A 109,002-nucleotide genomic window follows, 5' to 3' on the forward strand; every position below is an offset into this window, starting at 1 on the left:
TTATTGACTGTATTTAATTATTTAATTTGCTTGGCCAAAGAGAAAGTAGCAATTCTACAACTTAGTTTAAAATAATAGGAGGTTTCTTTATTTTTAACTTATTTATGTTACTCATCCTATAAAATTTGTAACAGGTATATTAATTATTTTTGTAGATATCTGTAAGCACTTTGTTGCTGATCATTATTATTCCTGTTACTGATATCTCAATAATTCTAAACTTGTGAACATTAGATATCCTTACTGATATTTTAGTGTAGTTAAAATCCTATTTGGTTATTCAGAGTTCTATGAGAAATGTGTGGAGTATGTTTTTGTGAATGAAACATATAAGTAAAACTACTGTACACTGTCAACATCTAAAACGTGAGTTTTATCCTAGAAGAATCTTATTTTACAACGTTCAGTCTATAATGGAAGAACCTACTTCTGTAGATCTGCAAATGAATGGCCGTGAAATCCACAGGAGAATATTTTATATATGTTGTTTGTGGATAGGAGTGATGTCATTCTGGGGATCAGAAATATATATATTTTTTAATTGGAATAAAACCGTTAAACACTCGCTAGCTGCTTTATTAGTTTTATTGCTTGTCAACATAAATAACAAATTTGCCAATCAGCAGCGTAATGATTTAGGAATCTAGATGTGGCGAAGACAACTTGCTGTAGTTCAAACCAAGCATCAAAATGCTTGACCAGTTTAATATGAAAGATAAGCAACAAAAGCGCAAATATCCACTTGTTAGGACCAAGGTATGTAGAATACCATCTATGGAGATACAACACAGCAAACCTTGAAGCAGATGGGCTACAGCAGCAGAAAACCACACCAAGCTCCTCTCCTGTTAGGTAAGAACAGAAATCAGGCTCACCACAATTTGGCAACAGAGTGAAAAAGAACCTTTTATGGCCTGACCGATATTAATTTCAGCTGCAAAATTCAGACGGTTGGGTTAAATATGGCAGATTTGGCACATGACAGCATGAATCCATCCTACCTTACAGCAACAGTTCAGGCTGGTGCTGGTGGTTTAATGCTGGCGGGGATCATTTCTGAACTTTGAGCCCCTTAATATTAACCAAATAGCCAACCTGACAATTCTCGCAGGCCATGTCCATCCCAGGACCCCAACAACCTGCAGCAAACAAAATGTTTCAGATGCCTTTGAAACTCTATGCTATGAAAAATTTCTAGCAGAGTGTACCTAATAAAGAGTCCGGTGAATGTAGGTATCTGTTGTTATGGTCCTTCCTTGCCATCATGTCATAAACAAGCTTGCCATGGTCATTTATACTAATTATTATTTTCAGAGTGCAGACAAAATAATTAACTGTGTAATTCATAGCCCGTTTTTACAAGTCTAACATAAAAGGGGTAAATAAAATCACAAGAATATTTGACTTTCTAAATAAATATTTATCTACAACTCTTAAATGAAGCTTAAGCTTGTGTCTTGCCTCTAAGTGTGAGCTAAAGCAGGCTGATACAGAGATAAGCTGAGCTACCTGATTATTGCGCAGCACATAAACAAGTCAGTAGATTACAGACAGCTCCACAGTCCAAACATGTGGGGCACAGCCATTTAACATCAGCCATCTCCCACAAGATGCATGCATGAACCAGCACAAACACAGACAACGTAGGTATACAAAGTGGTGAATGTAGCAGAGTTTTGTAAGAAAATAACAAACATACAGATGTAATAAACAAAGGACAAAAATAGATATCTTTATTCTTGAACACAGTTTTACCTACATTTCTAAGATCAATAAATAAATTGAAAGAATTGGGTAAAATAACAACCCTAAAGCATATACACACATGCAAGTAAAAACCTTAATTATTCATTTTTTACGCTTATACAAGTAACAACAACTCCCTATTAAATTGAGGCCCAAACTTGCAGACATAAAGTTATTCAGCATGAAGCTAAAAGTAAAAAATGCTGCTGCCTGCATTATATCCAGATGTAAAAAAAATCTGCAAATTCTTCACTCTACACCTCTACGTTCAGTAGTTTACGAGCTGGAGCTGGAATGGGATCATTCCATACTAGTGTCTCATTTTTCTTTCTTTCTGTGATTAAAAAGCTCTTTTCATGAACAAGAATGGTTAACAGAGTTCAGCCCCAGCTTAAACAAGTCCAACCTGCCTAACCAAAGAAAATAGTGACAGAAACCTGCCAATAGAGGGAAGTGTTGGACAAACCATATCCAGGTTTTAAAATGATCTCTAGGTAGGCAGCATATGAGGGAGCAGCAGAGTGCAGCTAGGGATACATATATTGATAAAATTCATTCATGATTAATATCTACTACAGTATGGAGAATAAACTGAACACACTGTTTTTAATTAATACGCTTTTACAGATTGTTTTCCACTTCCCTTACTGTTTTTGAACAATTGCAATGCCAACAGAAGAACCTACAAAAATACCTTAACTTATAAACATTAGTTGGTGCACTTTGCAAGTACCGGTAGAGATTTCCCTTTTCCTTCAGAAGTGCCCTAATGTTTTGTGACATAAAATCAACAAGATGTCAGAGACATTCCTCAGAGATTTCAGTCCATGTTAACCTGATAGCATTATGCTGTTGCAGCAGATTTCTCAGCTGCACATCCATGATATAAATCTCACTACGTCCCAAAGGCCCTACTGGATTGAGATCTGGTGAGTTTGAAGGCCATTGGGGTACAGTGAACTCAGCGGCATTTTCGAGAAACCATTTGGAGAGGATCTGAGCTTTGTGAGCTGGTGCATTATCCTCCTGGAAGTATTAATCAGAAGATGGGTACACTGAGGTCCTAAAGGAATGGACATAGTCAGCAGCAATACACAGGTAGGCTGTGGCATTTAAGCGATGTTCTATTTATATGAAGGAGAAGTGTGCCAAGAACATATCCCTCACACCAGTAACAACATGAAATTCTAGGTCAACGTTTTTCTCTGTTTAAATGTTTCAAATGGGGCCGTCGAAATAAAAATCACATCAGATTTTGAAAACAACCTAAGTAATCCACACGTACAAAGAAATCAAAGCATATTATTCCACAGTCGAAGTTATGGGTAAAAAGCTGGAATGACAGTGCACTTAAAATGCACATGACTGTAAATAAACCAACGAGGAATTGTTCTGTTTTTTTTCCCACTCTTAGTCCAATCACATGCAGTAGTCATGTTTTAATTTGATTTCAAAAAGAAGACTGCCCTTTTGAAAAATATTTTAAAATAAAGTTGGACCCCCTTTTGCCTTCAGAACTGCCTTAATCCTTCGTGGCATAGATTCAACAAGGTACTGGAAACATTCCTCAGAGAGTTTGGTCCATATTGACATGATAGCATCACACAGATGCTGCAGATTTGTCGGCTGCACATCTATGATGCTAATCTCCCATTCCACCACATCCCAAATGTGCTCTATTGGAGTGAGATCTGGTGACTGTGGAGGTCATTTGAGTACAATGAACTCATTGTCATGTTCAAGAAACCAGTATGAGATGATTCGTGCTTTATGACATGGCGCTTTATCCTGCTGGAAGTAACCATCAGAAGATGGGTACACTGTGCGCATAAAGGGATGGACATGGTCAGCAACAATACTCAGGTAGGCTGTGGCGTTGACACGATGCTCAATTGGTACTAAGGGGCCCAAAGTGTGCCAAGAAAATATCCCCCACACCATTACACCACCACCACCAGCCTGAACCGTTTATACAAGGCAGGATGGACCAGTGCTTTTATGTTGTTGATGCCAAATTCTGACCCTACCATCCGAATGTCGCAGCAGAAATTGAGACTCATCAGACCAGGCAACATTTTTCCCAATCTTCTATTGTCCAATTTTGGTGAGCCTGTGTGAATTGTAGCCTCAGTTTCCTGTTCTTAGCTGACAAGAATGGCTCCCAGAGTGGTTATTTGAGTTACTGTTGCCTTTCTATCAGCTGGAACCATTCCGGTCATTCTCCTCTGACCTCTGGCATCAACGAGGCATTTGCGCCCACAGAACTGCCGCTCACTGGATATGTTATCTTTTTCAGACCATTCTCTGTAAACCCTAGAGATGGTAATGCGTGAAAATCCCAGTAGACCAGCAGTTTCTGAAACACTCAGACCAGCCCGTCTGGCACCAACAACCATGCCACATTCAAAGTCACTTAAATCACCTTTCTTCCACATTATGATGCTCGGTTTGAACTGCAGCAGATCGTTTTGACCATGTCTACATGCCTAAATGCATTGAGTGGCTGCCATGTGATTGGCTGATTAGAAATTTGTGTTAACGAGCAGTTGGACTGGTGTACCTAATAATGTGGCCAGTGAGTGTATATACATATATATATACACACGTGGACAAAATTGTTGGTACCCCTCAATGAAAGAAAAACCCACAATGGTCACAGGAATAACTGGAATCTGACAAAGGTAATAATGAATGAAAATTATATGAAAATGAACAAATGAAAGTCAGACATTGCTTTTCAAAAATGCTTCAACAGAATTATTTAAAAAAATAAACTCATGAAACAGGCCTGGACAAAAATGATGGTACCCTTAACTTAGTATCTTGTTGCACAACCTTTTAAGGCAATCACTGCAATCAAACGATTCCTATAACTGTCAATGAGACTTCTGCACCTCTCAGCAGGTGTTTTGGCCCACTCCTCATGAGCAAACTGCTCCAGTTGTCTCAGGTTTGAAGGGTGCCTTTTCCAGACGGCATGTTTCAGCTCCTTCCAAAGATGCTCAATAGGATTTAGGTCAGGGCTCATGAAGGCCACTTCAGAATAGTCCAATGTTTTCCTCTTAGCCGTTCTTGGGTGTTTTTAGCTGTGCGTTTTGGGTCATTATCCTGTTGCAAGACCCATGACCTGCGACTGAGACCAAGCTTTCTGACACCGGGGAGCACATTTCTCTCTAGAATCCTTTGATGGTCTTGAGATTTCATTATACTCTGCACAGATTCAAGACACCTTGTGCCAGATGCAGCAAAGCAGCCCCAGAACATAACAGAGCCTCCTCCGTGTTTCACAGTAGGGACAGTGTTCTGTCTCCCATTAAGTCCACTTTGCCTCAAACAATGTGAGATGGTGTGATCTGACACTGATGTTCCTTGAGCTTGAAGTTCACCTTTAATCTCTTTTGAAGTTTGCATTGTCCGTCTCTTTGTTTGGTCATCAATTTTCCCCCTGCGGCCATGTCCAGGGAGGTTGGCTACAGTCCCATGGATCATAAATTTCTGAATAATATGTGCAGCTGTAGTCACAGGAACTTGAAGCTGCTTGGAGATGGTCTGATAACCTTTACCTTTAACATGCTTGTCTATAATTTTCTTTCTCATCTCCTGAGACAACTCTTTCCTTCGCTTCCTCTGGTCCATGTTGAGTGTGGTACACACCACGTCACCAAACAGCACAGTGACTACCTGTAGCCCTATATATAGGCCCACTGACTGGTTATAAGAATGTAGACACCTGTGATGCTAATTAATGGACCCACCTTGATTTAACATGTCCCTTTGGTCACATTATTTTCAGGGGTACCATAATTTTTGTCCAGGCCTGTTTCATAAGTTTATTTTTTAAAATAATTATGTTGAAGCATGTTTGAAAAGCAATGTCTGACTTTCATTTGTTCATTTTCATAGAACCTTTATTCATTATTACCTTTGTCAGATTCCAGTTATTTCTGTGACCGTAGTGGGTTTTTCTTTCATTAACCGAGGGGTACCAACAATTTTGTCCATGTGTGTATATATATATATATATATATTCTATATGAATAGAAAGCTCTAAAGCATTACTACAAAAATTATATACTGAAGAGAGTGACTGATGTGATTGTTAAAGCTAAACACAGTCTGACACATGGTAATTTCAATTAATTGTTGGCTAATTAGGTAACTGCATCTTCATCTTTCCTATGTCAAGATGTCTAGACATAGCAAACCTAATGCTCACCCTCTACCGATGATCCACATGGCCCTGTCTTTCAGTGTTTAATCCTTTCTCTCTCCTAGACATGGCGATTGACTGAGCTTAACTGTGACTAACTCTATGTGCTTTTGTGTCTCTGCTCTGTTCTCTCAAACCCCCAGTCGGTCGTGGCAGATGGCCGCTCACACTGAGCCTGGTTCTGCTGGAGGTTTCTTCCTGTTAAAAGGGAGTTTTTCCTCTCCACTGTCGCTACATGCATGCTCAGTATGAGGGATTGCTGCAAAGTCAACGCCAGTGACTGTCCACTGTCTCTACATGCTCATCCAGGAGGAGGGAATGCTGCAAGTCACTGACTGGATGCAATCTGCTGGGTTTCCTTAGACAGAAAAACGTTTTATCCAATTTGAATAAATAACTGAATCTGACTGTACTGTTCAATGATTAGGATTAATTGGAATGTATGTACCTGACTGTTGTGAAGTGCCTTGAGACGACATGTGTTGTGAATTGGCGCTATATAAATAAAACTGAATTGAATTTAATTGAATTAAATGCATTGAGTTAATTGGCTGATTTTACTATTTTTGTTAAAAAGCAGTTTAACAGGTGTACCTGAATGAAGTGATTGCATAAAAAGAAATGACAATATGCAGAATCTTTCTTTGTTTCTAAAGTTGTGTACAGGTTCAGACATATTCCTCATAATGAAGATTACATATTTGTGCCCCGGGGATTCAAGGATACCTGGCTATGACTGTTAGATGAAAAAAACATTGTCTTTGTAGTCTGTGTGTGTGAAACCTCATGCTGTGTGGTTTGGATTGTGGAAAACCAGAAAACTATGACAGAAAAAGAGTAAGAAACAATGAATAATGACATAACTGGGATCTATAGAAATGTGCCCCAGCCATTGTATGAAACATGGACTGAAATGTACACAAAGAAAGAGATTGGTTAAAAAAAAAAAAAAAAACTCTAAATCCTTACATGCACCACAGTAACCTACTTTTAGTTAAGCCCAGGAAAGAGGAGTCACAGCTGGAATCTCTGTGAGTCTTTAACAAAACAGTTCTCCCAGTAACGGCCCTTTCTGTTTTACCCATGGCAGCACGCAACCGCCTGAATGTCTTTGAAACACGTTAGCCAATAAGACTATTACTTGAAAGAATCCAAAGTTGGCTACAATCTGATGTTTGTGTATCTGTTGCTCGAAGAACAACCAAAAGTTAAGTTATTATCTGGTGTGTGTGCATCCAGCGTTCATATCATGGGGGTGATTAAGGTTAGCTGTCTTAAACCTTTCCTTCTGAGCTTCTGCAAAAAAGGAATCTGAGCCAGAGATTCTCCCAGAAGAGATGGTGCCTCTAACCAAGTGGAGTGGAGTGGCTTACCCCCTCCCTGCCTGAGAGGAGATGACAGAGGAACCGTAGCCCTACATGTCAGTCCGAGAAGAAGCCACTCCATGCTGCTACTGAGAACAGCCGCATGGCTTTGTTGTTCGCCTTTGCCATGCAACTCATTGGCCTTTGAATCTTCTTCACTCCTGTTCATCAGAACGGTTTACGAAAGGGGTGATGTCTGGGCAGAGAAAATTAGTTTAGGAAGAAACAATCTAAATATTAATAATTTTGTGCTAAGCTACCACTAATGACTGGTTGTGTTTCAAAGTTATTACAAAGTTTATTTCAAAGAGTGGTTTAAACATAGATCGGCCGTAAAACGCTGTCGTTAATATTAGAATTAGAATTAATTATTTTTCAAGCACATGTGAAACTAAAAGGGTTGCTAAATAAGTTATTTTCTTTTGCTAGCTAAAACTGCTTATTAAACTGCTTGCGGCTAATGCAAGCACCAGGAAGGTAAAATATTTTTATCCGGTTTATCGGCATCTTGTGAGAGTCCATTGATGTTCCTCTCCGCCATTTTTGTAGTCCATTACTTAATGTGATGGCTAGTTAAAAATATTAAGAGCAATTGTCCAAAAGGTTATTGATTTCTAATTTGGCAAATATCATTTCTTAAATATTGCTTTACTAAAATGTCGATGGCAAAATAAAACATTAAAAATAATTTGTCCAAAAAGGTTATTTATTTCTAATTTGGCAAATATTCCTTAAATAATATTTTACTAAATAATCATGGCTATTTACAAATTAAGAAACAATTGTTCAAAAGATTATTGATTTCTAGTTTAACAAATCATTCTTTAAAATGTTATTTTGCTAAAATAATGCTCCACTTGCCCTTTTTATTTTGCATGGTGACTTGTTTTAACACATACTAATTGTTGTCCTTAATTAGTTTTAAAACTAATTTGACCTAATTTCCAAATTATTGAATTAAATCTTGTTTCTTAAACCTAAAAATCCAAACTGAACTGTGATATCATTGCATCATTTTTAATTGCATTTATTTGAATTTAGTTAATTAGTTTCTTTATTCTTTTAGGTTTGCTTGGTAGTTTAAGTTAAATTTGACCAGCCTAGTTAAAGAGTTATTGACTGACAAATGTTAAACCTGGAGCTGAATTGTTTTAGTTAATAAATTCTTATATTTTGAAGAGAAGTTGTGAATTTTCCACATATGTTGAGAGTTTTGTGCTTTGAGATTACCCGTGCTCAAATCAACCTTTCATCTATTGTTCCATAATGCCACCACCATATTGGACTGGTACTGTTGAAGTACCTCTTTAAAGAGGCCTTCTGCGCGTTCGTTTATTCACCATAACCTGGAGGAATTCACAACACATTAGAATAAATCACACGGAGACAGCTGTATGTTATTCAAAGTACCTGGACCAGGGAAGCTCTCATGTGATCAGGCCACACACCGAGACGACTTCAGAGCTTCTCACTGGGCACATTGTTTTTATTAAAACACACATGAAAATGGGCAGCGCCCTGTTTACAGTTTTTTTTCTCACATGTAGTCACGTACACACTTTTTCCGGCATACCATATTTAGACAGTCATTGTCCTGCACCTGCACTATGTTTTCTACTGATATGAGAAGGGAGTAACACTTATCACCAATTTTCACACATTTCTGCAGTTTTCAGTAATTTTCCACTTCACCTCTTCTGTGAGAAATACTTCTGCAGACCACACAATACACAATGTCTTTATACTAACACATGTTATACATTTTATTTCCCACACTGGTTATGAACATAATAATAATGATGCACACACATAATATATCTCCACAATTTCCCCCTTTTGAAGTATCCTAAGGCTTCACAACTAATTGGAGATACTGCATAAAAGATTTTAACAATCACTACAACCTGTGGAGCAGAAGGAAATGTTTGTTATCATGCTTTTTGACCTTGCCTCCAATGCCATGATATGTGCCCAGGGACTATTGCCTGTCTGTCCTTTGTAGTCCCAAGGATGCTTACAACCTTCTAAGTCTTGACAGGGAGTATTGACCCCTCTAACTGGAGGGTGTCTATCCGTGCTTTATTCCATAGTCTGTCCAAATATGCCAATATAATATTCTACAATCCTTCTGCTCCCTAGACAGTAATATATATCAGACGCCCTGTAACTTACTCTTACGGGTTAATCTTCGTCCTCCTCCTCGTTAGCATCCACCGCAAGCAAAGGCATCATATGGGAAGGAGGAGGTTGCGGTTCCCTTCAATGGTTGTAGTAATAAAGCGAACAATCAAAGATCTTATACATGGTACACAGCAACATCCACAGGTAACCATAATAGCTACGAAAACAGCAATGGAAATAAACAATGACATAATCAACCCTTTCCAGTGTCCAAACATGCCCGTCACCAGTCTTCGAACGGATTGTCTATTCCTGAGTGCTCATGCATAGTGGCTGAAAGTGTTTTTAACCCTTCTAAAGCTTTTGAGACGGAACCATCAGGGGCGGTATTATTGGGTATGAAAGTACAACACATGTCTTCAAACATAGCACATACGCCCCCTTTTTCAGCTAACACCATGTCCAGGGCCATCCTATTTTGTACTGCCATAAGGGATGTGGAGCCAGTTTGTTCAGCTAGGCCCTCCACAGAATCTCTAGTGAGGTTGGCCATTCGAAGAACATTGTAATGTATGTAATTAATGCGGTCCACAATTTTATTGGGAGTTGCCGGAAAAAAGGCTGCAATAATGGGAAGGTTTTTGAAGCCTGCTGAGACTTGGTCCGCCAATTTATACTCATTGGGTACGCCTCGGGGGACTCCAATTGCGTCAATGTAGGTGGGCGAGCCTTCGGTCAGGTCAAATGCGTTTGTGCTCCACTTCATGACATGTCTACGCCGTCGCCTAGTGAGAGCCGTGCTTTGTGCATGTTTCGATGGAAGATACTTAAAGTCTTTACCTAACAGAAGGAGAGGTGCCTGCAACCTAACCATGGCACACATTCCAATAGTATTATTTTGAATCCTAGTTAATAGCTGATGTCCTCCACAATAATAGTAGAGTCCTGATCTTGCCCAGGGACCTATCACTGAGCCTGGCACCAATCACGAGGAATTTGTCCTACATTTGCCTTTGGTGTTGTGGAAGTGAAGGTAAAGCAAGTGTATGTGCCATTTCTTCGTTGAGGGGTGAAAGGGCCTGCTCTGGTGTTATTGGCAATGGGTGGAAACAGACTGGCCAAAGTGGTACAGTTTGTGAGAGTAGCCACTCTAGTCAGCTGTAGCATACAGCTATAACCCCACTGGTCCTCTGGATACAGAGGAGCAGGATCAGTAGTTAAATGTGGTCTTGCAGCCGCGCATGCCACACAATCTGATTCACTTTGTTCTTTGGCAGTCTGAGCTATCCATTGGAGCCAGAGGTTATCTTCAGTATGTCACGTGGCCATCTGGATAATTTCTATGGGTTTTAAGGTGTTGTAGTCTATCTTTATCCTGCCCTTGTCTGACTCTGCCTGATTGGAGTGATTTCCGAAATTTATCTTGATGATGCCTTCCGGATTCTGTGTGTTCCATCCTCGTCGAAGACCAAACATGAAATGGGCGTTGTGTGTTCCTATGGGGTTGTGTGTCAAGGCTTTAAGAGTTAAAAGAAATGGCTGTTGCCCGTTTGAGGCGGTATTTGGTAAACTACCGCGAATCAGGGATATGTTTAGCGCTTCAAGTTTAGGTGTCGGGTCAGGGTTAAAAATATTGGTATTCCATTGTCTGCTGTAATATATAGTATTTCTCCACCTCCTACCGCACAAAGGGGTGGGTGTGTCTGCACTTGTGGACTCACAGTGTGTGGAGAGTTCAACATTAGCGCATAGGTAATACAGGTCCTTCTCAAAATATTAGCATATTGTGATAAAGTTCATTATTTTCCATAATGTCATGATGAAAATTTAACATTCATATATTTTAGATTCATTGCACACTAACTGAAATATTTCAGGTCTTTTATTGTCTTAATACGGATGATTTTGGCATACAGCTCATGAAAACCTAAAATTCCTATCTCACAAAATTAGCATATTTCATCCGACCAATAAAAGAAAAGGGTTTTTAATACAAAAAACGTCAACCTTCAAATAATCATGTACAGTTATGCACTCAATACTTGGTCGGGAATCCTTTTGCAGAAATGACTGCTTCAATGCGACGTGGCATGGAGGCAATCAGCCTGTGGCACTGCTGAGGTCTTATGGAGGCCCAGGATGCTTTGATAGCGGCCTTTAGCTCATCCAGAGTGTTGGGTCTTGAGTCTCTCAACGTTCTCTTCACAATATCCCACAGAGAGTTGGCAGGCCAATTGAGCACAGTGATACCATGGTCAGTAAACCATTTACCAGTGGTTTTGACACTGTGAGCAGGTGCCAGGCCGTGCTGAAAAATGAAATCTTCATCTCCATAAAGCTTTTCAGCAGATGGAAGCATGAAGTGCTCCAAAATCTCCTGATAGCTAGCTGCATTGACCCTGCCCTTGATAAAACACAGTGGACCAACACCAGCAGCTGACACGGCACCCCAGACCATCACTGACTGTGGGTACTTCACACTGGACTTCTGGCATTTTGGCATTTCCTTCTCCCCAGTCTTCCTCCAGACTCTGGCACCTTGATTTCCGAATGACATGCAGAATTTGCTTTTATCCGAAAAAAGTACTTTGGACCACTGAGCAACAATCCAGTGCTGCTTCTCTGTAGCCCAGGTCAGGCGCTTCTGCCGCTGTTTCTGGTTCAAAAGTGGCTTGACCTGGGGAATGCGGCACCTGTAGCCCATTTCCTGCACACGCCTGTGCACAATGGCTCTGGATGTTTCTACTCCAGACTCAGTCCACTACTTCCGCAGGTCCCCCAAGGTCTGGAATCGGCCCTTCTCCACAATCTTCCTCAGGGTCCGGTCACCTCTTCTCGTTGTGCAGCATTTTCTGCCACACTTTTTCCTTCCCACAGACTTCCCACTGAGGTGCCTTGATACAGCACTCTGGGAACAGCCTATTCGTTCAGAAATTTCTTTCTGTGTCTTACCCTCTTGCTTGAGGGTGTCAATAGTGGCCTTCTGGACAGCAGTCAGGTCGGCAGTCTTACCCATGATTGGGGTTTTGAGTGATGAACCAGGCTGGGAGTTTTAAAGGCCTCAGGAATCTTTTGCAGGTGTTTAGAGTTAACTCGTTGATTCAGATGATTAGGTTCATAGCTCGTTTAGAGACCCTTTTAATGATATGCTAATTTTGTGAGATAGGAATTTTGGGTTTTCATGAGCTGTATGCCAAAATCATCCGTATTAAGACAATAAAAGACCTGAAATATTTCAGTTAGTGTGCAATGAATCTAAAATATGAATGTTAAATTTTCATCATGACATTATGGAAAATAATGAACTTTATCACAATATGCTAATATTTTGAGAAGGACCTGTAGTGGAGCCTCGTCAACCATGTGCTGCCTTAGATTTGGTGAGCGCTACAATTGATAACGTCACAGAGATCAAATTGGAAAGTTGTGGTCGCACCGAAAGTGTAATTTAATTCTATTCCCCCAAACGCCTGGAGGCATTTATCTGGACCCTGGGGTTTGGATTGTCTTTTATTGATCCTGGGATGACTGGAGCATGTCTGGAAAGGAAGTTCACAATACAAACCTAGAATCAATGTGACAATGAAAAATGATAAAACACCTATACCTCCCGTGACCCAACCCTTAAGGGGCCTGGGTCCTAGATTTTTACCTCCCATTCTTTTCCAAGGTACCTGCAAAGGAAGATATGGATTAATAATATGGTGAAACACAAAAGACCTTTTTTTTTTTTTTTTTGTAAAAAAGTTCAGAGTGTTCAGTTAAGTTCTTCGGTGGGAGAGCAGCTACGACCACCAGTGAAAGAGAGGAAAGCTCAATCACATCCGCCTCTTCTGTGTGATGTCCTGGTCTTCACTCACAGGTGTAGACTGACCTGGAGCTAAGTGGTCTCACCAGGGGATTATTCTGCCCCTATTGGTGGGACCACTGATTTGACGGTGCACCTAAGGTGTAGACTAATCTTTAGGTGTAAATGAATGCTTTCTCACCCTAGGGGATTATTCTGCCCCTTGAATTGGGTGAGAAAGGTCTTCTGGTGTGCTGGTGTTGTCCCTCAGGTTCTGCTCTGGCAGCGATCTCTGTGGTGCCTCTGCTGCTGCACACTGGCTCCAATGATACCATGTGTCTCCTTTGCCCTTGACCCTCACCGCATGTGAGGTTCTCTCTGTGACCTGGAATGGACCCATCCATCTGGGCTCTGACCACTTCCATTTGATGACTTTCAGAAGGATCCACTCCGCGTCTGAGGTGGTGGCTTGAACCTCAGATGGTTGGGCGGCCACCTGTTTTGAGAATGCTGCAACCAAGCTGTGGAGAGATCTATAGTAATCACGGTGAGACATAGATTGTTCACATTCAGTCAAAAAAGGTAACCTGGTTTTTGGGCCTGGAAAAGGTCTTCTAGTCTGCAGTTCATGGGGCGTCAACCCATGTCTCTGGCTCACTGAGCTTCTTACTGACATCAAAGCTAAAGGTAATGCTATGACCCAATTCATTTTGGTCTGTGCACAGATCTTAGCCAATTTGGTTTTGATTGTCTGGTTCATCCTTTCCACCTTCCCTTGGGATTGGTGGTGGTACACTGTTCCAAAGGAATGTCTCAGTCCCAGGAACTTTTCAACCTCTCTAAGTTCTTCATTTTTGAATTATGTGCCGTTATCTGACCTGATTTTCGCAGGAAACCCGTGCCTGGGGATGTAGTGATTAATCAGACACTTCACCACTGTTTTGCTGTCTTCCTTTTTTGCTGGCCAGGCCTCTGGCCAACCGGTGAACGCATCCACAAACACCAAAAGATATCTGAACCCATTTACTCTCTCAGTCATGTCTGTGTAGTCTATGATGATTTACTTACCTGCTACCGGGTCCACAGGGAACTTACCTGGTGCAGGCTTCAGAGTGGGTCTCACATTGAATTGTTGGCAGGTGCTACACGAGCTTATCCAATGACTTACCCTCTGTTTCAGGTATGGATGCCACCAGTGCTCAAGACTCTTCATCATTTGTGCAGTTCCTGCATGTCCCAGTCCATGTGCTCCTTCCAGCGCTGTTGTGGTCAACCCTGGGGGTAGGATGGGACGTCCGTCTGGACTTCTCCATAGTTCATCCTGGTCTTTTCTTCCCCCTCTTGCCTTCCAGACTGATTTATCTTCCGGTGAGGCCCCCTTTTGCAGTCTACTCACCTCCTCCAGAGTCGGTTCTGGTGTCTATTCAACTTCAGAGTTCATCAAGACGTGTATGGGCAGATATCCAGCTTTGGTTTTGGCTGCTTGGTCTGCAGCTTGATTTCCTTGAGCCACCCTAGTGTAGATGTTATCATGTCCTTTGCATTTTATGACCGCTACTTCTTGGGGAAGTAGTAGGGCCTCAGCTAATCTTCTCATTTCTGGCTCATGTTTAATGGGTTTCTGTCCTGCTGTTCTAAACCCTGTTCTCATAAATTGCTTTAGTTCCACGTGCGCTGCTCCCGTGGCATAAGCTGAGTCTGTGTAGATGTTCACTTTTTGTCCTTCCCCTAGTTCTAGGGCTGCTATTACTGCTAGCACCTCTGCTCTCTGTGCTGATTGGGTGTCTGTCAGCCCTTCTGCCTTAAGAGTCACAAAGTTCATTCCTGTGTCTTCCACCACCACATAGGCTGCTTTCAGACCCTCTGTGTCATGTCTAAAACAACAGCCATCTGTGTACAGGTTCCTTGCTTCTGTCAGTGGTTCTCCTTGTAGGTCTGGTCTGATTTTCTCACTTACCTCAACTTTTTCGGCGCATACATGGGGCTCTCCTTCTGTCATTCTGTCTGCCATGTTGATCCCTTCATGGCTGTAGATGATATTTGGCGCCTCCAGCACCTTACTCAATCTCTGTTGTCTCAATGGTGAGAGTGTGAAAGTTTTGGAATTGACAAATGCCACTACTCCATGTGAAGTTAAAATGTGTAGTGGATGTCCCATCACTACGTGGGCTGATTTTTGAATGATTTTTGCCAACCCTGCTGCATGTCTGGTACATTCATGGTGTCTTTGTTCCATGTTGTCAAGCATCACGCTAATATACATTAACACTGTTCTTACTCCCCTATTTTCAGCACTCCGTTCACGGTATGTGCTGTTACAGAAACATCCAAGTGAAAGGGCAATGTGTAGTCTGGATGTGCCAAGTGAGCAGCTTGGGAAAGGCTGGTTTTAAGAGCAATAAATGCTTCCTCTGCTTCTGTTGTCCATTCTAGAGGCGCTGTCAAATGGTGCATGCCCTGTTTCTTCACTAAGTCGCGGAGTGGGGCAGTCAGGTCAGTGTATCCTGGAATAAATGACCTGCTGTATCCGCTGAGTCCCAAGAAGGAAAGCATGTCCTTCACCCGCACCGGTTTTGGATGAGAAAGGACAGCAGATTGATGTGAAGGGGACATTCCTGTCCCGGGCTGAGACATTACCCTGCCTAAGAAATCCACCTGTTTCCGGCAAATTTGTAGTTTGGCTTTGCTGACCTTGTACCCAGCTTTTGCTAGGTGTGAGAGTACCACAGCCGTGGCCTCCAAGCATTCAGAAACAGTTGGTGTTGCCAAAAGAATGTCATCCACATATTGAATTAATGTGGTGTTCGGTGAAAGGGGACAGTCTTGGAGGGATTCCTTAAGGACCTGATTAAATATTCCTGGTGACAGAGCAAAACCCTGCGGCAAACGAGTGTAGCGGTACCTGTTTGACTTATATGTGAATGCAAAAATATCTCTGCACTCCTCAGCTAGAGGCAGGCAGAAGAAAGCGTTGGCCAGATCGATGCAGATGAACCATGCATGTTCGGAGTTTAGATTGGTAAGAGCAACATAAGGATTAGGCACTGAAACTGTAGGAGTGGAAAGTGCTGCATTTACAGCTGTCAAGTTGTGGGCCATTCTCCATTTCCCAGTGCCCTTCTTTTCTACTGGTAAGATGGGTGTGTTCCAAGAAGAGCCGTCAGCTGGTTCCAGCACCCCAGTGTTCCACAGGCCTTCTATGGTGTCAGAAATTCCAGTTTCGGCTGCTGGTTTGTGAGGGTACTGGGATTTCCAAATGGGTCGGTCAGTGTTAAGCTGGAAAGTGATGGGAGAGCACTGAATGAGTCCGTGGGGCCCTCTGCCCAAAGTGAAGATGGCATGCTCTGAACTACAGCTGCAGGCATTGGATGATCTGTTTTTTCCCTGCCATGATGTCTTTCAAGTTGCACATGTTCCAAGGTGCCAACGTCTGTGGACATGTTAGTAATGCGGTAGGTGTTACACGAGGGGGAATAAGATAGATTGGGTGTGGATGAAGAATGCCAGTCAGTGAGAGCTAGGGAGCGTTTTAACACTCCTCCCAGGGAGCAGGGTGGAGCGCTAGTGAAACATGGGGTACACCATCAGACCATATTTTAAACCAGTACTCCTGTTCTGTAGACAGCTGCACGGAGGCTACGACACCTTCAGGGGCTATATAAATGTCTGCGGTGGCGATCTCCCAGGAAGTCCCCTCCAGCTCCTCAGCAAAGCTTTCCTGATAACACTCACAGTTATTCCTGTCATAGAAGAGGGTGACATGTGGCGGGTCAGGGGGAGAGACGTAGGGCGCCAGGGTCGAGATCTATCTCGGTTTTTAGGGGTGTGGTGTAAGGTAAGACCTGTTTAGCCCCAGAAAACCCCATGACAGTGGTAGTCCTTGTGGAGAGGGTGGTAGGAGGGGCTCGTTGAATAGTTGAGTATGTGGCCCCAGTGACCACCAAAAAAGGAAGAGTTTGTCCATACACTGTCACGGACAATAAGGGGTCCTCAGTCCCTCTGTCCAGGGGGTTCTGTGGGGGCCCTCAGTAGTGGTCTGGCCCAAAGCTGGGTTCATCCCAGGCTGGCAGCTGAAGTGAAGTTTGCTGCTGTTGACTTCCGCGTGGTGGACCACCCCGTCCTCAATACGGGCGTCGCCCTGGGCCTCCTCTGGGTCCATACCCACGCTCATATGCCTAAAGGTTGTATGGACATTCTTGGCTCCAATGACCCTGCTCCTCACAGTAGTAGCAAGCGTCAGCACCCCCCCATCACCTTGGTGGTCCTCCACGGAATCCACGGCCCCTTGGCCCGCCTCTGCCCCTGAACCGGCCTGGTTGGGCATGATAAGGACCAGAGGTTGCAGACCTTGGTGCAATCGTGTCCTGATGGCCAGGAAAGGGAGGAGTCTGGGGGCCCTGAGAAACCGCACCTTCATACATTATTTTGTAAGTTTTGTTGTCTTTCTTTTTTTCTCCTGCTTTCTGCTTTGCTTCGGCTAACTGCATTTTTAGCAATTGGGTCTGCAGGGTCTTAAGTTCCTCCTCATCTTTCTTATGGTCCTCTCTTATTTTGGACAGGTGGTGAATCAGATGGCGATCCCAAGTTCCAGTGTCCGCTCCAAGCATGTCAGGATTGTCGTCCATACTGGCCTTCACCTGTTGGGGTAGTCCTTTAAGGACAGCATCTCTGAACCAGTCTCGCTGTGCCCCCTCATTAGCTGGGTTAGTTCCTGTCTGAGTTTGCCACATGGATTTGCACTGGTCCAGGTATTCCCTGGGGTTAATTTTTGGGTCCCATTCAAACTTAGGAATGGTGCGTCCCCTGGTTACAGGGTATGCTGTTCTCAACGCATCACCTAGCCAGTGGACATGCTGGGTGAAGAGGTCAGAATCCGGGGCTCCTGAGGTGTAAGCAGCAGTCTCGATCTCTCTACATGTGTGGTGTGGCATGCACCGTCCTGCCACTGCTCTATAATCTCCCAATGCTAGCGTGGTGCCTGCCGTCAGGGTGTCTAAAGTCTGGAGCCACGCTGCTGCTCCTTCAGTTATGGGGGGCAGTTTGTCACAGAGAGCCGTAATGTTGCCCAGAGAGAAAGGTTTATACCTACAGGGGGCTCCAGAGCCTTGTTGCTGTAAAAGGGGATAATTGGTTTTTGGGGCATAACTAAAGCCTTCTGGTTTAGCTGCAGCTGTGCGGGGTAAATGTTCCCTTAACTGTCCAACTGTGTGACTGCGTATTGGGGATCCGTCCTCAGGATGGTTTTGCTGCGGATCTGCTCTGTCTTCTCCATTTTCCTGTGGCATGCTGTGCCTGCTTACCTGCACCTCTACAGCTGGGGTAGAGGTGTAACAAGGTGTGGTTGTGAGAAAAGAATTGGGACACAAAACCCTATCTGGCCTCCATGATCCACTTAGCATTAAAGCCACTGAACCTTCTGGATCAGTCCCTGCTCCTTGTAAGCCAGAGCCTGGGCCGGGTGCCCCGAATGGTTCCCGTGCCCCAGCCTCTGAAAGTAGAGAGGCCGGCTGGGAGGATGGCTGTGGAGGCGAGTAGAAGGGGTTTGTTTTACTCATGCCTCGTTGTTGCTGTTCTTTCTCTTACCTCTCTGTCCTGAAATGCTCTCTTTTCTGCATCATAGAAGGAACCTGCAGCTACTGACATGGATGAGCTGGAACATCTGCTGAAAGATCCACCTTTATCAGCTGGAATGTCCAAGCCATGCACTACAAGTGTTCCATTTTCTACTTCCAATATGGGGTACAATCCACCAGGGGGCGGTGTGGGCGCACCAGTGAGGGAGCTGCATGGGGAGGGGTCTGTATATGGGGGCGGTTCCTCTGGGCTCGTCCCCTGAGCTGATTTTGACCCCTCCTTCTTGTCTCCTTTTCCGGGTTTTTCCGCTGCATTGTGTGAATTCCTCCTTGGTAAATCAAAAGAATGTCTGCCCAGAAACGCTCTTCTTTTTCCAATTTATCTACGTTTGTCCGGTACTTACCTTTGGACCAAACAGTAGCTTCATTCAACTTACTTTGTGCTTCCTGTCTGTTTGTCTTCGCTTTGTTCAGTTTCTTTCTAAACCAATCACCTAAATTCCACTTGTCCGTCAAATTAATTCCATCCGCCTTCATTGGTTCTCTTACCTGTGTTTCGATCTTATTTTTAATCTTATCAGCTTCGTCCTTAGCTCTCGTTCGGAGAACTAGTGCTTGCATGTTAGTTAGTTGTGTGTTTAAATCTAACCATCCTGGTTTTTCAAAAGATTCGTCTTCCATGTTGTTTAAAATCCTGTGAAATAAATGTTCAAATAATGGTTCACAATATGCATATAAAATCCGCTTATCACTGTATTGTCCTTTGTTAACAACACAGTGCTTTTATTCAATCCGCAATGGTGGGCCTGGCTGCCACCCAGACATACACACACACAGTCAGTCAGTCAGCGTTCCTCACAGTCAATCCCGCTTAATATCAACAAAAACCCTTAACATTCACATTTCTTCTATAATCCGTACCACAGATAGTTATATCTAGTACTTTGTCTTTTTATTTTACCCCAAATAATCATCCAGCGTCAGTCGCAAACACACACACATTCCAGCTCGTATTTTCTCAATACAACACAACAGTCTGTGACAGACAGTCGCACACAGGAAATATGCACAAATATGCAGAAACAATCCACTACAAGATACTTCACCCTATATTCAATAAATGCATTTCATTTTCCCTCAAATAATCAAAAATCCAACTGCATTTTTAAGTCAGAATGTGTGTTCAAAGATTTAAATTCGACTGCACTTCCAGTCGCTTGCGTAATTCCTCCGTGTGACCACTAGATCGGACTCTAACCCTATAGAAGAGCCTCTAACTCTTTTCTGTGAGGACGTTTAACCTCTCAGTTTTTATAAACTTTATAGCTTGCCAAACTATAGGACTTGAACCTAGCTTTTCTTATTAATTCGTCAATTAATGAGTTGAGACGCCACTCTCAGCAAATAAGGACTTTAACCTTGAAGGACTGTAACCTTTTATCAGCTTTAAATAAACTTTAAAGCTGCCTTATTTTGCCGACCCTGTCAGCAAATGTTATCTGACTCCATTTTAACACGTCCAGTTAACGCATACTCTTTTATAGTTTTGCAGAGTGAAATGACATTCAGAATCAACTGACACCTGGTTAATTTAGCCTATACATAAATTCAATCGGCAGAATTTAATACAAGAAGATATTAAGAAGATATTGGGCACCCGGTGTCAGAAGATCCTGTCTGTCACTCTCTTTTTGTCCACGTCGGGGGTCACCAAATTGTTGAGGTACCTCTTTAAAGAGGCCTTCTGCGCGTTCGTTTATTCACCATAACCTGGAGGAATTACACACATTAGAATAAATCACACGGAGACAGCTGTATGTTATTCAAAGTACCTGGACCAGGGAAGCTCTCATGTGATCAGGACACACACCGAGACGACTTCAGAGCTTCTCACTGGGCACATTGTTTTTATTAAAACACACATGAAAATGGTCAGCGCCCTGTTTACAGTTTTTTTCTCACATGTAGTCACGTACACACTTTTTCCAGCATACCATATTTAGACAGTCATTGTTCTGCACCTGCACTATGTTTTCTACTGATATGAGAAGGGAGTAACACTTATCACCAATTTTCACACATTTCTGCAGTTTTCAGTAATTTTCCACTTCACCTCTTCTGTGAGAAATACTTCTGCAGACCACACAATACACAATATCTTTATACTAACACATGTTATACATTTTATTTCCCACACTGGTTATGAACATAATAATAATAATGATGCACACACATAATATATCTCCACAGTACTCATAGGACAATACTTGACAGACCAAAAGCTGTTTGGTTAAATATTAAATAACCAAACTTAAAAATATTATTGCGCAACAGAAGCATACTTTAATTCAGTATTTTTATCTACACACTTACAAAAACAATGGAAACCTACTTCCACCACTGTGCTGATAAAACTGGCCATCCATTCAAAATACTCATATAATCATGTGTTGTATAATGTGTTGTCCCATTAGGAGAGTTGAGTTCAATTTGATTTATTAGCGCCAATTCACAACCACATGTCATATTTTCCAAGACAATCAGGTCTAATTCATTTCCAGTTAAATAGACTCCAAATTCAATTCAAAACAGTACATTCATTGCAATACTATCCATTGATATAGTCGGATCCAACACAGTTCAATTCGGTCGTAATTATAACACAGCACAGTCAATTTAATTTCATTGTATTGTTTAAAGCCAAATGGTAAAATGTTATCCATCTAACAAAGCCCATGTAATTGCATCACATTTTTGACATGGTCGCAATCTCTCCTCCTTAGCAAAGACGTGACGAAGCACTGAACCATGAGTACTTTCGATGGTAAAGAAAAACAAATAGTATATATAGAGAGAGAGTACACATGCATTGCTTTATGTGTACCGAGAGTACACATAAAGCAATGCAAGGCAAATTTATTTGTAAGCACATTTCAGCAGCAAGACAATTCAAGGTGTTGTACATGATGAAAAAAGGTCATTGCAGTGACAATAAAAACATTAAAAAATACATTGCAGTTGAATGATAAATGAAAATAAACAAAAATTAGACTACAGAATGAAATTAATGAATGCGCTCGATGATTTTCAGCCCATATATTCTTAACATAAAATCAAACATTTCTCCACAGTGAGGAAGGTAACTCCTTAGAACTGTTCTGACCCATTATGCGTCGCGATAATGGGGGAATATTCCTTTTACACCTGGTCCTCATCTGGACCATGAGTCAGAGACTTCCTGGTACTCTGTACCTTCCTCCTGACTTCTTCTAGGAGAGCCCAGAAAAGCCAGGGTCTGTCGGGGAGGGGTCTTTCACAGTCAACTGCTTTTCACTGTGGACAGCGAGGTCCTTTACACTTTTTGTTCTAAGGCGGAAAATCCTAATTTAGATTTAACCACAGTAGGAACATTTACCAGTACGTTTTAGTTAATAGTTTAAATAGAAGAATCACAAGCAAATCTAAACAAATGGGTTTTTAACCCTGATTTAAAGAACTCAGGCATTCAGCATTTTTGCAGTTTTCTGGAAGTTTGTTCCAGATTAGTGAAGCATAGGAACAGAGTGCTGCTTCTCCATGTTTGACTCTGATTATGGGGATGCAACGTAGAATTGAACAAGAAGACCTGAGTGGTCTGGAGGGTTGATACAACAGTATCAATAGATCTTTAATGTATTTTTAAGTGACTTATATAATGACTTATAAGTAATTAATGCACTGCAAACATGTTTAATCTCATTCACGGATTTATCACCCACTATTTGAATTTTTAACCTGGCGGCTGGTTCTTTCTGAAGCGGTTTAAGTGGAAACCGTTTAGAGAACAATCTGTTCTCATAAAGACAAGCTGCCTTTGACCTGTCCTGGCTCTTCATAAATCACAAGTAGAGACCCCAACGTCCAACACCGCTGTTAGTTTTCAAAGATTAAGCCAACAGTGGGGGACAACAGGAGATTATGTGGGGCAGTGATGCAGACCTATGCAAAAAATCTGTGGCTTACCATGCAGGGCTGTGAATACTTGGCTTGGTGAGACAGTGGCATTACAAAGGTGGGCTGATCTCAAACCCGCTCGCCATGTGAAACGCTTCACAAAATACATACTATTCTTTTCAAAACAAGCTAAGCTTAGAGATCCTGTTGTTGGCCAAGAAAATCCTTCAAATTTGCTAGCTCGACCTCTTAATCTTGTTGTTGGAAATTACAGGTCCTTCTCAAAATATTAGCATATTGTGATAAAGTTCATTATTTTCCATAATGTCATGATGAAAATTTAACATTCATATATTTTAGATTCATTGCACACTAACTGAAATATTTCAGGTCTTTTATTGTCTTAATACAGATGATTTTGGCATACAGCTCATGAAAACCCAAAATTTCTATCTCACAAAATTAGCATATTTCATCCGACCAATAAAAGAAAAGTGTTTTTAATACAAAAAACGTCAACCTTCAAATAATCATGTACAGTTATGCACTCAATACTTGGTTGGGAATCCTTTTGCAGAAATGACTGCTTCAATGCGGCGTGGCATGGAGGCAATCAGCCTGTGGCACTGCTGAGGTCTTATGGAGGCCCAGGATGCTTCGATAGCGGCCTTTAGCTCATCCAGAGTGTTGGGTCTTGAGTCTCTCAACGTTCTCTTCACAATATCCCACAGATTCTCTATGGGGTTCAGGTCAGGAGAGTTGGCAGGCCAATTGAGCACTGTGATACCATGGTCAGTAAACCATGTACCAGTGGTTTTGGTACTGTGAGCAGGTGCCAGGTCGTGCTGAAAAATGAAATCTTCATCTCCATAAAGCTTTTCAGCAGATGGAAGCATGAAGTGCTCCAAAATCTCCTGATAGCTAGCTGCATTGACCCTGCCCTTGATAAAACACAGTGGACCAACACCAGCAGCTGACACGGCACCCCAGACCATCACTGACTGTGGGTACTTGACACTGGACTTCTGGCATTTTGGCATTTCCTTCTCCCCAGTCTTCCTCCAGACTCTGGCACCTTGATTTCTGAATGACATGCAGAATTTGCTTTCATCTGAAAAAAGTACTTTGGATCACTGAGCAACAGTCCAGTGCTGCTTCTCTGTAGCCCAGGTCAGGTGCTTCTGCTGTTTCTGGTTCAAAAGTGGCTTGACCTGGGGAATGCAGCACCTGTAGCCCATTTCCTGCACATGCCTGTGCACGGTGGCTCTGGATGTTTCTACTCCAGACTCAGTCCACTACTTCCGCAGGTCCCCCAAGGTCTGGAATCGGCCCTTCTCCACAATCTTCCTCAGGGTCCGGTCACCTCTTCTCGTTGTGCAGCGTTTTCTGCCACACTTTTTCCTTCCCACAGACTTCCCACTGAGGTGCCTTGATACAGCACTCTGGGAACAGCCTATTCGTTCAGAAATTTCTTTCTGTGTCTTACCCTCTTGCTTGAGGGTGTCAATAGTGGCCTTCTGGACAGCAGTCAGGCAGGCAGTCTTACTCATGATTGGGGTTTTGAGTGATGAACCAGGCTGGGAGTTTTAAAGGCCTCAGGAATCTTTTGCAGGTGTTTAGAGTTAACTCGTTGATTCAGATGATTAGGTTCATAGCTCGTTTAGAGACCCTTTTAATGATATGCTAATTTTGTGAGATAGGAATTTTGGGTTTTCATGAGCTGTATGCCAAAATCATCCGTATTAAGACAATAAAAGACCTGAAATATTTCAGTTAGTGTGCAATGAATCTAAAATATGAATGTTAAATTTTCATCATGACATTATGGAAAATAATGAACTTTATCACAATATGCTAATATTTTGAGAAGGACCTGTATTTCTTAGTCTTTACACCTTAAATCCTGTTGCTGGTTGGTGACTCAAACTATAATTCACCACTAGATTACCCCCTTGACCCACACAGCCAGCTTGTGGTATACAACTCAAATTATGCTGGGTGAGATAAAAGGATAATAATGGTGGGCTGATCTCAAACCCACCCGCCACATTGTACCTTTCACAAAGCACACGTGGATGTCAAAAAGGCACCTTAATCTCACCTTGAAGTGTTTTGTGAAACTATTATTAATGGTTGCAAAGGTTCCATCAATACATCTGTCCAGTAAAGAAATATACCAAAGTACAGACACATTAAGCCAATAATAGAACACACAGCTATGAATCAGAAAAAGGTGGACCCAAGATTCAGCCAGACACAGTACTGAAAGTTTAAAAGGTTTATTCAGCCACAGGAAAACATCACACAGGTAACACACCTCACAGCTTCCAGGAATCACTGAGGCAGAAAGAGGGGTTAGTGACTTGTAGTCTCTCCAGATTTTGCAGGGATCAGAAAAGTCACTAACCTGCTTTTGTCTTGAGTGGAACTTGAAACCCAGAGGGGAAACCTCAGTGGGCAGCAGGCGGTGATCTCCACAGCACAGGTAAGAAGTGACTCCAGGCTGAATAATCCGAGGGCTAGGCTGGCTCAATAATCCAAGGACAGAAACAGGGTCAACGATCGGAACAAGAGGCATCAGGCAAGGGGCAGGCAGAGGCATAAATCAGATGCAGGAAACAAGGTCGACACCCAAAATCCAAATAGTCCGACAGGGAGCAGGCAGAGGCATAAATCCAAAAAGCAAGGCAGGGTCGAGAACAATGATCAGACTGGAAAGAACGCTGGATATCTACTCACACAATGGCTTTCAAAAATCTGGCACCGTCTGCTTGTCAGAGTCAGTATATATCAGGGAAGACAGAGGTGCTTGGCATTCCACAGATTGCACTACACTGCAGCAGCCACCAGGTGCATCTAATCTGCTGATTGCAGCCAGGGAGACAGGGTAGAGCAGACGTGCCAGAATCATAACACACACATGGTTAGTGGCTATAGAAGAGGCTCTGTTCAAGAAAAAGACACGGATAAACACAGAAGCAATTAGCCAGGAGTCCTTACTGAAATAAAGCAAAATCTGATAGAGTATACAAAGTTAATAGCTCCACAGTTAACATCTAAACGAATTATAACTTGGCTAGGAGTTCTTTCTACACGGAATAAAGAAAGAGAGTACACAATGGCAGTAATAGTTATGTCAGTTGCTCCAGCACAGAGACACAGCTAAACACTTAAACACTAAGCCAGGAGTACTTTCTCTATGTAAGAAAAACGTTGACACTGAACAAAGTTGATGGCAGCAAAACCTCTGTCAATGTCTTTGTCCAGAGAAACAGTTAAAAATAATATTACTCTGCCAACCACATTTTTAACAGAAAGAGATAACAGAGGGAACACACAGTTGACGGCAGAAATAATTGCAAATCGTTCGTTCGTTCGTCCGTCGTCTTCCGCTTATCCAGGACCGGGTCGCGGGGGCAGCAGACTCAGCAGAGACGCCCAGACGTCCCTCCCTCCAGACACCTCCTCCAGTTCCTCCAGGGGGAGCCCAAGGCGTTCCAAGGCCAGCCGAGAGACATAGTCCCTCCAGCGTGTCCTGGGCCGTCCCCTGGGCCTCCTCCCGGTGGGACGTGCCTGGAACACCTCCCGAGGAAGGCGTCCAGGAGGCATCCGGTATAGATGCCCGAGCCACCTCAACTGGCTCCTCTCGATGTGGAGGAGCAGCAGCTCTACTCCGAGCCCCTCCCGGATGGCCGAGCTCCTCACCCTATCTCTAAGGGAGTGCCCGGCCACCCTACGGAGGAAGCTCATTTCAGCCGCTTGTATCCGTGATCTCGTTCTTTCGGTCATGACCCAAAGTTCATGGCCATAGGTGAGGGTAGGAACGTAGACCGACCAGTAAATTGAGAGCTTTGCTTTTCGGCTCAGCTCTCTCTTCACCACAATGGACCGGCACAGCGCCCCCATTACTGTGGCAGCTGCACCGATCCGTCTGTCGATCTCCCGCTCCATTCTTCCCTCACTCGTGAACAAGACCCCGAGATACTTAAACTCCTCCACTTGAGGCAGGAACTCCCCTCCAACCTGAAGAGGACAAGCCACCCTTTTCCGGACGAGTACCATGGCCTCGGACTTGGAGGAGCTGATCCTCATCCCAGCCGCTTCACACTCGGCTGCAAACCGCCACAGCGCATGCTGTAGGTCTTGGCTAGAGGGGGCCAGCAGGACCACGTCATCCGCAAAAAGAAGAGACGAAATCCACTGGTCCCCAAACCAGACCCCCTCCGGCCCTTGGCTGCGTCTAGAAATCCTGTCCATAAAAGTTATGAACAGGACCGGCGACAAAGGGCAGCCCTGCCGGAGTCCAACATGCACTGGGAACAGGTCCGACTTAGTGCCAGCAATGCGGACCAAACTCCTGCTCCGCTCGTACAGGGACCGGATGGCCCCTAATAAAGGGCCCCCGATTCCATACTCCTGGAGCACCCCCCACAGGGCATCACGAGGGACACAGTCGAATGCCTTCTCCAGGTCCACAAAACACATGTGAACCGGTTGGGCAAACTCCAATGAACCCTCGAGCACCCTGTAGAGGGTATAGAGCTGGTCCAGTGTTCCACGGCTGGGACGAAAACCACACTGTTCCTCCTGAAGCCGAGGTTCGACTATCGGTCGGACTCTCCTCTCCAATACCCTGGCGTAGGCCTTACCAGGGAGGCTGAGGAGTGTGATCCCCCTGTAGTTGGAACACACCCTCCGGTCCCCCTTCTTATAAAGGGGGACCACCACCCCAGTCTGCCAGTCCAGAGGCACTGTCCCCGACCGCCACGCAATGTTGAAGAGGCGTGTCAACCATGACAGCCCTACAACATCCAGAGACTTGAGGTACTCAGGGCGGATCTCATCCACCCCCGAAGCCTTGCCACCGTGGAGCTTTTTAACTACCTCGGTGACTTCAGCCTGGGTGATGAAAGAGTCCAACCCCGAGTCCCCAGCCTCTGTTTCCACCACGGAATGCGTGATGGCAGGATTGAGGAGATCCTCGAAGTACTCCTTCCACCGCCCGATAATGTCCTCAGTCGAGGTCAGCAGTCTCCCGCCCCCACTATAAACAGTGTTGGCAAAGCACTGCTTCCCCCTCCTGAGGCGCCGGACGGTTTGCCAGAATCGCTTCGAGGCCAACCGGTAGTCCTTCTCCATGGCCTCACCGAACTCTTCCCAGGCCCGAGTTTTTGCCTCTGCCACAGCCCGGGCCGCAGCACGCTTGGCCTCACGGTACCCGTCAGCCGCCTCAGGAGTCCCACAAGCCAAACACAGCCGATAGGACTCCTTCTTCAGCTTAACAGCATCCCTTACTGCCGGTGTCCACCACCGGGTTCTGGGATTGCCGCCACGACAGGCACCGCAGACCTTACAGCCGCAGCTATGGGCAGCAGCATCGACAATAGATGCAGAGAACATGGTCCACTCAGACTCTATGTCTCCAACATCCCCCGGGATCTGGTCGAAGCTCTCCCGGAGGTGGGAGTTGAATACATCCCTGGCCGAGGGCTCCGCCAGGCGTTCCCAGCAGACCCTCACTATGCGCTTGGGCCTGCCGAGTCTGTCCGGCTTTCTCCTCCTCCAGCGGATCCAACTCACCACCAGGTGATGATCAGTGGACAGCTCAGCCCCTCTCTTCACCCGAGTGTCCAAAACATGCGGCCGAAGGTCTGATGATACGACAACAAAGTCGATCATCGACCTCCTGCCTAGGGTGTCCTGGTGCCAAGTGCACTGATGGACACCCTTATGTTTGAACATGGTGTTCGTTATGGACAATCCGTGACTAGCACAGAAGTCCAATAACAAAACACCACTCGGATTCAGATCGGGGAGGCCATTCCTCCCGATCACGCCTCTCCAGGTGTCACTGTCGTTCCCCACGTGGGCGTTGAAGTCCCCCAGCAGAATAATGGAGTCCCTGGGAGGGGCACTATCCAGCACCCCCGACAGGGACGCCAAGAAGGCAGGGTACTCTGCACTACCACTCGGCCCGTAGGCTGAAATGATAGTCAGAGACCTCTCCCCAACCCGAAGGCGCAGGGATACAACCCTCTCATCCACTGGGGTAAACCCCAACACGAGATGGCTGAGCTGGGGGGCAACAAGCAAACCCACACCAGCCCGCCGCCTCTCCCCGTGGGCCACTCCAGAGTAGAAGAGAGTCCAACCCCTCTCAAGGAGATGGGTTCCAGAGCCCACGCTGTGCGTGGAGGCGAGCCCGACTATTTCTAGTCGATATCTCTCGACCTCCCGCACAAGCTCAGACTCCTTCCCCCCCAGCGAGGTGACATTCCACGTCCCTAGAGCCAGCCTAAGCATCCGGGGATCGGGCCGTTGAGGTCTCCACCTTCGTCCGCCACCCAATCCTCTTTGCACCGGTCCCTCACGGTTCCCCCTGCAGGTGGTGGGCCCACTGGAGGATGGCCTCGCGTCTCTCGTTCGGGCTTGGCCCGGCCGGGTCCCGCGAGGAGCAAGCCGGCCACCAGGCGCTCTCCAACGAGTCCCGACCCCAGGCCTGGCTCCAGGGTGGGACCCCGGCTCCGCCATACCGGGCGACGTCACGTGCCTCGATATTGTGTTCTTCATGAGGGGTTCTTGAACCATTCTTTGTCTGACCCATCACCTAGAACCTGTTTGCCATGGGAGACCCTACCAGGGGCATTTAGGCCCCAGACAACATAGCCTCTAGGATCATTTGAGCACTCAAACCCCTCCACCACGTTAAGGTGACGGTTCAAGGAGGGGAATTGCAAATCGTGCACAATAAAAACTGGAGAATGTAAAGACTGCAGAGTGAGGTGTCAGTCCTCCTGCAGCCAAAGCTTAGTGCAGAATTGCAGACAAGTGTCAGCAGCACTGGGGTGCCTAAGGTAATTAAGCTGTCTTTCAAGCATTTTGTAGGACCATTATTTTATGACTGCGTGTACAATGAGTGCAAAATGGCAATGATTATATGAATTTCAACATTCTAGATGGCTGTAAAGCACAGTGCTTCTTGTATAATTAGTTATCAATATACACCTAGTACCTGTCTAACATGTTTCTCTGTATATCTTTGTCAAACATCAGAAGTTCTCTGTTCAGCTCAGTCATTACATGTTTTCCTCACTTCACTGAGAACACATAAAATTTAAAAGGAAGCAAAAAACAGTTTCCAAATAAATGGGAGGTAAATGGTGTTAACACAGCCTGTTGTCTTTGGCCCCTTTTGTTTCACTTTTACCCTTAGGTCTTTTTTGTGTGAAAGAACTTGAAGATGTCACTTTATGGCTATTACTTCAACAAATATCCCTCACAAACTGGTTTGTTTGTATATGATCTGACATCACTTCATCAAAGAGATGAAGCAGTAGATAAATATCTGTTCCGTTGGTAGTAACAGCACGCAAATCTCACACGCAACCATTATACATTTGGCCTGGCCTGTAGGTCTTCATGTGATGAATCCACCTTTAAAGGCTTAAAGCTGGATTTCAGCCAGCTATCAACACAAACACAGTAATTAAAAGCAGCTCTGTATGTTTGACTTATCTTTAAAACTTTATTAAAAATTTTCCTTTGTGAGGCAAAACTGGCAAGATAGTATAGATTTACTCCCTCTTTGCGTACATTTGTTACCACCCCCCATCCCCACCCACCCAACCCCACCCCTGTCAACCTGTAAAGACAGGGACAGATTGTATTTCTATGGGGTTGTGAAGGTTCTTTAGAGGTGGAGCTCTGGGCTGGCCGAAGGAACTTTCCGAGTATTTTCTAGTGCACAAGCGTTACTGTTGCTTCATTTGGCAAAAATGCTGGAAGTTAGTCAGCTGTGACTGCAAGCAGCAATAATTCGGCAGCATGGATTTTCCCATGTGAGTAAACTAAATTTTTGTGTTTATAAAAGAAAGATGGTTCTGTCTTTGTCATTTTTAGGCTGAAATATTCCCTACCCATCCTCTTTTTTTGGTTTCACCTATATCATGTCATCCTCCAGCCCTGTTGCTGTAATTTAAGATGGTCTTAACATGTTCTACTCTCCGGCCCTGTTCATTAAAATTGCACGTGTGTGTGTTTTCATCCAGATTTAATCGTAAGCGGCAACTGTTACTTGGGCACGATGATCAGCTTCCACTCTGTCGGAGAAAATGCTTGAAGGACTGGTCAGACTCAGCTGCACATCTGGGCAGGCAGATGTGAGTACACATTTTTGATTGCATGGTGTCAAAACAGTTTTATTGTGTGTTTGATGCACAGTGTATTTTGCTTTTTCTCAAGAAAAGATGCTAAGTGAAACTTTAGTAACCATCACATTTACTACTGAAGTTAATTCAATTTAATTTGAATGTGTAAAAATACAATAGAGTTACATAGTATGTAATCATGGGAAATTAAAATGAAATGTCTCAGGTCTAACAGAGGGACGTTCACATCTAAAAACACCAGTCAGAAATCTATACAGAGCATTTTATCTAATTATAGACATATTGAGATAGTAGCATTTTGATTCCTATTTATTTTGAAATGATTGTTTAATAGGACAGTCCTTCACTTATAGAGCTCTTAGATATAACCAAGGAAAAGGTTTATTTTATTAAAATGATTTACAATGGCCATGTTTGAGGATACATTTGGTTGTTGCTTGTTTAAGGATATTTTTTTCCTTTAGATCCGTCTTTAAGCAATCATAGTTATTTAGCCCGAGACCAATTGACTGACTCGACCAGCATACAATTGTCCTTTTCCTTACCTTTAAGAATATCTCAAAACCAGTTTGATGATGTAGCTTATATAGACATTTTTGTTTAATTCTGCTGCTCTGAGAGCAGGCGCGAGTTCAAGAAGTTTCAAAGAGGTGGCCATAGATGGACTGAGAATAAAAGGTCACGACAGAATTTCAGGAGATTTATTGTCCAGTTGTCATATACAGTTTCCTCCAAAATTACTCTTACCCCTTGAAGTTTTTCACATTTTGTCATGTTACAATCATAAAATGTATTTATTTGAGGTTTTATGTGAGTGACCACGTAAACCCCCAGTTAGTCTGACTGAATAGGTAACATTTGTGAACATCAATTTTCAAGTTTTGCCCCTTTTTCTTAGTTGGACTTAGGTCTGGGCTTTCACCTAAAGGTTTTTCTATGAATTGAAAAGGCTTTTATGTAAACATGGGCGGTGTCTAAAGTGAGGCCCGGGGGCCATTTGCAGCCTGTGCAATGTTCTTGTGCGGCTCTCCAAATGCAGTCTCAGGAATGGTACAAATGTGGCCCACCAGGAAAGGCAGTTGATGTCCTATTTTTTTTTATTTACACTGACAAATTAATTTTTAAAAGGAAACTGTTAAGTACAACACAAAATCTGTCTCTTACTACCCATATTTATTTTTTTTATTTTTTTTACCAGAGACGTTCAGCCAGTCAGAATCAGAATCAGCTTTATTGCCAAGTTCGTGCATACAAACAAGGAATTTGACTCCGGTACACTTTGCTCTTTGGTTTTGTTTTTGTATTACAGAATATACAAATTTACAATTTACAATGTACAATATACACATATATAATAAAAAGGTGCATTTGCAACATCTGTCTGCTGTCGTTTTGTACTCTATTGAATGTTCAACAGAGAAACAGCCTGGGGGAAGAAACTGTCTTTGTGGCGGCTGGTTTTAGTAAACAGTGCTCTGTAACGGCGGCCTGAAGGTAAAGCTCTAAACAGTTTATGTGCAGGGTGTGTGGCATCTGCAAAGATTTTAGCAGCTCTTTTCCTGACCCTAGACCTGTATAAGTCCTGGATGGAAGGTCAGCTCTGATTATTCTCTCTGCAGACCTGATTATTCGTTGCAGTCTGGACCTGTCCTGTTTTGTGGATGAGCCAAACCACACTGAGATGGATGAAAACAGGACAGACTGAATGATGGCAGTGTAGAAGATGACCAGCAGCTCCTGTGGAAGGTTGAACTTCTTGAGTTGCCTCAGGAAGTACAGTCTCTGTTGGGCCTTCTTTCAAACAGTGTCTATGTGTGAAGACTATCTCAGGTCCTCAGAGATGGTGGTTCCTAAGAACCTGAAGTGGTCCACGGCCGATACAGTGTTGTTGAGGATGGTGAGGGGGGTGTATGGGGGTGGTGTTCCCCGAAAGTCCACCACCATTTCCACAGTCTTGAGTGGGTTGAGTTCAAGGTAGTTCTGACCGCACCAGTGTACCAGCCGATCCACCTGCTGTCTGTATGCAGACTCATCACCGTCCTGGATCAGTCCAATGACAGTGGTGTCGTCTGCTAACTTAAGGAGTTTCACGGACGAGTCCGATGAGGTGCAGTCATTTGTGTACAGAGAGAAGAGGAGTGGGGATAGAACACACCCCTGGGGGGCACCAGTACTTATTGATCTGGATCAGGAGAAGATGCTCCCCAGTCTCACCTGCTGCTGTCGGTCTGTCAGGAAGCTGTTGATCCCCTGACAGGTGGAGGCTGGGACGTTGAGCTGTGTGAGCTTCTGGTGGAGGATGTCTGGTATGATGGTGTTGAAGGCCGAGCTGAAGTCTACAAACAGGATCCTGGCGTACGACCCTGGGTGGTCGAGGTGTTGCAGGATGAAGTGTAGACCTAAGTTAACAGCATTATCTGCCAACCTGTTTGCTCGGTAAGCAAACTGCAGGGGGTCCAGCAGGGGGCCTGTAATGTCTTTCAGGTGCTTCAACACCAGCCGCTCAAAGGATTTCATGACCACAGACGTCAGGGCTACAGGCCTGTAGTCATTTAATCCTAGGATGGTGGGTTTCTTGGGAACTGGGATGATGGTGGATCATTTGAGGCAGGAGGGGACCTCACATTTCTCCAGTGATTTGTTGAAGATCCTTGTGAAGATCGGAGCGAGTTGATTTGCAATGGACACCTGATTAACTAAGCTAAATACATCATGTAAGAGAGTGATCCATATCCTGTTCTCGTTGCTGAGGATTGATTTGATAAATAGATAAACTAGATAGAAAATATTTAATCCCCCAAAAGTAGGAAAGTGTAGGCTTATCTGTTAACAAGACAAATTTGAAAGATATTTATATATTTTACAAAATTATACAACTTTTGTTCTTTAAAATTGTTTTTTTATATATTGCTGAATAGGTAAAAACAAAAAACAATCAAAATAAAATTATATATTATTAAACTGCTTCCATGCGTACTTCCAACTTGCCAAATTTGGCCCCTGGCAGAAAAGGTTTGGCCATTGTAGCTCTGGATTTATGGTTGGGATTGTTGTCCTACTGGAAGGTGAACCTCTGCCCCAGCCTTAAGTCCATTACAACCTCTAACAGGTTTTCCTTTCCAGTTTTGCCCTTTATTTTGCTCCATCCATCTTCCCATCAGCTCACTATCACTATCCATAAAGATCTCTGAGGTTCTTCCATGGATTTCCATTAATCTTTGGGCTACCTCTGTGATTAATCCAAAACTGTATGTCTGTTAGTGTAGATAACAATCTCTATTCATCATAAATTCAAATTGCAATCCAGCCTAAACATTATATTGTTGTCCGTTAATATTGAGAGAATAAAATGTTTTACAGCCAACATTGGCAGTTATTCTAAAATCCACAAACCAAATACTTGTTCCAACCTCTCAACATGAGTATAACAAACAAATCCGAGTTACTTGTGGGATAAACTTAAAGCATTTTAAATTGCATCTCTTTCATTTTATGGTGGACGGTAACAGAAATTTAACTCTGAGAATATCTTCTATTACAACCACCTACTGGTATGTTTGTTGCATCAATCACCCTAGTGAGAGTTTTAATGGTCTCAACCGGATTTCATTTGGTTTGATAAATCCTATAGTCTGTGATCCCTCAGCAGGCTCAGTTGTCAAATGTTTGATCTTTCAGTAATAACTTTTGCCTCACCCAGTATTGCTAATGTGTGATTGACAACACCCACACCCAGTGCATGCCGTATCATTACAGCATCAACACCCCATTCATTTCAAAAGCAAACAAGCAATAAAACCCATAAGGTGAAAAAAGAGACAACTGACAGATAGGTTTTATCTTTTTTAATCTCGGCACCTCCCTTTCTAATGCTGCTTTAGGCAATTACCCATATGGCTCATAACAAAAACTGCCTCTCGTCTTCATGATGCTGTTCGTTGAATAATTTTCTCTAATATATCTCTACAGCCTTTACAGAAAAGCTTTGTTTATACCTAAAATAATTTGCACACAGCGTGACTGTGTTTACTGATGAAGTGAAAGCAGTTGGATGTGTTGGATTTTATTTTGATGTATTGGTGTAAAAGGGGCCAAATACATATATGCCTGCCAAACTGCTAAACTTTAAAACACAAGAGAAAGGGGAAAGACAGCTGTTGCACTGATGAAACAAGACAGATAAGCTGATTGATCAGCTTCAGGCTAACTGACTAAATGTTTGCATAAATTACCACATCTTGTTTTTCAGGAAAAGCAGTTGTTACACCTGGTTGTGTGAAGCATGTGCAAACAGGAGGAAGATTGGTCACTTGAATGCCGCGAAAAGGCTTTTGGAGCTGACACGTACCTGGGCCGACACCGAAAGCTCTGTCCAGAAAGTTTTAGAGCATCTCAAAACCAAACAAGGCGACATCTTCCTTGACGACTCGATGAACAGCAAGTTTTTAACCTTTCACAAAGACATCACGGATGAGTACGGCATGGCAGACAAGCAGCACTCATGGGCGGTCATTGAGAAACAGGAGGAGATCATCATTTACGGGCCTTATTATCCTGACTACAGCAGCGGAGAACACAGCGAGGACATCATCATTAAACAAACCCAGGAGCTTTTGGAGGCAGAGGACTTTCCTGAACACTGGACGGTGTATGTTTTCTCCATGAACAGCCCTTGTTTGGCAAGAAACACTGACCCATGCATGCTAAACCTCGTTCACAAGGCCCGGGATTGGTGGAGCATGTATGCAGTGAAAACTCATATTGGCTTTGTGAGAAGTTGGGGCTTTAAAGGAAACAAAGAAAATTTGTTCAAGAATGTCAATTACAGACAAATGGAAATTATAAGTCATTGTGTGGACTATACGAGCTACATTGAATCAGTTGATAAGATAGATGATCTCAGTCCTTTGTGTGAAACTGTATTTTCTGTTGCTAAAGACCTGCTGAGAGCTGAGCAACTCAAGTTTCCTTTGATATCCACAGAGGAGAAGCAGGAGCAGAAGGCTCACTTTAAAAGTATGAACTGTATGCTTGAGTCCAAACAGGAAGACGAGAAAAAACTCCTTACAAAGGAGCTGAACATGCTGGTGGAAGCAGCTCACCTTCTGCTTTTAGGTGAAAATCAGAGCTTAGAAGAGCATATGGAGAAAGGAAAGGTGTTTTCACTCACTTACACTTTCAGCTCAGAGGTATGTGAAGGCCTCCGGGAAGAAATGAGAGTCAGGTTTCAACAGTGCTGGATGGTGACAGTCCAGGACAGGTGTGCAGAGTTTGTCAGGGAGAAGTTGACTGCTGAGTTTAATCAACGCACTGTTCAGCTTTTTATCGAGGACATTCACAGACTCACACGATCGTATTTGCAAATCGGAAAACTGAAGCTTTAAAATCCAAATTCTTTGTAAAACTAAAGGTTTAGAAGGTGATGGGAATAGCAGTAGTAAAAACCATTACAAACCTCATGCATCATTTATATTACATCAAAAGGCTTTCTCTTTATTACTCTTTGCTTACAATATATCACAAATAACAAAGTACAAGATTATAATGGAGTGAGGTTTTTACATAAGCTTATACACTTCTCATTCATGTAATTACACATGGCAGTATCCCACATTTACACTGGCTGCCTCCATGCTTGTCAGCAGCAGCAGATTAAAAAGTATTCAAACATACTGTACAATCTATCCAACAATAACAATATCGTAAAGGACCTTCATTTAGATCAGGATTCCCACAAACGGTTCAAGTAGGGCTGTTATTTAAAGACCGCAAGTTTACTGGCTAGTAGATGCACATCTGAGCTGAAACCAGCAGAGGGAACTGTGCGCCTGCCATCAAACCAACATTCCTAATACTCTGCATTTGTACTGGTTAGGTAGTTTATCTTTAGCAGAAGTGATTAAGGGATTAAAGGCCAATGGGCCAGTGAGGAAGTTGCTCTTCTGGCACTGAGCTATGGATCACTTTCACTGAGGTAATACTTAATATGAGGAGTGACAGATTGCTTATGAATTTAATGGATAATTTGTATTCATTTATTTTGCCATGGTTTGTTTTTCGTGCATAGATCTGGAGTGTTTTATCATTTCAAACTGAAATTGTTACTGTGTTTTTAAAGAAGGTTTTCATGCTGGTTTTGGATGCTGTGCATCTTGATGGATTCTTGCTTTCACTTCTTTACTTTAGCCTACTTGTTATGATGCGTAACCCTAGCAAAGGGGTGGCTTAGCAACCGTTTTCCTAATAGATCAGCCAGGGTTTCTACGCAGTCTTATAAGTCTTGGAAACAATTATTTTGTTGTCCTAATTTCCCATGCCTGGGTATGAAAACATTTTAAGAACATTTTTGTTTGGTTGTTTTCCTGGACTTTTTCCTTGTTCTAAAGAACAAAATTTCATTAAGCAAATAAAAAAAAAATATGCTATGGACTTCACATTTATTTATATTTAAAGGACATGCTTTTTTGGATTAACCACCTCCCAACTTGATTTTAACGTTTTACAAAAAAATGTAAAACTAAAAGCTATTTTGCTACTTTTTTTGGATACAAAACAACTTTAAAATCTGGTTCAACTGGATTATTTTTCTTTCTTTCAATGTTTGAGAATCCTCACAAAACTGTCCAATATATTAAATTATTTGCATTAGTGTAGGACAGTCAAATTCCTAATTAAGATTCCTTACAAGCCCCAGAATATATATTTTGAAATCAAGCAGATTCATTTTAGTTCAGGCGTGAAAGAAGCTGTGAAACATCCCATACTCTGATAAAAAGAAGCCAATGTTAGCATTATTTTCTTTCGGGATTTATTGAACCTAGTGGATATACAATCTGATTACTATTAAGACCAGTTAAAGGTCAATATTTTGCAGTCAAACATCCTCAATATTCCAAACATTTTGGAAATCTGAGTCTGGAAAACCTTTGAAATTAAAAACCCTAAAAACAGCCCAGACTTGAAGAATCTGCATCACGTTTGCATCAAGTGCTTTTTTTTTTACCTGGAAAGTGATCCTTGTTACAAAGTAAACATTTTAAAGACTTGCTGTGTAGTTTCAACTAAACTTGGGAGTTTGTTTTGTTTTTTTGTTGTTCAGATCAGTATATTTTAGTTATTACTTGAAGTAATGCTAATAAGCCTTTTTACACAAGCATCAACAACCTTTCCACTTTTTTTATCCATTCATGGTTTCCTGATTGTGTCTTTTGTAACAAATATAAAGTCTTATTTTATTCCTGGGGATCATCTCAATACTGCATGATTTGGTGTTTAATGGTACATACAGTGCCTTGCAAAAGTATTCGGCCCCCTTGAACTTTTCAACCTCTTGCCACATTTCAGGCTTCAAACATAAAGATATAAAATTCAAATTTTTTGTGAAGAATCAACAACAAGTGGGACACAATCGTGAAGTGGAATGAAATTTATTGGATGTGTAAAACTTTTTTAACAAATAAAAAACTGAAAAGTGGGGCGTGCAATATTATTCGGCCCCCTTGCGTTAATACTTTGTAGCGCCACCCTTTGCTGCAATTACAGCTGCAAGTCTCTTGGGGTTTGTCTCTATCAGTTTTGCACATCGAGAGACTGAAATTCTTGCCCATTCTTCCTTGTAAAACAGCTGGAGCTCAGTGAGGTTGGATGGAGAGCGTTCATGAACAGCAGTCTTCAGCTCTTTCCACAGATTCTCGATTGGATTCAGGTCTGGACTTTGACTAGGCCATTCCAACACCTGGATACGTTTATTTGTGAACCATTCCATTGTAGATTTGGCTTTATGTTTTGGATCATTGTCTTGTTGGAAGATAAATCTCCGTCCCAGTCTCAGGTCTCTTGCAGACTCCAACAGGTTTTCTTCCAGAATGGTCCTGTATTTGGCCCCATCCATCTTCCCATCAATTTTGACCATCTTCTCTGTCCCTGCTGACAAAAAGCAGGCCCAAACCATGATGCTGCCACCACCATGTTTGACAGTGAGGATGGTGTGTTCAGGGTGATGAGTTGTGTTGCTTTTACACCAAACATATCGTTTTGCATTGTGGTCAAACAGTTTGATTTTGGTTTCATCTGACCAGAGCACCTTCTTCCACATGTTTGGTGTGTCTCCCAGGTGGATTGTGGTAAACTTTATACGAGACTTTTTATGAATATCTTTAAGAAATGGCTTTCTTCTTGCCAATCTTCCATAAAGGCCAGATTTGTGCAGTGTACGACTGATTGTTGTCCTATGGACAGACTCTCCCACCTCAGCTGTAGATCTCTGCAGTTCATCCAGAGTGATCATGGACCTCTTGGCTGCATCTCTGATCAGTCTTCTCCTTGTTCAAGATGAAAGTTTAGAGGGACGGCCAGGTCTTGGTAGATTTGCAGTGGTCTGATACTCCTTCCATTTCAATATGATTGCTTGCACAGTGCTCCTTGGGATGTTTAAAGCTTGGGAAATCTTTTTGTATCCAAATCCGGCTTTAAACTTCTCCACAACAGTATCTCGGACCTGCCTGGTGTCTTCCTTGGTCTTCATGATGCTCTCTGCACTTTGAACAGAACCCTGAGATTATCACAGAGCAGGTGCATTTATACGGAGACTTGATTACACACAGGTGGATTCTATTTATCATCATCAGTCTTTTGGGACAACATTGGATCATTCAGAGATCCTCACTGAACTTCTGGAGTGAGTTTGCTGCACTGAAAGTAAAGAGGCCGAATAATATTGCACGCCCCACTTTTCAGTTTTTTATTTGTTAAAAAAGTTTGACTCATCCAATAAATTTCATTCCACTTCACGATTGTGTCCCACTTGTTGTTGATTCTTCACAAAAATTTTAATTTTATATCTTTATGTTTGAAGCCTGAAATGTGGCAAGAGGTTGACCAGTTCAAGGGGGCCGAGTACTTTTGCAAGGCACTGTATTGTGGTCTGGGCCCCAGCTTTGTGAGCCATTAGTTGAGATGGCCAAATATACAAATATTTCTCTTGGAGTCCTGTTCTGAGTAACATTTACAAGCTCTGACATTATAATTGTTGTGGAAAACCCCTCTTGAGTAGTTATTTAACAAAACAAAAGCATTTCCTTTTTTTTAACCAATAACGGCCCGATTTATTTGCTTCAACCACTTTCTGAGGTTGAAACTTACAACTCTCCACATTGATTGGGATCCCTGGAAAAGATGGCTTAAAATGCCTCATAATAAATTCATCTTGTATTGGAGTAAAATAATCTCAAATGGATATTTCTCTAAAAGTGAGTTTTGGTGATTTTTTGTTTTATCTCCATTTTCTTCCTCCCCAATGTAAGAAAAGATAAACTTGGGTTCTTACGCAGCCTTTTTTGTCAGAGTTCCAGTTTGTTTTACTCGATTCTTTTTACTTGATTGTTGCTCGGACTGTACATGTAGGCAAGGTTAGGCCAAGTGCTGTTTTCTTGTGGCTATTCTCTGATTCACGTTTAAAAACATATCTGTCTTACTTTATTGAAATGTTCTCTTGTATTTCCCATTTTGAAGAATGTGTATAAAAAGTGGGACTTTCGAACACAGTGTTTTTCAAAGTGGGGCCGGGGGCCAGGGGGCACTAGGAGGGCCTCGGAAATTTGAGGGAAGATATGGAATAAAATCCTTAAACGCATAGTATATTCGCCTAGGTGCTAATAACACTTAGGCAATTATGCTATGAGGCTAAGGAAATGCAAAAATCAAAGAACAGAATTTTTTTTTTTATCATTATCATAAAATATAATCTAATATAATCTCATTATTTTTTATCATTATTATAAAATATAATTTATAACAATATATACCATAAGCTCCAGGACAGTTACAGAAATGTTCCCACTACTTCATCTGAATATAGTGTGTTAGATCAGGAGTTCCTAAACATTTCCATCACATGGTCCTCCCAAAAATGATTTTAGGTTATCCCTGTGGTTATTGAGGTGAACAATTTGTTCAAACACATGGTTTGTTTTTTCTAGTATATCAAATCTTAAATGCCTTTCCCATCTTCTGCTGCTAATACAACATAATGTTCATTTCTATGGATTATCATAAACAAGCAAATTCTCCCAGACAGGATGATTTTAAAATTTGCCATGAATTAAAATGTTTTCCACTTTTTTTCTTGTAAACTGACCTTGAAAACACACTTAGTGTAGTGCCTCTTGTGATTTCTGATCACATCTAGGGAAAAATGTCCATAGCCGTGTGCATATCACTGAAAGCAATACTTCTGACCTGAGCCAGTCATATTTCTCATATTTTTCATCCACTGTTTCAGAATCTGTAAGGCAGCTCGTTCTTCCATACTGGCTTTGCAGGAAAAGGTGTGAGCTACAAAAATGTTCCTTTTAGGTCAAAGTTTGTAAGTTTCCCCATGCTGTTCTCTTCTCATCTTGTCTTGGTGTCATTACACTGATGCCACAAAGTGTAGGAAATGATGAACCCATTTCGAACTAAAACAGCAGTTTCTGAAAAGTTTCGTTAGGATGCTGTACATAGGTAGTTTATTTTTTAGATGCCGAGCTTTTAGGTCTCCTAAGCCATGATCAAGCTGTTCCAAGGCTCTGTTTTGGAGCTGGAGGACCCACTGTGTCCACCTGGGGACATTTTCAGAGGAATGGAGCCTCCCTGGGCTGCCATGTAGGCTGGCAGAGCTGACATCTGCTGAGAAACATACAGATAGTGATTAATGGGAACCTTTCATGAATTGAGAATAATATCAGCGTCTGCTTGACAATGCTGCCACTCTCTGGCCAATCAGGGGTATAGTCGTGGTTGTCAGGTTGGCTTACCTGTGTGTGTGAGCTGTGGTGTGTGTACAAGCTGTGATTTTCTGGCTCTGTTTTTATCTGGCGAGGTTCCACTGCAGTGGTGGTGGAGGTTGTGGAGGAGGAGGAAGAGGAGCGAGTAGTGCTGCATGGAGTGACTGGAGCCGCCTCACTACCTGGAGGTCCTTCAGGATAAAGTAGAACAGTCAATGTGATACATAAACACACTCTTGGATCTATAACTGTTTACTATTCAGTTTCTCACTTTCTTAAACCCAAACCTGACTACACCATTAATGTTATAGATCAGTGAGGATTACCAACATTTATCCTGTTTGCTAAATGTAATGAAAATTATCTTTTTTCAAAGAATTATTTATTTATTTCTTCAAAATCAGAACTTTACACACATCTAGATTACAATGCCTTTAAAAAAAATCGAGAAAGCCCAGATAATGATGCCATGCAAGCTTCTTAAGGGGTAATTCACAACAAAGAGCTAAATAGAGGCACAACATGCTGCTTCCTTGTGTGGTATCATCAGTGTGTGAATGTGTGTATGAGTGGGTGGATGACTGATTGTAGTGTTAAGCGCTTTGGGGTCCTTGGGGACTTGATAAAATGCTATACAAGTTCAGGCCATTTACCATTTACCATCATGTACAATTCAAAGGCAATCAGCCAAGTATTCAGAAGTGGGATTGTGGACCTTTACATATTTTGGCTCATCCAATTACCAGATGCTTGAAGAAGTCACAATCATCTGTTCAAACAATTATGCAAGTACAAACATACAAACAGCATGTGAACGACCAGTCGTCATATCGTTCAGGAGAGACGGGGATGAACGTGTTTTTGTTTGAAATTTGAGTATCAACCCCGAATCAAACGAAAAAGATCTTGTGAAACTGAAAAAGCAACAGTTTGTAACCCAACTACAGTTTGTAGTAGTTTGTAAAGGCACTCGTGAACAATTATCTTAATTTGTGGAGATATTTCTTGTGGTCTAATGACACTAAGATTGCAATGTTTGGTCACAATGATCATTATTACACTGGGAGGAAAACAGATGAAGCTTACAAACCTGAAAACACTATAATAACTGAGGTACAGGGGTGGCACATCATGTTGTTGATTTTGAACTTCACAAAATATAAACTTCACAAAATATAAATTGTATCATGTAAAAAGGATATGATGTTTCAGTACTGAAGCCACACCTCACTGTCACCAGCATATTTGGGCAAAAATGTGTTTTCCAAATCTTCAATGACCCTAAGCATATCACCACATTAGTTATAAAATAGCTTAAAGACAACAAACTTAATATTTTGGAGTGACCATCTCAAAATAACATGGAAAATCTGTGGGCAGAGCTAAAAAGAGGAGTGGGATCAAGGCAATCTTGACTCAGTTACACTGGTTAAAAGGAATGAGCCAAATGTCCAGCAAACTGTTGTGAGAAGCTTGATGAATGACACCCAAAATCTCTGATCCACGTCAAACAGTTTAAAAGGCAATTCAGTCAAATACAAAGAAAATGTATGGAAACATCTGAATTTACAGAAAGTATTATAAATATTTTCTAAAACAAAAAAAATCTCTTATGGCATTTATCAGATATAAATATTTCTGGTAATGCTAACTGACCTAAAACTGACCTAAAAATTGAGCCGGTCTCAAAGAAAAACTCTGTCTTTTTGCATTGTACTTGTAAATATTTGGCAACAGTAATAATAATGATACAAGTCCTTGTGTGTGTCTGAAGCTAACCTGTGTGGGACTTGTTTAGGTTCTTAGGTTTGCGTTTGCGGGTCTGGATCCCCTCTTTCTTCATTGCAAGAGGTCGGGGGACCTGAAGAGACAAGAAAAGCAGACTGATTTAATTAAGCAGAGCATCTGGTAACGCTATCAATACAAAATCTTGCTTATTTTCGACTAAAGAATGGCAGAAGAAATGTTACATTATCTCTGCTTTTAAAACCATTTTTAACATCCATGCAACAGACATTTTATGGAGCTTCACAGCGAGGTCATAATGGTTATAAATAATGTTAAATAAAGCATATACATAGATTGTTATGATTTGGGGTTGTTTGGTTTTTGGTTTGGGGTTTTTTATTATGTTTTTCACAGTTAAGGTTTTGACTCGTTCTTTTGTTTATCATTATTATTATTCTTCTTAGATTTTGAATCATGCTTCTGTTTATTATTTTTCTGGTCATGTTTTAGTCTTGTTCATGTTTTGTCAAGTTTGGTTTTGTTTGTATATGAGAGTCTCTGTTTTTGCCGCAGCCACGTTTTTGTTTTGTCTGTCAATTAGTTTATTTGGTTCACCTGCTCCAAGTTAATCTGTCTCCTTGCTCCACCTGGTTTTCACTCCATATATACACACCTGTTCAGTTAGTCATGGCGGAAACATTTCTCAGATCACGTCTTGTTTTTTGATCATGCCATGCCTGTCTCGCCTGCCCGTTTGTTGTTTTGTTCCTGCCTCCTGCTGAGAGTGAGTTTTTGTTATTAAACCTTTTTCACTTACCATCACGCTGCCTGCTCGTCTGCATTCTGGGGTCCTATATCTCGCAAACCATAACATAGATAGATACTTTTGTTGAATGGACATAGAAAACATTGCATTATTTTTAATCTAAACAACACAGAACTCTGTGAAAAACTAAAAGCTGAAAAAAGCCAACATAAAGACATATGTTGATGTGGTTGGGAGGTGGTCGGAGGTTGATCAAACTAAGGCTGACTCTTAGTATCTTTGTTTAGGCTAGATTTGGACTGGAGCCATTCCCTGAACAGTCCAGTTTTCTAGGCAAAACAAAGACAAGAAATGGCCTGCCATAAATAGCTATATTAAAAGAGGTTCATGCAAGTAAATGTTTTAAGTTTTTTCCTAAGGAAATTCTACATCAGACGTTTTTTCAAGCAACAAATAATAATCATAAATGTGGGTAACATTTAAATAGTATATTACCTTTTTTAAGAGTAGTTAGGTGCAAAAAAAGATCAAATGCTTTGGCGTATTCTAGCTGACTGAACAGACGACAACAGTTTTGATGTGAGTCATATAGCCAAATCCCCAGGGTGACATTGGGAAGGGGGTGCCAGAAAATAAAATAAAATAGCTTATCAGTCAGCTTTCCCCTGAACTCGTTTTCTATTGCTTTTATGCATGTGCAGGTGTTGGCACCCCAGTGTATAGAGTAGATGCCCCCTGCTTCCTTGATGATTACACAGTGTATGATTATATCCTGGGGTACCTAGTGGTTCCTCATCTAACAGGAAAGCATACGTATTTCCACACAATATATGTAAACATCTTCTAGCAAATCCTTAAAATAATATCAGTTATTCTGGTGGGATTTTATGTGATTGACCAACACAAAGTAGTTAACTATTTTTAATTTACTCTCCCTGAGCTACAGAACCATTTTTCATTGCTAACACAGCTGCAAGTCTTCTATGGTATGTCTCTTCCAGCTTTTCACATCTATAGATTGAAATATTTGCTCATTCTTCATCACAAAGAAGCTCAAGCTCAGTCAGTTTGGATTGAGAGAATTTCTGAACAACAATTTCAAAGTCTTACAATATAATGTCTAGGCTATGACTTGGTCCATTCTAATGTGTTAATTTGCTTTGATTTAAACCATTCCATAAAAGCTATGGCTGTATTTTTATGGTTGCTGTCTTACTAGAAGATTAACCTTGTCTTCAGTCTTTTGCTTCCTCTAAAATACGTGCAATCGAGAATCCTTTATCACCTCAACCTTAATCAGCTCCCATGTCCTTAGTGAAGGAAAGCATCCAGAAAGCAGGATCTTGCCACCACCGTGTTTCACCATGGGAATGGTTGTCATCAGGGTGATTAGCAATGCTAGTTTTCCCTTCACTCACAGGGATTTGCCTCAAGGCCAAAGAATCAATGAGCTCTTCTTCCATGTGTGTGCTTTTCTATTAAATAATGTGCTGACTTGTGAAGGCAGTCAGTTGAAATGGAATTTAATTAAGGGTATCAGAGAAAACAGGACTGAAATTTGTAAGTGTGGAACAGTTTGAAAAGCATGTATCATTTTCCTTCCTCTTCACATTGTGTGCTACTTTGTGTTGGTGCATCTTATAAAATCCAAATAGATACCTTTAAGTTTTGATTTTAAAAAGTGTGGAAAGGTTCAAGGTATGTGACTATAAGGCATTATGTTTTATTTTTTTATATTAATCTATTCCTCTTACCCCATGGAGTTTCATGTAGAGTCCACAGGCGTTGCAGACGGGCTCTCCCTCTGCGTTTCGTCGCCACAGGGTGGTGGTGGTGGTATGACAGTTTGTGCAGGACAGGCCCACCCTCCTCGAGGCAGACTGCGGCAGGCAAAACACGTCACTCCTCAAACAAAGATAAAGGTGATGAACATTTATTCTGTGATCTTCTGTCACCCACCAGCCGTCTTTGGGGTTTGATGAGAGGTCTGTTGATGCCATTCATCTTGTGGTATAGGCCGCATGCGTTGCATAGGTAGTGGCCTGTGCCATCACGCCTCCAGAGGGGGGTTGACATTGCACCACAGTTCACGCATTCTCGTCCCTCAGCAAAGTCATCAAACAAATCTGAAGGGACGTTAAAAAGATAACGTGAGTTGTAAAGTTCATTATTTTTGGGGGGCCATTGCAGTGGCATTCATAAACCAGCAGGAGACGCAGGAAGCAGCTTTAAGGGCCTCACATAGCAGCAGTCTGAATGGAATCCCTCCTTATCTCACAGCTCCCCTTAAGATAAAACCTGGCTGGAAATAGAGATGGTATATGAGGCTCCATCAAATTCAAATGTCCATCACATCTCCTTCTCCCTGGGCCTCCCAGATAGCTAAACATCTGATAACTATAATCTCCAGGCTCTCATTTGCCAAATAACAGAGTGTCTCCCAGGAACCACTTAGCCATTAGGAATAAGAGACATCAATCTGCAGAGTGGAGGAGACAACTTGGATTTGCTCTCCTCACATCACCATCATACCACCTTGATGATTTCACCTTGATGTGTTGCAGTAATTAGTAAGCAAAGCATTTAAACCAGAACATAAAGACGTTTTTACTAAGCACTTCACGGTGCATAATTGCCCCCCTTCAGATAGCATAAATCTGGGCTCTATCTATTCCTCCTTCCTCTGGCTCTGCAGCAGTGCTTGTATGGGGGGCCTCCTCAAGGCTGAGAGCCAAAGCAGAGTCGGCAGGGCGAGGTAACCTTGGGCTATAGGCAGCAAATGTAGCCAACACAACACGGAAAAAACAAGACAATACACAGAAGAAATCCTGCAGGGTCCCCCTCTATCTGAATGCATGTCTTTTTGTGTTCAACAACGTACGTGTCAGAGTGCATCTTTATCAAGTCTCAGCTTAAAAACATCCACACAAACACCTCAGGAGGCCAAAGGTGAAAGTGGAAATAAACAGCTACACAGAGTGTTACAGAGGAGGAGTTACTGCCATGCCGAAATTAGTCCGAGTTACATAAATGTTTCACTTTTTCTGAAAATCTCTTTCTCATGCATTTTACACTGGAATATCACTGACCTTTGTTATATTTTTGGTGCATATTTTAGATAAAAAAGGCCTAAAATATTTTTACTGGGTATATGCGGCCAACAATTTCTTATCGTAGTTAAACAGCAAAATGTGACGCTAAAATGTTTATCTTCAATACTACACTGAGGAGAGTTAAATTTAGTACAGGAAGCGTCTTCTTTCATTTTAAACATCATTTTACTATATTTTGAGTAATAAGTTACCCATTTTCATGGAAGAATCAAAAGACAGTAGAACCCTAGACAAGCAGCCTGGGCAAATTTAATAAACTCCTATCTGGTGCTTCAGTAATGAAAATCTACCACAATGTCAAATATGTTTTTAATATATAAAACAATTAATGTCTTTAAGCATTACTCAGAGTAAATAATTTAAAATTAATTTAGTTCACTCACTAAACATTATTATTACTATTATTATTGTTAATAATATCATATAAGAGGAAGATGTTTGTATTTTTTCATTTTTCTACTTTTGATATTCATATTTATTGAAATAATTACACATTTCCAAAATTTGTGCTTAACATAATTTAGAGTAATTTATTTTATTTATATTATTTGATTTTCATTTTTCACTTTATTGAAATGTAAAGAAATGAATAATAACACCAAACATTCTGGGTTTTTTTTTTTTTTTTGTAGTAATAAAGAATATACGGTATATTAGAGTTATATTAAAGATAATAACATTCTTTCAAAGTGTTTTGGTTACAATTGTTTCTGTAAGAATTTTTATTTACAACTTCAGCTAAATCTCATTTGAGGATAACATAATTTAGATTTGAATATTGGTATTAATTCTATTCCAAAGGCGTAAATACGGCTTGTTTTGTTTAGTGTCTGCTTATGAAACAGAAAAACATTGGAGGCATTTGTTTACAGCTTCCTTTTTTAAATCAGATCATAAACTTCATTTCAGTATTTTAACAAACAGAAAAAAGACATCAAATTAAAAACAAACAAAAAAAGCCAGAGTAAAGGTCACTGAATTCATTTATTTCTGTGTTTACCCAGCAGATTGAATTTTTTCTCCTCTTTGTCACCTGAACAAGCTTCCACTACTGAATGCTTCTTAATCAGACTCAGATTTGATGTCATTTGTTGTGATTGAAACCATCGATGTGTGACTGAAAATCAAACGCCATGAGAGGAAAGAATATGGGCTTTCTGAAACGAGTGTGGGTGTAATAAGATGAACAGGTCAGAAAGGATAAATGAAGTTATCTCTCACACTGTTACACAGCTGATCTTTTTCCCTTTCAGCTCAGAGGGGGGAGCGGCCTTGTACGGAACCTTAAATAATCCCAGGTCACTTGCTCAATCACTAACAGACAGTAGAGTAAATACAATACAGAAAGCAATGATGTGATCACCAGCTACAATGGATTTGAATGATAGCAGATATCTAACACTGAGCTGAAACTGAAGGAAAACAGATGCATGGGAATAATTAGCTCCATATTATAATGCAACAGTGAAAAACACGACGTGCAAATGAGGATTAGAAAACTTTTAGCAATGGAAAAACTGGCAGCAGCTATTAAACTGATGTGTTTTTGAAATCTCTTCCATGCACAACTTACTGCGGAATCCCACCTATCGCTAGGAATTACAAGATTTTAATTTAAAGGTTGATGCATTTTTATTGTCGTAATGTAATCAAACGCAATGTGATCCGAAATGCTACATCAAACAAAATTCATAAACTATAAAACACGGAAATAGCGATTGGATTATAAATGTATAAAAGACAAATGACGTTTCCAATAATAACATATTAGAACTGACTGAATGTACGCAGGTTTAGTCAACCGTTTAGCTGCATGCTCTTGCTCTGCAAATGAAAGTTTAATATTCAGAGCTATTTTTGAATGTGATAGATTGCAATATTTTTCATACGTAAAAATAGACTCACTGTCTGAATTATGGCATAAAATATTAAACTATATTCATGAATTTTCGATGCATAATTTCTGCACTGTTTAAATTTTGAAGGTTGTCATCATTGTTTACGCGTTCAAAGTTTTTTTAAACACATTTTTTTTGTATCAATTATAGTGGCTGTCATTTGTTGTATTACGTTTTATATCATGCAGTCAGCCAAGTCAGACTTTTTTAGCGCAATAATTGAACATTTGAGATTAATCTCAGTGGTTCCCTTTTCATAAAAATATATTACTGCGTAAAAACCAGCTGTCAAAAAAAGTTATATCTGAGTGTTCTTTGTTTTATTTTAAATGTTTTTTAACTCATTTGTAGAACACGTTTAAATGTACAGGTGGAATAAAAGTCACTTTCGTAGGCATCTCTGATTTTTCCTATTTTTAATGTTACTTTTTTTTTTTTACATTGATTATAGTCACTTTTGCACATTTCTAGGACACTGAAAAACACATTAGAATTTTTAATCTATTTTTTTCTATTTCTCACGGTTAAAAAAAGCTGTAAAACATTTTTTTTTTTTTTTTAAACATCTGAATTTGTTTCTGTCCATACAATAACTTTGGTAAGAATGTATTTAAATACTCGGTTAGTTTCCTGCTCACCTATGTTTGGGTGCCGTGTCGTCCCAGAAGACGAGGCGGTTTGCAGACCGTGGAGCACCGGACTGTCGAAGGGGGACGCCGGCCATGTTCCTCCGATGTTAGGGCTCATGTAGGCCGAATAGGGGCTGTGGTACGAACCGCCGAGGCCCCGCGGACCGTAGTGCTCCCTCCCGTTGGCAGAGAAGTTGAGCGGGCTTGTGTAAGAGACTGTCGCCTCCCGGGCCGTTGCCACCCCGGATGACAGCGGCGGGCTGGTGGAGAAGGAGAACCGCGGAGACACCGGGGAGTGGTTGTAAGAAGACACCGGATCTGCACCCGGCTGCGCCCAGGCAGAGTGGCTCGATACCGGGCTGCTCTGCTGCGAGGCGCCGTGCGTCTGGAGGTACGGCAGCGCGGGGATCATCGGGGTGACGACCCGGGTGGTGGGCACGTAAACCGGGGAGGTTGCTGCCGAGGCGTTGTGGAGAAAGCCGGCCTCATAGGAAGAGGGTCCGTGGTTGGTAGTCATTATGCCCTGGTACATATCCTTACCTTGGAGCTGGTCATCCGTAGAGTTAAATCACCGCGATGAGCGCTACCTGGCTTATTTACCCCCCTGTTCTGGTTCAGATCTGATCTGCTGTGAAGGCAAGCAAAACGAGCGCACAATTGAAAAAATTAAAAACGGGCTGAAGGCAGAGAGGCGATAGGCTGCATGAGAGAGGAGGCGGAGGTGGGGAGACAGACTATCCAACTAAATCAAGATCCAGCTGTTATCTACTCTCTCTCTCTGCTCTTTCTCACTCGAACACACTTCAAACCAAATCATGTTGATCCATTAATCCATCCACATTTTTCCTTATTTTCAGGCATAAATGATTTGCTGATATTTATTTATTATTTATTTATTTATTCATGTTTCAGGCTTCTTTCAGACACACAAAGCTTCCATTATGAAGTTCTAAGAGTTCAATATTTATTTATCCATCATGAATCTTTTTTGTAAACAACAAAAAGACAAAGAAATGTTCATTTTATTGGCTGTCAATGTTAAAAATTGCATCAGGCAGCAGCATATAAGTGTTCAATTTCGTTAAGAACTGATTTTATGTATGTTAACTGTTTCTCTGCTTTTCTCTCCCCTGAGGTGGGTGTAGTATTTAATTTTATTTTGTTGTTAATTTGTTTATTTTGTATATTTGTAATAGAAAAACGTATTTTGAGCAAAACATAACACAGAATACATATTATTTGTATGAATCAAGCAGAAGAAAAAAGGAAATCTAATGTTTTTAACGCGTTAGTAATCACGATTTTTAATCGTATTCATGGTAATGTTTTGATGTGGAAGTTTGATTTGTGTGGATCTATTCCCGCGGATGTAATGTGTGATCAGCATCTTGTCCAGCGATTTTCTGTATGTTTCTGTGTAAATTGTGTAAATTGTTCCTGAAACATGATAGGGTCAGGAGGGGTGTTCTTCATATCATCATTTTTTTTTTTTTTTTTTTACCGATTTTCTAAATTGCAAAACTTATACAAATATCTTGAAGGTTCGTTTGAAGTACCCTGTGCTGCTGACCTCATTAAGCTAATCCCTTTTTTTTTTATTAAGATGAGTAATTGTCAGAGTTCTAAAAGTTATTAAAATCAACCATTTTGTGCATCAGAATGAATGTTATACCTTGAGTTCAATTAAGCATGTGAGTAATTGCTTAATTGGTTTCTGTGGGGTATTAATAGCATTTGGTCAAAGATTAAAAGGAAGTGACTCTTTTATTATCATTATCATTATTATTATTATTAATATTATTATATAATCTAATCACATGCATTATCTAACGAGAGTAAACAGACATTGTCAATAATCAAGATGGTTTAAACCTTCAACTTTGCCTGTAAATGAATGATTTTCAGCGAGAGGGCCACGCATTATTCCCTTTCTCCTCATGTCACAGTGAGGAATGGCGCTGCTGTAGTCGGAGGTGTCCGGCGGCGGCTGTTGTCCTCATACGGACAGATTTATACCTGTCATCGACACCAGTGAACGTAAACACACGGGACCATTTCATTGTGCGGCCACTTCCCGCTGACAGCCGCGCACTGAGTTATGAAACCGCTGGAGAGGCCTATAAAGCCCCGCAGAGCGTTTCCCTTACTGTGTGTGTGTTTGCATGGAATAACGTCAGAAATAGGGTGGGACACCAATTAATGCACCGCAGCGGTGAAAACACTTCAGGATGTTTACAGCCGTGGTGAAAACCCCGCAGTTAAAGCAAAAGCCCGATTATGATGGGCTTTTAAAATTGCTAGAATTATAAAAAAGGTGCAAAGTTTTAGCAGAAAATCTAATAATTTCACTATCTATCTATCTATCTATCTATCTATCTATCTATCTATCTATCTATCTATCTATCTATCTATCTATCTATCTATCTATCTATCTATCTATCTATCTATCTATCTATCTATCTATCTATCTATCTATCTATCTATTTATTTATCTGTCATCATGTAATTACATCTGTGAATATTTGGAGTGACAGTTTTGCACATCTGGAGTCTGAAACTATTGAGCATCCTTCTTTGCAAAATAGCACAAGTTTAGTCACAGTAGATGACACCGGCTGTATGTTTAGGGTCTTTATGCTCCTTAGTATTTAATCTGCCTCATATTTAACTCCATTCATCTTTCTTTCATCTGTGGCCAGCTTCCCTGTCCTTGCTTAAGAAAGGCTCAAGGTTCAAGGTTACTTTAGTTATACCCATAGGTAGATTTGTTCTGCAGTGGTTCAATCTACTTAATACACTTTGGCAAAGAAAAACATCTTAACATAACCAGAACCCTAATACCCTGATAATACTCAAAACGCTCAAGACACCACAATCACATTAAAGGACACAGAGCATGAGAGCAAGGCTTAAGGCCTTATAATCAATACTGATAAATAAATAAGTAGATATGCAGGGAATAAAACCAAATAAAACTAAAACTATAGAAACAAAATTAAATTAAATTTAACCAGACTGCTAAAAAACAAGTAAAGGAACAAATAAATAAAATGTGACCAAAAAATGATTGTCAATAATTACTAAAGTTAAATGAAGTATAAAATCCATTATAATTAAACTCCATTCTGTCCTCTGTGTCATTTCAGCTCAAGACACATCCCCACAGTATAACTCTACCACCTCCATGTTTCACCATGGAAATAGTTTTGTTCAAGGTGATATGCCCACCATGTGACAGGTTTCTGCCGCACATAGCAGTTTGCAACATATTTTATTTAGACTTATCTGATCAGAGCACCATCTTCTCTTTGATTCCTGTGTCCCTGCATGACTTCTCATGGATTTTTTACATAAAGGCCAGATTGCTGCTGACAGATTTCCTCAGCCTATCTATCTATCTATCTATCTATCTATCTATCTATCTATCTATCTATCTATCTATCTATCTATCTATCTATCTATCTATCTATCTATCTATCTATCTATCTATCTATCTATCTATCTATCTATCTATCTATCTATCTATCTATCTATGAATAACAGTCCATATTTATTTCTGCATTAATTCATTTCCCTCGCCCTCGTAGGAGCAGAAGGCAAACAGGGCAATATTGCTTAGTAGAAATGGGGAACTGCCATCAATGTGTAACTGCAGGCTGATAACACAAGCACCAATTGCTGACTAATAATATCAAGGTGTGGCGTGTAGCCTTAGACCCTACAAAGTGGCATCAAAGTCACAGGGTTTTATGGCCCCAATGCAGTTAATGTACTGAGATTTGCTCACATTCTCAAGGAAGAATATTACAGAGCTGAAGGTCTCTCCACGTTCTTTTAAATCTGTGGGTGGATTGTAACCACCCGATCTGTTAAAGTACAGGGTGAAAGGTTCAAACAAACAGCCTAAAATCAAGCATCCACTTCCCTGTTATACTGTAAAGTGTGTGTGTTTTGGTTCGTGTGCTGTTGCACATGCCAGGCTGCAGCGCTGACAGTGATAGAGGCCAGAGCTTATTTAAATTGTGTGTGTGTTCATGTGTGTGTGATTATAACAATGATTTAGTGCTCAGTGTGTGTTTGCTGTCAGTGTGTATAAATGAGGAGGTGTCGGGTGAGGGACTAGATAGAGATGCTGGTATTTGCAGCAGACTGTTGCTGTGAGGTGTGTGTGTGTGTGTGTGTGTACTTGTACTTGTTGCTGAGTGAGAACCAATTTTCGTATTTTTATCGCAAAGTGAGGACATTTTGACAAAGTGAGGACATTTTCCTGGTCCTCACTTTTCCAAATTCCGTTCTTGGGACAGGGGTTAGGTTTAGGACTAGGGTATGAATTGAGTTATTGTTAGGGTTAGGTATTAACTGGTTAGGGTTAGTGTTAGGGTCAGGGTTAGGCACTAAAAATCAAGGAAAATGAATGGAAGTCAATGGAAGTAACTGAAAAGTCCTCATAAAGATAGTAAAACACGGATGTGTGTGTGTGTGTGTGTGTGTGTGTGTGTGTGTGTGTGTGTGTGTGTGTGTGTGTGAACCAGGCACCAGGAAAACTGTCCCCGACCTGGCTAGGGCAGAGACTCAATCACTCGGGGTCGGTGACTTACTTTGGCCCTCCTTCCTTACACACAGGCGCGCACAAACACGCACACTCAAGCAGAAAGAGGCCTGTAGACTCCTGGCTCCAGGAAGAACACTTCAAATGGTGAAGCAGGAAAACCCAGGAAGAGCAATGATATGAGGCCAGTGAAAAACACACACATTCACACAGATGTCACTAGTTGTATTCGAGGGGTTCCTCACCAGCGTTTTCCTTTGCAAAGTAAGCAGAAAATCTGGGTTCTTTCAGCTAAAGGCCTTTCATCTACTCTACATCTGTTCCTGCTGATGTCACCTGTTTGTCTTGTTTTATCTGATCAGGCTGATGTTCCCGCATGTGACAAAAGAGTGAAAATCAATTCAAACTCAGCTTAGATGTCTGCTTTCACCTGCTGAGTTGTTTACAATTTTACAATTTTGTAGCTGCTCAGAGCAGACTTTTAACTTTGACATTTTGCAAGTGCAAGAAGTGAATCTGCAAGTCCACACAAAATCTTTTAATCCAGGAGAAAAAACTATAGAATCGTTTATTGAAATAGAATCAGCTGACCAGTTAAAATCAAATCAATTTCTATCAAATAATTTTATTCAGTTTATTTATATAACACAGATTCACAACTAATGTTATCAAAAGGCATTTTACAAGGCAAGCAGATCCACTCTACATAAAGAAATCTGTAGTCAATCCAATCGTACAGACGGATATAAAGTCAATAGAGTACATTCCAGTTTTGTTTGTAAAGCAATGCAGTCATGTTCAATTGGTTCAGTACTGAGCCAATTGATAAAAAAAGTTTTCATCTTTGAGAGCCCAGCCAATGGTTTCAAGTCACTCACTCTGCAGCAATCCCTCCTCCTGAGCATGCATGTGGCAAAAATGGAAAGGAGAACTCCCCCTTAATAGGAAAAACCTTCAGCAGAACCAGGCTCAGTGTGGGCGGCCATCTGGCCCTACCAACTAGGGGGTTTGAGAAAACAGAGAATACACACAAAAAACACTGAAACACTGGTCCCGGAGTACTTTCTATGGTAAAAATTGTGTTGATGGCAGCTGTAGCTCCTTTGGTGGTTTCATCTAAGAGATAAAAAGAGCTAAACACATAAGCTCTGAGCCAGTAGTAAAATTATCGGGATAAAAAAATAGAGCACATATAGTTAGTCGCAGCAATAGTTCATTTAATTATTTTGGCTAGGAAAGAGACAGGGTTATAGAAAAACAGGGTCAACTGTATAATCTATAGAAAGAGAACATGAAGAGCAATAGCTCAGGCAATGTCCATCCACCACCAGGAAGGTGTCACAGATAATAGGAAACACCAGGCCAGGTGTTACTTTTATGATGAATAAAAACAGATAGAGAAAATAAAGTTAATGCCAGCAATAACTGAAGATAATGTATAACTGGAGAGTAGTAGGAACAATTAGCTGAGTGAGGAAAAGTGGTCAATATCTCCTTTGACAACCCAAGCCTATAGCAGCATAATTACAGAAACACCTGAGGATAACCTAAGCATCTCTAACTATAAGCTTAAGTAGTTTATAAAGGTCTCAGAGATAGGGCCCTCTTTTGAAATATTCAGTTCTCTGTCAAGAAATACTCACAGGCAGATGCCTAATACTATATTCTATTATATTTAAGTGAACCTTGTTTTACTATTTAGACAAAATATATAAACAAAATATATAAACAAAATATATAAACAAAAATTTGTGTTCTGTTTATGAAAAAAGTTAGGACAACCCACCCTCTAACCCTCTAATGTTATTCCCTGTGACTGAAATAACCAGGGAGGTCCTTTTTGTAGCCCCCAGTGTGAGGAAAGTTTGCCCCACTCTTCATTTTCAAGAATGCATTGGTGCTCCTTTGCACTTGAACAACAGAATATAATATGAAGCAAAGAACAGTGCCTTAGAAAAGTATTTCTACACCGTGAATATTTCCACATTTGCCAAAAACGTCTGTGTATTTTATTAGGAGTTTATCAGAATAGACCAAAACAAAGCAGTGCAAATTGTAAAGTGGAAGGAAAAGCATATATGGTTTTTAATAATTTCTACAAACAAAAATCTGAATATTGTGTTTGTTATCCGCTCCCTTTACTCCTTTACCTTAACCCTTCTACAAAATAAAATTCTGGTGCAACCAGTTGCCTTTATAGGCTGATTATCTTTGCTAATAAGTAATATAATCATAGAGTAATTTTCTCTTAGTGTAAATGGTCTGTGGAGGTCATAATGTGCCTGTGTTTGGGTTTATGAGTTCTGTTTTCTCTGCACTGCCATGATCCTTCTTATTTCACTTCATTGATGTTTATCAGATTCTGGAGTGTAGGTGTTTGTTTCTTTCTTGGATTCCTGGATGTTAGATGTTTTAAGTTTTCCTAAAGCTCTTTTCCTATAGATCTGTTTTCTTCCTGTTCATGTTTTTTTTGGTAGTCTCATTGCTTACTTATGTCTGTCCATTTAGATGTTTTCTGTTACCTCCCTGCACTCCCATCTCATCTGTGGTAATTAGTCACTCAACCTCAGTAAACCTTCTCTACCAGCTGCTCTCTCTGATTAGCTCCCCTAGTTCATTGGCCCATTCTCCACTTCCCTCAGTTCTTATACTCTCAGGTTATCATTGTTTGCTACTAGTTTCTCCTGTAAATTACCTTGGCTTCTACTCATTCCATTTCCATTACCCAGTCAGTAAGTTTTGTACATTTGTATTGTTTTTATTTTAAAATAAAGCTCTGCAACTCACCATGCTGCTCCCGACTATTGTTCTGCACATTGGTCCATGCACATTTCATGACACAAACAGCATCATGAAGACCAAGAAAGACACATCTGGTGGAACTCAATTAAGTTATGGAAAAGTTTAAAGCAGGATTAGATAATAAAACAATATCCCAAGCTTTGAACATCTAACCAGGCACTGTTCAATCCTCCATACAAAAGTGATAAGAGTATCAGACAATAAGAAAAACCTATGAAGACTTGGCTGTTTACTTGAACTGACTGGCCAAGCAATGAGAGCATTAGTCAAAGAAGCAGTCAAGGGGCATACTGTACCTCTGGAGGAGCTGCACAAATCTGACATTTATAGTGGAGTGGCAAGAAGAAGGCTTTTGTTAAAAGAAAATCGTATAAAGTCCCATTCAATGTTTGCCACAAGCCATGGCGAGAACACATCAGACATGTGGAAAAAGGAGCTCAGGTCAGATGAGACCATAAAGGTTTGTGGTGGAACACTATCTGCCCCTCACCCTGAACACACTATCATCACAGTGAAACTTGGTGGTGGTAGCATCATGCTGTGGGGATGTTGTCCTCTAACAGGGATAGGGAAGCTGATCAGAGTCAGTTAGAAGATGGATGGGGCAAAATACAGGGCAGTCGTGAAAAAAAAAATCTGACTTGATTCTGAGGCAGATGTTCACCTTTCAGCAAGACAATGACCTTAAACATACAACCAGAGCAAAATTTTTTTAGATCAAAGCATATGTTGGAATGGTCTAGTCAAAGTCTAAACTTAAATCCAACTGGTAATCCGCGACAAGACTTGGAAATTGTTCCTCAAAGATGCTTCCCATTTAATTTGATGTAAACTGGACTTTTTCAAATTTTTCCTTGTCAAAAAATTGTTAAACAATGCATCATTTTCCTTTCAATTTACAATTGGTCTATGACGTACAATCCCAATCAAATACCTAAAGGTTTGACAACAAAAAAATGCATTGAAGTTTTGTTACTTAACTAAGTGTGAAAATATTAATCCTTTTGCATGGGCCTCGGTGCAGTCATAAATATGGCGTTTTACATTTTTCTTCTTTTAAAAATAAGCTATTTTTTCCTCCACTTTACATGTCATCCAAAATTAAGGCTTTTTAATTTCACATTATTCCATTCTAAATGTATTTATACCTTTTACTTTTCGGAAGATGGTTGTATTTGTGTCTGGATTTGTGTGTTATTTTAAAGTATCTTGTGGACTAGGGTGCGTTTGTGCAGGTAAGGTCCCATAGAGACACCTGGACATCAGCAAGACAATCATGTCTTTTTTTATAAACACACTCACTGACAGACACAGACACACACACACACACACACACACACAAACACATTTTTCACCAGAAGTGTGTTTTTGAATAAATTATTAACTTCTCAGGTGCTGAATCTCTCATGTGAGAGCCTTAGGTGCTGATTTGGACACAGTTTAAAGAACAATGCAAACACATCATGCAGCATTCAATTTCAGATGTTAAAAATCTAATAATAAATACCCTCTTTTATTAAGATGGTCTCCACTGACCCACAGCAAACATTCCCAAACCATGACATTTCCAGTTCTATGCTGCACAGTTTGTTTGAGGTTCTTTTCTTGGAATGCTGCAATTGTCTTAAGCCAAACAAGTCACCTGTTCTGGTGTCCAAATAATTCATTTTCACACTCATGTGTCCGAAGAACACAATTCCAAGAAAACCTGGTCTTTCTCGTTGTTCTTTGTATTCTTTGAACACCTTCCATGAAGGTTAAGCTTGTCTGGTCTTATTTTAATTGCACAGGCATGCACTTTTCATATCAGCAAACGAAGGAGTCTTCTGTAGGTCCCATGGGGAAATTTTAATGATTTTGGAGACTTCTTTGAGCTTCTTGTGGATGAACTTGCTTGGCTCTGGGATTTTGGCAGTTGTTTTGAATGTCCTGCATTTTAAGACTATTTTCCATACAGTGGTATGGCTGATTTCAAATTCCTTAAAGACCTCTTTAAATCCTTACCAGACTCATATGCTGCTACTATCTTCTTTCTGAAGGTATCGGACAGCTCTTTTGATCTCAACATGGTGTTCATTCTCACTTCAACATCAAGGAGCACATAAAACTAAAAGTCTAACCCCGGCAAAACTCAAAATACTGAGTCACTATGGGTTGATTATGAGCAACTGATTTGTTCTGCCTGTGGGTGATTTTAGCCATTTTAACAAAGAATAAAAGCCGGGGTGTCGCAATTTATTCCTCACCAGAAATGTATTGCTTTTATTATATTTTGCAAAAAAAAAGAATTCATTTCCTTTATTGTTTATTTATTATATTTGAATTTTTCAGTTCTGTTAGAATTGATAAAAAAAGTTTCATATTTCCAGATATAACAGAAAAAGACACAGGGTGTCGTCGGGTGTTTTAATTGTTTCACAGGACTGTATTATTTACAAATCCCATCAGTTAAAGGTCCTCGTAAAGTTTTGTGAACGATTCCCTATATTTGACAGTTTAACATGTGCACCAACATTGTCATAAATGCACGTTTTAAATCTAATACCCTGTGACAGTAACAGGAGTGCAAGCCATAGAAAGAGTATATTTAGCCGTGCGGACCAAGGGATCCCAGGACCTCTCCCTGTGATAAGCAACGGCCAAAGTCCGCCGACTAGAGAAGGCATAGAGAGCAAATACGTAACACACACACACATACAGAGTGTTTAATAAACACATACATGGAGCTTAGCTGCAGTGTGATGTGGCAGGCAAAGGTAAGGCTGCTTGTTTGTACACGAGGGGTAAATTAAGGGCAAGATCCAGGTTAGGTAAAGGTGAGGTGATGTCATCAAAACAATGGGTTGTGGAGGTGATGAAGGGTTCAGGCAGAGTTCATGCAAAGGTGGTTGGAGAAGCTTCAGGGTGACTTCAACAAGATGCTCCAACAACAGGAGTTGGTCAAAAACCTGTATCCTACTGTCAGTCAAAATGTAAGAGAAAACAAAAACACAATGAGGAAGCCGGAGAAGAAAAGGTGCTGCGACTGCACCCACGCCTGATAACAGAGGGAATCTTTCTGTTTGTACAGAGAGAGGAGGGATGATGTGGGAGAGAAGTTTAATAAATTGAGTAAGAAAAAAAGAAGTTGAAAGTACATCAAGAAACAGAGCAGTGATGAGAAGAAAGATGCCACTAGACAGGAGGAGCAGTGGAAAACAAAAGAGGCTCCACACTCTTCTCTGTCTTATCTGTCTGAGGGTCTTATCCACTGTTGGCTCTGTTAGTGTAACCCCTTTCCCTCCCTCCCAGCACGGCCGCTCTCCTTCCACCTCATCCCTCCATCTCCCCTTCACTGCTTGCTGTGGAGCCCCGTTATCAGGCCAGGGCTGACGTCAAGGGGGGCCGGAGACGGAGGCTGATAGCGCGGCAGAGGCTGCCTCCGCTAAGGCTGTGGGAACCACGGGCCCAGCCCAGCTCGACCCAGTGGCCCCACACGTCCACCACCAGAACAGACAGAGGCAAGCAGTCATAGTCATGACAGCACACACTTCATGTGAATTTATGGCTTTGTTGTTGGTTTTCACTGTAGCCCTAAAATAGAAAACTAAAATACACAGTAACTTTTACCAAAATTAAGACCTTAATATTAAAAAGAAAAAAACGTTTTTGAAAACCTTTTTTAAAAGAATATCATGTAGCTTTTTCTTTTTGGTAGCCATATAACTGCATGTGTTATCTTCTACTATATTTGTCACAATAATTCACTTTAAAATAAAGATTAAAAGTTTAGAGCTTTACTAAAGTTGAAAAACTAATTGTGAAACACCATCTCATTTTGATAAACCTGTAGAAATATTTTAAGGGTTCTTTAATTATTTAGGTTGAAACTGAAGAAAATTCACTTTTCACTTACAAAGCACCAGCCATATTTAGTGGCACCCTTGGTAAAGGTGTGTGAAAACCCTTAAAATGACTTCATCTTTAATTGCAGATACATAATTATTTTTGACAAAATTAATAATGGAACAATTATTGCTACTCCTGATAACATTTAGTCTTCTCCTGTAACATTTCACAATGTTGAACCACAATCTCTCTATATCGAAGGGAAGAATGTTGATTTTGTGTTAGGCTTTGGACCAATATCCTGCTGAAAGACCCGTTGATGACCCATTTTCAGTTTTCTATAAAAGATCATGAGATTTATTTTACATAATGTCAAAGAGCTCAGGATGACTTTCACTCTGACATGGTTTTCAGGGCCTTTAGAAATGAACTACGCCCAAAGCATCACAAGTCCTCCACCGTAGTTAACAGTGGTCATGAGGTGTTTTTCCACCACATTTTATCAGGCTAAACTTACCTCAATCTTAGTCTCATTTGGCCAAAGCACACAGTTCCAGTTAAAGTTTATCAAACTCTGCATGTTTAAAATTGTGATGGTAGGACAGAAAATGCTTTCTTCACTCCCCAACAGCAGGTTGGCATGTTGATGGCATCTAATGTGTGGTTATGGAGCGTTAGTAAACATAAGAGGCCACTCTGTACCGCTATTTTCCAACATGACCTTGAAATTGAAAATATTGGATTTTTTTTCACAATTCATGATTTTTTAACAAGATAAATCTGGGTAATTTGTCACAGTACCAGCTGTTTTAAACCTTTCAGTTATTGCTTTGTAGAGATGGACAAATATGAGTCTCTTTTTTTCTGTTTAGCTTTTTTCTGACTTATTAAGATCAATACTCATATGCCTTATGCCTTACTCAAGTGGCATGTTTTCTTGTATTTCCCATTTTAAAGTGTGTGGTTCTACTCCGATATTTGTTCCTCTGGGAAACAGAAAGTAACTAATTTGAAGTTCCCTCACGCTCTGATCAACAGTAAACATTGAATATACATTCAAAAATGCTTCAGTAACATTTATTTTAAAGGAATGGTTTAAGGTACCCATAATTGTGTCACTTATTATTTGAAATTGTGTATAAATCATGTAATCTTGTCAGTTGTGGTTTTATGTGATGCTGCCTATCCAATGGGATATTAAATAAAGGTTAATAAAAACATAAAATAATTATAATTCACTTAGTTTATTTACCTATTTTAAGGCTCTTTGCTAATTTTTGCAAGGGGTGCAGAACGTTTGTGAGAAACAAAGTGAGAGGACGTGCATTTGTTGGTCCAGGTCATCAGGTGCAAGTTGTGAAGTGTGGGGAGTGAATGCAGCATGGAAGGCTGCAAGTTTCACATCATTAAGTGCAGGTGCAGTACTCCCAAAACACACACACATACACACCCACGCACTCACACACACTGATATCTCATGTCATCTAAACCTTGTTAATTTTCATACTTCAACATCAATAATCCCACCAAAACAGCTTAATGTGTCTTTGTTCCTCTGTTTAATTCTGGTTTGGCTCATTTACGCTCACGGGGAGCGAGGTGAACCAAGAATCTGTCCTTTTCTCAAGCACATATTTCCACTTTTCCTACGCGTGTCACAGATGTTTTCGGAGATGGATTTGTCGGATGGGGAGTGGAAACATGCTTATCTGTGTGTTGTCCTCGATAAGCGAAGGAGATTTGTAACCGTTGTAGCTGGTCAGTCTCGGATTCGTGTGTGTGCATGTTTGTGTCTTACGTTGACCTCTTCCCTATCGAGCTAGTAGGAGGAAGAAACAAGCGGCCTTGACCGAGAGCTAGGAGGGGTGGGATCTTAAATAAGAATCTGTGAAAGAAGGAGGCCGTTTTTTCTGAGCTCGTCATTACTTTTAGTCTTGCTCTCATTTCGCTCAGACACACACTCCTTAAATTACACCGGAAGTACTTCTGTACTTGCAGTTTCTTGTGAAAGCATTTAGAACCCTCAACCTGTTTCATATCTACAAACATCATTGTAGTTTGGGTTTGAAATGATAAACTGACACAAAGTAGTGCATTTTGCAGTTTGCAAATAAAAATCAGAAAACTGGCAGTATTCTTGCTGCGGCTGTATTCTTATGTGCTATGGCTCTGCCAGATCTGCACATCTAGAGACCGTTAGTTTTAGTCCATTCTTTATTGCAAAACAGCCCAAGCTCCGTCGTATTGTATGAAAAGCTTCTGAACAACAATTTTCAAGTTTTGTTATATACTTTCAGTTTGACCAGGTTTGAGTTTTGACTTGGCCATTCCAACAGATAAAAATACCTTTACTGAAATCATTCCTTTGTAGCTCTGCCTGTATTTGATTGTCCAGCTGGAAATTAAATGCCCGCCACAGTCTTTAATCTTTTTCAACCTCTAACAGGAACTGCTCTGTATTTAGCTCCATCTACTTTCCCATCCACCTCTACGAGCTTCCCTGTCCCTGCTGATAAAAAGCATATTCACACCATGATGCTGCTGCTATCATGTTTGCCTTTCAGGATGATGTGTGATCCCAAAGAGTTACATTTTGGTCACATCTGAATAGAGTCCTACTTGTTTACCGAGTTGCCTAAATGGCTTCTGACAAACTGCAATTATGAATTATTGTGATCTTCTTCTTTACTCTCTTAAATAAATGCTAGATTTATTCAGTGCACGACTGATGGTTGTTCTAAAAACAGAGTCTCTCACCTAAGCTGTGGATCTCAACCTCTCCTCCAGAGGTACCCTTGTGCCTCTTGGCATCTTTGATTAATGCTCTCCCTATTCTACCTCACCAGTTTGAGTGGATAAGCATGCCTTGGTTGGGTTCCAGTTATGCCATGCTCTTTCTATTATTAGATGATGAAATGATGGACTGAGAGCTTGAGATATTGTTTATAAGCTAAAGCTGCTTTAAATATTTTCACAACGTTAGCCCTGCTGTGTTGCTTGATCTTAAATACACTGTGTATTCACCAATGTTTTCTAGCAAACCTCTGAGGCCCATTCAAAAACTTTCACTACTTTGAATTGGTCAATTATATAATACCTCGATTAGATACATTGGAGTGTTTCGCTGTAACATTCAAGGAGTGTCAATACTATTTAGGTACACTATTGTGTACCTAAATATGACAATGTGGTTGAAGGTGAATGACTGAGCAGAAATTAACTTACACTTCATCCTAGCTTCTAAACTCTGTTTATTCATCAATTAGAAAATATAGGAACAAGTGTACTAAAACATTTATATTTGTGGGTTGTCTGAATGCAAATAAAAGACTAGATCTGATTCTTTCTCGGATCACAACTGTCACCAATTAAGGCTTCAGAGCGACTAATGCCTCCTTTCCACTGGTTCGATTTGGCCATACCCAACTCTACTCGGCTCGCTATGCCAGCATTTCCATTACTCTTTTTTTCCGTACCGGCACCTACTTTTTTGGTCCCTGCTCCTAAGCAGGTATGACCGGGGCTGAGTAGGGACTACATGTGACGTGAACAGACTGATGTTCACTGATTGGCCATGGGATTAGGAGAAATAGGAAGGTCTTCATTGAGACAGTGCAGGGAAAAGTTAATAAAACTCAAGAGCAACTACAATAATATTAAGGACCACAGTGGCTGGAGCAGGTCATACATGTAATTTTACCAGATCATAAATCATGCCTGAAGGCTGACAGAAAAGAAAAAGGACAAGTCAGCTTTCTGAATTACTGGCAGGCAGAGCGATATACGTATTTAAAAACATCCTAAATAAGCTAATCACACATAAAATCAGCTATTCAGAGGCACAAACATTTCCCCCAAAACACACAAAACAATAGCACTATGAAACAGCGTGTTTGGTTCCGACATTCCTGACAGTCCTTCAGCAAACCACCATCTGCAGGAGGAGGGAGCAGGCAGAGAGCAGCTGCCCAGAACCAGACTGCTTGCATCGGACCAAACGGGAGGAGGAGCCTGCTGAATCTGTGGAGCACTAATATTCAATATTCAACCTAATATATTCAACATAGTTTGTTTGTGAATATTTTACTGCCTTATTCCGAGATGGGACAACAATTTTTTTTAAAGATGTTGAGCCTCAAATCTTTTTGTCACAATCTGTGTTGTGTGTGTGTGTGTATGTGTGTGTGTGTTCTTGTACTTGTTGCTGACTGAGAACCACTTTTTGTATTTTTATCGCAAAGTGAGGACATTATGACAAAGTGAGGACATTTTCCTGGTCCTCACTTTTTCAAATTCCGTTCTTGGGAAAGGGGTTAGGTTTAGGACTAGGGTATGAATTGAGTTATTGTTAGGGTTAGGGTTAGGTATTAACTGGTTAGGGTTAGTGTTAGGGTCAGGGTTAGGCACTAAAAATCAAGGAAAATGAATGGAAGTCAATGGAAGTAACTGAAAAGTCCTCATAAAGATAGTAAAACACGGATGTGTGTGTGTGTGTCTTCCTGTCTTTCCGGAGAGGCTTTGCTGGTAGGCGTTGTATCCAATTTTGGCTGGAGCGTTTTTAAGGAGCTGCAGGACAAGCACTCTTCGCCTGATGCTCCGCGTTGAGTGGTAACTCGTGCCTCCGAGATACCAGTTTCCAAGTTCATGGTTGAAACTTTGTAAGTCTTTGTGCAAACATTGCAGTAACCTAAGCTCGTGTTTTTTGCTGCTCTCAGGTCGTGTGGATCACAACTCCGGATTCACTTCCTTCACCTTCGGACAAAAAAACCCTGGAACCCAGCTACCAGCTGCTTCTGCAAGCTCCAACTATCCTCCAGCCTGCCAGCTCTCCAACTTTACTGGAAGCGCACCTTCTGACCCTCCAGATCGCTGCCTACGGATAGTGCCCCAAGAACCCCCCCTTTAGATCATCTACCTGGAGATCACAAGCCTGTGAGTCTGGACTAGACGACCAGAGAACGCATCCTTTGGGAGAATTAAAAGGACAGTTTTGCCTCTTGAGATAATTAAACTTTTGAAACTTACCTGTGTCCTAGAGTGATTCTGCATGTGGGTCAGGAAGATTGGTTCTAATATGACACTTTTGACTTTTCCTTCAGGTTAGCTATTTGAGTGCTTGGCCAACAATATATTTATTAATCAAATTAAGTCAAAGAGGGTTGGGAATATTCACAATTTTGCAATGGCCACTATTACTAGAGTCCAAAATCACAAAACAACCCAACCAGGGTGGGTGGAGGGAGGCCTTGGAGGTCTACGACAAGGATGCAGATGTGACGAAGAAGTAGGCGTCTCGGAGGTCTGCAGCGAAGAAGGTGCCGGTCTGGATGCCTGCAGCGTCGAAGCCAGCGGCGAAGAAGCTGATGTTCTGGAGGCCTGCAGCGAGGAAGACAACGAAGAAGCAGTTGATATCTAGGAGGTCTGCGGCATAGGAGCTGATGTCTAGGAGGTCTGCGAAGAAGCCAGGTAGACCCATGGAGCGAGACCCTAGAAGACTTGGGCCTGGCGTCCGGCTTGTACCCAGGCAGGAACCTTGAAGACTTGGATCTGGCGTCCGGCTTGGACCCAGGGAGAAACTCAGAAGACTTGGCCCTGGTGTCCAGCGTGGACCCAGGCTGGAACCTAGAAGACTTGGCCCAGGTGTCCGATTCAGAACAAGGCTGGAACTTAAAAGACGTGACCCTGGCGTCAGGTTTGGATCCAGCCATAGTGTTGTCAGGGACATAATCAGGCACATAGTCAGTCGAGATGTCAGGTGTGAAGTTAGTCATAAAGTCAGTCGTCATATTGCCATGTGCCACATAGCCGGATTGTGGGTCAGGCGCCACGTAGTCAGGCGGCGGTTCAGGCGCCTCGTAGTCAGGCACAAAGTCGGGCACATAGACAGGCGCATAATCAGGCGCGTAGTCAGTCGCATGGTCGGGCGCACAGCCATGCTCGTAGTCAGTTATAAAGTCAGGCGCCAAAGGCAAAAAGTCAGTCGTGCCAGGATCACGTTCAGTCGAAAAGTCAGGCTGTGGTGTCAGGCAAAAAGTCAGACATAGAATCAAGTGTGAAGTCAATCGTCACATAGCCAGGTTGTGGTTCAGGCGCCACATAGTCAGGCTATAGGTCTGGCGTCACATTGTCAGTTGTACCAGGAACACAGTCATGTCGGGAGCACAGTCCGTCTGGTTCCTCCTTGGACCCCTCACTAGACAATATAGCATAGATGTGAGGCGGTTCCTCCTTGGACCCCTCACTAGACAACATAGCGTGGATGTGAGGCGGCTCCTCCTTGGACCTCTCACTAGACAACATAGCATAGATGTGAGGCGGTTCCTCCTTAGACCCCTCACTAGACAACATAGCATAGATGTGAGGCGGTTCCTCCTTGGACCCCTCACTAGACAACATAGCATACATGTGAGGCAGTTCCTCCTTAGACCCCTCACTAGACAACATAGCATGGATGTGAGGCAGTTCCTCCATGAACCCTCCACTAGGCTCTGAAAACTTAGCTGTGGACTGAGGCTCTGAAAACTTAGCTGTGGGCTGAGGCTCTGAAGGACAAATTGCAGGATCCCTGAAACTCAGTGCTGTCATTATGGCACTGAAAAGAGGTTCGAAAGGACCTCCAGCTGAGACTGGAGCTGGAGCGTCTAACCATCCCTCTTTAAGAAACTCAGTTTGCAAAATGTTATGTACTGAAAGTAGATCCTGTGGGTAATTTAACAAATTAGGAACACATTCCAAGCAACGAGATTGCATAAGTTCCTTCTTAGATTTCTCCACACCGGCCAGGAACTCTGCCGAAAGTGGAGGCCGAACCCAGGACCGAGAAACTGCCGAAGGCGCTGGGTATCCGCCCACCAACTCCGGGGAGATAGTCGCGAGGGACCCATAGCAGGTAGACCCTCCGTGGATGAATTGGGGGCGTCCATCCGAACCTCCTTGACCACGACTGATCTGTGGCAAAGACGTCGTCATGTGCAAGAGCCGAACCCAGCTGGAAATTCGGCAGAAGCTGGAGTCGCTGCAGACGTGAGCGGCTCAGCAGAAACTGCTGTAGCTGTTGTGGATGACTCGGGGATTGCTACTGTGGTTGTGGGTGACGAGAAGGGTTTGCGGCAATGGCGTGAAGAGACGGAGATGGCTGAAACTGTAGAGGAGAAACTGGAGCGGATCGGATCCGGCATGAAGTCAGGAGACACCGGCGTCGAGTGGCGCCCTTCAGCTTCCTCAATTTCCTGGAGTAACAATGGTGAAGGTACTATCTCTACCTCCTCTCCATACCTTTTCTTTAATCTCTCCTCCTGCTGTTGCACCCACTCCTGTAGCTCCTTGTTTCTGTCTGCTTGGTCTAGATGGCTGGTTCCGACTGTCGCGTTCTGTGGTTTAGAGTGACCAACGTGCAGACAAGAGCTAGGCAGCAGCATGTTAAAGGAGTCATCTTTCTTTATTCTAAATAAGTTCAAAAAGGTTTTCTAAAAAACGTAGCAAGAATGTAGCAACAATCACTGCAGGTAAAAAACTCAAGTCGAAACTTCAAAAAACTGACAGCATAGATTCTCCAAGAACATAATACAAAAGCACGTAGACATGGGTGGAGAACGGAAGGAACTAGCGAAGTACAATGAGAACCAGAAAGCTATTAAACAGAGGGGAGTGAAGTATGGACCAATGAAACACCAAGGCAGGTAATCAGATGAGAATGGAAATCAGGTGTGGACCAGGCTATAGAGTAAATAAATAAACGATTGAAAACGCAAGACCACAACAAAGTCCAAAATGTCGCTTCATGACAGAAGAAACTTTTAGAGGTTTAAGTATAGATATATGTGAAGCTAATGTATTGAAACTGGGCATCGTTGAAGCTGTAGGTTGCTTTGTATATTATCTTGAAGGAAAATCCCAGGAAAGTTGGAGAGATTATTCTATCTCCAACTTATTGCAAGTCCATAAGGGCCGTTCCCCAAGGCTCAGTTCTTGCCCCACCTAGGAAAGAACATTCAAAACTTCTATGCTGATGACACGGTAAGTTACAGTAAGTTACTGGTCCAGCAACCACTTCTGTAAATCTCCCTTATGCTTTTGACAGAATACAACAGCTCTGTACTCTACATTTTGTTTTAAACATGTGTAGAATAGACCTTTTTGCCTATTATTGATAATGGAGATATAGTGTATATAAATGCATCTGCTTATTGTCTTTGGATGTTGGATTAGGTTATATAATGGGTAATGGTCCCTTTAGTTAATAGTATGTTTTTGCATACAAAGTAATTTTGGGTAAGATCTCTTCTTACACATCATTCCTCTTTAATATGGAAATAAGGAAACAAGGAAATCAAAATCTTCATGCAGTGACATGACAGGAATAACAAATGAGCTGGGAAGAAAATGTTTGGGTTTATAGCACCTAAAATGATCTTCAGTCTGAACGTCATCCACAAACCTTTACAATCCCTAAATGATTTTAAAGGTCAGGTGAAACTAAAGGTCTAGACTCAGTGTGCGAGTGCTTATAAATATGTAATTTTCACTCTGCAAAACACTTGCAAAAGATACACATGATCTCAATTAAACATCTATCCAGCCATTCATTGTATACTTAACCTCAAAGGCTCGCAAGGGGGCTGGTTCCTATCACCAGTGATCATTGGGCGAGAGGCGGGATACACCCTAGACATGTCGTCAGTCTATTACAGGGCAATACAGGACAAGCACACACACACAGACACAGACGCGTGCACACACACACTCCCATGGGCTATTTATAGAGACATACTGACATAACATGCATGTTTTTGGACCGTGGGAGGGAGCTGGGGTACCGGGAGAGATCCATAACATGCATTGGACCCATGTCAGGAGACAAACCCAGGACCTTGTTCATTCAAAGCAGCAATGTAAACTACTGCGACAACATGCAGCCCTCAATGAGACAAATCTGGTTAAATAAATTCAATGAATGAATGAATGAATGAAAATGTAGGTGTTTTCATTAAAGGAATATCAAAGTTTAAATTATGCACCCCCATTTCTGTGACTAACAGATCTCTTCAGACATTATGTCTGTTTCACTTAAGCTACAACATGGAGCTGCTGTCTCTCAACTCTTTCAGTCTCAATGAGAAATGTGGAGATAGCAGAAAAAAGCCAAGTATTCAAGTTACAGTATTTGTAAGAAATGATTATTCATTTTAAGATTTAATAACGGGAAATCCTACTGTGCTGTGTGTAATCAGTCAGCATAAGGCTTGTATATTGTAGACTTCTCTTTTCCATGCTGACTCGGGTCTCCTCATCTCTGCCCTCTGGCTGACACCATAAGAGATGTGCTCATTAGGCTTTTTAATTGGTCCAAAGCAGCTGCTGTATGTGGACTAGTTTGTGGTCTGGCTATCTGCCAAGCTTAAATAAACTAACCTGGTGGAAACACTACATAGTTTAAGCAACAGATCAAATTGACCAAAGATAAATTTTGACTTAAACTAAATAAGATGGAAAAACATGGTATGATGCGCTGTGGGTGCCTTTTTCAGAGTTTCATCCTACTGTGTATTTATTTTTAAGGAAATCTTTTCCTGGACCTCTCTATCTAAAATCCCAAGTTTATAAATACATCTACTCGCTTTGTTGGACTACTCAATACAAAACTGTCTTCTTGGGACTAAATAATTTATTCAACAGACTTTTTTATCAATAAATAAGCAGCACCGTAGTTCAACCATATAGTTTTTCAGTTATGAATGATATCTACAGAGATTAATTACTATAAAGTTGCTTTTCTTGCTAAAATAAAAAAATTTAACCAATGACTCAAGATCATTTTGTCGAATCCACCTTCCACTAATTTTCTCTTTTGTGCATGTATGTGTGAACCGCACTGTGTGTGTGCTGTGGCGTCTGTAGCTTGTGGAGAATCCATCAAAGCTTATCATTATAAGTAAACATGACAGAGTGGACAAAATGTCTTGTGCGCCGCCAGACCTGCTATCTGACCACAAGCCATATCTGCGATGATGGACTGATGTGGCGCTGGCCTGGACTAACCAGAGTCTGAGAGTTTAGAGTGGGAGGCAGCATATGCTCATACACACACACGCACACACTGAGACACTTGAAAACACACTTCAAAAGGCGCAGATATGCAGAAAGTCAGGCAAATGTATATTACCTTATATCTTCAACATCTTAAAGGAAAATTACCGTTTCAGTGGATGAAAAGTTGACTTATTGCTCAGTCATAAATGGGCAGACACTGAAATAATCCATTCAGGGTTTATAGCTGTTATTTATTGACAAATGTTTATTAAGGTTCATACTTTATGTATTTCTGAAGTTCAGAGAGGATTTTTTCCCCCTAAAAGTAATCATTACTGTACATGACAAGGCTCTTTGTTTATGGCTGGTGAGATCAGAGGAGAGTTAAGTAGTCCTGATGGCGATTTATTAGTAATGCTACTCTTCAACTTCTGTGTTCCTGATTTCTTTAGAGTATGAACTGTCTGAAGGAAGATTATCAAAACCTAAAGGGGATTTTGAAAAGTATATAGATTCAATATGTTTTTAGACATATTTTCCATTCGTTCAAGGTGAGGTATCTTGCATGTGTGTGAAGTGTTGAGGTCAGCCTGCATGTTCTTTTACTTGTTACAACACCACTGATAAGCAAGATAAACAACCCTGCCGTGTTTGCTCCCCTGCGGCAGTCACATGATCAAGAAACTCTGATGACAGCCTCTGTGTGTGCTTGAAAAAGGTAAAATTCTGCTTTCTCCCCAGTTTTCGCTCTGACCAGACAGTCTGATATTCTGGGTCGGGGCCCTGAATGTCCATTTGAACTAAAACTCCAACAGTGATAACCTCTTTCCTGCTCTTCAATTTCTGGGTCAAAAGTCATGGCTGCAGTGCTTCAACTGGCATGACAGATTGACAGTAGGCGGAGTGGCACTGGATGATATACAGTATAGGGATGTTTCATGCTATGTCTTCATCACTTTCATTGTTCTGTCTGTGATCAATGTGTATGTGTGTTTAGGTGGTCAGTAACCTTGTTGTAACCACGAAGATGGTCCTTAAGGCAGTTTGGACTTTCGTAGACCACCAAGATACAGCTGACTGTCTCTACATCTAGACATTTAGACCTTGGTGCATTGTTACAAATATTGGAAAATTCATTTAATGTCTATCTCTACAGGCCTCTGACCCACTATGCTATTAATTGCTAAGGTCTCTATAGTGAAGAAGACTAATTGGACAGGGTTTATGATATGACGATGTTATGTCATGAGAGATGTTGACCATAGTATCAATTCCAAAGAATAATCTGCCCGTCACTGCTCTATGCTCTTCCTCCTTCTCCTCAAGCTTCATAAGCTAGCTTCAGCTTTATTTACCTCCCTTGCCTTCAGCCTCATAGCTATCTTTAGTTTTATTTACGTCCTTTTCCTAAGGCTTTATAAGCACGCTTTTATGTAAAATTAGTGCATTTTCCTCCTCTTTTTTGGTTGTTTTTCTTTAACTTGTAAATTAAAATACTTTTTGGGGTAGGCAAAACTGTCTGAGAATGAATAAACTCCAAGTCGTAAGGCAAAAGTCTGTTGTACCTCACTGAAGTGTTGAATGTTCTGTGTCCTAAACACAAAGTGTGTTTAACTTTAAGGTCTGCGTTGTGACAAAATCAAGACCGGGATTTTTACTGTACAAAATGGTGATACAATATTTTTTCACAGCCTTAATTCTCATGCCTTTACTGTAAATATGGAAGTGGCTTAACTCAAACACCAAATTTTGGGCATAGTTTAGGTTGCTGTTCAATCCAAAGATATCAAGGAAGTATGTCTTGAAGACATAAATTGCCATGAAATACAACACACAGTATCAGTTTTTTTTTTTAAATGATCAATTTGCTAGTAAACAGAGATAGCAGCTCTGCAAAATTCTTGCTGTCTTGCTAACGTGTTCACTTTTACTTAACTGTCTTTGTTCTTAAATGTCTCCACCTAGTACTGTTGTACTATTTTTACAATTAAAGTCTGTTTTACATTAGTAGGAAAACAGAAATTGGGCCTTTTACTTGACTTAAACAAAAAACAATGGACTTTTATTTCTAAAAATCAAAAAAAATCTGCAAAAGTCAAATATAGCAATACCATCATGATGAAAAGTACTTTTTCCATAAACAGGAAGAATGTCAGTTCCTCCAGTTAGCCCAACAATGGGTACATTTTGAATGTGGAAATGGAGTTTTGACGAAAATTTAATCTGGAAGACTCACCCCCTCCTCTTCTCCGTCCAATGACTCCACCATGCGTCCCCGCTCCAGCCAATCAGCATCGAGTCCGCATTTCCTCTTCAGCCAATCACTGTCCAAGGCTCTGCTTTACGTCTTTGCTAGAAACCACCAGTCAGGCTCGAAACCTGGGTGTAGTGATGGACTCAGACCTGAACCTTCAGAGGCACATAAAGATAGTAACAAGGTCGGCCTTCTATCACCTAAAGAACATCTCCAGGATTAAAGGACTAATGTCTCAGCAGGACCTTGAAAAACTAATTCATATGTTCATATTTAGTAGAATTGATTACTACAACGGTGTCTTCACAGGTCTGCCTAAAAAGACAGCTGCAGTTGATCCAGAACGCTGCTGCCCGCGTCCTCACTAGAACTAAGAAAGTGGAGCACATCACCCCGGTTCTAAAGTCCTTACACTGGCTCCCTGTAGCTCAGAGAATAGAGTTTAAAATACTTCTGTTAGTCTATAAATCACTGAATGGCTTAGCACCAAAATACATTACAGACTTGTTGTCAGTGTATCAACCACCCAGACCTCTCAGGTCATCTCGCTCAAATCTACTCTGCGTACCCAGAACCAGAACCAAACATGGAGAAGCAGCTTTTAGTTCTTATGCTCCACTAATCTGGAATAAACTCCCAGAAAACTGTAAAAGCGCCGAAACCCTAATTGCTTTAAATCAAGACTAAAAACTTATTTGTTTAGAGTGGCCTTTTTCCTTTCATTTTCTTGTCCATCATTCTATTCTCTTTATTTTATTTTATTTTACTTTTTTAAATTACCTCTGTTGTTTGATTTTATCATTTGATTTGTTTTTCTGTGTCTTTATCTGTGTTTATTTGCTTTGTGATTGTATTGTAATTGTATGTACAGTGCTTTGAGTGTCTCGTTGCTGAAAAGTGCTATATAAATGAACTTACCTTACCTTTAAAGATCTTCATTCACGGACTTCCTCGTTCTTCAAGCTGAGCTGCGACCCTCCTCCTCCCCACCTCCACCATCTGACTTTCTAGCTCCTCCCGATTTCCCTACCTCCTCAGACCTCCACTCCACCACCAGTCGGATCCCAGGGGGAAGACATCTCTAATTCTATTCATAAGTTGTTCATTCAACCTCACGTCATTCTCAGCATTCATGTCTTCCTCCGGGGTCCGAGCGCCAAATAAATATTTGTAAATTAACTTCTCTAATCGCCACCTATGTGTCTTTTCATTGTGAGTTTTACAAGATTGAAATGCCATCAATTAATTAATATTTAATGTGTTGAATAATCAGTTTCATATAGTGTGAAGTCCAAATCCTAGACATAGCTAAGTCATTGCATTCTGATTGTCATATACAGGGGTTGGACAATGAAACTGAAACACCTGGTTTTAGACCACAATTTTCCTTTTGCGGCCAATACAGCGTCAATTCGTCTTGGGAATGACATATACAAGTCCTGCACAGTGGTCAGAGGGATTTTAAGCCATTCTTCTTGCAGGATAGTGGCCAGGTCACTACGTGAAACTGGTGGAGGAAAACGTTTCCTGACTCCTCCTCCAAAACACCCCAAAGTGGCTCAATAATATTTAGATCTGGTGACTGTGCAGGCCATGGGAGATGTTCAACTTCACTTTCATGTTCATCAAACCAATCTTTCACCAGTCTTGCTGTGTGTATTGGTGCATTGTCATCCTGATACACGGCACCACCTTCAGGATACAATGTTTGAACCATTGGATGCACATGGTCCTCAAGAATGGTTCGGTAGTCCTTGGCAGTGACGCACCCATCTAGCACAAGTATTAGGCCAAGGGAATGCCATGATATGGCAGCCCAAACCATCACTGATCCACCCCCATGCTTCACTCTGGGCATGCAACAGTCTGGGTGGTACGCTTCTTTGGGGCTTCTCCACACCGTACCTCTCCTGGATGTGGGGAAAACAGTAAAGGTGGACTCATCAGAGAACAATACATGTTTCACATTGTCCACAGCCCAAGATTTGCGCTCCTTGCACCATTAAAACCGATGTTTGGCATTGGCATGAGTGACCAAAGGTTTGGCTATAGCAGCCCGGCCATGTATATTGACCCTGTGGAGCTCCCGACGAACAGTTCTGGTGGAAACAGGAGAGTTGAGGTGCACATTTAATTCTGCCGTGATTTGGGCAGCCGTGGTTTTATGTTTTTTGGATACAATGCGGGTTAGCACCCGAACATCCCTTTCAGACAGCTTCCTCTTGTGTCCACAGTTAATCCTGTTGGATGTGGTTCGTCCTTCTTGGTGGTATGCTGACATTACCCTGGATACCGTGGCTCTTGATACATCACAAAGACTTGCTGTCTTGGTCACAGATGCGCCAGGAAGACGTGCACCAACAATTTGTCCTCTTTTGAACTCTGGTATGTCACCCATAATGTTGTGTGCATTTCAATATTTTGAGCAAAACTGTGCTCTTACCCTGCTAATTGAACCTTCACACTCTGCTCTTACTGGTGCAATGTGCAATCAATGAAGACTGGCTACCAGGCTGGTCCAATTTAGCCATGAAGAAAAGTCTCTTCTGTCGTACAACTGTCAAACAATCCACTGGCACGTTGAAACGTTTTACTTTTGTTATGGAGGCCTGGTTAACCCAAAATACAATTTTTTCTGCAGCTCTCCAACAGTCAGCTCTGAAGACATTTTTGCACCTCCCGTGCCATCCTACTTATTTTATATTGCCGCAAAATTAGCATGAGTCCTCATTCAGGCTAGTGGCCAGTGGCTAAGAGAAATTAGCCTCTGTGTGGCATAATTTTTTTACCCCAGGGAAAGAGGAAGTCCTGGATTACTAAATAAAAGTTAATGTATTACAAACAGTGTGTAAATTTTAAAAAAATGCCTAAGTTTTATTTATTTTATACCAACTATTGTGGGTGCTAGTAGGCGTGTCATCAGTGGCATTGTTATAGAAAACCATAAAAACATTTTTATATTGGGTTATTTTTTCCCATTCAATAAATGTACTAAAGAAAAGGTTAGATTTTTGTGTGAAATCATACAATGGCAGTAAATCAAATTTATTCTACTGTATGGGTTTTTAGAAATCTTTACCAATGGTCCCGATAAATGTGGAAAGCTGCTGTATCATGTTTTCTTATTTTGAGCTCTTATTTTAAATCTGTCTTGTTTGGGTTTACATTATCTGCTGACCTTAGGGCTAAATGATACATCTAAAGCCTATAAAATAATTTTCTATTGTTCATTTTTAATCTAATAAACAACAAAAGAACAAATAAAAAAAAAGCATACTGAACAATCGGAAACTAAGCTGTAATTTTAAATAGACCATGGCAACGTAAACATAAATAATTTGAAGGAAACTGTGATCATAAAGAAATCTTGAAAACATAGATATGGACAGCTCATTTTAAGCTTCTATTATCTAACTTTCATCAGTGCAGTGCTTATTTATGTCAAAGTGGTGTTGTAAGTGGGACGCTCAGTTCTCTGTTGTTTATATTCATGATGAACTCTGTTTTAAAGATTTCTTGTCCTAATTGGTTTATTACCCAACCTCTCCATCAGCATTAATCATCTGAGTTTAAACTTTGAGACAAAACATAAGATTTTTCTCCATTATACAGCAGCACTTATTTAACATGTTTTGGCTTATTATAAATGAATTATGACCCTATAGTCTCTATCAATTATCATTTGTGTGACATCTCCTTTTTCAGTGTTTAGGTCTTGCTCCTGGTTGTTGCCACTGCGTACTTGAAGTTATCAGTGGTTGTAGTCAAAGCTGGAGCTTTTTGACGTCTGAGCAAAATGATTTCAAATCAATCCAAGGACCGAGCTGGGTCAGACCTCTGTGTCAGTTTAAACAGATAGAAACAAGATATCATCTTCTGTTGCACTCACTTACCAAAACAAAGCTTATAGTCTATGCTGTTAGGAGAATATCCTAACATGGAATCAGACACAAACAAAATGCTGGAGATTATGTTGAAAAACCGCTGAATAGTACTATTACACTGATCAAACAAACTTTAAAACTTCAAATTTAATCTATAAAACCTATTGTAACATACACATATTTGCAGACATTTAATTTGGGTAAATCAATATTTTTGAGTAGTAATTATGGCTAAAAGACGCTTACATACTTACTTACCAAATTAGATAAATCCTAACTAATTATTATAATCATGTTGCAAAGGTTTTTCCTTCTTGTTAAAAAGAAACAACTAAGAATTGGTTTGTGATTAAGTCCCATATTGTAATAAACTTTTTAAAATCTATTTTAACAAAGTGGCATGTCAACCGTTTCCCTGACCACCTTAGCTAAGAAATCTATTACCAACAACCTCCTCAGGGTTAAGTAGGTCAGCTTGCTAGTAAATATGACTCTAGTATTAGCATTGACACAAAACTAACTAAAGCTAGATAAAACCTTAAATTTTTGCCCCACCATATAAACTTTCTCAAACATAAGTTCTTAAATTTTAGCAAGTTTATACTAAGTGCTGTGAAAGTATTTGTCCTCTTAGATTTCTTGAGTTTTTTCTTTTTTTTTTTTTTTTGTCACCAACTCGTTTTAAGATCAGAAAAAGATAAGCTAAATAAAACCAAAAAACTGTTTTCAAATGATTATTTTAATCATTAAAGGAAAAAAAAATTACCTCCCCCTATATGAATAAAATAATTGCCACCTAAACTTATTAACTAACCGTTCAACACTTGGCCACAACAACTACCATTAAGCATTTGCGACAGCTGCAAGAAGTCTTGCTGGTTGGATGCCATTGCTGTGGAGGAATTCTTGCCCTCTTTACTTTGTTGAATACCACATTAGACTGTTTTTAAGCTTGGAAAGCCATAGCACAGCATCTCAATCAGATTTAGGTCCAGATTTTCAGTAAGTAATTCCAAAGCAGAGCTGCAGTTGGTAGCACTGTTGCCTTGCAGCAAGAAGGTCCTTGGTTCCAGGTCTGGGGTCTTTTTTCATGGAGTTTACATGTTCTTCCTGTGCATGCATGGGTACTGGTTACTCTAGCTTCCTCCCACAGTACAAAAACAGACTGTTAGGTTAACTGGTCTCTCTAAATTGTCCTTAGGAGTGAATGGGTGTGTGCATGGTTGTTTGTCCTATGTGTCTCTGTGTTGCCCTGCAATGGGACCTGTCCAGAGTATACCCTGCCTCTCAGGTGGAGATAGGCACCTGAGAGGCAGAGTATACCCTGCCTCTCAGGTGGAGATAGGCACCAGCCTGCCCGTGACCCTCGGTGAAGAAGGGCACCAGATCCCCCATGACCCTGGATAGAAGAAGTGTGTATAGAAAATGGATGGATGAATTTCAAAACCTTTATTTTGTTTTGGTTTATTTTTTAGCCATTCAGAGGTGGACTTGCTGGGATGCTTTCAATCATTGTCCTGCTGTATAACCCAAGTGCCCTTAGAATCAGAATCAGAATCAGAATCAGAAAAGCTTTATTGCCAAGTACGTTTTTGGACATACAAGGAATTTGTTTTGGCGTAGTCGGTGCAATACAGTACAAATTAAACAGTATAAACATATCTACAATATAATATAAATATATGTGCACAGTTTTAAGTGAGTGAGAGTAAATATAGAGCAGTATAAGATGCAAGAGCAATACAACAGTGCAGGTGATCATTGTGCAAGTAAAGCAGTGCAAGTAAAGCAGGAGTCCAAGCTGAGCGTTAATGTAACTCATAGAGTTGCAGGTTACAGGTGTCCTGTCAGCAAAAAAAGGGGGGGTGTGGGGGAAAGGGAGAGTGTCAGGGTGGTTTCCGGGCTTTGTTAACCAGGCTGGTGGCATTTAGCCATTCAGAGGTGGACTTGCTGGGATGCTTTCAATCATTGTCCTGCTGTATAACCCAAGTGCCCTTAGGCTGTTGACCAGACCTGCTTCTTTTCTTTTCTGGTAGAGAGCAGAATTAAGAGTTAAACCAGTTTCAGCAAGTCATCCAGATGCTGAAGTGATAAAGTCGAAGATAATCACACCAGACAATCACACTACTACCACCATGTTTTCCTCCAGGTATAATGTTATTTTCTCTGAAATGCTGCATACATTTTATGCCAAAAGTAACCGGAAGCCCACCTTGCCAACAAAATAATTTTCTATCTTGCTGTTTTTTTCTGAAGACTAGAGACCTTACAAATGCCTTTGTAACCCCCTTTAGAACAATAGATGTCCATGAATTTGTTCCTCAGCAGTTCCTGAATTGCTTCATATCAGGGCATGATGTCTTGCTTCTTGAGAACGTTTAGCCTACTTCATGTTATCAGACAGGTTCTGACAGCAGGTTTAGGTGACTTCTTGATTCTACAGGTCTGGTCAAACTGCTTGGGTAGGATTTGTTACCAAAATATAATGGATAATGTTGTTAGGATTTACCCAGACCAGACATTACATTTACAGACTAATAGATCTGAATAAAATGATTTTAATGGTTATTATTTAAAACCCTCGAAATTCCATTTTTTTAACTGTGAAAACAGAATTGCATTTGTAGCTTCTCTCTTTGATTGTCTTTGCATACTGGGAGTCTTACTGTGCATCCATGGACTCGGCAAAGCTGATTGTGGGCCCTGACCTTAATATATGTGAACGGTGAAATCCCTTTATGTCAGGGGACTAAATACAAGCATACTGAACAGATAATGGTCAGTCTGATGTGCACATCCTGAAAACATGAGTCATATGTGAGCTTAAAGTTTACTCCAGGTCCTCCTTTTGGTCTTTTGAGTGCTTAATGATGTGACTGTGTACATCTCTGCCTCAGCATGGTGTCTTTTAATTCCTTCCTTCTTATTTAACAGAGTTAAAGGACAAGATTTATTGGAATAAAAGAGGGTGGAAAGGCATGTTTTGGGCTTCAAGTCGCAAAGTGGTTCTTGTGATGGGACAATGATACCCAGAGCCACAGGGTCCCTGCCAACCAAGCCCCCAAACAAAGCCACCTCCCTCCCCACAATCTTTGCTCTGAGTAGGGCAAGGAGAGGAGGTGGGGGGCAGAGGGGAGGTCGACAAAAGTCTGAACAGGACAGAGGAGCGACACACCGGCGCCATGGCGATCCCTAAGACAACTTATCTCCTCTCTCCCAGTGATAGTGCCTGTCAAAATAACAGCCAAGATACACAGCCAATGAGGAACTGGTTAACTTGTAGGCCGTCTGGGAAGAATGCAAGGGTCTTTGTCTTTCCCCAACCTACATAAACTGAAGCTTCATTATCTCACTGCTCTCTTGGCCTTTTCGTTATACAAATGGTAAAAAACACCTAATTATATTTAATTTAAATGTAATGCATGTATTTTAAACTCAAAAATGAGATCCCTGTGCAAATTGAAGGAGAAACCAGTTACCTTCAGCATCACTAAGGGGAATGATGTAATTACATCTTTACAAAGAGGTGGGAAATTTATAGAAAAAAATAATAATAATAATGCAAAATCTTTCCAGGGCTTGATGCTGTTCTAATGTATAGAACCTGACTAGGTAGTTAGGTTGTAGCTCTCAGATTTGCACTAGAAGCCAGTGGCAACACGGATGGATCAGCAGACCTGATAATAGACTGATGTTTGAAAGGTTAAAGATGTCAAATAGGAAGAAAAAAAAAAAAAGAAAACACAATAGAAAAAAACTGTTTTAGAGTTGCATATATTCGTTTTTGTAATCATCTATTGCATTACTTCATAACGGCAGTGTGGAATAACTGGATTTTGAACACAGCATATCTTTTAGCGCCATCTTGTGGTCTGCTTCTCTTTTTAATCTAATCTGGTGTCTGGGTTTTATCGTGGGCCAAAACAATTTAATATATGAATCACTTCTTAGAAATATTTTTGTATGTAAACATTGAAAAAAAATTAGACAGTCATAATTCAACTAAATGAATGCAATTATTGACATATAGAGATAAATACAAAGGAGATAAATAACTAAATGTGAAAAATAATCCGTTGGAATTTGTTTTTTAATTGTATTAATATCATATAGAATTATTTAAGCATTTTTTTATATTACATGTCCACTGTGTTATGTGTCAGTTCTTTCAATCAAATCCAGTGGGTCAAATTAACACAGCTTTAGAATAGATTAAATATTACATATGATTTTAACAAGTGATCAATAATAATCTAAATCTAAATCTTGAATGATTTTAAATACAACAATGTATTAAATGAGTGACTGAAAATTGTAAATAATTATAACTACATTATTTATCTGTTATCATATCTATATAAATAGATATTTATATAGATAACAACTTTCAATTTATAACAAATGCCTAACTGTCCTAACTGTAATAAATAGTCAAATATACTTTTAACAACTAATTAATACAATATTGACATTTTGAAAATTGTTTCAATTATGCATTTGTTTAGATAAATACTGGTAAAATTTGGTATTTTTTCAATGTATTTCTTTGTTTTTCAAATAATTTTTCATTCAAGTACCCTATTATTTAATAAATAATTTACCTGTACTATCAGGTTCAGGTAAAAAAAAAAGTAAGTTCCCTGACCGGGAATCGAACCCGGGCCGCGGCGGTGAGAGCGCCGAATCCTAACCACTAGACCACCAGGGAGACCGTCCACAGCGACGGACCACAATCCATTTTCAGCCCGCATCGTCATGTTCCCTAGCAGGTGAATATTTTTTTATAGATAAGTTGGGGAATTAGCTGGTCATTGACGCCCTTTTGTTTAATATATATAGAAAACTAACAATGGGAGAGCGATTTCTACACAGAATAGACGAGCTTCTCCCTCTGTATTTACGCTGGGGACGCCAGAGGGCGTTGCAAAGAAGGAGAGGCTTCATGTAGCATTTCGAAGATGCTTGCTTGGTATGCGAGCTGCTTCAGCTACCTGTTTCCAAAGTCAATTTTGCGTTTCGTGGAGTCATTGTGCAAAGAGTTTAGAGCCCACTACGGAGTCAGCTTGTAGGAACTGGAATGATTCAGGGTAAGCAAGGGGTTTAAAACCTGTGTTTCTATCATCAACAGCAGGTTGCTATTGTGTGTAAACAAAGTGGCTAGCTGTTGTAGCAGCGTTAGCAGCAGCTCTGTGTGGTCAGCTGGACGAAGGCTGGACCTTGTTCGATGCTTCTTTGTTTGCTTAAATCTGCCGGTTCGGACGGTTTTTGACACTAGCAAAGCTGGGCTGTCTTGTGGTTTGCTGTCGCTGCTTCGACTGGTCGTGATGGAGAAGGAGTAAGCTATTACTGAGAATTAAGGTAGATTTAATCACGTAGTTTCAAACGTTGCGTTACCATCTACATGTTATATGAGACCTCGACGGTACACATGGATCAACTTCTTTTTATTTAGTTGCGTCTTCAACCATTTGATTATTTTCTGCTTGCTGAGTTAAGTCTCTAATATCTCGGTACGACTGTTTACATCAGTTGGATTCCCAGTGCTCAGTGCTAATAATAGACAAACAGACTTCTACAATTAAGCTGTATTACATGATGAAACACAGGTTTACGGCGGATAACCAGGAGCAGATGTGCTTCTGAAATGAGCATTTTCTCCCCTTCAGCTAACTAACCTGACATGATCATTATGGGATGCTTTCATCGCCCTCCACTTAAACTCACTGACTTGTGGGATGCGTTATTATGCAGTCCCAGAGAGTGCTGCAGGCAGGTGGAGAGCTTTTACTGATTTCCTTCCTTTTTTCATTTATAGGACGACAAAGAAGTGTGAGAGCCCGTTGTGAGACCCTCTAGCTTGGCTGTTCTGACTGGGTTTCTTGGATGTTTGTATGGATGTATTTACTTTAACTGCGTGGAGAATTAAAGTCCTGGTCTGATGGAAAAACGAGAGAGAAAGCAGGGATATTTCGACAGGTAAGTCACTCTGTGTGTATCTGAATTACCTGTTTGCCGTTTTTATTTGTCCATGATTGCAATGTCTGGGACAGATGTTTGCATTTGAGCTGGAAGCAGTCAAGCTGGTGTTATTAGTGAGGTACAGAGCCGGCCTAAGGCATAAGACAACTAAGCCGCAGGAGCCTCCAAACGCCCTTAAATTCTCAGACAATATATACCTCAGAACTTGTTTAGATGTTGTTTGTTGTCAGGTTCATTAAGGAGTTCTGGTCATTTTACTATGTGGTGATTTTGTACTTTTACATTTTTTTGTTTCAAACCTGATACATTTTTCTTCTGGTACTAAATAGAGCCTTCTGCTGCAGGGGGTTTTGTACTGAATATGCCTCAATTCATATCTGCCTCAAAAGGGTTTGCAAACCCATTTGGACAGTCTCTAATTCACTAATAGTCTACTGTACAGAAATGTAGTTTTATGACTTCTATAAATGTTTCTGCTGGAGGTTGCTGATCAGAGGTCATAATCTCTAATATTTCATGAGAGTCAACTGGCACAAACAATGACTAGGACCATTAGTAATGGAAATAGGATATAATATAAAGCAATTAATATGCAATTGAATTAAATGTAATACTTGAGCCTTCTAGGACTTCTTATCTCCATCATTCTTAAAAATGCACAAAGAATAATTATAATTACAGGGATGAAATGAAAGTAGAAAGGAACAAAATGGCAACATGTGGGTAGAAAATGGGGATATGAATATGCGATGCGATGAACTGACCTAATAAAATAAAGGTTTTTATAAATAAATAAAAACATTCATTTAAAATGTAAAATGAAAACATACTTATTATCATATTTTTTTTTATTTGATAGGTACTTAGCAGCCCTATAATTGATTTCATTTCTGTTGCTTCTATCAGAGCTGGGGCCACTTTTAATGCACACTGTAACTGTTTGCTAATAGATTTTAACAGGTAACTGCCACATATGTGTTTGTATACACAACAAATGAAACTTGTTTGACCCGGATCCCATGACTCTGAGTACTGATATTGAGTTTGTGTTGAAACTCTGTAAACCGAGACCCAATCTCCGCAATTTCTTTACAGCATTCACCTTCTAAAGCACCTCATCCCAGCAGCTACTTTTTAAACAAATATTACCAACCGACTGACATGACCACAGTACAGTCAACATAAGGAATTCATTGTTACCCTGCTACTTACCTCTAAATATGTTGTCTTAAAAGCAGAGTCTGGGAGAACGTTAATGTCGAGTAGGGATGGGAATCATTAGGAACTTCATGATTTGATTACGATTCATAAGGCTATGATGCAATTATAAATAAATTATTGGGATACAAGGTACTCCCCTTCCCAAAATCCCAATATTCAAAACAACCTTTAAGTTTAACACAAAATGGAGCTTAAACACCTTGGCCTTATTCATAAGTGAACAAGGACTCCAGGATCTCTCTCTTCCTCTGTAACTAAAACTAAATCCTTCTGAGCCACCTGCAGTTTCTCAACTTTCCCAACCAGTGCATACATGTTTAGACCTGTGTGACTCTCACTCAAGGCTCTGGTTTGGAGAACCCAACACGCTAGCTGCCGTGTATCAAAAAACACGCAGTTAAAGTGACGTACATTCCATGGCAATAGCCGTCCATGCATCACTTGCTAGAGCTGTCTTACCTTCTTCTGACCCCGTCACTTTGTTTTCAGTGAAATATCTTCAAAGTGGGGTGTTATGTCAATGCCTGTAACTCGTTTTATGAATCTCTCATTATGGTGGCAAAGCCTTCGCAGTTAAAGCTGACAAAGCTCACTTGATGACCGTCTTTTGCGTTCTTCAAGTTTAAGCCAGAAATTAACATTAAGATAATTAGGTTTTCACATTTGTTATCAATTCAGAATTATGCATATCTCAATGCTTTAAAAAAATGTGGGTCCCAAAAATAAATTATGCTTGTGGTTTATTTAACTTTGGCCCAGCCCTGATGAGGTACCAAATCAGATTTTACATACGGGATTGTTTAAAACGCCAAATAAATGCACACAAATCCCCACCAACACCACCGAATACAGTGTTAGAATTTATAGCAGTAGATGCAAACGTTTATTCAGTGCCAAGCAACTTCTGGTTGTAATAACAAAACAGAGATATTAACTGGTGGCATTTCTTTTAACTCGGTTCATCATCTATTCTAAATAACCTCCAACTGAGGTGCGTTCATTAATTGTGTATTTTCATCTCTGCTTCACATCGCAGGTCTGCACCCACCTAACAAGACCTCCACTTAATCAGAGAAGTGCGTCAGAGTTTCGCAAAGACAGGCTCTGGTTGTTGACTTTAAAATTGGATTTTGGTGGTCTTGTGTTACGTGATATTGGGAAATGAGCGGAAAAAGGCTTATTGCAGTCACGGAGTATAGAGGGATAAGTTGTGAAGCTATCAGCAAATTGCAGCCCTTTGTCAGTGACGTCTGCTGAGGTGAAACGTTTCTCGGAGCTACGTGTTTGACCTATCGAAGGAAATGAGTGCAGTTTAGAAGTGTGTTTACTGTGCAATCTGTGGTCAGCAGAATGTGAGAACCATATATCATCACGAATCAGCTTTGATTCATGTGAAACAAATGAATCTTAAAGAAACATGAAACAAATATTTCCTAAATTAAAAATTAAAAAAAGAAGTACATTTATGTGCAACTAATTCCTGCATGGTGAGCGTGCTGTTAGGGTTATATGATATGGTGCGAGGTTGTTCAGCTGTGCCTGATGGGCTTGTTCCCCTTGTGTTATGTCTCTGGTTTCATGTTCTGACTGGGCTGACAGTCTGGCTCAAATAAGATATCTGTCATGTGCATTGGTTTTTAATGGGATTCTGACTGTAAACACAATAAAAGCGGGTTTACCTGCATGTGCACCATGCAGATCTGAACCAATATGCAGCAGTTCACCTTTCATAAAGTTATCTCGTTGTGTGGCGTGTCTCACATGCAGTGAAATGGAGATCTATTGTTTTAAAACGCCAAATTCTATAACTTTATTCACACTTCAAATAATGTCTTTGTGGTTTTGGTTCAGAACTTTCTTCTGTTTCTCAGACTAAAGCTCAGATCTGAATAACAGATTAACTGTCTGCCTGAACCAATATGGTGGTATTTAATGTTGTTTCAACCCAGAGCTGCTGATAGTGTCTGTTGCAAATGTGTATAGAACCACAAAGTGAGTGGAAATTAGAAGTGTACATGTCAGCAAATACATCTTGTCCATGCAATCTTTAGTGGGCTTTTCCTAGTTGCATTCGCTCCTTAGACTGAAACACTTAGTTGTAAGCAGCCAGTAACTGGTAAATAATTCTGAATAATTCCCTAATTATTTCATATAGGCCTAATAAATTATTGTCTTTATTGTTTCGCCTGTTTCTCTGCAACTGTTGTTAATATAGGATAAGTTTTTAGTAGGTTTGTAGTACTTAATTTTAATGCTAAGTGACGGTTGATGTGTTTAACTAGTCTCTGAGTCTTGGTACAGTTGCAACCAATTTCGATTATGGAGAACACCTTCTCAATGCTAAAAGCCAAAACAGCCTCTTTAAATGGAGTTCCATAAATGTTCAAAGTTGGGTTCTGTTTGTTTTACCCCCTCGCTCTTTTGTGCTCTGCGGTTTTAATTGTTTTGTTTTTTTTCTCCAGACTTTTTATGGTAAGAAATGGCGGCATGTGCAGCGGGATGTTTCGTACCAACCATGGTTAATTCATCATGCCTTGTGATTTCCTTCTTCCTCCCTACTCCTCACATTTAGCCTGTTATTTCAAATGAATAACACAAATGACCAAATTTATCTTTTTTTATTGTTTCTATATTCTCATCTTATTTTGATTTAGCATTGTTTATCACTGGAAACATGTTAACTCCAAAGAGAGTGCTGCAAAGCCAAGTGGGCCGCGTTGTTTTGGGAAGAGAATCGATATGTTCAGAACAAAAATAGTCCTTATCAGCCTTCACAGCTCCTGCTGGAACAACCACGTCCCCTCCTGCTTGAAGTGAATGCTGCTTCACTTCCTGACAAATCGAGCAAAAGGTCAACATGAGGCTGGCCAACATCCTGCTGTGCTAGCAACAGTTATAACGCACTGAGCTTTTTTTTGTTTTAAATTATACCCACTATTATAAATCTGAATAATGTTCTGTTAATGTAGCTGATCACTACGAGGGTCTTTTAAAAGCAAAAGTTAAAGAAAAGGCACCTTGATTTTTTTATGTTCATATGTAAAGCCAATAAAGTGTTGGTCTCATAGGCAACAAAATTCATATTAGTCAGACCTTAGTTTAACATCTAAAAGGCCGTGTCATAAAAAGATCCTTTAAGTCTGAGCTGAGACAGAATCTGTCTTTCTTGATTGTTGCCCTTAAAGTGGGTGTGTTAAAGTCCTTCTGCAATAAACTAATGTCAAAGTCCTACTGTAGATAGAAAGCAAATTATTGGCCTGGGATTTGTGTTATTATATAAAAAATGAAAGACCTAGTCACTCCAACATTGGTTTTATGAACTGCTGCCTACAAGGCTTGAATTTGGCTTTAGGTTGTTTGCATGTTAGTATGTCATTTGTATTGTATTTAAAATCTACTGGTCAAATTTACATTTCTTTCCATCATTATTTTTCTTTAAATTTAAAGCATTACACACTTACTAAAGTTGGTCTGATCAGACAGGGAGATGTTGGCACATAGGATAATTATGTGCTGGCTTGGCCCTAGTGGCTCTTGGAGGTATTGCAGGTACTCACACCTTCTGCGGGCTTTGTTCAGGTTTTTAAAGCTGTGCAGGACCGGAATTAGTTATAAATCTCAAATCGTATGAACGTAATGTGGTTACCAACAAAATGATTAAGTTACATTTGATCAAAAATCAAGACGGGGTTTAATTTCAGGGCTTCCAAATCTCAGTTTCTACCTAGATTCTGGTTTCTAAAGCAATGCCCCATAGGAGAACAGATGTACTGTTTATAAAACAGTTATACAAAAAAGATGAAGAACCGAGTAGTATATGTTGAAATGAAAGGGATCCTTTGATCTGAGGGTATGAGAAATACCCCTGAGTGAAACAGATGCTGCTGCGGAGAGTTTCTGCAGATTCACGCTGTGTCTAAAACTACAGGACGAGACAGCTTAGTTCCATCTGTCTGCAGCTTTATCGACCCAATCCCATCCTTTCCATTAAAGCATTTCAATACTTAAGATCCTGTTATTGTGGTGTTCTTGTATTTGCTCTTCACCTGGGGCTGTGCAGGCTATTACCTCAATTCCTCAAAGTATTCAATAAGCGGGCTTGTCGTTTGTCTTCTTATAGAGCGTACAATGCCTTTTGCAAAAGTATTAATCCCAATTGAAGCTTTTCACATTTTGTTTCTTTACAACCACATTCTTCAATATATTTTATTGGGATTTTGTGTAATAGACCAACACAATGTGGAGAAAAATTGTGAAGTTGATGGAAAAGGATGCATGGTATAAAAGGATCCTTTAAAGAAATAAAAATACAAAAAGTGAGGACTGCATATTTATTTAGCTTTTGGGGTGTGTCTCTACCAGCTTCAAACATCTAGAGACTGGATTTTTTAGCCCATTCGTCTTTGCAGAATAGCTCAAGCTCAGCCAGGTTGAACGGAGAACATCTTTGAACACCAGTCTCAAGTCCTGCTACAAATTCTCAATGGGATTCAGGACTGGACTTTGAATCGGCCATTTTAACACATGAATACACTTTGATCTAAACCATTCCATTAAAACCCTGACTATATGTCTAGGGTCGTTGTCTTGCTCCATCCCAACCTCAAGTCTTTTACAGCCTCTAGCAGATTTTCTCTCTGTTTAACTCCACTCCTCTTTCTACCAACTCTGACCACCTTCCCTTTCCCTGCTGAAGAAAAGCATCCCACAGCATGATCCTGCCACCACCAAGTTTCACTGTGGTGATGTTCAGAGTTAGGTTTTTGCCACACATACTGTCGAGCAAGAAGGCCAAACAGTAAAATTTTAGTCTCATCTGACCATGGCGCCTTCTTTGACACGTTTGCTCTCATTCATGGCCTTCTCAGGGGTTTCTTTCAAGAATGAGTTTCATCTTGAAACTCTTGCATAAATGCCTGATTTGTGCGCAACTAATAGTTATGCTTCTCTAAAGGGTGTGAATAAATTTGCAAGGCACTATACATTACCTGAGGTTCACCACTAACCCTAGCTACCTGTTTACTTCACAGGACTAGCCTTCTTTAATGTAGTCCCATAATTTGGCTGCCTATTAATAATTTAAACAGGTAGTAAGAGGAGTCTGAGTGGACAACATGGCTGACACAGTGAAAAGAAAGTATATGACAAGAGGCATCAAGATTCATTCCATCTACTGTTCACGGAAAATACACTTTAACTGTAAAAAGAAACCAAATTCCTAAATAGAGCTAGATAATGGTTTCCATAATAGAATGCAACAGTCTTTCCAGGTTCTTGTAAGCAAGTCTTTTTCTGACTTCTCATCAGGCTGAAAAGGAGAAAGCAGCTCAAGTCGAGTCAACCAGAAAAAAGCCCGAATGAGCAGAGCCGGGCAATCATCTCCTCCAGTGAAACCAATCCCAACAAGAAGACGGATCTACAGAGAGTAACATCTAAACCGCCTTCAGGTTTGGGTAAGACGTGCCAAAAAAGATCTGGTTCTTCTTCAAATATCTGTAAGAAGCATAATTGCACTTATATTTGTCAGATTTTACATGCTAAGTTTGAGCTCATAAATCATTGGCTAAATGTACTGCTTGACCTGTGTTCACCATTTTGAAACGAAGCTTATAAAAACATTATGATTTATTTAACCACTGCAGACTTCTAATCATTATTAGGAAACAAGTTATTCTGCTGACTTAGCAGGTTTCCAACTACTATAAGCATTACAAACATTCCTCTTTTGTTTGAAGCGATTCCTTTGCTCTCTGAGTAATGCCGAAGCCTCGTGAAGTAGGGGATTGTTTGTGTTAAAGCAACCTCAGCAGTTTTAACCAGGAAGTTGCACAATCCCTTTCCTGAAATTAGGTTGTAAAGCTCCATGTGATCTGTTTCTACTTCGACTTTTATATGACCTATAAGCCATAGAAATGGGTTTTAATAGGTCAGTCAATGAACATGTCATTATGTCTTTATCCTGCTGTGTACATTTAGAATAAACAGGATTCACTGTTATGGACATTTATAAATCCTGTCAAATCATGTGGAGTAAATTTCTGGATTTATATACATAACAGTAAAACTAATACGACTTTCAAAAGTAACACCATTTCAGACAGTTTTAAAATAAGCTTAAATTTGCCTGTGAAGACAGTCCTCCTTAAGTCTTCCATTCATGCAATGCATGCGTAGCACTGACGGCAGAACAGTCCCGCAGTATGATGCTGCCACCACCATCCATACAGTTTTTTTTACGTCTGGAAGCCTCGTTTTGACTCCTCCAAACAAACTACTTGACCAAGCACATTAGCTTCTCTGCAGAAGCTATTTGCCTTGTCTATGGAAGCAGCTGGAGTCATCAGTCAAACTCAAAGGCGTTTATTTTGGAGCAGAGGCTTTTTTCTTGGACAGTATCCTCTCAGTCCATGGTGAGGTAAAACTGGCTTCACTGTTGGCAGTGGCGTTGGTGTTCTTGTAGCTTCCAGTTTGTGGTAGGCTTGAGCCTCGGTGCCTTCTGGATTGTTCCTGATGTTTTCTTTGATCTGAGAGGGCCAGTTTAGGTCAGGTGGTTGAAACTTCGGCACAACTGGGTGTCCCAATAGGACACATCAAAACTGGTTTTGAAATGGAAAACGAAGGCTAGCGTTAAGGTTTTGAAAACCCTGACCTCAAACAGTGAACTCAAATCCAGCTAGCACTATGTCAGTACCAAAAGTATGTGGTTGTGGTGGTCCAATTTGCTAAGCGCACTTTAAACAAATATCGTGTGTATTAGGTGTATGTATATATTTGAGGCTTTATATATAGTTTTGATTATGTCTGGATTAGAGAATATGCACAATAAATTATAATTTGGGGATCTAGTTGTTTATAAATTTCCTTGAAGATATTTGTTGCATATTCATTTGAGACCTTAAAAAAAGCACAGTATTTAGTGATCATTCAGTATGCAAAATAATATGATTTCCTTGCCCATGATGCATGTATGTAAACTTCCTACTGGAATTTTAGTCTCCCCATATATCACGATGGGCTTAGGCCACACATGAAGTGGGTCATCCAGCAGTGCAAACGTTGATAAGATGAGCTGCAGGCTGTGTTTGTGTTAGTGGTATCACCTACACCATGGAACAGATTCAGTGAATGAAGTGCAGAGGTCAAAGGAGTGGCTGTATTAAAGTATTTGATTCTGATGGCAGCTGCAGGCACACAGCTGGAGGTTTGGCAGTATAATGCTTAGTCACGCGCTTTGTTTCAGTGGGTTGTGCACTAATGGCCTCTGCGTCCCGGCAAGAAGGAAATGCTGACTGTGGAAGTTGTCTCCAACAGGAGTATGATTATGTGCCTGCTTACAATAAATGCTGCAGCCTGTGCTGAATAATGATAGGCAGCGAACAACTGGTACTGAAACACAAGTAACCCAGTGGATGTAAAAGGATTTCTCTGTAGAGCAGATTCTCTGTAAGATTCTAGTCGTGACTTTGTCCGGATGGGACTTCGAAATGTTATGAGATTGTTATATATTTCTTCCAATCAGAAGAAACATTTTGCTTAAATTTAAAGATCATACCCCTGGCTAAATTAGCAAAGTGTATATGAATAATTTAATTTGCTCAAAAAATTTAGTTTCCTCCTCATCAGACATGGCTCCTTCTTCCACATGTTTTCTGTGTCTCCTACGGCTCATCTTTTTCCTTCTGCCTTACAGAAATCCTAATAAAATACTATAACGTTTGTGTTTTATTATGAGAATAAATGTGATAAAGTTCAAGATGTATAAATACTTTTGCAAGCCTGTATAGGGAACAGTTGTTTCTTCTGAAGATGTTGCTAAAATTTTACATTCTGCCTCAACCTTTAGGAGATGGCTGTAAAAGGAACAAAATGGAGAGGAAACAGCCTCCAGGGACGGTGGAGTTCATTGTGAGTAACCCAAGACTCACTACACCCCTTAAATTACAAGCTTAAACGTATCCCTTTGCATCATTTAAAGCTGTGTGTGTTTATAAAGTCTAGAGATGCTTGGTTTCACAGAGAAGCTGATCTTTGGTTGCAGGTGGGACCTGATGACTCCATCAACAGCATTGCACTTAAGTTCAACATCACACCAAACAAGCTGGTCCAGCTGAACAAGCTCTTCGCCCGCAGCGTCTACCCTGGCCAGGTGAGAGGGCTGAAACAGTTCAATCGTGTTGATTTGCATCATCATTATTGATTTGCTGACTATTTATTGGCTGTCCAACACCAATACAGAAGCTGTTCGTCCCCGATGTGAGCCAGTCAGAAACTGACCCAAAGTCTCCAACTCCTTCTGACGCCTCCTTCACTAATGGTGTCTCTGCGAAGCCGTTACATGTAAGTCAAAATTAATCTGGGATGTTGTTTAAAATGCAGATATCTTAGAGATGTACAGTGCCTTGCAAAAGTACTCGGCCCCCTTGAACTTTTCAACCTCTTGCCACATTTCAAGCTTCAAACATAAAGATATAAGTTTCTAATTTTTTGTGAAGAATCAACAACAAGTGGGACACAATCGTGAAGTGGAATGAAATTTATTGGATGTGTCAAACGTTTTTAACAAATAAAAAACTGAAAAGTGGGGCGTGCAATATTATTCGGCCCCTTTACTTTCAGTGCGGCAAACTCACTCCAGAAGTTCAGTGAGGATCTCTGAATGATCCAATGTTGTCCCAAATGACTGATGATGATAAATAGAATCCACCTGTGTGTAATCAAGTCTCCGTATAAATGCACCTGCTCTGTGATAGTCTCAGGGTTCTGTTCAAAGCGCAGAGAGCATCATGAAGACCAAGGAACACACCAGGCAGGTCCGGGATACTGTTGTGGAGAAGTTTAAAGCCGGATTTGGATACAAAAAGATTTCCCAAGCTTTAAACATCCCAAGGAGCACTGTGCAAGCAATAATATTGAAATGGAAGGAGTATCAGACCACTGCAAATCTACCAAGACCCGGCCGTCCCTCTAAACTTTCATCTGGAACAAGGAGAAGACTGATCAGAGATGCAGCCAAGAGGCCCATGATCACTCTGGATGAACGGCAGAGTTCTACAGCTGAGGTCGGAGAGTCTGTCCATAGGACAACAATCAGTCGTACACTGCACAAATCTGGCCTTTATGGAAGAGTGGAAAGAAGAAAGCCATTTCTCAAAGATATCCATAAAAAGTCTCGTTTAAAGTTTGCCACAAGCCACCTGGGAGACACACCAAACATGTGGAAGAAGGTGCTCTGGTCAGATGAAACCAAAATCAAACTGTTTGGCCACAATGCAAAACGATATGTTTGGTGTAAAAGCAACACAGCTCATCACCCTGAACACACCATCTCCACTGTTAAACATGGTGGTGGCAGCATCATGGTTTGGGTCTGCTTTTCGTCAGCAGGGACAGGGAAGATGGTCAAAATTGATGGGAAGATGGATGGGGCCAAATACAGGACCATTCTGGAAGAAAACCTGTTGGAGTCTGCAAGAGACCTGAGACTGGGACGGAGATTTATCTTCCAACAAGACAATGATCCAAAACATAAAGCCAATGTTTGAAGCCTGAAATGTGGCAAGAGGTTGAAAAGTTCAAGGGGGCCGAGTATTTTTGCAAGGCATTGTACCCTAACTGTGTTTATTAAAGTGTGGCTCTGGCACTAATGACAATCAAATCTTAACAGAAGTTTAAGTGAACATTTTTTAACTCTAGTCCTTTTTAGATAAAAGCATGAATCGTGTCATCATATTCCCTGACAGTAATTGTGAATGGCAGCAGTTTATTTTATTCACAGTTCAGACTTGATGGGATTTGTCTTTAAACTTGTTTCAGGATTGCACTCAAAGCTGCACGTCAGCAAAGTCCATCCGTTGGGTGTTCTCACCAGGTTCTGAGGATGAGAGCCCGGCAACGGTTAAGTTCATAAAGATGAGCTGCAAGTACTTCACTGATGGCATGGTGAGAAGCTTAGGTTTGCTGATGTCTGGTTGTGATGTAGACAGTTTTATACTGGGAGCTCCAAGGTCACAGTTAGCAACATATCATTTTTTAGTTTTCACACATTTAATTTAAATCCTCAATTGTTACTCTTTTTGGTCTTCTTTTGCTCCAGGTGCTGCATAAGCCTTTACATTTTATATAAATTAGTAGATAGTTAAATATGTGACTTTCATTCTCTTCTTTTAATGAATGAAAATCCCTGTGGCAGGTTTGCCAAGCAGGACATTTTAGTCTGTGGCTGTAAATAAAACAGCACTTTGTGAGAGTGGTCCACTCTTGAGGGTGAGATTATTTAACTTGCTCCATCATCTTGTTTCTGTAATACTCCAACTGGTCTATAAGGAGTTTTGTAAATTAGTGCAGCGTTTTAAAGATATTTTTTCGGCACTAGTGGCCTTTCTTTTTTCCATTTTTGATAATAGGTAGACAGGAAAGAGGGATAGAGAGAGGGGGAAACATTCGGTAAATGTCGCCGGGTCCGGGACTCGAACCCGGGACAGCCGCCTTTCGAGGACTGTAGCCTCTGCACATGGTTGCGCGCTTAACCCCTACACCATCAGAGCTGCACCCAGTGCAGCGTTTTAAACAAGCAGAAGTGCTGATAGTCTGGATAATCAGTAACTTATATTGTTGCTTCAAGGTCTGGAAAAGCTTAGGAAAGTATGGAATTTGGTTTAAGTGTTTTCCAAGTCTGGAACAGGCATGGAAAAATAGTATGGAAAAACATTTGTTTTCCCAGACTTCATTCTTCTCCCAAAGGAACCCAGTAGAAATATTTGCCGTGAACTTCAGTATTTGCACTTAAAATTGGTCTTAAAAAGACTGCTAACATTGGAAATGTGAGTCTGGAAAAGAATGGAAATTTGATATAGAAAAATGTATAGGCACTCAGAAAAGCCAAAGATGAACCTTTGAGATACGTTTCCGGCCATAAGCATGAACTTCCATATGAATGCAGGAGGAGCTTATTGTTTATTTTACAGTAGAGGTCCCCCCCCCCCCATCAACTCGTGGTCATGTCAGGCAGTAACATTAAGGAATCAAAGTGTTGTAGTCAATGACATTTTTCCTTTAAATTGGACAAAAAAGTGTCTCTAAGGTGTAATGTAATAGTGTTTCTCCTAGATAAAGTCATGACTGCTGTTCCATAAATATCTGGTTTCTCTGCTTTAGGGCGTCGTTGGGGGCGTGTTAATTGTGACGCCCAACAACATCATGTTCGACCCCCATAAGTCGGACCCCTTGGTGATTGAGAACGGCTGCGAGGAGTACGGCCTCATCTGCCCCATGGAGGAGGTGGTCTCCGTTGCGCTGTACGACGATGTGTCGCGCATGAAGCTCAAAGACGCTTTGCCATCGTAAGAGCTAACGCTCCACATTTTTGCTTTCTTCTAGCCATCAGTCCAGGCCTTCACTTTTACTAATTTCTTCATATCCTGAGTGCAGTTTAGCTTTCTGTTGTTCTTAAAGTGCCTCTGACATTAAATTTTTTATGATAAATCCAATTACATTTATGGAAAGGAAACATTGATAAAATAAAAAGTAAATTCATGCTTCTGAAATGAACAGTTGTTGAGATATGTGGTCATAAATTTCACTAAAAAGGCATTTCCAGACTACTCTATTCCACTACTCTAATTCGACCAGAGTCTATTTTTGACAGATGTCGGGGCACAGCTAGGGTCAATATGCATGAATCATAACGTACCACCAGGAAACAGAACAAGCACAACATCAGGATTTTCAAAATAATTCACTAAAGACAGACTAGATATCACTATATTAATAAATACACAAATATATTTATATATACACGTGTATATATTAGCAGTTGTTTACATCAGATGAATTGGATCAGTTACTGGGTTAACTAAGGTATTATAAACCGAGCAATTAAACGTTAAATGCACCAAATTAAGCAGCAAAGATAGTTTCGCTGCATTCAGTGTATTCACCTATGGTAGAACAAAACACATGAAAATATCTGGATGCATAAAAATGAAGCCGTTTAACTTCTGCAGAATGAGTTGTTTTGGACTTGCTACCACATTTATCTCTGGCTTTTACTGCGTGATCTGTGTATGGTTCTTGGAGCTCCTCCGAGCTTTGCAGCGGACCGGACCGGACCGGACCGGACCAGAGGAGAAACCGTGTAAATCCAGGGTTACCGTAAATACGGCACTGAGTGAAACAACCGGAGGTGAACCTCAGCAGCATGGAGCAGCAGCAGCAGACACAAGAGATGATTCAAGATCTGAAGACACTACCTGGTGTCATTTTTTCAACTTTATATTAGAATGTTTAGAGAAGCAATTATTTAAATATATCGTATGCGCGTGTAATTTGTCTTATTTGAATAATAATAATAATTTCAGATTTTTAAGTATTAACAATAACTGCCGACATCTAAATATACTTTTGCAACAAAGAAGTGTTCTAACCTGCTGAGCTTTGATCCGTTTAGCAACAGCAACTGTCGGGAAACGACAGTGACACCTGGAGAGGCGTGATCTGGCCTCCCCGATCTGAATCCAAGTGGTGTTTTGTTATTGGACTTCTATGCTAGTCACGGATTGTCCATAATGAACACCATGTTCAAACGTAAGGGTGTCCATCAGTGCACTTGGCACCAGGACACCCTAGGCAGGAGGTCAATGATTGACTTTGCTGTCGTATCATCAGACCTTCGGCCGCATGTTTTGGACACTCGGGTGAAGAGAGGGGCTGAGCTGTCCACTGATCATCACCTGGTGGTGAGTTGGATCCCCTGGAGGAGGAGAAAGCCAGACAGACTTGGCTGGCCCAAGCGCATAGTGAGGGTCTGCTGGGAGCGTCTGGCGGACCACTTGGCCAAGGATGTATTCTACTCTCACCTCCGGAAGAACTTTGACCAGATTCCAAGGGATGTTGGAGACATAGAGTCGGAATGGACCATGTTCTCCGCATCTATTGTCGATGCTGCTGCCCGTAGCTGCGGCCGTAAGGTCTGTGGTGCCTGTCGCGGCGGCAATCCCAGAACCCGGTGGTGGACACCGGCAGTAAGGGATGCTGTCAAGCTGAAGAAGGAGTCCTATCGGCTGTGGTTGGCTTGTGGAACTCCTGAGGCGGCTGACGGGTACCGTGGGGCCAAGCGTGCCGCGGCCCGGGCTGTGGCAGAGGGAAAAACTCGGACCTGGGAGGAGTTCGGTGAGGCCATGGAGAAGGACTACCGGTTGGCCCCGAAGCGATTCTGGCAAACCGTCCGGCGCCTCAGGAGGGGGAAGCCGGTCCTGTTCATAACTTTTATGGACAGGATTTCTAGGTGCAGCCAAGGGCCGGAGGGGGTCTGGTTTGGGGACCAGAGGATTTCGTCTCTTCTTTTTGCAGATGACATGGTCCTGCTGGCTCCATCTAGCCAAGACCTACAACATGCACTGTTCGCAGCCGAGTGTGAAGCGGCTGGGATGAAGATCAGCTCCTCCAAGTCCGAGGCCATGGTTCTCGACCGGAAAAGGGTGGCTTGTCCTCTTCAGGTTGGAGGGGAGTTCCTGCCTCAAGTGGAGGAGTTTAAGTATCTCGGGGTCTTGTTCACGAGTGAGGGAAGAATGGAGCGGGAGATCGACAGACGGATCGGTGCAGCTGCCGCAGTAATGGGGGCGCTGTGCTGGTCCGTTGTGGTGAAGAGAGAGCTGAGCCGAAAAGCGAAGCTCTCAATTTACCGGTCGGTCTACGTTCCTACCCTCACCTATTGCCATGAACTTTGGGTCATGACCGAAAGAACGAGATCCCGGATACAAGCGGCTGAAATGAGCTTCCTCCGTAGGGTGGCCGAGCACTCCCTTAGAGATAGGGTGAGGAACTCGGCCATCCAGGAGGGGCTCGGAGTAGAGCCGCTGCTCCTCCACATCGAGAGGAGCCAGTTGAGGTGGCTCGGGCATCTATACCAGATGCCTCCTGGATGCCTTCCTCGGGAGGTGTTCCAGGCACGTCCCACCAGGAGGAGGCCCAGTGGACGGCCCAGGACACGATGGAGGGACTATGTCTCTCAGCTGGCCTGGGAACGCCTTGGGCTCCCCCCAGAGGAGCTGGAGGAGGTGTCTGGAGAGAGGGACGTCTGGGTGTCTCTGCTGAGTCTGCTGCCCCCGCGACCCGGTCCCGGATAAAGCGGAAGACGACGAGTACGAGCTACAGCAACAACAACCTTTTCTTTGGCGATCTTTTCCCATCAGATGTACTGAACATCGAGGCAATAGCATCTGCTTTAACATTCTCCTTCGTCTGTCAAATATCCCGACCTCTGAAATAACTTCTCTAATAAATTCAGAGGTTTCTTGTTCGAAGCAGTTTGCCAAGAAGTCCTCCAATCACAACTGGCTGTGCTCGGTGGGACCAGCCCATCTGTCCCTCGTCAGTTTTCAAGCTCTAATCCCGGCAGCTCTGATCCTCTTTGCTTCAGTAAAATAGTGCAGACTTATGGCTGCTGTCGCAGTATTGCTGCCACCACCAGCAATGCACCGTTTGACCATATTAATGCTGTTTTTAACGCAACTTGGCTTCTACCAGAACTGTTTATCAGTGATGCTCAAACATTGAATGACCAGATACTTTCCGGGTGACTTTGAACTTGTAAAATTTAACATTGAAATATGTTTATTTTGTGTCACAATTGTCTTTTATTGCGTCTTTAATCCTCATATCACGTCAATTACTGCCCAATTCCTTCAATATTAAGATGTTTTCTTTCAATTTCTGCATTTGTGGGAAGAGTGTGTCACAGGCACTTTAACTGTTTGTTCTGACAATCTTTTAGTAAAGCTGCATTTCCCGCGATGAAATACATCCTCTCTTTATTTTGAGCATTTTCATTTGTTTGTTCATCTGTTGAGATTTTTGTCGCCTCACATCACATTTGTCATTTTAAGTTTGGTTCAGTTTTTAATTTAAGTTGGTCATGTTCTTTTTTCTTTGTTTCTTTCTGTATTTTTTTCTTCTCCCCACCCCTTCCATCCTCTTTCCTGTCTGTGTGATGTCCCGTGTCCTCACAGAGATCTACCCCAGGATCTGTGTCCTGTCTACAGGCCTGGCGAGTGGGAGCAGCTGCCATCGGAGCAGGAGCTGAACCCGTTCAGTCGGTACGAGGCTCTGGTTCCAAAACAACCAATAGTTTTGGATGACATTGAATCTACACTTTCCGAAAGTGGTAAGATGGCATCAAATGTGGATTTTTGCAAACCGTTTACCCCTATAGTATTATTTTAATTATGCTCTCTAATTTTCTTTCAACAACCAACTAAAAGACACTTGCATACATATGTTTTTATGATTTTATACAGGGGTTGGACAATGAAACTGAAACACCTGTCATTTTAGTGTGGGAGGTTTCATGGCTAAATTGGACCAGCCTGGTAGCCAGTCTTCATTGATTGCACATTGCACCATTAAGAGCAGAGTGTGAAGGTTCAATTAGCAGGGTAAGAGCACAGTTTTGCTCAAAATATTGAAATGCACACAACATTATGGGTGACATACCAGAGTTCAAAAGAGGACAAATTGTTGGTGCACGTCTTCCTGGCGCATCTGTGACCAAGACAGCAAGTCTTTGTGATGTATCAAGAGCCACGGTATCCAGGGTAATGTCAGCATACCACCAAGAAGGACGAACCACATCCAACAGGATTAACTGTGGACGCAAGAGGAAGCTGTCTGAAAGGGATGTTCGGTTGCTAACCCGGATTGTATCCAAAAAACATAAAACCACGGCTGTCCAAATCACGGCAGAATTAAATGTGCACCTCAACTCTCCTGTTTCCACCAGAACTGTCCGTCGGGAGCTCCACAGGGTCAATATACACGGCGGGACTGCTATAGCCAAACCTTTGGTCACTCATGCCAATGTCAAACGTCGGTTTCAATGGTGCAAGGAGCACAAATCTTGGGCTGTGGACAATGTGAAACATGTATTGTTCTCTGATGAGTCCACCTTTACTGTTTTCCCCACATCCGGGAGAGTTACGGTGTGGAGAAGCCCCAAAGAAGCGTACCACCCAGACTGTTGCATGCCCAGAGTGAAGCATGGGGGTGGATCAGTGATGGTTTGGGCTGCCATATCATGGCATTCCCTTGGTCCAATACTTGTGCTAGATGGGCGCGACACTGCCGAATTGACGCTGTATTGGCCGCAAAAGGAGGCCCTACACCATACTAATAAATTATTGTGGTCTAAAACCAGGTGTTTCAGTTTCATTGTCCAACCCATGTATGTGTTAATGACAAATCATAATGGCTTCCGTTTACTATTTAAAAATCGTACTTTATTATTGACAGATTTACAGCTGACTTTTAAACATCCTTCAGTTAAAACACTTACAGACATTTGGCGCAAATTTGCCTCAAATCCACAACACAGCCACTAATGATCACTAAATGATCACATTGCACTTTGCTGCCATCTAGTGGTCAGAGATATACCTAATAATGCCTTTTCTGGCTGACTTTGAAACTCAATACCTGAATCCATGAACAGTTTTTGTTTATTTTAGAGTATGTTTGACAACAAAGAGACAAATTATATTTTCTATGTAATTGTTAATTTAATTCAGGCAGTAAGGGGTTACATTTCCTCAGATTATTAAAGTTTTAGTAGCAGCTTAGAGTCTTTCAGTACTAATGAGGGCGATCATTTTATTCCTGCAGAAGTCTTTTAATCCTTTCTCATTTTGAAGCCGCTCTGCATGCATGGCTCATTTTAAGACCATAACTCATAATTTCTTGTGTGTTTAGGTCAAATGAAACCTTTTTACATTTGTCATATTTTGAACTACGCTCTTTTTCTATTCAGTAAAAATGGTATGTTAGTTTTGTGTTTTAGTTTTTGACAAGCATTTTACCATTTCTCGTATGTGATGTCTGCTTTCTGCAGGTTTTTCTTAGTTAAGCTTTGGTTTTGATTTACTTTCTTAATAATACCAAGATTTTTTTCTCATTTTAGTGTTTGATGTCTACTTAACTAATAGTAACAACTAGATATTGGTGTTGATTTATTGACACTTGAGTTTAAATTGTTTGAAGTATTTTTTAGATAATAGTCTTCCATTGAAGATTTTAGACAGATCCATTCTTTAATTTGAGTGCATTCTTAAGTGTGTTTCAGAAAAGTCCCTACATTGACACATATTTTTTGTTTTTAACTTTGTACAAGCCCCTTTTGCTAAGAGAACAGAGGTTGTCTTCTATAACATTTCAGGCTTGGCACATACAGAGTCAGGGATTATCTCTTTGAATCCGTGGTGTCCAAACCTTTTCCCACCCAGGCCAGTACCGACAAATTCAATGTACACGTGGGGTACACAACCTTTTAAATTCAACGTGAAATAAGTTTTTTTGCATGTAGAAAGGATTTGATCTTGCTATGGAGGCTTTATGAATAAATTATCTCAAATTAAAGAATGGATTTTTCTGTAGTCAAAGATATATTTATTTTAAGGCTGTTTGCACATCTTAAACAGGGCTGTCTGTAGTTGTAGAGGGGTGTGTATTAACATATTCTTTACTCCCAGTGAGTATGGAGGGTGAGCAGACAGAGAAGTCTCCATCAGATGAGGGATTTACCGAGCTGGAGCCTACTGTCAACGGGAGCACTGAGGAGACAGAGGGGACCTCCTCAACAACACTCTGGAGAGACAATTATGAACATGAAGAAACAAGCTGTATAAGCCAGCAAGAGTCTCAATACTGTTCAATGCTCAGTCAAGCTAAAGGGAGTCTGGATGAAGAGGAGGAAGGTGTTGCTCAGAACAGCTCCATTGAGGAAGGAGAGTCAGTACAATCTGCCTTAGAGACTGAGAAACAGGGTAGCTTGCTGAATAAACCTATGAGCCTGCAGGTAATCGAAACCAAAGATGTAAACTCTGAAGGGCCCGAAGAGCTGCTAAATAGTCTAGATGGTAAAACACTCAGGAGGCTGAGTCTTCAGGAGTCTACAGACATTCAGGGGAGGTCAGGTCTGGGGAGACAAAACCCCGACAGACCAGCAGGTGGCGATGGAGTCACTGAGGAGGAGAGACAAAAGAAGAACCAGGAATCAGAGATGAGTTCCTGGCTGTTGAAGAGGATACAGGCTCCAATTGAAGGTACAAATTAATCTGAGTACATGGGTTATGGATGTGGTTAAGGTATTTCTACGTCAAAAATGTTACAACTGAAATTATGAAAAGTTAAAATGAGGTTGTGCCATTAAGAAGTTTAAATCTTTTTTTTTTTTTTTTTTTGCTGGACAGACATGCTTTTTTCATCGGAGGAGAAGAGCAAAAATCCACCCATGTTCCTGTGCTTCAAGGTTGGGAAGCCAATGAGGAAGTCCTTTGCCATCGGCATGACCTCCAGTCCCACCCCCCCCCTCAAGGGCCGGGAGACACAGCCAGAATACTGGTTTGCTGTTCCACAGGAGAGGTGAGATAACACACAAACACACCAGAAATTACTACGTTAAATAAAAAAATATACCTTTTTTTCTCCAGGATAATTGGTTAAAAGATGTAGTGTGTGTGTGTGTTTCAGGGTGAACGATCTGTACTCCTTTTTCGTCCAGTGGTCTCCTGATGTGTACGGGAAGGAAGCCCGTGAGCAGGGCTTTGTTTTGGTGGAGAAAGACGAGCTGGACATGATCGACAACTTCTTCAGTGACCCTGCGTCTTGCAGCTGGGAGGTAAGGAAATCATGCTCCCATCACCCCATTTTGTGGTTTTTTTTTACTTTTGTCTTTTTTACTGCTGCATCTTATAGATCATTACCATTGACGAGGCCAAGCGTAGGCAGAGTTTTAGCAGCTGTGACAGAGACTCCTCACTTGATGCCCTGCCTATGCTTATGGATACCAGTGATCTGCTACAAGACACACACATTGAGAAGGTAGTTGTATGTGACACGCAGCAGGTTTCCTACCTTACAGGTCAGGCCTCTCGCTCAAAAACACTTTATTTGAAGAGAAATTTAATTGCAATGCCTAGAAAAGTTTTTATAACCATTAAACCTCTTCACATTTTATGAGGTTATAACAACAAACGTCAGTGTATCTTATTAAAATTTTATGTGGTGGATCAACACAAAATGCAGCATAATTGTGAAGTTTAAGGAAATGTGAATGATATACCCCCCTTCCCCATAAACACACAAACAAACTGCAAGTGTCAGTCTTTGGGATATGTATCTACCATCTTTGAACATCCACAGATGGAAATGTCTGTCTTTCTTCTTTCTAAATTACCTGAGTGCGATTGGATGGAGAGCATCTATCAACATCAGTTTGCAAGTCTTGCTTCAGATTATGAATTAGGTTTAGTTCTGAAATTTGACTGGGCCATGCTTTTACCATCCCACTGTAGCTCATGCTGTTGGTTTAGGGTTGTTATCCTGCTAGAAGGGTAACCTCTGCCCTAGTCTTAAAGACGCCGTATTATACTTCCTTTTAAACATTTGGGATAGGTCTAACAAAACATGTTAATTACATTTTTCACACAAAATCATTCTCAGATAATGAGATTTCACCTCCCCAGTTCTCCCTATTTTGAGCTCCTTTAGAATGAGGTGTTTTAGGGCTCTGTCACGTTTATGCAAATTAGCTGAATCTGCTGGCAGCCCCAACACTGGGTTGGGGCTGCCAGCAGATGCGCAACAGTACAGCCATACATCTTTGACCCTGAGTCAAACCCAGAAGAAGTGGAGCCTCCTGAACAACCATCAAAGATGCTGCAAGCAGTTTCTGAACGGTAACTTCAGTGTTTATAAATCAAAATGTTATTATTTATTAACATCTCAAATAGGGTTGCCACTCTTCCCGTAGCATACGAAATACCCGATATACATTTTTGTCACACCCGTTAAGATTATATCAAACAAAAAAAAAATTAAAAAACACATGAGATACTAAAGTCAGCAAAGTTGTAGTGGGGGAACCTAAGCAGACAACATTACACACCCGCTCTGCTCTCAGTCGTCTGCGTTACACCTGATACCACATCAGGTGTAAATGCTCTTTTATAGGAAGTAATGTTATTGCTGTTGGTATTTACAGGCTGTTAGGCTTGTTAGCTATTGCTAAATGCTACATGACAGGCACGTTCAAGCCAAACGGCATTACGAAACTTATAAGACACAATAAGTACTTGCATGTCTGTCATCTGCAGATTTGCAACAAACAGTAGGGACTGAATTTTTCTTCAGTCTAAATCTTTCTGCAAATCCTGACATTTGATTCACGCAAACTAGTACTGTCCTCAGCAATGTGACTGAAACATCGCCCTCAAAAATAAAATGAAGCCACGAATCTCTGTTATCAGACAGCGAGAGAATGTGCCTGGACACGTGGGTCTTTTCTGCCAAGGGCAGAACATCTGCCTTTGAGGGTAGCCATTGTAAAGCGCGTGTAAGAAGAAACCACCCAGCGAGATGTGATTCTCTACTGCAGAGTGGGTGGAGCTCCGCTTCAGTCGGTACTCAGGGCCAGGACTCAGATAATGGTGCTAGGTTCCAGGGTAAATGTGATGTCACAGCTTTTGAAAATGCGCGTTTTCTAAAAAAAATAAAACATTCATTTATAGCCAAAAAACAGTTAAATGGTTTTTTTTTTTTTTATTTTGTTTGGACGGTTATCGAAGCATTGAGACCCAAATGGAAGTAGAAAAACAATCAAAAAGTGAATTTTGCATAATATATCCCCTTTTAGTCATGTGCAGCTTCCTGGGGTTGTCCTTCAACTTTTAGATGTGTCCCTGGTCCAACACACCTGAATAAAATGGCTGAATTACTTCCTCATTGTTCAGTCAAGTTCTCTGGAGTCCTGCTAATGAGCTAATTAGTTGATTCAGGTGTGCTGTAGCAGAGACACATCTTAAAGTTGCAGGACACCAGCACTCAAGGACTATGTATTTAGCTCCATCCATCTTCCCATCAGCTCCGACTAGCTTCCCTCTCCCCACTGAAAAAATGGATTCCCCCAACATGATTCTGCCACCACCATGTTTCACTGTGGCAACGGTGGTTCAGGATGATGTGGAGTGTTGGCTTTCCTCCACATGTGGGTTTTAAATGTGATTATAGTGGAGATGTCTGAATACAAATGTAGCCATACTTTCAGACAACTACTTTGTGTTGTTCTATCGCATAAAACTCTAATAAATATGATTTAAATTTATTGTGGCTGTAACATTTAAGAGCCATGAATACTGCTGTAATCTTTTTTTTCCTTAAGCTTTCCTGCCGCCTGCCAGCCCGTGTGCAGGGCTATCTGTGGAGACAGGCCTACAGCACTGTAAAACATGGCACCAGTCTGAAGACTCTGTACAGGAACCTGGCAGATGTGGACAGTCCTGTCCTGCTGGTCATCAAAGACATGGATCACCAAGTAAATAACAGAACAAGAGAAAACCTTCTTGACTGTGGCGCCCCATGGTGGTGGAAAACAAAGAGATCAATGTCATTTATAGATATTTTAAGTAGTTTATTAGAAAGATAATGTGTTTTATCTTATCACAGATATTTGGAGCTTTTTCAACACATCCCTTTAGAGTCAGTGAACATTTTTATGGCACTGGAGAGACTTTCCTTTATAGCTTCTGCCCTGAAATCAAGGTTTGTGCTTAACTAATTTCGCAAACAAGGCCCTAAAATGTATACTTACCCTAAAATCTTCATTTCTGACATAATTTGGCATGATTTCAGGTGTACCGCTGGACGGGGGAGAATTCTTACTTTGTGAAAGGCAACACGGACTCTCTGCAGATGGGAGGAGGAGGGTGTGTCCAGCTACCACATGTTTATTGTGCTGACTTGACATATTTATTGTGCTGACTTGACTGTTAAACAGAAAAGTGCATTTTAACCAATTTCTGACCTTTTGTGCCCTCTCCACTGTAGCGGCCATCTGGGTCTTTGGCTGGATGGGGAGCTGTATCGAGGCACCACTACCAAATGCGCTACCTTCAACAATCAGCCACTTTCCACCCAGCAGGACTTCAACATCCACAGTCTGGAGGTGTGGACCTTTGAGTAGCCTCATCTGCTCAAGCTTCAAATATATCCATGCATCTCGAGTCATTAAAAAAACACTCCCAAGTCTATTATGCATCACTTGGAGGCAGGCCTAGCCCCTTATGAATGATATGGAGAGTTCTGTGATACAGAAGCAGATAGAGAAGTTGAGACATCTGTGTCCTGCAGGGAGCATACTGTCGAGTTTACATCCGGTTCAGTATACGTCTATTTAAAGGTGGAAGTTAAATTTGATAAAATGCCCTTGGCTCATCTGCTGCCTTACAGATAAAACAGTGGCTCCAGCTTCCTCAGCGAGAAGACCACCTTACCACCATGAGCTTAGAGAGAGATGAGAGGGAAGCTGCTTTTTGACTCTGTGGCTGAAACCTAAAAAGGCCAAAATGCTCACTTTAATGTTCACATTATTCCCCAAAACACCAGAGGAAGGTCCATGTGGTGAAACAGTCTGAGAACACTATGGGGTTATCCTTACAGAAATAATAACGTGTTGACAATACCTGTTTGTTTGGCAATGTACAAATTAGTGTACGGAAGACATTTGGAATGTTAATCTTTTTTTATCGCCACAGTTGGCTTAAAACCCGACCGAAAGTGAAAATTGCCTGGGTTAATTCTAGACTCTTCACCATCAAATAATTCAGATGTTTACATCAGAACCAGTCACTTCCCCTTTGACATTTTCTCTTGTGATGAGTCTGAAATGGCATGAATGAGATGCATTTCACTCTCAAATAAGCAAACATAATCCAAAACAACTGCTAGAGCCAGAAATAAGTTTGCAATGACCAAATACTTCACGTTTTGTTAATGTCCTTGTATTTTATAAGAGTATTTTTTATTTTTATATTCTTTCTTTAACAAGAAAACTGCTCCTTTTTTAGTTTAGTTTTTTTTTTTTTTTTTTTTACAATACTTCATCTTTGTTGTTTGGTAATTTTTATGTTTGAGTTTTTTGTTGTTTTTTTTTTTGGTCATTGTTGAGCCAGTTTAACAGGATGCCACTTTGCACTACAGGATGCAACCAGTGCTGCTATTGTGGCCCTCGGTAACGAGCATTACTTTAATATTACTATTAAATTGTTACGAATGTAGTTGAATCTTTAACCAGAGAAGGGAAGCTGCCTGTCCAAACATGGCTCGCTCTTTTCGTTGGTTAAAAACTGATGGAGAAGGGATCACCTGTCATTGAACTCTGATATGGCACTAACTGAACAATCAAACCTACTAACACGGAAATGAAACCTGTTTTTTGTATTTGATGCAGGCTTGTAGTGCATGAATATGCAGTACGGCTAAAATCCAGCACCACTACCTGCCATGCTCTGTTCACTAATGCCAGTAAAATGCTTCGTGTGAAATTAAGCGTTGTTATTTCAAGCTGGTTGGTGTTGTAACTGTGAAGGCTCCCCAAGTATTATTTCTTGTGAATCCAAGCTGATCTGTTTTGTGATGTCACTAAGAAGCTATTTATTTATTGTGTTGTTATTGCCACCACATTTAAACCTAAATAAATGTTAAACATAACACAAATATAACAATGGGCTGGTCATGTTTTCTGTTTGTTGAAGAGTAGATAAATGGTGTTTGCTGCTGAAAACTTAATACTGCTATTTACTGTAGTAATCTTCTGACATAATGGCATCATCTCAACAAAGACTGTTTCCTGAAAAGATGCATCGCTTTGTAGATTAAAATCTGGTTTTAGCTCCGTATTAGCTTTAAAAAGGGGTTCGAATGTGTTCAAGACAGGAGCGCAACTACCTACTTTCTGAGGGGTAATGCTGACACTGTACAGACGCCCCCAAAGTTGTACTTTTTCTTTTTTTTATGTTTATGTGTATAAATCTTACTTATTCATGGACATACAATATACAATACACTATTAAAGACTTTTGTTTTATGTTACATATTGCAGTAGGTGATCAACTCAATCAAAAACGAAAAATGATATAATAACATGTAACAGCAGCGGCACCCAGTGCTTAATAGATTCTCTGTAGTGGAAATATGAAATTATGATATCTGAACAAAAGCTTGAACTCTGTATAAGAATGTTAAAACTAAATTGTCACATGCTGTTTCTTTTGCACACGTACATTTGTCAAGAATGGAATCAAATGAGACGGACCTGTTTTCAATAGAGATCACTGTTAACTGGGTCAAGTGATCATTGCTCATACTCAAACGAAGGTATGTTTTTAATAAGCTTCAGCTTATTAAAGGATCTCTTGGCAGATGTTCCATCAGAGGCATTGGGTAGGAACCAGTCGCATGGTCAAACAAGCATTATTTAATAGCTTTAAATAATTTACACATCTTGTTAATGCACTTTTTCAACATAAATAATATTTAAAAATGAATCACTTGGTTCCTACACTTCCACCTAATATTAGACCAACCTGTTGTCTTGCCCTGTCTGTCCTGACTCTTTCTCTCTCCACTTCCCTTCTACCTCTCCTACCTGACAGCTGGATTACATGAACAATACTGCAGTCACAACAAATATAAAAACATAAAATATGAATTTTAAATGACGAAGCATCCAATCAATTACTGATTGGATGCTTCATCTGAGCAGACTTATCAGATACATCACAACAGCACTGTAGTTTTATATCTGAATGAAGACATTTCAACTCAAGTATATCA

General features: G+C 41.0%; 3 protein-coding genes, 1 long non-coding RNA gene and 1 other non-coding gene across 10 annotated transcripts; 3 read left to right on the forward strand and 2 right to left on the reverse strand.

Annotated features, from left to right (window-relative positions):
* The first annotated feature begins 30,430 nt into the window (after positions 1-30,430).
* Positions 30,431-61,595, forward strand: LOC124882265. Of its 2 annotated transcripts, none has more exons than XM_047388541.1 (3): positions 30,431-30,572; positions 30,783-30,893; positions 60,442-61,595. In XM_047388541.1, exons 1-3 carry the CDS (start codon positions 30,559-30,561, stop codon positions 60,662-60,664), a joined length of 348 nt encoding a protein of 115 aa, XP_047244497.1. In that variant the 5' UTR covers positions 30,431-30,558; the 3' UTR covers positions 60,665-61,595. The 2 variants fall into 2 exon arrangements, with proteins under 2 accessions (XP_047244497.1, XP_047244496.1); XM_047388540.1 differs by lacking the exon at positions 60,442-61,595 and adding an exon at positions 35,152-37,327.
* On the reverse strand, positions 39,707-50,698 carry gata4 (GATA binding protein 4). 2 transcript variants are annotated; one of them, XM_047388542.1, is made up of 6 exons: positions 49,809-50,698; positions 46,119-46,285; positions 45,914-46,039; positions 43,445-43,526; positions 41,696-41,856; positions 39,707-41,567 (listed from the first exon to the last, which is right to left on the reverse strand). In XM_047388542.1, the coding sequence occupies exons 1-6, from the start codon at positions 50,329-50,331 to the stop codon at positions 41,439-41,441; spliced, it is 1,188 nt and encodes a 395-aa protein (XP_047244498.1). In that variant the 5' UTR covers positions 50,332-50,698; the 3' UTR covers positions 39,707-41,438. The 2 variants fall into 2 exon arrangements, with proteins under 2 accessions (XP_047244498.1, XP_047244499.1); XM_047388543.1 differs by having other exon boundaries at positions 39,707-41,564; positions 49,809-50,695.
* Positions 61,596-65,391: 3,796 nt separating the features above from the next.
* LOC124882268 lies at positions 65,392-66,002 on the forward strand. The gene is made up of 2 exons (XR_007041847.1): positions 65,392-65,586; positions 65,694-66,002. It is a non-coding gene; the product is annotated as an uncharacterized LOC124882268 (long non-coding RNA).
* A 15,779-nt stretch (positions 66,003-81,781) lies between these two features.
* trnae-cuc lies at positions 81,782-81,853 on the reverse strand. Its single transcript has one exon. It is a non-coding gene; the product is annotated as a tRNA-Glu (tRNA).
* A 37-nt stretch (positions 81,854-81,890) lies between these two features.
* LOC124882138 (nuclear receptor coactivator 7) lies at positions 81,891-107,888 on the forward strand. 4 transcript variants are annotated; one of them, XM_047388339.1, is made up of 17 exons: positions 81,891-81,914; positions 82,961-83,121; positions 89,653-89,798; positions 92,189-92,250; positions 92,384-92,491; positions 92,581-92,682; positions 94,159-94,284; positions 95,500-95,684; positions 99,351-99,505; positions 101,862-102,434; positions 102,582-102,753; positions 102,862-103,009; positions 103,087-103,212; positions 105,551-105,703; positions 105,835-105,930; positions 106,021-106,094; positions 106,216-107,888. In XM_047388339.1, exons 2-17 carry the CDS (start codon positions 83,084-83,086, stop codon positions 106,349-106,351), a joined length of 2,400 nt encoding a protein of 799 aa, XP_047244295.1. In that variant the 5' UTR covers positions 81,891-81,914; positions 82,961-83,083; the 3' UTR covers positions 106,352-107,888. The 4 variants fall into 4 exon arrangements, with proteins under 4 accessions (XP_047244295.1, XP_047244293.1, XP_047244296.1 ...); XM_047388337.1 differs by lacking the exon at positions 81,891-81,914 and adding an exon at positions 82,076-82,232; XM_047388340.1 differs by lacking the exon at positions 81,891-81,914 and adding an exon at positions 82,076-82,232 and having other exon boundaries at positions 99,384-99,505.
* The last annotated feature ends 1,114 nt before the right edge of the window (positions 107,889-109,002 follow it).

This window comes from Girardinichthys multiradiatus, chromosome 15 (genome assembly GCF_021462225.1).
Source record: "Girardinichthys multiradiatus isolate DD_20200921_A chromosome 15, DD_fGirMul_XY1, whole genome shotgun sequence".
Taxonomy (NCBI): domain Eukaryota; kingdom Metazoa; phylum Chordata; class Actinopteri; order Cyprinodontiformes; family Goodeidae; genus Girardinichthys; species Girardinichthys multiradiatus.

Excerpts from the sequence above, each read along its gene's own strand:
- LOC124882265 (XM_047388540.1), top strand. Across the intron at positions 30,894-35,151 it reads GCACATCTGGGCAGGCAGAT|GAAAAGCAGTTGTTACACCT; the intron begins GTGAGTACACAT and ends CTTGTTTTTCAG.
- gata4 (XM_047388542.1), bottom strand. The coding sequence starts at position 50,331 with ATGTACCAGGGCATAATGACTACCAACCACGGACCCTCTTCCTATGAG. Across the intron at positions 46,040-46,118 it reads TCAAACCCCAAAGACGGCTG|TCTGCCTCGAGGAGGGTGGG; the intron begins GTGGGTGACAGA and ends TGCCTGCCGCAG. Across the intron at positions 41,857-43,444 it reads CCTAAACAAGTCCCACACAG|GACCTCCAGGTAGTGAGGCG; the intron begins GTTAGCTTCAGA and ends TTTATCCTGAAG.
- LOC124882138 (XM_047388339.1), top strand. The coding sequence starts at position 83,084 with ATGGAAAAACGAGAGAGAAAGCAGGGATATTTCGACAG. Across the intron at positions 83,122-89,652 it reads AAGCAGGGATATTTCGACAG|GCTGAAAAGGAGAAAGCAGC; the intron begins GTAAGTCACTCT and ends ACTTCTCATCAG. Across the intron at positions 92,492-92,580 it reads GCAGCGTCTACCCTGGCCAG|AAGCTGTTCGTCCCCGATGT; the intron begins GTGAGAGGGCTG and ends ACACCAATACAG.